Genomic DNA, 144,179 nt, shown 5'->3' with positions numbered 1-144,179 from the left:
TGTAACCGTGATGGTCTCTTTCCGGTGGAGTCCGGGAAGTGAACACGGTGTTGGAGTTATGCTTGACGTAGGTTATTCTAGGATCACTTCTTGATCATAGTTTCTCGATCGTGCTTTGCCTTCTCTTCTCGCTCTCATTTGCGTATGTTAGCCATCATATATGCTAGTCGCTTGCTGCAGCTCCACCTCATACCTTTACCTTACCCATAAGCTTAAATAGTCTTGATCGCGAGGGTGCGAGATTGCTGAGTCCCCGTGGCTCACAGATAATTCCAAAAACCAGCTTGCAGGTGCCGATGAGTCAGTGCAGATGACGCAACCAAGCTCAGGAGGAGCTCGATGAAGATCTTGTCCTTTGTGTTGATTCGCTCTAGTTGATTAATAGTGAAGCCCAGTTGGGGTCGATCGGGGACCTTGTCGCTTTTGGGGTTCTTCTTTTATTTTGGTTCCGTAGTCGGACCTTGATTGTATCTGGTTGATGTAATGCTTTATTCATGTAATTGTGTGAAGTGGCGATTGTAAGCCAACTATGTATCTCTTTCCCTTATGTATTACATGGGTTGTGTGAAGATTACCTCACTTGCGACATTGCTTTCAATGCGGTTATGCCTCTAAGTCGTGCTTCGACACGTGGGAGATATAGCCGCATCGAGAGCGTTACAATCCTCCTGCTCTAAATCTTGCTGGAGGGGATTGTTGTTGTCTTCGGCACTATCCGGAGTATTATTATCTCCTGTGCCGGTATCTCCACTTTTGCTTTGGCGAGACTTAGAGCGGCGCTGCTGACGTCGGCGCTTGGGTTGCTTCTTGGAGGGGTCATCCTCCGCTATCTCGTTGCCATTGCCTTCTTTGGGTGTATCCACCATGTATATATCGTATGATGAGGTGGCTGTCCAGTGCCCCGTGGGCAGTGGTTCCTCTTCGTCTCCCGCATCGTCGTCCATACTGTCGATGTCTTCGAAGTCGAAGTAGAGCATGTCGGTTAAGTCATCGACAGTGGCTACTGAGTGGGTGGTGGGTGGGCCGCGAATTTCTTCGTTGTCCGCATCCCAGTCCTGCCGGACAGAGTTCGACCAGGATCCTCCTAACAAGGAGAGAGACCTTAATGAGTTCAGTATGTCGCCAAAGGGTGAGTGCTGAAAAATATCCGCGGAGGTAAACTCCATGATCGGCGCCCAATCGGATTAGATAGGAACAGGCGCAGGCGGTTCGGAGTCCGTGGCCGGAGAAGGATCCGGCAGTTTAACAACACGGCTCTCGTGCAAGGTAAGGTTGATGTTAGGCTCGATCGCCGCTAAGGGTAAGGCCTCCGTGGCGGGGTCCATCCGCCCGTCCATGGACGGCGCAACTGGCTCCAAATCGAAGGTCAGAGCGGCTGCTTGTGCGATCTCCTGGACACTGTCCGATGGTAGAGCTAAATCGTACTCATCGTGACCGCGTAACGCACAAGGCAGAGGCTCGAATCCGTCGAAGATCAAGTCTCCATGGATATCGGCCGTGTAGTTTAAGCTTCCAAACCTGACCTAGTGGCCAGGGGTGTAACTTTCAATCTGGTCCAGATGGCCAAGCGAATTGGCCCACAGTGCAAAGCCACCGAACACGAAGATCTGTCCGGGGAGAAAAGCCTCACCCTGGACTGCATCATTATCGATGGTAGTAGGATCCATCAAGCCTAACGGCGACGCCAGAGGAACTCTCAATGAAAGCACCAATGTCGGTGTCAAAACCGGCGGATCTCGGGTAGGCGGTCCCGAACTGTGCATCTAAGGCGGATGGTAACAGGAGGCAGGGGACACAATGTTTTACCCAGGTTCGGGCCCTCTTGATGGAGGTAAAACCCTAAGTCTTGCTTGATTAATATTGATGATATGGGTAGTACAAGAGTAGATCAACCACGATATCGGAGAGGCTAAACCCTAGAAGCTAGCCTATGGTATGATTGTATGTTGTAGTTGTTGTGTCCTATGGACTATAACCCTCCGGTTTATATAGACACGGGAGAGGTTAGATTTACACAAGGTCGGTTATAAAGGAGGAGATACACATATCCGTATTTCCTAGCTTGCCTTCCACGCCAAGTAGAGTCCCATCCGGACACGAGACGGAGTCTTCAATCTTGTATCTTCATAGTCTAATAGTCCGGCCAATGGAGATAGTCCGGCTGTCCGGAGACCCCCTAATCCAGGACTCCCACAGTCGTTGACCACGTTGACCATGCCGCGCCGAGAGCACCAGAGCGGTGGTCTGGACGACGGCGAGGCCTAGGAAGGGGATGACGCGGAACCGGGGAAGACGCAGCAGTGGAAGCCCGCGCGGAGAGGAGTACGAGGGGTCACTATTTCGGCTGCGGTGTGAGGCTGCCGTCGCCGTAGAATAACAGGGGTGTGGGTGACCAGAGGGATGGCCTGGCCAGTGGTGGGAGTAGTACGGGGCGATGAGGCCTCCGCGGCATCACAGCCGGCCACGGGAGGCAGGAGCACGCGACACGACCGGCGCTGCTTTGGGCGGCTGGAGCAAGAAGACCAGAGGTTGAAGAAGCACTACGACCGTTGGATGGACATTGTACGATCACTACAGCTAGAATCGTTTATATTGACTAAGTTGACAAAGCCCTTGGTACGCGTTAACTTAGTAGGCCCACAGCTCAGATTTGGCAGAGAACATATAGCCCATTTGCGATTTGTAAGAATGTACAACCCATTTTTTAATTCTAATGGAATTTACTACGACTCATTTACAGTTTTTTAAAAGTACAGCCCAACTTCTAGCTAGGACAACGATTAATAATTTCAAACAACTGCTCAAAAGAGAATTCAAATAAATTCCCACATTTTGATGGGATCCGAAATATTTGTATCCGAAATTTCTAGTCTGGTTAAATATAATTTCAAAATAAAGTTGTATTACGTTAAAATCCAACGAAATATTGCGTGCGCAATAAGTAATGAAACTAAAATTTTCAAATTCCAAAAATAATATATTTTTCAAACTAATTACGTGTTTGGTGCATAGTAACTATCCAGTTATTATAATTACATCCCATATTTCTTAAAGTCCATTTTCTTGTTAAGCCTAACGCATACCTACTAGGAAAGTTTGCAGCCCAGTGGGGCGGAGAATAACAAGTTGACCCGGATATTGTGTACAACTGCCGGCCCAGTTGCATTGCTGATGTTGAAAAAAAAGCTATTTTTATATACACATTAAAAAAATTGTATAGATAAGGAACATTTTTTATACACACATTTAACAATTTTTAAATACATGATTAACACTTTATAAAACATATTTTTTAGTCAACAGTGGGCCCACAGCGAGCGGAGGAGGTCACAATACACAATTTTTTTAAATACATGATTAACACTTTTGCAAAAACAATTAGCCCACAGCGAGCCAATTAGCTCTAGTCAGCCCACAGTGGGCCGACAGGGGCCAGTCAGTTAGCTGTAGGCCGACTGGAATCCAACCGGCCTGCTGTGGGCCGACTAGGCCCAGTCGGCCTGCAGCGGGCGGACGGCGTATTATTTTTGAAAAAAAATTACCCAACGTAATATTTATGAAAATTAATAAAAAAAAGTATTATTTAAGAAAAAATAGCGAAAAAGGCCTATGTAGTACAGTACAACCTAACATGGTTACTCAGCCCACATTCAGCGACGCCGGAAAGGCCCAAACAAGGCTTCTGTACAACTTTTTGAAGTCACTGAGCTCAATTAATAACTTAAGAAAATAGTTAGATTAGAGTGGAACCTAATTAAAAGCTCTCACGAGCAAATAAATAATTCAACGGGTCCCACTTGTGCGTGTGTGTGTGTGTGTGTGTGTGTGTGAGAGAGAGAGAGAGAGACCCATCGGCCGATACTCGTAAATACATCTTTCAGCCATATGCATTGCTGATGCTCAGTAAAAACTTATATAGTTGACACAATCATATAGAGCATCATAGCACACTGAACTTGCATACAAAAATTTCACGCAGGCGGCACAATCAGGATGGAAGCAGTGGATCGCTACGGGAAGGGCTATGTTGAAACCAAGAAGTCGTACATAACGGTTCATCGTCTTTATCAATGACGGGGAAATATCTTGAATGTTGTGCAAAGAAAACAGACATACAACACAATAAGTTCTCTTAGCACATTAAGTTGACGTACAACCCTTTCTAAAAAAAGTTCAGGTACAAAATTAGAACAGGTCACAATCAAATGTACTGGCATATAGTGCTTCACACCCATCGCTCGGATTTAACTAGTATCTGACAAGATTCAGTTGTTACCTCAAATTAGAGCACATCCAGGCAGCCACCCCTGCTTCTTCTCCTAAAGAAGCAGTGGCCTCTGCCGCGCGATGGAGTAGGCCCTGTGCCATCCATCGTTCCGAGCAACACGGGGAAAGTCTGAAGTTGACTCCTGTAATGGACGTCGTCGACGGACCCTGGCACCAGCGGCGGCGGCAGGACTTCAATTGATGGATTGACCACTTCTTCGACATGCACGAACACTCGACACAGGTACATCCCTAACGTGGTCCGTGGCGGCCTTGGTGGCGACAAATAGTACAACCCCGGTTCCTGCACCGGTATCTCAACACCAATCACCTTCGGTATGGTGGACGGCTTCTTCATCCATGCCATAACCGTCAGAGCCCAGCTGTCTGGAGGAACAAACATACTTACGAGCTCACCTCCAAGGTCGTTGATAAGCTCGTTCATGGACTCGATGTTCCAAGTATGTCGAGGCATGCTGTGGAAGGTAAGCTTTGTTAAAAACTCAAGCTCAGAGGGCACCGAGCCCCATCCTGGGTGCCACCGATCAAAGCTCACTAGCGCGCCATCGCAGAACAAACGCCGGGAAGATTCGAACACACGACCGCAGTCGAAAGTTGTCCGAAACCTGACGAAGAAATCATCCGATGGCGGACAGACTTCGACGAGCAAGTCACTTATTTGGATGCCGTGCGCAATGCCAAGATCTTTGACAAGGTCATCCGGCGAGACGGGAGGCCGGTCGCCATTGATGGTTACCATCAGCACTTTGCTGACAAACTGGTCGTCAAGCGCCTCCATGCCACTGTTGAGCGACAGCACGCAGCGACAGAAGGCAGGACAGACCTCAGGATCTCCGGCTCGGAGATCCGCGTTGACCGGCGACATGATAGTGCGCTTGAGTACAGGGAGTACAGGAGGGGGATTTGGGGGAACTGGAGTAGGAATCGAGATTCCAGAGGTGGGGGAGGGGCGGGAGACTGCGGATGAAAAGGTATCATGAATTTCGAGCACACGCCAATATGCTCTCGGCGCGCAAGCGCACGAAAACACCGGTGGCGCCCACATGTCGGCCTAAGAGTCCTTATTCATTCTTTTTTGGAGAGCCCGACCTTTTTTTCAGGATCTTTTGAGAGCCCGGCCTGAGAGTCATAATTGACCTGTTTGGCATTGCGTTACTACTTGGCCATATTCAATGACACCTCACTAGCCCAAACAAGTGTACATCATCGAAAAGACACTGAGCTCAAATTATATAACTTGAAAAAAGGATATATACTCTGAACACTGGAGAATGGTGATGCCCTCATTTAGCCCACCAATAGTTCGAGACAATAAACAGTTCCAAACAACGATATATACAACATTCAAACACTGACTAGTGACTACTACTGACATAAACAGCAAGACATGATAGTTCATAAAAAGTCTTGCTACACCACCAAAACGCACCCATCTGCAGCGCTCAGACTCTCATGATCCAGACGAGAATGACATTCTAAACAGAAGCAACTATTACATAGTAAGAGTGACATAGACGAGGATGACCAAATGACAAGGAATATGCATAACAAAAGAAAGAACTACCCATCCAGAACCAGCAGCAAAGAAAACAAAGTCATTCGAAGAGATGATCCAACACCATCATAATTTGCAGCCCTGCTTCAGCGACCAGTGATCCGGAGACACCAGTACTCCACCCTTTCGATGCAACAGCCCAATTACCTATCAACCTGAAGGCTCGAACCACATCACTGTCTGTCGTAATTGAGACATCCAAGGATCAAAGTTAATCTGGATGCCTTTGTCATTCTCACCTTCTTTTGGCTGCAGGCTGTATCGTTGACAATCAGGGGAGTTTGCTCCCGAACACCTTGGGCTCGCCATGTAGACACAGTTTTCCATAGCAAACAGAGCCTCTCTGCCATCAAGGTCCTTGCCAACGGTGATCTCCTGGTTAATCGGATAATTGAGTCCGAGAAACAGAGAGTGTGAACCAAGGTTGTTTACCCGCCTCCAACTAAAAAATCGTAAAGGCCCCAACAAGCTGGTATCCTGCTCATAGACGTAACAGCCACTGTCCGGATACTCACGTATTACACGGTGCTTGTATACAGTGGGGTTTTTGCAATATAACTTTTCCGGCTCATGTGTCCGAATGATCATCAATCTTTTGTCGTCGTCTGATCGAGCAAGGAACCAGTTGTGCTTCCCTGTTTTTGGCAAAGGTGGTGTGATTACAAAGGGCAGTAACTGTAGGGACACTGCATCATATCAAACAGGACAGGCATTGTTAATGTAAGATCAGCATTGTTCAGAGTATGAGTAGGATAATGCAAGAAACATCATTGATATGTCCTTGTTGAAACTGGGAGGAAAATATAGGGAAATGTATACTGGGTTCGAAAAATATAGAAGTTCCATGCATGGTTATACTCATGTTATCTCGCAATCGATTCTTCACAGGAAACTACCATGTCATGCATGTTATGTAATCATGTTCTGTCCTCACAAACAAATTCTTCAAGGTAACTAACAGACCATGCATTGTTATATACTCATGTTCTGTGGGCAAAATTTTTGTGAGGATATTATTCTAGCCATTGATTGCTGAAGGGCTAATATAGGTATGTACACATGGTAAGCATTGCAGGATTTCACTACTTCGAAATATAGAGTTCTCCATATGCACATTTACTTCCCTAATGTATGGTTAGATGAAACCAACAGTGTGGTGCATGTTTCTACATCATGAAAATGAGGAAACTAACATGGCCGTTGATACACACTCATATTTAGTAGTAGTATATAGATTACTATAAAATAAGGATAATATCCATATATTCCTAACCGTTTGATTATTCAGGGTACAAATTGGCTGTAATGACATGGTCACAATCGCATGAATTAACTCATTCCAAATATAGCTGATTTACGGCATCTCTAATACATTGCCATAGTTCTACTCAAATTCTGCTCAAACAGAGATATGCCAATCATCACAAAAAGTTCAAACAGTGTCATGGCGTCATCATTAACATGAGAGGAAACAACTTACACGCGCTGTCCCAGCAATACGTGGTGCCATCTGCTTTGTCGATCGCGTAGATGATGCCATTGTGTTCAATAGCATCACAGAAGTGTGTATCAGCTTTGACGATGATCCACTGCGAGCCGAGTTGTCTCCAGCTAAAGAAGGCACCGACGTAAAGATAGGCGAGTCCACGGTCGAACAAGGCAATTAGCTTGAAGTCTGCGTAATTCGCATGTCGTGTGGGCACTTGGCAGATTACAATCTTCTGCAAAACAAGGTCCGTCCAACTGATGTAGTAATCTAGATGACTTGGACCGCGATGGTAATAGTCTATATAATCCAACGAAGGAAGGATAATCTCATGGGAGGTCTGGAAGTTCACGAGCACCAACTTTTCACCGTCTTCTCTGAAGGCAGCCATCCAGTGGGAGTTCATGCCGACCCAGTACATACCTACCAAGAAGTTTCGGGCGATGGTGATCAGATCAATGTCGAGGGAAATGATGTACGGCGACCCACTACATACCTGCAAAGAAGTTTCGGCTAATGGAGATCGGATTGAAGTCGAGGGGCATCATGCATGCCTCCGTATCATGGTGAGCCAATCTCGCAAGACCAGATAGCAGCAAGCAGGGTGTCTTGAAAAGCTTAGGCCTCGCTTCGACGATGGCCGTGTGCATGTCCCTCGAGCATGCAGCCAGCCGTAGGGCGCTCAACATATCCATACACGAACAACAGAGGTCGAGGATGTCACTGGGGAGATTGCTCCAATCGCATCTCATATGGACGCTGCGCGGTTCACGTTCGGCCATGGTGGAGTTTGGAAGGGGGCTTGATTTACGGGGGAGAAGGATGTCGGTGCTGGAGCGGCTATCGAGGGAATAGTGGTACTGGGGGAGGCGAGTGAGGCGACGGTACACGGGGGCACAGTGAGATGGAGACGGAGAAGGAGATGGAGATGGAGTGGTGCTATGGGAGCGGAGAGGGAGACGAGGCGAGGCGCCAATGTGCTGTACAGCGGCGGTGACAGACTGCACTGTGTACAGGGTGAGGCTGACTTTGGTAACCCGAACACGCCGCCTGGACTAGTGTCAGGCGCAGGGTGTTGTCACTTCACTGTGAGGACCGGATGAATAGTATATTGACCATCAAGTGTACCACAGTTGTAATACTACTACTACTACCAGTAGGTACATGAGTACTCCAGTATCATCCATATTGCGAGCAGAACCAAATTCTCATGCATGCCCAATCAACGCTCTGCCGCGACGCATGCAGTGGTCGTTCTGGTGCATCAAGGACGGCATGCAGATCGTTCCACACTTGAGAAGAGGAAAAATGGAAAGGTAGAATGCAGCAGCAGAGGAAGAGAACAGTGGCTAATGAGGCTAGGAGGGGATCGAGCAGGAAGTTAATGCTCCAAGCCTAAAGGTTTTGGGAAAACCTGATTTTCGTAAGGTGACTTATACTCACCTAAACAGAGGGAGTATTCCTTAACCAGAGAATGTTGTGTCTCCCACTCATGCGCTCAAAAAAACACTACGACACATTTTTTTATCTGTTTGCATAGGTCCCAGGATGGGCACATACACGAACAGGTACGACTCATCAGTCTACCCGCATAGCCTTTTCGTTTAGTCTACCTAGCCATCTAATCAACTGCTTGGACGCCACTTCTCCCATTTACTTCTCCATCGGGAACCGATTCTCCTCGGCTTCTTCACCTCCCCTTCGTCTTCATTTGCATCCAAACCCCACCGCGTTCACATTGTTTTAACCTCTTTAAATAGTCATCTACTACTTCACTTAGACTAGCCATCTAATCCTAATTCTCCAAACCATAGCCCTCCGTTCCAGCGGTTCCAAATGGCGATAGAGATCGAGATGCAGGTTTTTAGCGTCCAACATGTCCTCGTGGAAGGCTCGATGTGCATAATTTCCACCGTCATCATCCACCCAAGGGTTGTTCGGCAGTGGATCAACAATGTATCCAACTCCCTCAAAAAGGTAGAGACGAGGGTCATCGGTCTCGACAAAGAGTACACGGAGCGTGCCCCTGGGAAGATCCAGCGCGCCGCCGTCCTTCAGCTGTGCTTCGAAGATGATGTTTTGGTGTACCACATCATGCACTCTCCCTCCATACCAGGTGAGCTTCACGATTTCTTGTCTCGGGAGGACGTATACTTCTGTGGGGCAGCCATCGAAGGGGACAAACAGAAGCTAGAGCCGTATAAGCTTGATTTGAATAGCATAGCTGACCTACAAACCAGAATCAAAATTCCTGTAGAAGTTTGTGATAAACAGACACCATCCCTATTCGACATAGCAAATTTTGTTCTCAGTACAAATCTTCAGAAGGGTGACGAGACGGTGGCATTAAGGTCGTCTGGATGGGAGAATTATCCCTTGACGTATGGGCGGATAAAATATGCTGCCCTCGATGCCCGTGTGAGTTTCGAGATAGCCGCAAGGTCCAAAGAGCTTGTTGCAAAGCCGTCTCCCACAAAGAATGAGAAGAAGAAGAAGAAGAAGAAGAAGAAGAAGAAGAAGAAGAAGAAGAAGAAGAAGAAGAAGAAGAAGAAGAAGAAGAAGAAGAAGAAGAAGAAGAAGAAGAAGAAGAAGAATAAGAAGATGAAGAAGAAGAAGAAGAAGAAGAAGAAGAAAAGGCTGCACCAGCAGGAGGGCATTAGGATGGATGAACTATTTCCTCTATTGTAAAAAAATTTATTCCCTCTCGGTGTATATTGATATAGATGGACTATTTCGATGGTGTGCATGTCTTTGGAACAGAGTAGTAGCGTGGGTCCGCTTGACTATAAGGAACTATTTATCCGCATATATAGCTTTCTCTGCTACTCCTTCCAATGATCGGTATGCAGTGCATGTGTCTGTAGACATGACAGCTTGTCCATGGAAGTTCAACTACGGCGACCATCACATTTCATCTTGCGATTCCCACGACGCCTCTCCAAACCATGGCACCACGCCCCCCGACGTGCGCCTCACCCCTCTCGGCCGCACCGCCCCTCTGCCTATGTGCATGACATGTGGGCCACCTAAAATGCGGAGAGCATCAAGTTTCTACCACAGCCACCCGCGATTCCCACGATGCCGCTCGAACCCATGAAACCACACGTCCCCCGACCTGCGGCTCACCCCTCTTGGCCCCACTGCCACTCTGCCTACGGGAGCATTACATGTGGACCAGTCACCTATCGGGTCCACATGTTATTGACTCAAAGGTAGGTGTAGTAAGGCGCTGAAGCTCAGTCCCGATGGCCCTGAGAGGGAAATGTAACTCATACACCAGGGCTTGTGGTGCTCCTGCAGCATGAACTCGTGCCAAACTCGAGATTTGTTTCTTTACTATACTTGCACGCAACGATTTAATGGACATTGTAATCTCAACATGTGACAGGGAGCTCTAAATTTGAATTTGAAACTTATAAAACGAAAAGATTCAAAACAAATAAACTGGGAGAGAGGGAGTATATCGTAGGATGTGTCCCATACAAAATAAGTCCCTTGGTTTGTCACCGCGTAGATGCGGTTAGAAAGGAGCACAACGTCTTCCTATTCGTACGGCAACAAATTGGCCACAGACAGCATGGTCCGCCTTTGACCGCCATGTGCAAGGTTCGTGCTATCTTATTCAATCTCACTGTGGTTCCATCGTACCAGTTCATGTGGTGGCCCATTTCATGGCTGATCCCAATGTTGGACAAAGGTTCTACGGGAACGGTTTCACCATTGTAAATGTTGTGCAAATTGATGTTGGTACCCTCCCGTACATATGCAAGCCAATCTCCACTCGCACCGAGCCTAACCTGTGAAACCGTGGACAGGGGGAGAATTAGGAAATGGACACGGAAGTAGTCTTTAGACTGAATTTACTACGTGATCAAACTCATCTTACCTGCTCATCGGAGGAAATCTGAGTGCCCCTCAACGTCGACATCTCAAGGGGCGTCAACTTGCAACTACGGCCACGCCGCACTGGAGAGACCCCCAAGGAAACATCCTCGTGCGTTCCACAAAACATCAAGATGCATTTGTATGAGTAGTTTATCCTGTGAGAGAAAAGGATGAACGAGGGAAGGCCTCTAGAGATAGAGATGGACACTACTACTATCAATGTGCTGGACCGTGCGTTGCAATGGATCTAAAGTAGTAGAATAATACTTGTTCACGTGCTTGAAATATAAACACTCTAGTTTTAATATACATGTGTCGGCAGACATGACAGCTTGTCCATGGAAGTTGAACCACGGCGACCATCACGTTTCTTGTTTCTACCAGTAAGCCACTAAAGTTCGGTCTCGTGGGCCCCGAGAGGGAAATGTAACTCCTGCGGCAGGCCTTGGTGGTGCTCCCGCAGTACGAGCTCGTGCCAAAACGGGAATTTGTTTCTTACTACTACCAAGTAGTACTAGTAAGGTACACGTGCATTGCACGCATGAGATTCTGGTGGTTTGTGCATTATGCTTCTACATGTGGAGCTTTCTGGATTCTAACATGTGGCAAAATCTGGTGGAATGTAAGGTTAGGCAAGTTTTATTAACTTAGGCGAGTGTTTGATTCAAGCCACACCTTAGGCAAGCCACACTAAGGCCCCACATGACATACACACAAAAAATGTGGCAAGATTCCCTTAGGCTTGCCAACTTGTTTCTCTCGTTTTGAAGAACTAATAACTTTGCCTAAGCTTAGTTGTGGGAAAGTTAGGGTCTGTTTGATTCAAAGGATTTTCATAGGATCTTTGAAGGATTAGAATCCTTAGGAATTTTTCCTACGTTGGTCGTTTGATTCATGGATTGAATCATGTAGAATATTTTCCTAAGGATTCATTTGTACTACGTTTCACAGGAATTCTAACATGCACTCCAACCTCTTGAAAGAAATCCTTTGTTTTTCATGTGACACAATCAAACAAACTCAAATCCTATAGGGATCCAATGAACATGCCATTCCAATCCTACTTTTTTCATATTCCTGTGTTTCTGCAATCCTATGAATCAAAGAGGCCCTCAGTCATGAATTAAGTTCAACCATGGAGTCTTCTAGATTATACATGTGGCAGAACCTGGTGGATGATATCCAACGGCCAGTAGTGCTCGGATTTTGCCATCTTTGTACCGTCGGATTGGCTTCATCCAATGACCAACTTTCAAAGTTTTTCACACACTATATAGGGGGTATAGATATAGATGTGCCGTTCCATTGCAATGGATCCAAAGTATATATATCTATTTAGTGGAGTGCACTCTAAACACATTATCTATTTATTTTTCTCTAACCTTTCGTAGCCATGCAACCAAGCCACATAAGCTTCATGGGTCCCCCCACATCATATTATTCATACTACGTTGATTGAAAAATAGATAAATCACCCAAAACAAGATCTTCCCGTTTTTTGTTCCTACGATGTTGTGCCGTGCACGTACCTACTAGTTGTATAGTGGTAGTACTAGTAATATATTATTAGGAGTACAAACTTGGTACTAGTAGGAGTAGTACTAGTACGAAATGCTCCTACTCTATCAACGAGCCCCGTCTGACACCAAATTTCTTGGCTTCCGTGCTACAGCTAGATCTTCCCCTCGTTTCTTTTTTCCAACCCAGCGGCGGGAGGGGTGTCGATTTGCTCAACGGCGGTCCCACATGAATGTGAAAATTCTAGGCAACACGCCATCCCTGAGCCATGTGTCGTGCCGGACGGGCCGTGTTGTACTCCCGATTCCCGGGCGTGTGGGGGTGCGACGCGAACGCGGCAGACCTTTTCCTTTTACCAGCAATGTGCTCGTGCGTTGCGACAGATCCAAAGTAGTAGAATAGTAGTATTTGTTCACAAATTTGAAAGAAACCACTATTGTTTTGATATACTCCTAATATATTACTCCCTCTGTACCTATATATTTGTCTTTTTTGAGATTTCAAATGGACTATCACATACGAATTATATAGACATATTCTAGTGTTTCTAGCAAGATGCCCGCGCGTTGCACGAAGTTGATGGAAAAGGTAAGCACAACTTATAAATTGAAGGATGGATTACTAGTTACAGTGATGCATATAATTAAGCAAAGGGATCACACATGTCAGTATTGACTGGAACGAGAATGCAACATCACAAAATTAAGGCCACGATGATGTGATCGCAGTGGTGGTTACAAAAGGCAAGAAGAAATATGGATCCATGAACGTACGACCTCCTCCTCCTCAACTTAGTGCGCCAGGCCACCGACCGGCGGCTAAGGAGCGGCGGCTTTTGTGGCGAGGTCGAGGTGCTTCTCAGCAAAGGCATCCAAGGCTTCCAGCCGGTTGAGGAAGGCCAACATCGTAGCGTCCTCACTGGCCTTGTAGATACCTATGTACACGATTTCCTCATACATGTGGATGTGTAGGTCGACGAATTCTTGCAGGGCAAGGCGCCTCGCGGCGAGCGTGACCTCTAGGTGGACATTCTTCGTGGCGTCAGCGGGCAGTCGCAGGGCCATCAGTGCTTGAAAGAGGTTCCGGCCATGGAGGCCGATTAGGGTGGCAGGCAATGAGGAGCCCGGGAGCGCGGGCTGGAGGAGTACGGCGATGTCGTCCGCCAGCTTCTTGAGGACGGTGAACTTGTTGCTGGTGGCAACGACCATCTGGTCCAACTGAGAGTCGTAGTTGGCGTCGAAGGCGGCCATCCACCAGCCGGTCTCCAACACCGTCTGGAGATGATCCTCGGCGCCATGCCGCAGGCCGGCGTTGTGGACCATCTGGCGCAGCCGCTAGCCGCTCACGAGCATCGCCACCATGGGTCTGGAGTGAGCTCTTTTGCGCTTAGTGTACGTGCTTAGGCAAATGCTTAGGTGCGTACGATGTGGTATCTACATTGGAATGGAGGGGCGCCTTTATATGAGGGCAAACTGCGTTGCATTCACATCGTGCAGCCTCTTTTCCCGGACCTCCTCCCATTACTTCCCTCATGCATTAATTGAAGGAGGATGCATTGGCCGTTCAACATATCGGGAACCACTACTCCCACCCTCATCTGCATTAAAGCCGTACTGGGAACTGTGCCACCCACTGTCAAATCGAATACTCCCTCTATCTAGGTGAGTATTAAGTCATCTTACGAAAACCAAATAGTAAACACATAGGCGTGGTGCATTAACTCTCACGTTGTTTCTTATTTTTTGACATAAATAGAGGAATCAACCAAGAAGAGATGTGGGGCTTGTATGCTTGTAATGACTTGAGACTATCAAACATGACATGAAGTGGTCAGTTCGTTGCACAAGAACAAATAGAACCCACGTCAGCACAAACGCATCTTATATAGCATCACATCCCATGGCTATAAAAGATGAATGAGACCAAATTATATCTCATCTAGTTGAGTTCTAGCAAAATTGTATTAATAATACTTAGTACTCCTGCGCCATGTATCATATATTAGTATCATGTAGTACTTTATTTATTTATGAGGTATCCAGGTGGCACTGCACCGCCAAGAAAAGAGGGTAACATCAAAATTATGGACTACTTTTTTGAGTATGTTGGTAAGGTCCGGTCATAATCACTTGTTCAAATCTCTAAAAAGACAAATACTCCCTCCGTCCGGAAATACTTGTCATCAAAATGGATAAAAGGAAATCTATCTAGACGTATTTTAGTTTTAGATACATCTCTTTTTATCCATTTTGATGACAAGTATTTTCGGACGGAGGGAGTAGAAAACAGAGTTGGTGATGATGGTGTGCGTGCCATCCTGCAATATAGGCCGTCGGATTTATATCTAACGGATAGGAAAGAAACTATGGCAATTTTGCAAAAAATTTACCCACACGTCTCTCCATGTTTGCAAATAAGGCCTTCCCTCGTTCAACCTTTTCTCTCACAAGATAAACTACTCATACAAATGCATCTTGATGTTCTATGCAACACACAGGCAGCTAGCTTATTTCTTTTAAAATAGTTGCTGCGATAATTGGGTTGAAGTGATCTATTTTATGTCTGCCTCGAATGATTTCAGATTCACTGGTAGTAACAAAGAAAAGGTTTCCTTGTTAATTAATAGAAAACAGGGTGAAAACTATCACATGAGGCCGGTAAAAACAAGGCACACTGGGTTCAGCGTCATCGTCACTACAGGTGTGCGCGCGCAAGAAGTCTACATATCGAGGGGGCTACCGAGCGAGGCACCGAGACACAATGTTTGAGAGAGAAACCAATTGACAGATTATGATCATATCGAGTTGTCACCCTTCTGTTGTCATTATTGGGGGGGGGAGGGAGAGAAAGACGTATCGAGAGTGTGCGCGGTACGCACAGAGGCACAACTAGCGAGTGTGTGTGTGTGTGTGTGTGTTTGAAAGAGGAGTAGATAGATTATTATCAAGATCTATGTGCCACCCTACTAGCTCCTTCGGTGCCGGGTAGTGTGTGTGTGTGTGTATGTTTGAGAGAGAAGCCAGTCGATAGATTAGTATCTAGATCGAGGTGTCACCCTACTCCTTCGGTGTTGGTAAGTGTGGGTGTTTGGGGAGGGGGGCAGTGACACTCACATATCTCTACTCTTATAAAAACAGAGTTGGTGATGATGGTGTTCCTGCCATCCTGCAATATAGGCCATCCAGTTTATATCCGACGGACAGGAAGGAAACTATGGCAATTTTGCAAAAAGATACCCACACCCCTCTCCGCATTTGCAAATAAGGCATTCCCTCGTTCATCTTTTCTCCCACAAGATAAACTTCTCATACAAATGCATCTTGATGTTCCGTGCAACGCATGGGCATCTTGCTAGTAGGGAGAAGAAGTTTGTGTGACACATATCTAGCTATATTAAGGGATAGGTAGATAGCATATGTGTGAGAGACATTAGTGGTTGTGGGTGGGCGGAATTAAAGGGGTGGGCGTGTTAGACATAGAGAGCGTGTGTGTTTCTGTGTGAGAGACTTGCAGGACGGGGTAGAAAGACGAATTTAACCCTGACGGAGGGAGAGAAATACACGAAGTGCGCGTGTGTGATTCTGATGCCCACAGGGAAATGAGATATGTATGCGTGTGAGAGAGATAGCACAATTCATTCACATATCACTATCTAGCGATCGTGGACGTGCATCGCTTGAACATAAGTCAATATCTACTTCGTATCGTGGCCAAAGGTACAATATCGCTTCAACTCTATAAAGATTGGAAACTCACATATCACATTTTTTTTCTATTTAAATAAGCCTTTTTAGTTGTGCATGCCAAAGTTACAGTGATGTTTCTTCAAACAACCAATGTAGCTATCATGAACATGCACCATTGTTACTCTTGCATTCAAATTCATTAGTCTTGGATGATTTAAGTTTCTATTTTGAAGTAATATATGTAATATTCATATATGAATTCAACTGGTATGCAATTTATGAAATGGAGACTATGTAATCATATGAGGTAACACTTTTAAGTAGCTGACTACAATATCCATTTCTTTTTGTGTGCCTCTACACTAACACGTCAATGCATTATGTTTAAAGTAAATAACCAACGGCACTAAATTATCTATTTACACGAGAAATACATAGGCTGAGCGTTTGATCCCTTTTTTGTGTACGCGCCACTACACCCGTACGATTGGCCGCGCCCGTGTGAACGTCCAAGTTATCGGCGCATCATCCCAAGTTATTGTCTTTTTTCTGGGGTGGACTTCACACCAGTTATTCACTGCTGACGCGTGCCCCATGTACACAGTCTAGCATGACCTTCCCGCTAGCACGGTCCAAAATTAGTTGAAACTGGATACGAACGATCCCGCGGGCGGCAAAATCTCCCGCCTCCTTGTAAAATTCCTACCACCTTAGTCTTTAGCATGCGAAATCCCCCTTTTGTCCTTGGTGCACGGAGACCAATAGTTACAATACCGCCCTCATCTACATGATAGGTCGGGGCTGCTTTGGTAACTTCCGGTTCCCCCACAACACGGCACCCCGATTTCCTCTCCCCTCCCGCATCTACATCATCCTCATCACGCTGTCCGTACTTCATCGCCCTTTCTCCCCTCCCCTCTCGAAACCCTAGACTGCTCATCCACCGGCGGACCATAGCCCATTCACTGCCAGCATCTACCCCTCCCACCTCCCCTAGAAACAAGTAGACTGCTCATCCACCACTGTACCACAGCCCATTCAGTGTCGGCCTTGTCCACGGCGCCGGATCTGCTTCACCGGTACTCTCGTCAACCGCCGTGTATCTGCAGCGGCTCATTCGTACTCCCCACCGGAGACGCTTCGTCCACACCCCCCGGAGCCACCCCACCGACGCCCCCGTCGACGGCCTCTGATCCTGTTCGCCGACACCTTCCTCAACCCTACCGGAGCCGCTTCACCGACACCTTCCTCAACCCTACCGGAGTAGCTTCGCCTATATCATTCTCAACCCTACCGAGGCCGCTTTGCCAACTCACAAGTCCACGGCATCAGATCCGCTTCCTCGCACCCTCATCCAACCTACCGGAGCAGCTTCTGACGCCCCATCCATGGCCGCAGATCCGCATCGTCGACACCACCCTTAACCCAACCACCGGAGCAGCTTCTGACACCCCGTCCACGACTGCAGATCCGCATCGTCAACACCATCCTTAACCCAACCACCGGAGCAGCTTCACCTACGCCCTCGTCCATGGCCATAGATCTGCTTCGCCCACACCATAGTCCACCCTACCGGAGCCGCTCCACAAACACCCTACTCGACGGTTCTAGGTCTGCTTACCGGACCCTGACAGCCAGCGCAGCAGCATCACCCTCGACGTTTCTAACCTGATTCCCACAGTCTGGAGAGATGCCAAGCACCCGCCACGGCCTAGGTACTTGTCACCTTTAAACCCGTCCAGCATCACCTGCCCGATGTAAATTAAATATACTAACCGGTTGTTGTTACCTGTTATGCAGCTGGCAAAAACTACAAGGATGATGTTTCTTCTGGATCTAACAGCTTGGCCAACCAAGATCCTGGACTGAGGCATTGCTATGATCTTGCAAGCGCGTCTCTCTCTCTCTCTTGTATTGTTGTGTGCCTGCCAGCATGCTTTGCTAGGATTTTCGACCAGTAATCCCTTTGTGCAGACAATGATTTCTACTACTGGCTGCTAAATTAGATATGTAGATGTCATACATGATACTACCTCATACCTCTGTTCCTAAATATAAGTATTTCTAGAGATTCCACTATAGGCTACATACGGAGCAAAATGAGTGAATCTACACTCGAAAATGCATCTATATACATCTGTATGTGGTCCATACTGGAATTTCTACAAAGACATATATTTAGGACCAGGGGCAGTACATTACACAAAATCGTAGGTGGCATGTAGGAATTCCAGTGCACTACATTAGGCTCCCTTAGAGTGCCTGCTAGTCCAACATACAGAGTCATGGCTAGTTTATGGTACGCACACAATCGTTAATTGGTGGTTTAAATATGCGCAAGGGATATGCAATGTAGTATCATATAGAGATGTCTGAAATTAGCCGTGTCAACTTGCAGATAGGGTTACACAATGAAAAAGTACAAGATGTATATGGCCATTTCATGGAACATCGCAAAAAAAGGAGAGGCAGCGGTGAGTCTATACAGTGTGCCATGGTATGTCACTCCTCCATTGCAATCATCATGACATGTTATTTGTATGCCGGTTCTATTAGCCAAGTTTCTTAGGGACAGTTATTACGAGTTATCCTAAGAAAATAAGCACCTGTGAATATAAGCTCCATGTAATAAGCCAACCAGTTATTTTCATTGCGTTTTCAGCTTATCTTTGGTATGATCAGTGGAAAGTCTAGATTGCATTATATTTTTTTCATTTTGCTGCCCATATGGAAATTAATTTGACTTGCAAACATCACAAATTGAACCCAGTGCAGTAATTAATATGATAGAAAACAGACCATCACTATTTGTTCAAAATGCAAATACAAAGATACCATCTACTTGGCACAATCTACTTTGGTCAATGTTTTCCATAGAGATCACATTGCCTAATTTAAACGAAGAACGCATGACCCACATTTAAATGAAGAACAATTATTTATTGAAGTTCGATGGTCCAAGTGGCTGGTTATTAACGTATAGCAGCACCACCTGAAAGCATCATATAGCAGAAGCAGCTCATAGCAACTCACCATACAGTAGCAGCAGCAGTCTGCAATTCATCATATACCAGCAGCAGCTCATAGCAATTCATCATATAGCAGCAGCAGGAGCAGCTCATAGCAATTCATCATATATCAGCAGCAGGATCAGCTCATAGCAATTCACCATATAGCAGCAGCAGGAGTAGCTTGTAGCAACTCATCATATAGCAGCAGCAGGAGCAGCTTGTAGCAACTCATCATATAGTAGCAATAGCAACTCATAGCAATTCATCATATAGCAGCAACAGCTCATAGCAACTCATTATACAGCAGCAGCAGCTCATAGCAATTCATCATATAGCAGCAGCAGCTCATAGCAACTCATTATATAGCAGCAGCAGCTCATAGCAATTCATCATATAGAAGCAGCAGGAGCAGCTCATAGCAATGCATCATATAGCAGCAGCAGAAGCAGCTCATAGCAATTCATCGTATAGTGTAAAGGGGAGAGGAGATGCAAGCGGGCAGGGCAATGAATGCTTGCGCGTTTGTTTTTACTTGAGGGTCAGGTGTGACACGGGCGTCAGCAGTTGCATTTTGAGTGTAATATAGGCAGACAACAAAGTCATTTCACTATTCCCCTTCCCTTCAATTTTTACTGAGGTTCTACCCGAAACACCCTCCTCCAAAAGCGAAATTAGTTAAGCCCAAGCCCATAACTCAAAAATGACTTCTTTACATCTTTTATGGCTTATTTTGACAATATGCCCTGAAAAGGCGGAATCGAACTGGCCCTTAACCCGCAATTCAATTGTTCGTGCAGTGATGAATCACTCCTGCCTGCTATCTGTACATTTAGGCATCATCATACATGGCATAACCTAATACAAGTGCATTCCATTGTAGAATATGGAAATATGCAATGTTTATGTTAGTTCATACGTTGCAGATGATGTTTAAATGCCCCTTAAATCTGGTCAGTCAAGTGATGGTCTTTAAGCCTCCTTCTTTGCTTCTTTTCTTGATATGTAAGACTTTCTCACACATCCGTTCAATTGCTTGTTTGCATCAGCCAGGCATACTAGGACTGTTTGCTTTGATTACTTGTTGTTCTTGACATAACACACTAACAGAGCTTGTCAACGATTTAAACACTAAGGGCTGCTGTAGTGGGACCTTGTCTAACTCATAGGTGACATAAAGGTTTGGTTGTACACTACAGTAGGCTCTCTAAGAGTACCTGGAGATCCAGTTCGAAGGTATGCCTAGTTTTTACATAGTGCAGACATAGTAAATGCTCATTTCATTGTGTGCAAGTGCAAGAGATGCGGCATGTTTCATTATGTGGTGTTGTTTTGTTATAATCTCATTCTTTTGTGTTCACAGACTGGAAAGTATGCATATTTATCTTCTAAGGAGACGAGTAACTAGTTTGTGTCACCTTGCAGAGGGGGTGCAATGAAGATAAGATTGAGGATTTCCAAGTACAAGATGTTAGGAAGGAGCCTTGCAAGAGAAGTAGGAGCTGCACTGAGCCTCTTCAACCTGCTAAGGTAAGTCACTGTATGCAACTCAACAGTTCAATTCCTTGTTTGTTTCAGGCATAGTTAATTTTCTCTTTTCAATTGCTTTATTTGTCCTTAGTTAATGAGATGCCCAAATAATCATGCCTGATGTTCGGTACTTGTATCACTATTAGTTGACATAATTGAAGGCCTTACCATTTAATTACTCTGCCGAAGTGTGCCTGAAGCTTTGAAGTCTATTAACCAACTATTATTGCATGAGGCTCACAATCTAGTTTATACTACGCTAATGATTGCATAGTTTTTCCTGTTGTAGTATGTTTGTATGAAACCCTCTGCTGTTCATTATGCTCCCTAAGACTTTAATTGAGGCACAGAATGGCCAACTGATTGCTTACTTATACGCAACGTGCTGTCTAAATTTGTAACTTGTCTATGTTTTCGATTGGGCCCCAACATCATGCTCCTCTGGTGAGCTAAGAGGGATTTCTGTATGCAGGCTGCACATACTATCTTTTTTATAATTTTTAAAATATCACCTGCTTATGCTTCATGACGTGTAACATTTTTTTAAGTGGCGTGTAACATTATTGTTAGTCCTGTTTTGCCATGTAGTACAAAATAGTGTCTTGTTCGCTTCGCTGTTGTAACTATATTTTTGCCCTAGTCATCTGTACGTATAGAAACATTTCAGGATGAAGTGACATCAACACAAAGATCTGCGAGCAGTGCGGCATGGCCGTTACCGAATGATTATGGATTGGAATTGGAATGTGCTGATGTTCTCGAGCATCAAGTAGAGGTGGCAAGACAACGTGTACATGATTGTCAATGTATAATCAACAAGTTGAGACTGGACATGCAGGTATTAGATGCAGGAGTCAAAAAATGAAACAAGACACTGAGGTAACCATGAAGGAATTGGAGATTTTGCAGACTGAAATTTGTGCTATCTGAATCCGACCAATCCTATTTTATGAAGAGATTATAGTTCAATTGGAGTTAAGTTGATGCGCTTCCATGATGTATGAGCTGTATTTGCCCAGTGTATGTAATTTGTTGTTTGTGTATGCTTTATTATCGCCTGTGCCGAACCATAATGCCCAGTGGGTATAATCGGCTATAATTTCTTTATTGTATAGTTTAGGATTATTCTACCTTTCTATGCCTTGATCTCTTTGTTGTAATAGTGTAGGCTTTTTAGAGGTGATAGTATTCAGTAGGATAATTCTTTGAATATGCTATATCGTTCAAACGGGGGCCAATTCGCCCGACCATGGCCCGTCACGGGCAGTCGGATCCATGGGCCTTCTACGTCTCGTAGGATCCATGGGCCTTCTACGTCTCGTAGGATCCATGGGCCTTGTACGTCTCGTAGGATCCATGGGCCGCCGGCTCATTTACGGGTCTTGTACGAGCCTTTAATAGGCCGTAGATGGGCCTTTAATGGAAATCGTACGTTTTATGGGTTGACCATAACGGGCTGTTAATAGGCCGTATTTGGTGATGCTATGAAAATGGCCCAACAGACTAACGGTCCACAAATGGGCCGACCGTAACGACGGGCTGAATTTGGCCCACAAACAGAAAATGACAGTAACGGGCCGTAAGTAACCGAGTGCTGCAAATGAGCCCAGGAATAAATGGGCCCTCAGAAGGCCGAAAGTTAACTTGGGCTGGAAACAGCCCAACGGAATAACGGGCCGTTAATGGGTATAAAGTGATACACTGTTCATTACGGGCCAGTTTCACCACGGGCCGTTAATGGGTGTAAAGTAATACACTATTGATTACGGGCCAGTTTCAGCACGGGTCGCTAATGGGCCAAGTGTTACAAAGGGCCTCATATGGGCCGAAAGACGTCATGGGCTATACATGGTCCAGAAGTGAAAACGGGCTGGAATCATGTTGGACGGCCCAGATGACGCTACTGGGCCTAATTCGGATAGGGCGTAACGTGTTGGAAATATGCCCTAGAGGCAATAATAAAAGCATTATTATAATATTTCCTTATTCATGATAATTGTCTTTATTCATGCTATAATTGTGTTATCCGAAAATCGTAATACATGTGTGAATACACAGACACCAACATGTCCCTAGTAAGCCTCTAGTTGACTAGCTCATTGATCAACAGATAGTCATGGTTTCCTGACTATGGACATTGGATGTCATTGATAACGAGATCACATCATTAGGAGAATGATGTGATGGACAAGACCCAATCCTAAACATAGCACAAGATCGTATAGTTCGTTTGCTAGAGTTTTCCAATGTCAAGTATCTTTTCCTTAGACCATGAGATCGTGTAACTCCCGGATACCATAGGAGTGCTTTGGGTGTACCAAACGTCACAACGTAACTGGGTGACTATAAAGGTATACTACGGTATCTCCGAAAGTGTCTGTTGGGTTGACACGGATCAAGACTGGGATTTGTCACTCCGTGTGACGGAGAGGTATCACTAGGCCCACTCGGTAATGCATCGTCATAATGAGCTCAAAGTGACCAAGTGTCTGGTCACGAGATCATGCATTACGGTACGAGTAAAGTGACTTGCCGGGAACGAGATTGAACGAGGTATTGGGATACCGACGATCGAATCTCGGGCAAGTAACATACCGATTGACGAAGGGAATTGTATACGGGGTTGCTTGAATCCTCGACATCGTGGTTCATCCGATGAGATCATCGAGGAGCATGTGGGAGCCAACATGGGTATCTAGATCCCGCTGTTGGTTATTGACCGGAGAGCGATCTCGGTCATGTCTACATGTCTCCCGAACCAGTAGGGTCTACACACTTAAGGTTCGGTGACGCTAGGGTTGTAGGGATATGTATATGCAGTAACCCGAATGTTGTTCGGAGTCCCGGATGAGATCCCGGACGTCACGAGGAGTTCCGGAACGGTCCGGAGGTAAAGAATTATATATGGGAAGTCTTGTTTTGGTCACCAGAAAGGTTTCGCGCATTATCGGTATTGTACCGAGAGTGCCGAAAGGGGTCCGGGGGTCCACCAAGGGGGTCCACCTGCCCCGGGGGGGCACATGGGCTGTAGGGGTGTGCGCCTTGGCCTATATGAGCCAAGGGCACCCGCCCCAAGAGGCCCATGCGCCAAGAGATGAGGGAAAAGGAAGAGTCCTAAAGGGGGAGGGCACCTCCTAGGTGCCTTGGGGAGGATGGACTCCTCCCTGGCTGCACCCTTCCTTGGAGGAAGGGCCAAGGCTGCGCCCCCCCTCTCCCTTGGCCCTATATATAGTGGGGGGAAGGGAGGCCAGCCACACCTAAGCCCTGGCGCCTCCCTCTCCCTCTCCAACACCTCCTCCTCCTCCGTAGAGCTTGGCGAAGCCCTGACGGAGTACTGCAGCTCCACCACCACCACGCCGTCGTGCTGCTGCTGGAGCCATCTTCCTCAACCTCTCCTTCCCCTTGCTGGATCAAGAAGGAGGAGACGTTACGCTGACCGTACGTGTGTTGAACACGGAGGTGCCGTCCGTTCGGCGCTAGGATCTCCGGTGATTTGGATCACGTCGAGTACGCCTTCCTCATCCCCGTTCTTTGAACCGCGCGTGATCTACAAAGGTATGTAGATGCAATCCGATCACTCGTTTCTAGATGAACTCCTAGATGGATCTTGGTGAAACCGTAGGAAATTTTTTGTTTTCTGCTACGTTCCCCAACAGTGGCATCATGAGCTAGGTCTATGCGTAGTTCTCTTGCACGAGTAGAACACAATTTGTTGTGGGTGTTGATGTTGTCAACTTTCTTGCCGCTACTAGTCTTATCTTGCTTCAACGATATTGTGGGATGAAGCGGCCCAGACCAACCTTACACGTACGCTTACGTGAGACTGGTTCCACCGACTAACATGCACAAGTTGCATAAGGTGGCTGGCGGGTGTCTGTCTCTCCCACTTTAGTTGGAGCGGATTCGATGAAAAGGGTCCTTATGAAGGGTAAATAGAAGTTGACAAATCACGTTGTGGCTTTCACGTAGGTAAGAAAACGTTCTTGCTAGAACCCTTTTGCAGCCACGTAAAACTTGCAACAACAATTAGAGGACGTTTAAATTGTTTTTGCAGCAAGTGTTCTGTGATGTGATATGGCCAAAGTTGTGATGAATGATGAATGATATATATGTGATGTATGAGATGTTCATGCTATTGTAATAAGAATCACGACTTGCATGTCGATGAGTATGACAACCGGCAGGAGCCATAGGAGTTGTCTTTATTTTTTGTATGACCTGCGTGTCATTGAGAAACGCCATGTAGATTACTTTACTTTATTGCTAAACGCGTTAGCCGTAGTAGTAGAAGTAATAGTTGGCGAGCAACTTCATGGAGACACGATGATGGAGATCATGATGATGGAGATCATGGTGTCATGCCGGTGACAAGATGATCATGGAGCCCCAAGATGGAGATCAAAGGAGCTATGTGATATTGGCCATATCATGTCACTATTATTGTTTGATTGCATGTGATGTTTATCATGTTTCTGCATCTTGTTTACTTAGAACGACGGTAGTAAATAAGATGATCCCTCATAATAATTTCAAGAAAGTGTTCCCCCTAACTGTGCACCGTTGCGACAGTTCGTTGTTTCGAAGCACCACGTGATGATCGGGTGTTAGATTCTAACATTCACATACAAAGGGTGTAAGACAGATTTACACATGCCAACACTTAGGTTGACTTGACGAGCCTAGCATGTACAAACATGGCCTCGGAACACAGAAGACCGAAAGGTCGAGCATGAGTCGTCTAGAAGATACGATCAATAGGAAGATGTTCACCGATGTTGACTAGTCCGTCTCACGTGATGATCGGACACGGCCTAGTTAACTCAGATCATGTTATACTTAGATTACTGGAGGGATGTCTATCTAAGTGGGAGTTCATTGAATAATTTGATTAGATGAACTTAATTATCATGAACTTAGTCTAAATTTTTTACAATATGTCTTGTAGATCAAATGGCCAACGTAGTCCTCAACTTCAATGCATTCCTAGAGAAAACCAAGCTGAAAGACGATGGCAGCAACTACACGGACTGGGTCCGGAACCTAAGGATCATCCTGATAGCTGCCAAGAAAGATTATGTCCTACAAGCACCGCTAGGTGACGCACCTGTTCTCCCTGTAGAACAAGACGTTATGAACGCTTGGCAGGCACGTACCGATGACTACTCCCTCGTTCAGTGTGGCATGCTTTACAGCTTAGAGCCGGGGCTCCAAAAGCATTTTGAGAGACACGGAGCATATGAGATGTTCGAAGAGCTGAAAATGGTTTTCCAAGCTCATGCCCGGGTCAAGAGATATCAAGTCTCCGACAAGTTCTTCAGCTGTAAGATGGAGGAAAACAGTTCTGTCAGTGAGCACATACTCACTATGTCTAGGTTGCATAACCGCATGACTCAGCTGGGAGTTAATCTCCCGGATGACGCGGTCATTGACAGAATCCTTCAGTCGCTTCCACCGAGCTACAAGAGCTTTGTGATGAACTTCAATATGCAGGGGATGGAAAAGACCATTCCTGAAGTATTTGCAATGCTGAAATCAGCAGAGGTAGAAGTCAAAAAGGAACATCAAGTGTTGATGGTGAATAAAACCACTAAGTTCAAGAAGGGCAAGGGAAAGAAAGCTTTCAAGAAGGACGACAAGGGAGTTGCCATGCCCGGCAAGCAAGCTGCCGGGAAGAAGCCAAAGAATGAACCCAAGCCCGAGACTGAGTGCTTTTATTGCAAGGAAAGTGGTCACTGAAAGCAGAACTGCCCCAAATACTTAGCGGACAAGAAGGCCGGCAAAACGAAAGGTATATGTGATATACATGTAATTGATGTGTACCTTACCAGTACTCGTAGTAGCTCCTGGATATTTGATACCGGTGCGGTTGCTCACATTTGTAACTCAAAACAGGAGCTGCAGAATAAGCAGAGACTGGCAAAGGACAAGGTGACGATGCGCGTCGGGAATGGTTCCAAGGTCAATGTGATCGCCGTCGGCACACTACCTCTACATTTACCTTCGGGATTAGTTTTAAACCTTAATAATTGTTATTTAGTGCCAGCTTTGAGCATGAACATTGTATCAGGATCTCGTTTAATTCGAGATGGCTACTCATTTAAATCCGAGAATAATGGTTGTTCTATTTATATGAGAGATATGTTTTATGGTCATGCTCCGATGGTGAATGGTTTATTCTTAATGAATCTCGAGCGTAATGCTACACATGTTCATAGTGTGAGTACCAAAAGATGTAAGATTGATAATGATAGTCCCACATACTTGTGGCACTGCCGCCTTGGTCACATAGGTGTCAAACGCATGAAGAAGCTCCATGCTGATGGACTTTTAGAGTCTCTTGATTATGAATCATTTGACACGTGCGAACCATGCCTCATGGGTAAAATGACCAAGACTCCGTTCTCAGGAACAATGGAGCGAGCAACCAACTTATTGGAAATCATACATACTGATGTGTGCGCTCCAATGAGTGTTGAGGCTCGTGGTGGCTATCATTATGTTCTCACCCTCACTGATGACTTGAGTAGATATGGGTATGTCTACTTAATAAAACACAAGTCTGAGACCTTTGAAAAGTTCAAGGAATTTCAGAGTGAGGTTGAGAATCAACGTGACAGGAAAATCAAGTTCCTGCGATCAGATCGTGGAGGAGAATACTTGAGTCACGAGTTTGGCACACACTTAAGAAAATGTGGAATAGTTTCACAACTCACGCCGCCTGGAACACCTCAGCGTAATGGTGTGTCCGAACGTTGTAATCGCACTCTATTAGATATGGTGCGATCTATGATGTCTCTTACCGATTTACCGCTATCTTTTTGGGGCTATGCTTTAGAGACTGCCGCATTCACTTTAAACAGGGCTCCGTCGAAATCCGTTGAGATGACACCATATGAATTATGGTTTGGGAAGAAACCTAAGCTGTCGTTTCTAAAAGTTTGGGGATGCGATGCTTATGTCAAGAAACTTCAACCTGCAAGCTCGAACCCAGTTCAGAAAAATGCGTCTTCATAGGATACCCTAAAGAAACTATTGGGTATACCTTCTACCTCAGATCCGAAGGCAAGATCTTTGTTGCCAAGAATGGATCCTTTCTAGAGAAGGAGTTTCTCTCGAAAGAAGTAAGTGGGAGGAAAGTAGAACTTGATGAAGTATTACCTCTTGAACCGGAAAATGGCGCAACTCAAGAAAATATTCCTGAGGTGCCTGCACCGACTAGAGAGGAAGTTAATGATGATGATTAGGATACTTCTGATCAAGCTCCTACTGAAATCCGAAGGTCCACAAGGACACGTTCCGCACCAGATTGGTACGGCAACCCTGTCTTGGAAATCATGTTGTTAGACAACGGTGAACCTTCGAACTATGAAGAAGCGATGGCGGGCCCGGATTCCGACAAATGGCTGGAAGCCATGAAATCCGAGATAGGATCCATGTATGAAAACGAAGTATGGACTTTGACTGACTTACCCGTAGAGCGGCGAGCCATAGAAAATAAATGGATCTTTAAGAAGAAGACAGACGTGGATGGTAATGTGACCATCTATAAAGCTTGGCTTGTCGCTAAGGGTTATCGACAAGTTCAAGGGGTTGACTACGATGAGACTTTCTCACCGGTAGCGAAGCTAAAGTCCGTCCGAATCATGTTAGCAATTGCCGCATTCTACGATTATGAGATATGGCAAATGGACGTCAAAACGGCATTCCTTAATGGTTTCCTTAAGGAAGAATTGTATATGATGCAGCCGGAAGGTTTTGTCGATCCTAAATATGCTGACAAGGTGTGCAAGCTCCAACGCTCGATTTATGGGCTGGTGCAAGCATCTCGGAGTTGGAACATTCGCTTTGATGAGATGATCAAAGCGTTTGGGTTTATGCAGACTTATGGAGAAGCCTGCGTTTACAAGAAAGTGAGTGGGAGCTCTGTAGCATTTCTCATATTATATGTAGATGACATACTTTTGATGGGAAATGATATAGAGCTTTTGGACAGCATTAAGGCCTACTTGAATAAGAGTTTTTCAATGAAGGACCTTGGAGAAGCTGCTTATATATTAGGCATCAAGATCTACAGAGATAGATCAAGACGCCTCATAGGTCTTTCACAAAGCACATACCTTGACAAGATATTGAAGAAGTTCAATATGGATCAGTCTAAGAAGGGGTTCTTGCCTGTATTGCAAGGTGTGAAGTTGAGCTCAGCTCAATGTCCGACCACGGCAGAAGATATAGAAGAGATGAGTGTCATCCCCTATGCCTCAGCCATAGGTTCTATTATGTATGCCATGCTATGTACCAGGCCTGATGTAAACCTTGCCGTAAGTTTGGTAGGAAGGTACCAAAGTAATCCCGGCAAGGAACACTGGACAGCGGTCAAGAATATCCTGAAGTACCTGAAAAGGACTAATGAAATGTTTCTCGTTTATGGAGGTGACGAAGAGCTCGTCGTAAAAGGTTACGTCGACGCTAGCTTCGACACAGATCTGGATGACTCTAAGTCACAAACCGGATACGTGTATATTTTGACTGGTGGGGCAGTAAGCTGGTGTAGTTGCAAGCAAAGCGTCGTGGCGGGATCTACATGTGAAGCGGAGTACATGGCAGCCTCGGAGGCAGCGCATGAAGCAATTTGGGTGAAGGAGTTCATCACCGACCTAGGAGTCATACCCAATGCGTCGGGGCCAATCAAACTCTTCTGTGACGACACTGGAGCTATTGCACTTGCCAAGGAGCCCAGGTTTCACAAGAAGACCAGGCACATCAAGCGTCGCTTCAACTCCATTCGTGAAAATGTTCAAGATGGAGACATAGATATTTGTAAAGTACATACGGACCTGAATGTAGCAGATCCGTTGACTAAACCTCTCCCTAGAGCAAAACATGATCAACACCAGAATTCCATGGGTGTTCGATTCATCACAATGTAACTAGATTATTGACTCTAGTGCAAGTGGGAGATTGTTGGAAATATGCCCTAGAGGCAATAATAAAAGCACTATTATTATATTTCCTTATTCATGATAATTGTCTTTATTCATGCTATAATTGTGTTATCCGGAAATCGTAATACATGTGTGAATACACAGACACCAACAATGTCCCTAGTAAGCCTCTAGTTGACTAGCTCGTTGATCAACAGATAGTCATGGTTTCCTGACTATGGACATTGGATGTCATTGATAACGAGATCACATCATTAGGAGAATGATGTGATGGACAAGACCCAATCCTAAACATAGCACAAGATCGTATAGTTCGTTTGCTAGAGTTTTCCAATGTCAAGTATCTTTTCCTTAGACCATGAGATCGTGTAACTCCCGGATACCATAGGAGTGCTTTGGGTGTACCAAACATCACAACGTAACTGGGTGACTATAAAGGTATACTACGGTATCTCCGAAAGTGTCTGTTGGGTTGACACGGATCAAGACTGGGATTTGTCACTCCGTGTGACGGAGAGGTATCACTGGGCCCACTCGGTAATGCATCGTCATAATGAGCTCAAAGTGACCAAGTGTCTGGTCATGAGATCATGCATTACGATACGAGTAAAGTGACTTGCCGGTAACGAGGTTGAACGAGGTATTGGGATATCGACGATCGAATCTCGGGCAAGTAACATACCGATTGACGAAGGGAATTGTATACGGGGTTGCTTGAATCCTCGACATCGTGGTTCATCCGATGAGATCATCGAGGAGCATGTGGATCCAACATGGGTATCCAGATCCCGCTGTTGGTTATTGACCAGAGAGCGATCTCGGTCATGTCTACATGTCTCCCGAACCCGTAGGGTCTACACACTTAAGGTTTGGTGACGCTAGGGTTGTAGGGATATGTATATGCAGTAACCCGAATGTTGTTCGGAGTCCCGGATGAGATCCCTGACGTCACGAGGAGTTCCGGAACGGTCCAGAGGTAAAGAATTATATATGGGAAGTCTTGTTTTGGTCAGCAGAAAGGTTTCACGCATTATCGGTATTGTACCGGGAGTGCCGAAAGGGGTCCGAGGGTCCACCAAGGGGGTCCACCTGCCCCGGGGGGGCACATGGGCTGTAGGGGTGTGCACCTTGGCCTATATGGGCCAAGGGCACCAGCCCCAAGAGGCCCATGCGCCAAGAGATGAGGGAAAAGGAAGAGTCCTAAAGGGGGAAGGCACCTCCTAGGTGCCTTGGGGAGGATGGACTCCTCCCTGGCCACACCCTTCCTTGGAGGAAGGGCCAAGGCTGCGCCCCCCTCTCCCTTGGCCCTATATATAGTGGGGGGAAGGGAGGGCAGCCATACCTAAGCCCTGGCGCCTCCCTCTCCCTCTCCAACACCTCCTCCTCCTCCGTAGAGCTTGGCGAAGCCCTGACGGAGTACTGCAGCTCCACCACCACCACGCCGTCGTGCTGCTGCTGGAGCCATCTTCCTCAACCTCTCCTTCCCCTTGCTGGATCAAGAAGGAGGAGATGTTACGCTGACCGTACGTGTGTTGAACACGGAGGTGCCGTCCGTTCGGCGCTAGGATCTCCGCTGATTTGGATCACGTCGAGTACGCCTTCCTCATCCCCGTTCTTTGAACGCTTCCGGACATGATCTACAAAGGTATGTAGATGCAATCCGATCACTCGTTGCTAGATGAACTCCTAGATGGATCTTGGTGAAACCGTAGGAATTTTTTTGTTTTCTGCTACGTTCCCCAACATAACGGGCCTTGGATTAGTGGGCTGTAAATGGGCTATATGCGAACATGTCGTTAACAGGCTTTCCATGGGCCGGCCCGCCAGCTTTTGACCAAGTCAAATGGGCTGGCCTTTTCACAGGAATGGGCCACTGTTGGGCCGTGCCACGTGTCGACGTATCATAGGCGCCTTCTGTCTAGTGAGTGGATGACATCTGTCCCAACGATGAGCCGACACGTGTTTCCTCTAGCCAATGATGGTTTTACACGTGGAAAATCCCCATTGGTCGGGGCTGTTAACGGGTTATCGGATCCAAAACCCGACCCGATAGCTTAACGGCATTCCGTTATGGTGGATGCCACGTGTCAGTCACCCTTGACGAAAGCACTTCTGTGACGCGCGATTTATCGTCATGGAAGTGGACACTTCTGTGATGATAATTTTGGTAATGTCATGGAACACTTCTACGACAGCAAAGGTATGACTATCTTGATTCTGTCATAAATTTGTCATGGATGTACATGCATGACAAAAAAAAGCGACCTACTGTGATAAACACGTATCATCACGGAAGTGTATTTTTTTGTAGTGTCACGCAGGCGTGCGGCGATCACTACTGGCCCTTGGCGGAGAACATCAAGTATGAGACTTGCTACCCGTTCACCGTGCCGGAGTCGCTGGAGGATCACCGCCGCCTGCTAGTCTCGGAGGAGGACAAAAGCGTCTTCCTCTTGATCGTGGGCACCGGCGAGGCCCGCGCAGGCCGCCGCCCCATCTCTATAGTGTGCGTCAGGGGCAACGCCGCTGACGCTGACACTGACACGAGGCTAATGTATAGGTTCGTGCTCACTATTACTACCCCTCAGAGGTACATGGGCGGCGACACTGGCTGGGCTGGCTACATCAAGCTGACTAGGACTGTGCAGAGCTGGGACCTTCCCGCCGATGTGGACATGGAAGACGCATGGTATGATTTGGCCCCCAACGAGGTGCACGGGGACTCCAAGGAGGTTCACCTGGACATATGCATTACCAAGTTAAATGTTGATCATTAGACTTCGCTCAATGTAATCCGCTGTCTAAGCATGTGGAGACTTCCATGCATGATCTTGCTCTATTGGAGTATCGCGCATGAATAAAAGTGTATCTATTTATGGTTTAGTCTAGAATCTTCCACATATGAAATTTTTACTACAGTACTGGTGAAAGACTTATGATGAACCATTTCTTACATCTCCTCTGCCCCCTTCCAAGTCATCCTTATTTAATCCCTCCGTCTAGGTGTATAAGGGCATGGTTAATACTTGATAGTATAGCCAACTATTGACTATAAGAAAGTGCCATGTCATCTGTAGCCAACATGTATAACAATCGATACTCAAAAACTAATTCTTAAAGATCATTTCTTGCAAAGCACAATAAGTGTTATTTCTTCACAAATTTTGGATGCAGGTTGAACAATTGAACGCTTTTGTTTGTAAAAGATACTTTTTTATCTATTTCACCTGGATGGTTGTGAGCTCTAGAGATGGTATAATATTAGAAGAACGGTTTTGCTATGTCTCAGTCGACTGAGACTTCGTTATGTCTCAGTCGATGATATAGTCCTTTGATTTTGCATGGAGATTAGTACAAAAAATATTTTCAGTTTTTTTATTTTCTTCGTATACTATATCATTTGACTGAGACTTGGACTGAGACCTAGCCACACCCTTCGAAGAAACCTATCTATACCCGTTACACATGAGATGACCCCCACATCCTTTGTCAAAATAAACAACTCCCCGATCAATGCATTTCACTGTTCCGTGCAACGCACGGGCACCTTACTATAGATTAGTACGATCAAAAATTGAACTAACATTATATATAGTACGATAAATGCTTATGCATGTCACCTAAAATTATATCATTGAAAACTATGTTCAAATACTAATCCAACGATATAGTTTTTGTTGGCATGCACTAACATTTTTTTAGTTAAATCTTCACTCAAATTCAATGGGGGACTAATAAACCACGACCGATGTAGTACTAGTGTAGAGGGCGGCGCTGCACGCGAGTCTCGCGGCAGTAAAGCCGTCATATCACAAAACCCAACCACTAATAAGTGGCCTGGTAAAATAAACGGACAAGCAATCATCACATCGCTCCGTCTTGATTGTTGTAGAACACAGGTGAGGTAGAAGCAGCGTACTGTCCATGCGAATCCTACTGATATTGGCCGTTGGATTTAGAAGATCAACGGTTATGATTGATGTTTTAGTCCTACTTAAAATTGGTACACTATATAGTACTAGTAATTTGTACGTGCTTTGCACATGAGATTATTATGTATAATCACAATACTAAGTCATTAAATTAAAATTAAAGAACCTATGTTTGATAAAATTATCATCTAATTTTGAAAAAGGATATTTCTGCTTTTTAGTGGAATATTTTTTTCTCTTCACTTGAAATCACAGTAGCACAAATATTGGTTGTAATAACATCTTATATTATGAGAATTGAGGGAGTTGTTTTTAAATTTTTCGAAATACGAAGAAAATTAGTTTGATGTAAATAATTCACCTTCTCATACCTTTAAGTCAGAGTTTTGTCATCATTTTCATTTCATTCATGTGCCCTCGACCTCATGGTGTTTCAAGTAAACTTTTTTTTGCGGGTAAGTGTTTCAAGTAAAATAACATCATGTAAAAAAACTACATCTACATTTTCTACCAGCTGGTTGATATTTCTTTCAAAACCAGCAATAATACCATGTGCTACTCTTTTCTATAGTGTACTACTTCTTTTGAGGAAAAAATGTTTCTATTGTGTTAAAGAATAAATAGTATACTGCAGTACTGTGGTACTATTGGTTGCTAAGTAGCTTCTGCATCGACACTTCTGTAGGCAATTCTAGAATGTACTCGTATATGCTACATGGCCAGCTCACAGCGTAAAGGTCCTCACCTTTTCTGAACAAAACGTCACATCACATGGCTGATGAGAGGAGAATGGTGTCCCACAGCGAATCCTTGGGCTACTGGCCGTAGGATTGTCAGATCTAACGGCACTTGTGCAGCCACGTCTCATCCAGTTAGAAGCATTTAACTACAGCCGTCCGATTGAAAAGATCCAACGGTTATTATGTCATATTATTGGTACACCATATAGTATAGAATAGTATATATAGTAATATACTTAAATATATATATAGTAGTATAGATATAGATACAGAAACCCGCATGGAATGCGAGAAACCAACTCCGGCCACACACGTCCGTTCAGGAGCAGGACGCCGGCCAAGCTCCTCCTTCCACCATTTTGTCCACTCTTTCGTGGCATCCGACGAGCAGGAAGAGCAGTTCTTCGGCATAAAAGCCGTATGGGTGGCCCGCCGAGCCCGGCAGCTCGCTTCTCCACCTACCTAGCCTAGCTCGTCGGAGGTAGTTGCCGCACTAAGCCAGCGCGTGGTTCCGCAACTGGCCTCTCCAATACAGCTCGAGGAAGAGTGCTGACTTTCTCCACGCCAGCTTGTCGGGGAGCACGGCGGCACGGCATCATCGCTGCCCTCGACGCTGTCGCATCGTACAACGCCTCCAGTGTCTGCGACTGCGCCATCCGCCGTCGACGCGTGCGTAACCGCGACATGCAGGCAAAGAAAGAAGCCGCCGCGGATGTCGACGAGGTGATGCGGCTACCTGGATGTGGACGAGGTGACGGGCAACATGTCCCCGCCCACCGCCATCATCGAGGAAAAGTAGAACACGGGAGGCCGCCGCCGATTATATCCTGTGAAGGCCACCACCGAGGCGATGCCGGCGAATACAGCCGGTGTCTTGCTCGATTCTTCTTCTGCCAGATGCTGGAGGAGGACAAAGAGATTGGGCGGCGACCATTTAGATTAGGTATTTTAATTCTACCAGGCTGGTTGTAATGGGAGTATTATAGGTAGTATCATGCATGCCAACTACTCCCTCTTTTCCTAAATATAGGAGTATTATAAGAGCATGGTTAATAGTATAACCAGCTGATGGCTACATGACACTGCCACGTCATCTATAGCCAACATTGCAGCCTTCAAGTATAATACTCCCTCCGTCTAGGTGTCATCTTACGAAAACCAAATAATCCAAAAATACTTAGGCGCGGTGCATTAACTTCTACCTCATTTCTTGTTTCTTGACATATCAACCAAATAGATGTGGGTGTGCATGCTTTTAATGACTTGAGACTAGCAAACACGGCATGAAGTGGTTAGTTCATTGCATGCAATGCTATTAATTAGCAAATAAACATTAAGTTCTCTCGTCTCTTTTGAAAGTCGAACAATGATGATGGTACTACAGTCGATAGTGTACTACTAGTAAGCAAAGCTTCTCCTTGTTTGCGAGTAGAGCGGACACATCAAAAGTAGTGCATTGTCTCCAAAAAGGGTTGACCATGTCCATGGCTACCATCCCGTGCGCCGTCATTCAGTGTGTGCTTCTCGTCATTCTGCGAGTTGACGGGACACATAAAATTTAATACGTATTCAGTACTCTCTCCAAAAAGGGCCGACCATGTCCATCAGTCCATGGCTACCATCCCGTGCTCCATCATTGAGTACGTGCAATATCCACGTGCCATCGAGGAGGAAAAATATTACTACGTAGTACTAGGTGCCATCGTAGTGCACAACTCACTTACGCACTGCTTATCTCCATTTTATTGCATGACACGTGCACCTTGATGCTGCATGTCCCGCGTGTTGGCAAAAGGATGAACAAAGCTCATGTCAAAAATAGACTGGAAGAACATAGATTCCCGACGACCGAGAAGGAGCAAGGAACCTCGTGGTGGAGCGTCTGCACTCATAGTATTTTATATTATTTAGCGATATAAAATCAACCAATCATGTCCACAGTAGACCGGAAGAGTACGAAACACGGTAGCCCAGTGTAGTTACATCATACTATACGTGGCCAACCCACACTATCACCATATTTCTTGGCCTCTGTGCGACACCTAGCTCTACTAATCCACCAGCCCGTATCGCTTCTCGCTCATCGTCTCTCTCAAAGTGCAGCGGGCTGGCGTTTTTGCCGTCTATTAAGGTCGGTTAACTCATCACATGTTAGCGACATGCCAAGAGCATTCTAAAAAAATTACTGTACTCTATTGTTATGCTAAGAAGAGGAAGCGCTTTGACCAACGGACCAAACAAGAGAGGCGTGCCACGCCGTGAGTGGGTCCAGTTTCTTCTTTTGAACTTGTTTGGTGTAGTAGTAACACTTGGTTTTGACTATTGGTAAGATTTTATATACTCCCTCCGTCTAGTGAATAAAGTCATCTTAGATTGTGCACCGTGACCAAGGAAGAGGGGAAAAGAGAGAAATTAATATTTATTTGCTAATTAATAGCATTGCATGCAATGATCTAACCAGTGCATGTCGTGTTTGGTTGTCTAAGGTAGCCACACTGGGAGTAAAATCACTAGTAACATCACACTTTTCAAGATAATTTTGCTTATGTGGCACATATTTAATGATGAGAGAGGTGATGGTGGTAACTTAGCTAGTTACTGTAACATCACACATACCAAAACAATATGAGTCTATAGGCTAATAAATGAACAATAACATGACAACACACATATGTTACTACCCACTGTGGAGGTAGTAACATAGCCTAGTAAAATGTGATGTTACTAGTCTAAGTTACTCCCCATTGTGACTAGTCTAAGTTATTGAAAACATGCACGCCCCACATCTCTTATTAGTGGATATGTCAAGAAACAAGAAACATGGTGGGAGTTAATGCACCGCGCCTAAGTATTTTGGGATTATTTGGTTTTAGTATGGTGACTTATACACCTAGACGGAGGGAGTAGGGCCTAATGTATTCTCCGAGGATGCCTTTGACTATTGATAAGATTTTATATAATTTGAAAATTATATCATTCGGAGATCCTTTCATGTTCCGTTTTCAAAAAGAAAAAGATCCTTTCACGTACGAATTTGACTGTATGCTTTGAGAAACTTGCATGTCCTATACTGCTCCTGTTTGGATACTCTAACTTAGCTAGAGGTTAGACTAACTCATGACTAACCCTGAACTAACTGTAGCCAAAGAGGTGTTTCGGTGATAGGGTTAGATTGACAATAAGTGCACTTGATGGAGAGAGAAAAGTGATTTTTCAGTGGGCCCAAGGAGATACTTACTGTGGGAAAGGTGAAGTGATGGTTGCTTTGCCCGAGCAACTTATTACTCTGGGAATATGGGAGTACCAGCGGATTCAAGGAACGGAGAAATGATGGTTGCTTCGTCCGAGCAACTTACTGTGGCGAAGGTGGGGCTCTGTGATTTGACTTCTTAGTAGTCATTACTAATGCGGTGCAACGACCAGGGTAAATATTTCCCTGCAGTTGTGCGCTCAATATTGCTGCACGGCAGGTGGAGCTGGATGAAGGATGTCCCACATGTCTGCGAAACGAAGTTGAATTGTTTTTGGCATTGCGATCAATCCTTCACGATTTGTTTATATGTACGCATAATTTTAATGAAATTGTACTGTGATGATATGAAGGTTTCAACTTTGGTTCCCGCAGGAAAAAAAGGTTTCGACTTAGGATTCATGTGTCTTCTTGCCTCAAGATTATCTCGTTACAACATTCCATCAAATACAAATGAAACTACTACCATGGCTGCTAATGCATCTCAATGGTTCGCAGATCAACGCCAATATTCACATCACAACTGAAGATAAAGTTGTGAGAAGGTGTACAAATAAAGAAAAAATATATAATTGATCGATGTTGTTCGTAGGCATGGGTCCATTTCCTGGGCATAGTGTTCATTCCTTGGCAGCTAGTTTCACCCAGCGTTGTAGCCAAAAAGGGGGTGTACGGAGGACACCACAATCCGATCATTTTGTGCAGCTCCACTAAAATCGAGTTGACCATCCCTGTTTGCAAAGATATCCAGTTAGTGTGATTACAATAATAGTGGAACTAGATGATGAAACATAGCACACACAAATAGAAGCCGATCACCTCTACGATCTCTCTTTAATTAGGACTAACTACTTGTTGGAGAAGATTAGGCAGGAGTTGGATGAGGAGGATAGCAAAACCAATATCCCTTTCTGCAGTCCCACAGAAATGTAAAAACGTTGCCCGTGTGACATTTTGGCAGAACTGCACAAAACACTCTTAAGAAAAAAAAGTGATGTGTGCAGTTCACCAAAAGGTCGCAATAGCGATGAGGTGAAATGGCTAGCCCTGTTTGCAAAAAAGAGGTAGAAAGGAAACAATTACTGGTGAATAACACGAGTTGAAGACACATACACGGACAAAAAAGAAGCATATTTCATGTAATAAGGGAAAGATAGCAGCATGGTGGTTTATCAAAAATGGTTTGAGGACGAGATTGCAAGATGGGAAGTACGCCGGCCGAGATACGTTTTAAGCAAACAACTAAAGAAGATCCACATGCAACAACATGGGAAGATGGGCAGTGGAGCCAGGCCGGAGGAAGCTGTACCTGAGGGTCATTGGGATGTTACTAGGAGGGTGCCAACAACCGGGATCGGCCCATACTGTGGCAGCGAGCAAGTGGTGAAGGCCCTACCACGCCGGAGCTTGGTCAGAGAGAACGGCGGGTACCGCAGATCAGGACGTGCTGCCTCAACACTGTCGAACGGAGAAACGATGCACATCATCCCTTTCCGTCGGCGGACGGGATGCGGCCGGAACACTGGCCAACGGTGAGAGAGAGAGAGGCCACTGTCGCCTTGTGTGAGATGGTGTGACGAGAGACAAACCGCGGCAGGCAGGCTCCGTTGTATATAGTGGAGCGGATTTTTCCATTTTCCCCACGGCAATCTTTTTATATTTTGTACTATGCGCCATTGAGGAGGAATACATAACTTTATTTAATACAAACGCGTCAAGTCGAACTTTGTTCCGTCTAGGCGTGGTACCCGACCCTCCTTAAAGTAAACAACCGTTACACACGTCAAATTATCACGTGGGCTGCCTTTTCGTACAGAAACGAACTCCACTGTGTACTCACGCGGGTGTGGCTGGGAACGAGACGTGAGTACGTGCGTCCTGCGTGCACCTCTTCTTTAGGTGCAGGTTGATAACCCACAAGTATAGGGGATCACAACAGTTTTCGAGGGAGAGTATTCAACCCAAATTTATTGATTCGACACAAGGGGAGCCAAAGAATATTCTCAAGTATTAGCAGCTGAGTTGTCAATTCAACCACACCTGGAAACTTAATATCTGCAGCAAAGTGTTTAGTAGCAAAGTAATATGATAGTAGTGGTAACGGTAGCAAAAGTAGTGTTTTTGGTATTTTGTAGTAATGATAGCAATAGCAACGGAAAAGTAAATAAGCGGAGAACAATATATGGAAAGCTCGTAGGAAATGGATCAGTGATGGAGAATTATGTCGGATGCGGTTCATCATGTAACAGTCATAACCTAGGGTGACACAGAACTAGCTCCACTTCATTGATATAATGTAGGCATGTATTCCGAATATAGTCATACGTGCTTATGGAAAAGAACTTGCATGACATCTTTTGTCCTACCCTCCCGTGGCAGCGGGGTCCTTATGGAAACTAAGGGATATTAAGGCCTCCTTTTAATAGAGTACCGGAACAGAGCATTAACACATAGTGAATACATGAACTCCTCAAACTACGGTCATCACCAGTAAGTATCCCCATTATTGTCACTTCGGGGTTAACAGATCATAACACATAATAGGTGACTATAGACTTGCAAGATAGGATCTAGAACTATCATATATTGATGAAAACATAATAGGTTCAGATCTGAAATCATGGCACTCGGGCCCTAGTGACAAGCACTAAGAATAGCAAAGTCATAGCAACATCAATCTCAGAACATAGTGGATACTAGGGATCAAACCCTAACACAACTAACTCGATTACATGATAGATCTCATCCAACCCATCACCGTCCAGCAAGCCTACGATGGAATTACTCACGCACGGCGGTGAGCATCATGAAATTCGTGATGGAGGATGGTTGATGATGATGACGGCGATGGATTCCCCTCACCGGAGCCCCGAACGGACTCCAGATCAGCCCTCCCGAGAGGTTTTAGGGCTTGGCGGTGGCTCCGTATCGTAAAACGCGATGAATCCTTCTCTCTGATTTTTTTTCTCCCTGAAACCAAATATATAGAGTTGGAGTTGGAGTCGGAGGAGCTCCAAGGGGCCCACGAGGTAGGGGGCGCGCCCCCCACCCTCGTGGATAGGTGGTGGGCCTCTGGCCTTCATCTTTTGCAGGTATTTTTTATATTTTACAAAAAGTTGCTCCGTGAAGTTTCAGGTCATTCCGAGAACTTTTGTTTTTGCACATAAATAACACCATGGTAATTCTGCTGAAAACAGCATCAGTCCGGGTTAGTTCCATTCAAATCATGCAAGTTAGAGTCCAAAACAAGGGCAAAAGTGTTTGGAAAAGTAGATACGACAGAAATGTATCAACTCCCCCAAGCTTAAACATTTGCTTGTCCTCAAGCAATTCAGTTGACAAACTGAAAGTGATAAAGAAAAACTTTTAAAACTCTGTTTGCTCTTGTTGTTGTAAATATGTAAAGCCAGCATTCAAGTTTTCAGCAAAGATTATAACTAACCACATTCACAATAACGCTTAGGTCCCAAATTTACTCATATCAATGGCATAATCAACTAGCGAGCAATAATAATAAATCTCGGATGACAACACTTTCTCAAAACAATCATAATATGATATAACAAGATGGTATCTCGCTAGCCCTTTCTGAGACCGCAAAACATAAATGCAGAGCACCTTTAAAGATCAAGGACCGACTAGACATTGTAATTCATGGTAAAAGAGATCCAGTCAAGTCATACCCAATGTAAACTAACAATAATGAATGCAAATGACAGCAGTGCTCTCCAACTGGTGCTTTTTAATAAGAGGATGATGACTTAGCATAAAAGTAAATAGATAGGCCCTTCGCAGAGGGAAGCAGGGATTTGTAGAGGTGCTAGAGCTCGGTTTTTGAAATAGATGTGAATAATATTTTGAGCGGTATACTTTCATTGTCAACATAACAACCAAGAGATGGCGATATCTTCCATGCTACACACATTATAGGCGGTTCCCAAACAGAATGGTAAAGTTTATACTCCCCCTTCCACCAACAAGCATCAATCCATGGCTTGCTCGAAACAACAAGTGCCTCCAACTAACAAGAGTCCCAGGGGGAGTTTTGTTTGCAATTATTTTGATTTAGTTTGCATAAAGCATGGGACTGGGCATCCCGGTGACCAGCCATTTTCTCGTGAGTGAGGAGCGGAGTCCACTCCTCTTGAGAATAACCCGCCTAACGTGGAAGATACAGACAGCCCTAGTTGATACATGAGCTATTCGAGCATACAAAACAGGATATTTATTTGAAGGTTTAGAGTTAGGCACATACAAATTTACTTGGAACGGCAGGTAGATACCGTATATAGGTAGGTATGGTGGACTCATATGGAATAACTTTGGGGTTTAAGGAATTGGATGCACAAGCAGTATTCCCGCTTAGTACAGGTGAAGGCTAGCAAAAGATTGGGAAGCGACCAGCTAGAGAGCGACAACAGTCATGAACATGCATTAAAATTAATCAACACCAAATGCAAGCATGAGTAGGATATAATCCACCATGAACATAAATATCGTGAAGGCTATGTTGATTTTGTTTCAACTACATGCGTGAACATGTGCCAAGTCAAGTCACTTAAATCATCCAGAGGAGGATACCACCCTATCATACCACATCATAACCATTTCAATAGCATGTTGGCATGCAAGGTAAACCATTATAACTCATAGCTAATCAAGTATGGCACAAGAAACTATGATCTCTAGTTGTCATTGCAAACATGTTTATTCATAATAGGCTGAATCAGGAACGATGAACTAATCATATTTACAAAAACAAAAGAAGTCGAGTTCATACCAGCCTTCCTCATCTCAGTCAGTCCATCATATATCGTCATAATTGCCCTTCCCTTGCACGACCGAACGATGTGAATAATCATAATTGTGCACGTGCATTGGACTAAGTTGGAATCTGCAAGCATTCAATAAACAGGAGAAGACAAGGCAATATGGGCTCTTTTGTCAGATCAACATTTATGCATATAAGAGCCACTTCAACAATTTAATCATGGTCTTCTCCTATCGATCCCCAAAGAAAAGAAATAAAACTATTTACACGGGAAAGCTCCCAACAAGCAAAAGAAGAACATGAAATCTTTTTGGTTTTTCTATTTAATTACTACTACAAGCATGGAAAGTAAACTGATTAAAAGCTACAACTATTTTTTTGGTTTTTCTTAAGGTTTATTAAACACACAAGAAGAAAGCATAAAAAGGAAAATAAACTAGCATGGATGATACAATGAAAAAGTATGAGCACCGACATCTAGCAATGAGTGTGTGAACATGAATGTAATGTGGGTGAGAAATACATACTCCCCCAAGCTTAGGCTTTTGGCCTAAGTTGGTCTATGTCCACGGCTGGGCTGGCGGATATTCATAATAGTAGTTGGAGTCATACTGAAGAAGAAGAAGACTTTGATTGCCACTGGATGGCAATCATCTCCGGATCCCACTAGTAATTAGACTGTCGTGAAGGATCAACTTGTGGTTCCGGCTCTGGCTCCATGGCTGGTGCAGGGTTCCGGTAGGCATGAATAGCCTCTAACGGAACAAGGTACTGGCCTGTAGATAAATCAAACAAAGGAGTAGGCAAGGTAATAGTCTCAGGATGATGTTTATCAAAGAACAATTTGTATTTAAGCTCTCCTTCCCTATTCTTAACAATAAAATCATGTGCTATCATACTCTTATAATCTAAATAAACACGAGGCAGCACTTTTTCTTCCTTTTGCCTGATGATCAAAGAAGGCAGGAGCAGGGAGAGTAATACGGACAGCACGTCGTCTCCTCACAAAGGAACTAGTGAGCTGGTGATACTGGCTGCATTTCTCTTCCTCGAAGCTCACAAGATCAGCGTTACACAAATATGCGTTAAATTCTTCCTTAATTCCCGCTCGATCCATAAAGTTCTCAGAAGGCCATTCACAAGGACGCGCTGGAGCGTCTCTTGGTGGCTCTTCATCACCATCACACATTGCAAGCCTGGGTCCTTGCTTTCTTGAAGAACCACCTTGGAACATTTTCCTAAGCATATTTCTTCCTCTGAAAACTTTTAGTAACTTCAAAAATAAAAGTAAACCAAACTCTATAATATTGATAGCAACTACTCCTACAAGTGCCTAGAGCCTGTATCATGCATCAAAACTACTTGGAACCATATAAATTTGACATGCAAGCTCAAGAACATGGTCACCTAGGCAGCATAAATTTGCAATGAATAAATCACTAGAACAAAAACTAATTGGACCAATGGAGGAGTCACATACAAAGGAACAATCTCCCCAAGCAATTTTGTGAGAGGTGCTTTGAGCAAGGAGATCGAAAATGGCAGCAAAGCGAGCTTGGACTCGGGTTTGAGCTGGTTATTCGTGTTTGTGGGAGGAAGGAGTGTGTGGGTGAAAGGATAAGTGGAGGAGGGCCACCATGGGCCCACGGGGCAGGGGGCGCGCCTAGGGGGTAGGGCACGCCCTCCACCCTCGTTGCCAGGTGGATGGCCCCCCTGGTGTGTTCTCAGTGCCAAATATTCTCAAATATTCTAGAAAAAATCATATTTAAATTTCAGGGCATTTGGAGAACTTTTATTTTCGGGGTATTTTTATATTACACGAATAATTAGATAACAGACAGAAAAATACTTATCTTTATTTTATTTAATATAAATAACAAAAAGTAAAAGTGGGGTACAGAAGGTTGTGCCTTCTAGTTTCATCCATCTCATGCTCATCAAAAGGGATCCACTAACAAGGTTGATCAAGTCTTGTTAACGAACTCATTCCGAATAACATGGAACTAGAGAAATTTCGAATAACACTATGTTACCTCAACGGGGATATTCACATCCCCAATAATAAGAATATCATATTTCTTCTTGACCGTAGGAAGAGGAAATTCAAAACCTCCAAATATAATCGATGGACATTTTCCAATAGAGTTGATACTGTGGACTTGAGGTTGTTTCCTCGGAAAGTGTACCGTATGCTCATTACCATTAACATGAAAAGTGACATTGCCTTTAGTGCAATCAATAACAGCCCCTGCAGTATTCAAAAAGGGTCTTCCAAGAATAATAGACATACTATCGTCCTCAGGAATATCAAGAATAACAAAGTTCGTTAAAATAGTAACGTTTGCAACTACAACAGGCACATCCTCACAAATACCGACAGGTATAGCAGTTGATTTATCAGCCATTTGCAAAGATATTTCAGTAGGTGTCAACTTATTCAAATAAAGTCTACGATATAAAGAGAGAGGCATAACACTAACACCGGCTCCAAGATCACATAAAGCAGTTTTAACATGATTTCTCTTAATGGAGCATGGTATAGTTGGTACACCGAGATCTCCTAGTTTCTTAGGTATTCCACCCAAAAAAGTATAATTAGCAAGCATGGTGGAAATTTCAGCTTCTGGTATCTTTCTTTTATTTGTAACAATATCTTTCATATACTTAGCATAAGGATTTATTTTGAGCATATCAGTTAATCGCATACGCAAAAAGATAGGTCTAATCATTTCAGCAAAGCGCTCAAAATCCTCATCATCCTTTTTCTTGGATGGTTTGGGAGGAAAAGGCATGGGTTTCTGAACCCAAGGCTCTCTTTCCTTTCCATGTTTCCTAGCAACAAAGTCTTTCTTATCATAACGTTGATTCTTTGATTATGGGTTATCAAGATCAACAGCAGGTTCAATTTCTATATCATTATCATTACTAGGTTGAGCATCATCATGAACATTATCGTTGATATTATCACTAGTTTCAGGTTCATTACCAAATTGTGTTTCAGCATCAGAGATAGAAATATCATTTGGGTTCTCAGGTGTTTCAGTAATAGGTTTACTAGAAGCATGCAAAGTCCTATCATTTTTCTTTTTCTTCCTTTTAGAAGGACTAGGTGCATATATATTATTTCTCTGAGAATCTTGCTCAATTCTCTTAGGATGGCCTTCAGGATACAAAGGTTCCTGAGTCATTTTACCACCTCTAGTCATAACTCTAACAGCATAATCATTATTCTTACTATTCAATTCATTGAGAAAATCATTTTGAGCTTTAAGTACTTGTTCTACTTGAGTGGTAACCATAGAGGCATGTTTACTAATAAGTTTAAGTTCACTTTTAACATTAGCCATATAATCACCCAAGTGTTCAAGCATATTTGAATTATATTTCAATTGTCTACCAAAATAAGCATTAAAATCTTCTTGCTTAGCCATAAATTTATCAAACTCATCTAAGCATGGGCTAGCAAATTTAGTAAATGGGATTTTAGCTTTATCATATCTATAGAGAGAATTTACCTTTACTACATGTGTCGGGTTATCAAGACCACGAGTTTCTTCAATAGGTAATGGATTAGGATCATATGTTTCTTCAACAGGCGGTAAATTAAGACCATGTATTTCTTCAATAGGAGGTAAATTCTTAACATCTTCAGCTTTAATACCTTTTTCTTTCATAGATTTCTTTGCCTCTTGCATATCTTCAGGACTGAGAAATAGAATACCCCTCTTCTTCAGAGTTGGTTTAGGAAAAGGCTCAGGAACTGGCTCAGGAGGTGTCCAATTATTTTCATTTGTCAACATATTATTCAATAGGATTTCAACTTCATCCGGTGTTCTTTCCCTGAAAACAAAACCAGCACAACTATCCAGGTAATCTCTAGAAGCATCGGTTAGTCCATTATAAAAGATATCAAGTATTTCATTTTTCTTAAGAGGATGATCAGGCAAAGCATTAAGTAATTTGAGAAGCCTCCCCCAAGTTTGTGGGAGACTCTCTTCTTTAATTTGCACAAAATTATATATATCCCTTAAAGCAGCTTGTTTCTTATGAGCAGGGAAATATTTAGCAGAGAAGTAATAAATCATATCCTGGGGACTACGCACACAACCAGGATCAAGAGAATTAAACCATATCTTAGCATCACCCTTTAATGAGAACGGAAATATTTTAAGGATATAAAAGTAGCAAGTTCTCTCATCATTAGTGAACAGGGTAGCTATATCATTTAATTTAGTAAGATGTGCCTCAACAGTTTCAGATTCATAGCCATGAAAAGGATCAGATTTAACCAAAGTAATTATATCAGGATCAACAGAGAATTCATAATCCTTATCGGTAACACAGATAGGTGAAGTACCAAAAGCAGGGTCAGGTTTCATTCTAGCATTTAGAGATTGCTGATTCCATTTAGCTAATAACCTCTTGAGTTCGTATCTATCTTTGCAAGCTAAAATAGCTAAAGAAGCTTCTTTATCAAAAACATAACCCTCAGGAATAATAGGCAAGTCTTCATCATCAATTTCATCAGTATTATCAGATTCAATATTTTCATTCTCTCTAGCCCTAGCAAGTTGTTCATCAAGAAATTCACCAAGTGGCACAGTAGTATCAAGTATAGAAGTAGTTTCATCGTAAGTATCATGCATAGCAGAAGTGGCATCATCAATAACATGCGACATATCAGAACGAATAGCAGAAGCAGGTTTAGGTGTTGCAAGCTTACTCATAACAGAAGGTGAATCAAGTGCAGAGCTAGATGGCAGTTCCTTACCTCCCCTCGTAGTTGAGGGATAAATCTTGGTTTTTGGATCTCTCAAGTTCTTCATAATGATAAGCAGATATAAATCCCAAGAGACTCAAAGAATAGAGCTATGCTCCCCAGCAACGGTGCCAGAAAATAGTCTTGATAACCCACAAGTATAGGGGATCGCAACAGGTTTCGAGGGTAGAGTATTCAACCCAAATTTATTGATTCGACACAAGGGGAGCCAAAGAATATTCTCAAGTATTAGCAGCTGAGATGTCAATTCAACCACACCTAGAAACTTAATATCTGCAGCAAAGTGTTTAGTAGCAAAGTAATATGATAGTAGTGGTAACGGTAGCAAAAGTAGTGTTTTTGGTATTTTGTAGTGATGATAGCAATAGCAATGGAAAAGTAAATAAGCGGAGAACGATATATGGAAAGCTCATAGGAAATGGATTAGTGATGGACAATTATGCCGGATGTGATTCATCATGTAACAGTCATAACCTAGGGTGACACAGAACTAGCTCCAGTTCTTGATATAATGTAGGCATGTATTCCGACTATAGTCATACGTGCTTATGGAAAAGAACTTGCATGACATCTTTTGTCCTACCCTCCCGTGGCAGCGGGGTCCTTAGGGAAACTAAGGGATATTAAGGCCTCCTTTTAATAGAGTACCGGAACAAAGCATTAACACATAGTGAATACATGAACTCCTCAAATTACGGTCATCACCGGTAAGTATCCCGATTATTGTCACTTTGGGGTTAACGGATCATAACACATAATAGGTGACTATAGACTTGCAAGATAGGATCTAGAACTCTCATATATTGATGAAAACATAATAGGTTCAGATCTGAAATCATGGCACTCGGGCCCTAGTGACAAGCATTAAGCATAGCAAAGTCATAGCAACATCAATCTCAGAACATAGTGGATACTAGGGATCAAACCCTAACACAACTAACTCGATTACATGATAGATATCATCCAACCCATCACCGTCCAGCAAGCCTACGATGGAATTACTCACGCACGACGGTGAGCATCATGAAATTGGTGATGGAGGATGGTTGATGATGACGATGGCGACAGATTCCCCTCTCCGGAGCCCCGAACGGACTCCAGATCAGCCCTCCCGAGAGGTTTTAGGGCTTGGCGGCGGCTCCGTATCGTAAAACGCGATGAATCCTTCTCTCTGATTTTTTTCTCCCCGAAACCAAATATATAGAGTTGGAGTTGGAGTCGGAGGAGCTCCAGGGGGCCCACGAGGTAGGGGGCGCGCCCCCCACCCTCGTGGATAGGTGGTGGGCCCCTGGCCTTCATCTTTTGCAGGTATTTTTTATATTTTCCAAAAAAGTTGCTCCGTGAAGTTTCAGGTCATTCCGAGAACTTTTGTTTCTGCACATAAATAACACCATGGTAATTCTGCTGAAAACAGCGTCAGTCCGAGTTAGTTCCATTCAAATCATGCAAGTTAGAGTCCAAAACAAGGGCAAAAGTGTTTGGAAAAGTAGATACGACGGAGACGTATCACAGGTACGTACGTGGGTGGGTGTGAGAGAGATGGTTTGTGCGAAACCGAGGCAATGTGTCGATGATATCTCAAACAAAAAACATAACATATGCAATGTGTGTGAAACAGAGTCATGGATATATCATATATAGAGGGAGAGATCCATGAGAAGAGAGTGGAGGGATCATCGTCGTGAGATATCGATAGAATCAAAAACAGGGATGAAGTGTGTGGTTGTGCGATCGATAAAGAGTGCCATCGAATTTGTGTTTGCCCACGTCAAAGATACAGGGCGGCTGGCCTACTGGAATTTGAGAGGGCAGAGGTGCAGTTTTTCTATGTGGCATGCATACCTACCTACAACGTTCGACTATCGATGGGGGGAGGGGGTAGAGACCTAACTATAGAGAGGTAGATCGACTAGTATATGTGTGGAGAAGGAGAGAGACCTAGCTATGTATAGAGGGAGATCGATCGGCATCCATGGATATGTGTAGCAGTGGAATAAGGTTGGGAAAAAGACAAAGGTAGAGTGTTGGAGGGTTGGTGGTGGAGTGGCATCTCACAAATGGTGGGAGAGGCCTGCTAGACAAACGGAGGGTATGAGTGCAATATCAATAAGAGAGGGCAAGGATGTCTGTCTGTCTATGCACATGCGTGTGAGAGACGGGTCGGGAGGTATGCAAGGATTATGAGGGGAGGTGATATGGTTGTGGTAAGCATATGTAACTACATAGGAAGATCAATTGTCGTATGTCCGAGAAAGGGAGAGACATGTGGGAAAAGAATTATAGTCGACCTAGCTATATGTAGGGAGATCAGTACATATACATGCATGCATGTGTTAGAAGCAAATGAGGTTCGGATAGACAGACAGGGGGGAAAGGGGTGCGGCTAGGAGGTGGTGCGAGAGGCCTACTATGTCGAGGGGGGAGGAGTGTGCGACTATGAGATCAATGAAAAGAGGGGCGGGAGTGTGCACCTGCGTGGAACCATATTGGACAAAGGGGGCATGGATGGTGAGAAGAGAAGAGGTGAAGTATGTGTTTGTGGTGGGCACACTTGGCTAGAGAGGTATATCGACCGGTGTGTGCCGGAAAGGAGTCGGGGTGCCTACACACCGCGGGTGAACGACCTAAAGAGAAATAACGAACGTGCGCGATGGAGGGGACGCTGAGAGAGGGTGAGAGGGGGGAGGGCGTGTGCATGCATGATAGAAAATTAGCACTAGCTAGCTACAAAGAGAAGATGATCGTGAAGGTGTTAAAGACGAACATAGATCATAATTCATTATAAAAAAAGTGGATACAGATACTTGAAGAAGATATCATAATGTAGAACATTGATTATAATTTGGGCTAATGTGTGGCTTTTGCAGCTCAGGGCTAAATACTTGTCATAATGTAGGGGGCGAGGCACTATACTTTTTTTGATAAAAATGGTGTACGTATGGAACATGGTTTAGATTATGAATTTATAGTTAGTACATCAAATATACTATTATTTGGAATCAAGATCAAGTGTATTCAAAAGATTGAATTTGAGTTCATATAGTACACATAGTTCATATCTTTGTTAAGGTAATACATGAATGATGGTTGAAGTTGGCAACAATCATGATTGTAGATTCTTATTGAAATAGAGAAACAAATTCAAATTCAGTTCGAGTTGCAGCGGTAGTATAGACATTTGGAATGCACTAAAATGTTGGCATGAGTAGGTTACATGCATTATACAGCCAGCAAAAAAATTTAATTTGACATAACATGGATCCATACTCCCTCCTTCCATCTATAGAGGTTCTAATGCGTTTTTTAAGACCGCCTTTGACTATTGACAAGATTAATAGTACATGACATGCACAATGTGAAAATTATATCATTGAAAACTCCTTTCACACACGAATTTAACGGTGTGCTTTGTGTAAGTTGCATGTCATATATTATTGCTCTAATATTTGGTTGGTCAAATTTAGCCTCGAAAAACGCATTAGGCCCTATATAGATGGAAGGAGGGAGTAGCTTTGAATAGCATTTGTACAGTAAAACGGGACAAAAATCTCTCTTTGTGTGGTGTGAATAGTTTTTATTTATTTATTTGTTTTTGTTGAGGGAAGTGCAAATTGATTTGGTACGTACAAGTACAATATTGCACGTTAGGCTTGTCCCTAACATTCAACCCGCACCTTGTTATATCCCAAAAATTCAGATATCGTGCTCCCAAAACTGGCGCCTTCACAACCCGTGCCTTGCTATCCCGAAATTACAATGCGCGCAAAAACTCCCTCCAGCTGCCAAATCCTGACACGCGAAATCCCCCTTCTAACCCTAAGCTGAAAGGGCCGCTAGTTCAAATCGGTGGGGTTACCTTTGTAACACACCCTACATTTTGGACAAGCGCGTCCCTAAGTCATGGTTCCCCCTCCCATCGCCTCCTTTTCTCCATTTGAAATCTGGCCGCCATAACCTCTCCGCTCCAGCTGCGAAACCCCACCCTCCTCCGTCCGCCACCTCACCGCTGCCCAGCCGGAGCCTCTTCCCCGACGACATCGTCCACCACAATAGATCAACGTCCCTCATCCGCCTCCCCGGATGAGGATTCATCGTCCATCTCGTCGTCCCGCCGGTTCAGCCGCCCCATCCTCCACCTCCAAGGAGCTGCTCTGACGACCGCCTTGTCTATCGCGGCTGCTCCATCCCCACAGCGTTGCCTTAACCTGCTCCACCGGAACCGCAGCATCCTCACCGACTCCTCGAACGAAGCCGAGGCCTACTCGGCGCCACCAAAGAGGTTGTACACTCATCGCATCGCACCTTCTCCTTAACTCGACCTTCCGGCGCCGATGGTGCTCCATCCCGCACCCCCATGGTGCAGCTACCTCGAAGTCGGCGCCGCGGGCGACATCTCCATGGCGGCTCTCCCCAGTGCGAGGCCCCTTCGGCGGCGGCATCCATTCCAGCCGGATCTGCTGCTGCTTCGGCTGTCGCTCAGTCGCTCGTGCTGCTGCTCCTACTCCGGCTCTCGCTCGCTCGCCCAGCTGCTGCTGCTCCGGCTCTCGCTCGCTCACTCGCGATGCTGCTGCCCGGGATCTCGCTCGCTCGCTCGTGCTACTACTGCTGCTCTGGCTCTCGCTCGCGTTACTGCTGCTCCGGCTCTCGCTCGCGCTGCTGCTCTCCCCCTCGCCCGTGCTGCTGCTCTGCTTCGATTTAGCAACACTTCAGTCGACTAAATCGACTTTTGGGTCAGTCGATTTTCAGGGGGTGCCGGGTCTCGCCGGAGTTAAGGAAGCACCACCCGCAACGGGGAGGGGGGCTCACCGGAGAGGTACTCCACTATCTATCTTAGGGTTCTGGGTGGGGTGCTGCTCGCCGGCGGTGGGGGTGCGGTGGTCAGGTAGTGGCGTGGGGATTTGTGACACCCCGAGACCGATGCGCCAGGTGTCTTCCAGTTATTCGCCGCCATTGCTATGTCATTCGATTGCGTGTTGCATTTTATCATGTCATCATGTGCATTGCATCATCATGTTTTAAAAACTTGCATCCGTTCCTTCCGTTGTCCGTTCTGAGCCCAGACACACTCGCACGCGCCCGCGGCACATCCAAAATATTATTTTATAAGTGGCCGGAGAATGTTCTCGGAATAGGTTAAAAATTGGCATGCGGTGTTGTTATAGTGTACATAGGCCGCCTGCCAAGTTTCATCCCATTCGGAGTCCGTTTGACGCCCCAACGGTTAACTATAGTGGCAATATAGCCAGTCAAACGTCCGATGTTTTCGGTCTCCGGAAACAGTCGCCGGGCCTCTCCTTCTCTTCTCTCTCTTTTCTGAGCCCATCAAACCCCCTTGCCTTCATGGCCTTTTGTCAGACCTCCCCTCCTTGCATAGTGCATCGACTACCCTCGAGTGCGCGTCCGAAAATTGTCCCGAACCCAACCCGGACAGTCGTCACCATTGGGTCTGGATCATCCCCAAACTATAATAAAACATCTCCATTTTATTATTTGATCTCCCTAGCCTATTTATTCGAGACCGTCCGATTAAGATCGGAGGGACCAAATGCCCCTAAACTTAGCCCTTTTGCTATTTATAGATCAACCAATAGCCTATTTTGGGCAAACCCTAAAATCTAGGGACTTGTCCCTGCCGCCGCCGCCGAACTCATCTCCCAAATCCCCATTGGGATCCACCCCGATCCACCAGCCAACCATGGAGGAGCCTCCCTGAGGGAGTCCTGGATTAGGGGGTGTTCAGATAGCCGGACTATACCTTCAGTCGGACTCCTGGACTATGAAGATACAAGACTGAAGACTTCGTCCCGTGTCCGGAAGGGACTTTCCTTGGCGTGGAAGGCAAGCTTGGCGATACGGATATTGAGATCTCCTACCATTGTAACCGACTCTATGTAACCCTAACCCTCTCTGGTGTCTATATAAACCGGAGGGTTTTAGTCTGTAGGACAACATACACATCAACAATCATACCATAGGCTAGCTTCTAGGGTTTAGCCTCTCTGATCTCGTGGTAGATCTACTCTTGTACTACCCATATCATCAATATTAATCAAGCAGGACGTAGGGTTTTACCTCCATCGAGAGGGCCAGAACCTGGGTAAAACTTCGTGTCCCTTGCCTCCTGTTACCATCCGGCCTAGACGCACAGTTCGGGACCCCCTACCCGAGATCCGCCGGTATTGACACCGACATTGGTTCTTTCATTGAGAGTTCCTCTGTGTCGTCGCCGTCAGGCCCGATGGCTCCTACGATCATCAATAGTGATGCAGTCCAGGGTGAGACCTTCCTCCCCGGACAGATCTTCTTCTTCGGCGGCTTCGCACTGCGGGCCAATTCACTTGGCCATCTGGAGCAGATCGAAAGCTACGCCCCTGGCCGTCAGGTCAGATTTGGAAGTTTAAACTACACGGTTGACATCCGCGGGGACTTGATCTTCGACGGATTCGAGCCACTGCCGAGCGCGCCACATTGTCACGACGAGCATGATCTAACTCTGCTGCCGAACAGTGCCCTGGAGGCCGCACCCGCACCGGCTCCGACCCTTAGTTCGGAGCCAACTGCGCCGATAGAGGATGGCCGGTTGGACGCCACCTCGGGGGCTGTGATCCCAACAGCGGTTGAGCTGAACACTAGCCCCGTACTCTGCAAGACTCGTGACTCCATGGAGCCGGATTCTTCTCTGGACTCCGAACCCCCCGTGCCCCTGCCAATCGGATCCGATTGGGAGCCGATTATGGAGTTCACGGCCGCAGACACCTTTCAGCACTCGCCTTTCGGCGATATCCTGAGAACACTGAAGTCTCCCTCTTTATCAGGAGAGCCCGGGCCGGACTGCGGTCAGCAAGGTTGGGGCACGGACAATGAAGAAATTCAATTCCCACCCACCACCCATTTGGTAGCCACTGTCGACGACTTAACCGACAGGCTCGACCTCGACTCCGAAGATATCGACGGTATGGACGCCGATGAAGGAGACGATGAAGAACCAGCGCCTACTGGGCCCTGGAATGCCACCCCGTCATATGATGTATACATGGTGGACACACCAAAAGATGACAACGAGGAGCGGAAGGACGCACCGAAGGCTTGTTCCCTCAAAAAGCAGTCAAAATGGCGACGCAAGCGCCGCCCCAAATCCCGCCTCGACAGAAATAGCGGTCCCACAGAACCAGCACTAGAGCAGGACGAACCGCTACCGAACAACGGCAATCCGGATAATCAAACCGGACAAACAAATTCCATCAAGGATAATGGTCCGGACGACATAACGCCGGACAGGCACCCGGAGCAGCAAAATGCCCATAAAAGGCTTGTTGCTACCGCAAGGAGCCTGAAAAAACAAAAGCAAAGGCTCAAGGCTGCGCAAGACACACTCCAAATCAGATGGAGTAAAATACTCAGCACAGCAGCGATGTACGGCGACAATCGCCCCTCCAAGAGCTACCCAAAGTGGAAGCTGCTACCTGAATTCGATGAGGAGGCCTCAGACCCCCCACAACCAAATACCAAAGCAGCCACCTGATCGGATAGACGACCCCTCTATCAACACAGAGTGGCATACAATGCCACCCATAATACAACATGCGACCCATGCAAGGGCTTGCACCCAAAGGACGGCGCAACAAGATCCATCCATGGACCACGCAAGCGCGCCCCAGCATACAACACAACACAACAAACATCCGAACAACGCGGTACACCTAGCTACAGGGGTGCCGCACACCCACTATGTTTCACCAATGAGGTGCTGGACCATGCATTTCCAGAGGGATTCAAGCCCATAAACATAGAGGCATACGATGGAACAACAGACCCTCGGGTTTGGATTGAGGACTATATCCTTCATATTCATATGGCTCGAGGAGATGATCTCCACGCCATCAAGTACTTACCCCTCAAGCTCAAAGGGCTAGCTCGTCACTGGCTCAAAGGCCTCCCCGAAAGCTCCATTGGAAGTTGGGAAGAGCTCGAAGACACCTTTCGGGCAAATTTTCAAGGAACTTATGTCCGACCTCCGGATGCGGGCGATTTGAGTCACATAACTCAACAGCCCGGAGAGTCAGCCCGAAAGCTTTGGAATAGGTTTCTTACTAAAAAGAACCAGATTTTCGACTATCCAGACACCAAAGCCTTGGCAACTTTCAAGCATAGCGTCCGTGACGAATGGCTCGCCAGACACCTCGGCCAAAATAAGCCGAGAACGATGGCCGCATTAACAAACCTCTTGACCCGCTTTTGCACGGGTGAGGACAGCTGGCTAGCCAGATGCAGCACCAGCGACCCCAGTACATCTGAAGTTAGAGATGGAAACGGGAAATCATGGCGCAATAGCAACAACAAACGCCGGAATAAAGAAGACATCACGAAGGGCATGGCAGTAAATGCCGGATTCAAAAGCTCCCAACCAGGTCAAAAGCCGCCCACTAAAGGCACCAGGGATGAACTGTCCAGCCTCAACAAAATTCTAGACCAAGTATGTCAGATCCACAGTACCCCTAGCAAACTTGCTAATCATACCCACAGAGAATGTTGGGTCTTCAAGCAGTCCGGCAAACTCAATGCCGTACACAAGGGGGAGGATACACCAAGTGAAGATGAGGACAAGCCTCCCAAGCATGACACGGGGGAACAAAAGAAATTCCCACCATAAGTCAAAACAGTAAACATGCTACACATGATCAAGGGAAAAAACAATGTGGCACCCCCAGGAAAATATACCCAAGTGCCTGTCACCGCGAAGTCCTGCCAATGGTCGTCTCAACCAATCACTTTCGATCATCGCGATTACTTAGCAAGTATCCGCCATGCAGGATGGGCTGCCATGGTATTAGACCCAGTAATTGGCGGATATCACTTCACATGAGTCTTGATGGACGGCAGCAGCAGCCTAAACCTAATATATCAGGATACAATCTGCAGGATGGGGTTAGACCCAACACAAATTCGCCATAGCAATACTACCTTCAAAGGAATAACGCCAGGCCCAGGGGCTCGTTGTACGGGCTCCCTCCTACTACAAGTTATATTCGGCTCCCCCGATAACTTCCGTAGCGAGCATTTAACCTTCCACATCGCTCCGTTTCAAAGTGGCTATCAAGCACTGCTCGGGCGCGAAGCTTTCGCTCGCTTTAATGCAATACCACACTACACCTCCCTCACACTCAAGATGCCCGGTCCACGCGACATCATTTCAGTGCACGGAAATATCAAGCGATCTCTGCGCGCCGAAGAGAGTGAGGCTGCCTTGGCAGCCGCACACTAAAGGCGCCCGGACTAGCCAAAGCGTCCCATAGGTCGTCAAGACCTCAGACACAACTAATCAAATTCCGCGCCGCTACTTATACCGAACAAATGGTCACACCCCTATTCGATACAAGGGGCTCAACGCGCGCAGACACGCAGCCATCTCTCCTCATCTTTAATTATGCATAGTTTCTTTAACAAACTATATTTTTTGCACGACAACTTTTTTACCTAAATTCCTCTCTTTTATAGACGATCATCGTGCTACACCCGTCCAGGATACGGCACAACGGAGACACAGGCGCAAACGTGCAGCAGGGACCCGCCCCAAGGATTCTTTTTAGATTAAGACCCTGAGTAAACCTTTTTTACTGTCTCTTGTTGATACATATCCACCGTTGAGAAGGATGCTGACGTCTTGGCATGTGGCCATGCCAGACCAATGCACGTACCTGGACATAAGGGGCTTCTTATTAAGGCCATTATTTAGGCCTGGTTTATACCACAAAGACCGAATACCTTAGGGAGTGTTCGGCGTCGCGAGTTTGGCCCTATATGCATCAGCTCCGAATCATTGTCTTTGGTCAAATGTTGGGTTTGCCCGGCTCCTGTGTTTTGGTGCCTTATGTTCCACTTTACCGGCTAAGGTAGCACCAGGAGAACTACTGCAATTGTTCCCCGGTTCATCCGGACAAGCACCTCAGTAGAGAAAGCCGAAAACTGACTGTCATGATCTAGCGTGAGACTGGTCAACCACTCGATGACCCATGGGAATGTTAGAATTCCTCCGCCTTAACGAAGGGTCGTTTCCCGGCCAGGCATGTACGCACCCCGGGATCGAGAGAGTACGGAGCCACCAGGGGCTATCTAGTAGCCCCACTGTCAAACTCCTATGGCTAACTGAAAGTGTTAAAGCATTATAGTCCGGTTGCCTTGCTCGCTCCGCTATCACCTCCTTAATAGGACCAAGACGTTGGGTTAAGTGTGAACACGTGTTTCTACGAACACCTCCGCATTATATGCGTGGGGGTTGAAGCCGACGACTGCAATCTTTTAGGTTATACACATGTATACATTAACGGCCGCCCAGGAGGCATCACATTACTTTCAGGCAAAAGTATAAACGTAGCCTTCAGAAAATTTATAAAAGCATTTCGCTTACAATGAGATTACATGTCACTCAAACATAATACTTTTTGAGCACTGGGTCTCTATCAAACGAGCACCCTCAAGAACTTCCTCAAAGTAGTGCTCAGCAGCCCTTCGACCTATGGCCAAATCCTGCGCTGCAACAGTGGTAGCATCCATCTCTGCCCAGTATGCTTTAGCACGGGCAAAGGCCATTCGTGCGCCTTCTATACACGCCGACCTCTTCATTGCATTAATGCGCGGCACCACGTCAACGAACTGCTGCGTCAAGCTAAAATAGCTGTTCGATTTTAGCCTTTCCGGCCATAGCTGATCCACAACAGACATCATGGCAAGTCCGGACAACCTATTCAGTTCGGCCCATTCGGCTAGTTGGTCAGACAACGAAAGTGGACGCTTGGGAGAATGGAATTGTGTCCAAAACAGCTGGTCCACTTCACGGTCTGTCTGACCCTTGAAGTACTTGGCCGCATCGGCAGCTGTCGGTGTCAAAACCGGCGGATCTCGGGTAGGGGATCCCGAACTGTGCGTCTAGGCGGATGGTAACAGGAGACAAGGGACACGATGTTTTTACCCAGGTTCGGTCCCTCTCGATGGAGGTAAAACCCTACTCCTGCTTGATTAATATTGATGATATGGGTAGTACAAGAGTAGATCTACCACGAGATCAAGGAGGCTAAACCCTAGAAGCTAGCCTATGGTATGATTGTTGTATGATGGAGTTGTCCTACGGACTAGAACCCTCCAGTTTATATAGGCACCGGATAGGGTTAGGGTTACACAGAGTCGGTTACAATGGTAGGAGATCTTGATTATCCGCGTCGCCAAGCTTGCCTTCCACGCCAAGGAAAGTCCCATCCGAACACGGGACGAAGTCTTCAATCTTGTATCTTCATAGTCCTGGAGTCCGGCTACCCGAACACCCCCTAATCCAGGACTCCCTCCGTAGCCCCTGAACCAGGCTTCAATGACGACAAGTCCGGCGCGCAGATTGTCTTCGGCATTGCAAGGTGGGTTCCTCCTCCAAGTCCTTCAAGAAGATTTTAAACACCAAGGGTAGTGTCCGGCTCTGCAAAATAAGTTTCCACATATTGCCATAGAGATAATAATATCAACACAAATCTAATCTGCTGACGTATTCCGCAGCGTGACATCACACTACGACCAAGTCCTTTACTCGAATCGTTTTTACTTTTCCACCTCAGCACGTTTAGCGAGGCGGTTTCCTTGGCACGTCTTGTCAAAGCAGAGATCGTGTCCCCCTTTTTACGGGATTCTCATCAATACGGACGTGGGTAACCCAACTGCGCCTATTTATCACGGCGCTTGGGAGGCAAGCGAGTTTTACTAGGCTAGTGGGGACGCACAACCGCATCCGCCCATATAAGGGGATAAGGATCCACCTTTTTACCTACGCCTTCTTCCTCGTTTGCCTATCCATCTCCTGCGCACTCGAGCTCCAGCGCCCAAGCCCACACTTCCTACCTCAACCTCCTCCAGCAATGTTCGGAGCGGGAGGCAAGTGGATGGTCTCCTCCGTCACGGAGGGCCATGTCAAAAAGCTAAGGAAGGCCGGATACTTGTCCAAAGACATCGCGCACTGGCTTCCCGAGGAAGGGCAGCTTCTCCCCACCCCAAGGCCCCATGGGAGGGTAGTATTCCTTCCCCACTTCCTCCGCGGACTGGGTTTCCCACTCCACCCATTTGTCCGGGGGCTCATGTTCTACTATGGCCTGGATTTCCACGATCTGGCCCCGAACTTCGTCCTCAACATCTCGGCGTTTATCGTCGTGTGCGAGGCTTTCCTCTGCATCCGCCCCCATTTCGGCCTCTGGCTCAAGACCTTCAATGTCAAGCCCAAGGTGGTGCGCGGCAGCCAGGTGGAGTGCGGAGGCGCCATGGCGGGCAAGATGGCCAACATCCTATGGCTCGAGGGCTCCTTCATGGAGACCCTGAAGGGGTGGCAATCATGGTGGTTTTACATCACCGAGCCGCGCGATCCGAAATGGATCGCAGCCCCTGAGTTCCGATCCGGACCCCCCACACAGCTTATGTCCTGGAAAGAGACGGGCCTGTCGCGGGGCGACGAAAAAGAGGTGACCGGATTGCAGACATGCATCTAGTCCCTGGTGAGCAAGCCGATCAAGCTTGTCAATGTAGTCCAGGTCATGCTCGTCCGCCAGATCCTCCCGTGTCAACAACGGGACTTTACTCTGTGGGAGTTCGACCCGGCGTAGCACCAAACCCTTAACAGGCTCTTCGACACGACGTATGAGGACGTCTAGAAGGTGCTAACCAAAGGCGCCGAGACCCCCACATCTGCTTCCGAGGACCGCAGATACAGCTCGCGGCGTCATGCTAGCGAGGTAAGCTATTTCCACCTTTTACAGGATGTTAAGTTTTTTCATAGTTTGACTCTATGCGGGATCTAAACTCCCTCACCTTTGATAGGCTTGGCAGGCGCAGTCCGGATCGATTAACTGTCCGGCTCCCTTGCCTGACGACCCAGCCCCTGCTCTCCTAGTGAAGCTACTGGTTTCGGCACCTTATGTGGTGCCGGAGAAGAAGGCCAAGAAGAAGAAGGCCATGGGGACTCGAAAGAGTGCCCGTAATGTGGTGGTGTCGGACTCGTCATCCGAGGAGTCCGAGACGCTCTCCTCCCGTGAGAACGAGGAGGAGGAAGAAGAAAACTCTCCCCCTCCAATGGGGGGAGGAAAGAAAAGGAAGGCCACCCCAACGGGGGAGACCGAAGGGTCCAGGAAGAGGAAGACCCCTCCGCCGAACTACTTCCCCGACGCCAAAGAGGACGAAGAGGAGTGGCCAGATAGGGCCAAGCGTCCGGCGAAATCGTAAGTATTCGGATATCAGAGTAACTCATGACGTTCCTTTGTTGCACAGCTTTCCCTAATGTCGAACATAATTATGCAGCCCACCCCGGGCCGAACTCAACGAGTCGTCGAGCGGCTCCCTGGATTCATCGGACGTGAACTCAGTTCCGCCCGCTGTCTCCCCCCCGCACTGCGGATGACGCTGAAGTGGTGTCGCAACAAGCTCCGGGGCAGGAGGAGGTGGTCCTGGAGGAGCCACAAGGCGACCTCCCGGACCCCAGGAGTAAAGGGGACAAGACCCCCTAGGGCTCCAAGTCCGGCTTTGTGCCGGACACCGCGCCGGAATCTTCAACAGTTCTGGACCGCGGTAGGCGAACTCCTTCCAAGAGGAGCAAGCCTTCTGAGCCGGCAGCCTCCGTCCAACCGGAGGTGCCGGACAATCTGCTGGAGGTGCTTGACGGCGCCTCCATCGGCGAGGAGCACCGTACTATTATGAGTACGGTGATCCAAATGGTTCAGTCCGCCAAGAGCGGACTGAGTGAAGCTTGCGCTAGCCTTCTAACAGGCTTCGAGGTAAGTAGAAAATATGTAAGAATATAACCGCATAGACAGTAGCCCCTGTTGCTCTGTTTGGCGTTCGGAAAGAAAAGCCGAACAGAGGATCTATTAAATTTCGCAGGAGTCTAACAATAAAGAGTCAATATGCGTACACAGGCTTCGCTGCTAGCCACCGCCGCACTGACTGCGGAGGTGGGTGCCCTGAAACAGGGCCTCGAGCGGACCGAGCAAGAGCTCGGCCTTGCCAAGCGGCAGCTCAAGGAGAAAGAAGGTAAGAAATACCTTACAGAAAAAAGTGCCTATAAAAAGACATGATTGCAAAAAATAACAGGATTGTACTGCTTATTGTAGGGGCCACGACTGAGGTGGCGACCCTCAAGCAGGCGCTGTCCGAGGCCGAAAAGAATGCGGCCGCGGAGCGCACCGAGCGAGAGAAACTTGGGGCCCAGGTCGACGAGGTGCAGCAAGAGCTTCAGGCTCTCATGAAAAAACATGAGGGTTTGGAGCTTGAATCAAAGATGCAAGCGTCCGAGCTCGCGGCGGCCCTTGAGACTGCCAAGTCTGCCAAGGCCAAAGCCCAAAAGGCCCTCCAATAGTTGGAGGAGATGAAAAAGATAGCAGCGGATAAGGCATTCTTTATGCAAAGCAGAAATATAAAAATAAACTACTTGTTACTTACCCGAATCCGGAGCTCTCCAGGTGCATTCATAGATCTTACCCGCAGCGTATCCGACGCCGCCGCATTCTACCGAGTTGAAGAGGGAAGCTCGACGTAGAAGGTGTTCTGGTCTCAGTATGCTGAGGCCGGACACCCTGTGCCCTTGAGCGACCAGCTGAAACAGCTGGTCGAGCTCCACAAGGCGGCCGAACAGGCCATGAAGGGCTTCATAGTTCGGCTGTGGCCCGGAGAGGCCCTGCCTGGGAGCTACTTCGGGCTGGTGCGGCGGCTGGTGGAGGCCTGTCCAAGGCTCGAGGTCATCAAGCACTCCGTCTACATCGAAGGTGCCCGTAGGGCCCTTGCCCGTGCAAAGGTGCACTGGGGTAAGCTGGACGGTAAGAAGCTTGTGAGGGACGGGCCACCACCGAGGAAGGAGCATCGCAAGCCCGAGAACTACTATAAGGATGTTCTTGCGGGTGCCCGCCTTGTGGCGGATGAATGTACCAAGGATGTAATTTTTGAATGAACTCGCTCGTGTTTATCCTGTGCGGTGAAAACTTGTTCATATGCGCTAAGCAATGCTTGTTGAATTTAAAATATTACTTCCTGTGCGGCCGTTTATCAAAAAATTGAGAGATGGTCAGTCGTCGGCTTCTGCCCCCATGCCACTAGTGCTGGGGTGTTCGGGATAAACCTGAGCACTCTTTTTCCCATGGTTGGGTCCTTCGAGGGAGGCGCTCAGCACAACGAACCAGGCAACCAGACTATAATGCTTGAACACTCTCACTTAGCCATAGAACTCTATAATTTTAAATTTCGACGAAGCCCCTAGTTCGGAAGACCGAGTTTGGGGCGCTATCCATGCCTTGGCCGGACAAAGCCGGCTCCTCGCTCAAAGCGGCATAAGTCTTTAGGGACTCGAAAAACCTCTCGAACAGCGACCGGTCTCTCGCCTCATCATGACAGTCAGTTTTAGCTTTCTCCACTGAGGTGCTTAACCCAGCTCAACTGGGGCACAATCGCAGTGGTTCTCCTAGTGCTACCTTAGCCGATATAGCGGAACGTAAGGCACCAAAACATAGGAGCCGGGCAAACCCAACTATTGACCCAAATCATGATTCGGAGCCGATGCATATAGTGCTATAAGTTCGGGGTGCCGCACTTGTGAAAGTGTACGGGCTTCTCACACCATATTGAGGGGTACTAAAGCCCCTGGCGTGTTTTCCGTACCATGGTGTACGGGTGCAACATGTCATTTAATAAACATATATATGAAAGGAGGATAATGCAAAAAATAGACAAAAAGCTATGCATTGTTTACAAAAAGGCTGCTATCAAAGCAGAACGATACGAGTAGTGCGATAAGCAAAAGATATTGGGCTATTTAACATGTCCTGGCCAGGAGCAGGCCACGGAATTGTATGCCAAAACAGGTATACTGCTCGTAACAGAGACCACCTGGGAGTTCCATAATGCGGCATGGCTTGTCTGCTTCCCTGCATCTTGCATCGTTTGTGCGGCAGTTGAATTGCCGAACAGGTCGTCCGAAGTATGGAGTCCTGAAAGTAAGAGAGAAAATTAAAAAAGAATTCGGCAGCCCCTAGTATGTTTTAAGCCGTAGTTTGGGTTTGCAGTTATTGTGCCCCTTCCCCTGCGCCCATGGTATTTCTAGAGCGTAGTTATGTGCGCGAGGTACTGGTTCCGCTATGTCGCGAGGGCTAGGGTTGGGGCCGCATTGCTACGCCTGCTCAGAACGTGCCAGGCGGTCTTGTTGTAGGTTACTCCGGGCGCGCTTGGCAGTTCCTGGCTTTTTAACGGCCGGATTGGAGAATTGCCTAAGAAGGCTGCTTTGTACTTCCGCTGCGAGGGCCACCGTGTGCTCCTCCGTACGGAGGGAGCGTTCGGTGTTTCCGTTGACCGAGATTACTCCTCGAGGGCCTGGCATCTTGAGCTTGAGATATGCGTAGTGCGGCACTGCATTGAACTTTGCAAATGCGGTTCGCCCGAGCAGGGCGTTATAGCCACTGCGAAACGGGACTATATCGAAGATTAACTCTTCGCTTCGGAAATTGTCCGGAGACCCGAAGACCACTCCAAGTGTTACTGAGCCTGTACAGTTGGCCTCTACACCTGGTATAACGCCTTTAAAGGTCGTTTTTGTGGGCTTAATCCTCGAGGGATCTATGCCCATTTTCCGCACTGTATCCTGGTAAAGCAGGTTCAGGCTACTTCCGCCGTCCATGAGGACTCTTGTGAGATGAAATCCGTCGATAATTGGGTCAAGAACCAATGCGGTGAAGCCGCCGTGACGGATGCTAGTGGGGTGGTCCCTTCGATCAAAAGTGATCGGGCAGGAGGACCATGGTTTGAACTTTGGGGCGACTGGCTCCATCGCGTATACGTCCCATAGGGCACGCTTCCGCTCCCTCTTGGGAATGTGGGTTGCGTATATCATGTTCACCGTTCGCACTTGTGGGGGAAAACCCTTCTGTCCACTGTTGTTCGGCGGCCTGGGCTCCTCCTCGTCATCGCTATGCAGCCCCTTGTCTTTATTTTCGGCTCTTAGCTTGCCTGCCTGCTTGAACACCCAACAATCCCTGTTGGTGTGATTGGCTGGCCTTTCGGGGGTGCCATGTATCTGGCACAAGCGGTCGAGTATTCGGTCCAAACTGGACGGGCCCTGAGTATTTTTTTGAATGTCTTTTTCCGCTGACCGGATTTATAGCCTCTGAATCCGGCATTAACTGCCGTGTCTTAGTTGATGTTGCTGCTAACGCGGCGCTTTTGCTTATTCCGACGTGTCCTACCACTTTTGTCCTTGGTATCCGAATTACCAGGGTTCTTTGCTAAGTTGTTACTGCAAGCTAGCCAGCTGTCTTCTCCCGTGCAAAAGCGGGTCATGAGTGTCGTGAGGGCTGCCATGGACTTCGCCTTTTCCTATCCCAGGTGCCGGGCAAGCCACTCGTCGCGGATATTATGCTTGAAGGCTGCTAGGGCCTCTGCATCCGGACAGTCGACTATCTGGTTTTTCTTTGTTAGGAACCGTGTCCAGAATTGCCTGGCCGATTCCTCTGGCTGCTGAATTATGTGGCTTAAGTCATCGACATCCGGTGGTCGCACATAAGTGCCCTGGAAGTTGTCGAGGAATGCGGCTTCCAGGTCCTCCCAAGAACTGATTGAGTCTGCTGGCAAGCTGTTAAGCCAATGTCGGGCCGGTCCCTTAAGTTTGAGCGGGAGGTATTTGATGGCATGTAGATCATCGCCGCGGGCCATGTGGATATGGAAGAGATAATCCTCAATCCATACCGCAGGATCTGTTGTTCCATCATATGATTCGATGTTTATGGGTTTGAAACCCTCTGGGATTTTATGATCCATTACTTCGTCTGTGAAGCATAATGGGTGTGCGGCGCCTCTATACTGGGCTATATCACGACGCAGCTCAAAGGAGCTATGTCTGTTGTGTTCGGCCCGGCCGGATTTGTTGTATCCGGAATAAAGATCACCGTCACGTGCCGTGGGGCGCCTGCGTGATCCGTAGATCGATCTTGTTTGTCTTGCCTTGTCCTCCAGTATGTCTCGCAGGTCTGGCGCATTTTCCCGTGCCTTGGTTGAACGGCGCCAGGGCATGGCTTGGGTGGAGGGCCGAGAGGCCTCTCTGTCGCGGCCGTGAGGTGGCCGGTCGGCCGTGTCGTGCGCTGGTGATGTAGGTGCTTCCTCCTCTGATTGGGGTAGCGGCCTGCGCTTTGGGTAACTCTTGGAGGGGCGTTCGAGTTCATACTCTTTGGCTGCAAGGACTTCAGTCCATCTATCAGCTAGCAAATCTTGATCAGCTCTAAGATGTTGCTGCTTTTTCTCGAGGCTGCTTGCCGTGGCTAAAAGCCTGCGTTTGAAACGCTCTTGTTCGGCGGGGTCCGATGGTACGACGAATTCGTCGTCGTCGAGGCTTGCCTCGTCTTCGGAGGGAGGCATATAGTTATCATCCTCAACCTCTCGTTCTGCCCCTCTCTCCTGAGGGCTGGCTTCTCCATCTTCCTGTGCCGAATCTTGCTGTAGGGGGTGTTCTTCGGCGCTATTCAGGGTAGTATTGTCTCCCGTGACCGTTTTTGCTTTGGTGGGATTTAGAGCGGCACCGCTGACGCCGGCGCTTTGGCTGTTTCTTGGAGGTGTCACCCTCCGCTGTTCCATCGCCACCTCCATCTTTTGGAGTATCCACCATGTATATATCGTATGACAAGGTGGCCTTCCAGCGCCCTACAGGTGTTGGTTCCTGTTCGTCTCCTGCATCGTCGTCCATACCGTCGATGTCTTCGGAGTCGAAGTCAAGCATGTCGGTTAAATCGTCGACAGTGGCTACAAAGTGGGTGGTGGGTGGGCTTCGAATTTCTTCGTCGTCCGCATCCCATCCTTGCTGACCGTAGTCCGGCCATGCCTCTCCTGATAAAGAGAGAGACTTTAGTGAGTTCAGGATGTCACCGAAGGGCGAGTGCTGAACGATGTCTGCTGCGGTGAACTCCATTATCGGCGCCCAATCGGATTCGATTGGTAGGGGCGCGGGGGGTTCGGAGTCCGGAGAAGAATCCGGATCCTCGGAGCCACGGGTCACGCAGAACGCGGGGCTGACGTTCGGCTCGATCGCCTTTGAGATCGTAGCCCCTGAGGTGACGTCCAGCCGCTCATCCTCGTTTGGCGCAATAGGCTCCGGATTAAGGGTAGGAACCAGTGCGAGTGCGGCCTCCAGGGCACTGTTCGGCGGCAGAGCAAGATCATGCCTCTCAAAACAGTGCGGCCCGCTTGGCTGTGGCTCGAATCTGTCGAAGATCAAATCCGCGCGGATGTCTGTCGTGTAGTTTAAGCTTCCAAACCTAACCTGATGGCCAGGGGCGTAGCTTTCGATCTACTCTAGGTGGCCAAGCGAATTGGCCCGCAGTGCGAAGCCACCGAAGACGAAGATCTGTCCGGGGAGAAAAGTCTCACCCTGGACCGCATCGTCGTTGATGATCAAAGGAGCCATCGGGCCTAAAAGTGACGACACAGAGGAACTCTCAATGAAAGCACCAATGTCTGTGTGAAAACCGGCGGATCTCGGGTAGGGGGTCCCGAACTGTGCGTCTAGGCGGATGGTAATACGAGACAAGGGACACGATGTTTTTACCCAGGTTCGGGCCCTCTCGATGGAGGTAAAACCCTACTCCTGCTTGATTAATATTGATGATATGGGTAGTACAAGAGTAGATCTACCACGAGATCAAGGAGGCTAAACCCTAGAAGCTAGCCTATGGTATGATTGTTGTATGATGGAGTTGTCCTACGGACTAGAACCCTCCGGTTTATATAGGCACCGGATAGGGTTAGGGTTACACAGAGTCGGTTACAATGGTAGGAGATCTTGAATATCCGCATCGCCAAGCTTGCCTTCCACGCCAAGGAAAGTCCCATCCGGACACGGGACGAAGTCTTCAATCTTGTATCTTCATAGTCCTGGAGTCCGACTGAAGGTATAGTCCGACTACCCGAACACCCCCTAATCCAGGACTCCCTCAGCAGCGCTCGCCGCCAAATCCATATACGCATCCTCCGAACTCCATAGCCGATCCAGAGGGGCATACCGTGGATCTCCAAACTTCCTCTGCAACATAAAGGGTTTCCCACCTACAATATCCCCGGCTTCCCGCAGCTCCTCCTTCTTTGCCCTCATAGCAGAGCGGAGGTCTTTTCCCATTGCAGCAGCCTTCTTGAGGTCCGATGCCTTCGCCTGGCTTTCCTTTTCAAGAACCCGGCAACGGTCGACGGCAGCTTTTAATTCTTTGGCCATATTGGCCATCTTATCTCGGCTCTCGCCATGCGCGGCTTTCTTGGCTCGCAACTCTTCGGCCGCCTTCAAAGCAGCCGCATTATCCAATTTCGCTTGTTCCTTGGCTCGGGCAAGTTCCGCCCGCAAGGCTTCAACAGTGGCAGCTCCATCTGCAGTCATAACATGTTAAATATACTGGCTTCATGCTGCTCTTACTATGCGGCATTTACCAGATAATAACACTTACCCTGCGCCTCGTCAAGCCTTTTGTTAACAAGCTCAATGTCGGCGTCCGCCGCATCCAATTGTCGTCTTAAATGGGAAAACTCGCTAGTCCGGCTAGCCACCGGAGCTTCCATCACCTGCTCATAGAGGCAGTATGGTTACTACCTGGGATTATGATCCTCTGATCATCGTCGTTCTCAACGACAACCAGAGTCTCAGGGGCTACTATCTACACAGGGCACACTTAGCATGTGCAGGATTATCATACATTATTTTACGTACCTCAAAACCTGTCAGTAGACTTATAAAAGCTTTATGCAGTCCGCTTTCGGCGGACAAGATTCTCTCCATCACCGTATTCATCAGCACATGGTGTTCATCTGAGATGGCCGCTCGCCCCACCAACTCCCTCAGAACATCCGTCCGCACACTAGATGGCGCCGGACTCGTTTGTCTGCTCTCTTCGAGAGCCGGACGCTAGGAACTTCGGGGGTCGACGGGATTATCTTCTGGCCTCGCCGGACTCAGAGAGGCCCTCCGCTACGACACTTTAGGGTCACCCGCTTCTGGAGCGGAGGAGTCCGGAGGAGGTGTTTCACTCTCCATCATCTCTGGAAGAAGATCCCTCGAAGACGAGCTCATTTGAGAAGGGCTAAGGCCCGAACTGCAAAGATATATGCAGTGGTTATCTTCTCAGAAGAAAGGATGACATATCTATACCATTAAGGTATTTTGGGTCACTTACAACTCATGGGAGAATTGATCCCCCCGCGGACTTTGTGCGGCAACCGCACCCCCCGGGGTAGGACCCTCTGTGGAAGCTTCGTCTTCCGAATCCCCAGTTGCAATCCTTTTCCTCTTCTGGTCATCTTCCTTCATGGAGATGCTCGCTCCCTCGGCTAGAGCGGCCAGCGTTTGGGGCCCGCGACCACCCGCATTTTCCTTCAAGGGCTCCGGGCAAGGTGCGGTCTGGAGCATCTTTTCCAATATCGGATTTTCCAAACCCTCAGGGAGGGGGGCCGAGCACCGAATCAACTTCGCCTTCGTTAGCCAGTCCTGGTCAAAAAGCGAACTCTCATAAATAACTTCGCATCAAAGGAGAGGTAGTACGCTCGGTCGGAAGATGCCTTACCTGTTCGGCGGCGCGGTTGCTACTCAGGCCCATGTCCTCGGTAATTTCCGGACACTCCACTTGAGGTCCGAAGAACAACTTGTACATCTCCTCGTGCATCAGGCCAAGGAAATTTCGAATGGCACACGGTCCCTCGGGATTGAACTCCCACAAGCGAAGAGACCGGTCTTTGCAAGGCTGGACTTGACGAACCAGCATAACTTGTGTTAATGCAACCAAACTGAAATCTCCATTAAAGAGATCTTGAATGCGGCTTTGCAGTATAGGCACGTCCTTGGCCGGACCCTAGCTCAATCCTCTGCTAATCCATGACATGAGTTGTGGAGGAGGGCCCGGGCGGAAAACGGGGGCGGCCGCCCACTTGGCACTTCTAGGAGCCGTGATGTAGAACCACTCATGTTGCCACAATTCAGACACCTCTGGAATAGAACCTTTGGGCCATGCATCTCCCGTCATCTTGTGTATTGAGGCACCTCCACACGCCGCATGTTGCCCCTCGATCATCTTCGGCTTTACTTCAAAAGTCTTGAGCCATAGGCCAAAGTGAGGGTTAACCCGAAGGAAGGCCTCGCACACAACAATAAACGTTGTGATGAAGAAAGGAGTCCGGAGCTAGATCATGGAAATCTAGCCCGTAGTAAAACATCAAGCCCCTGACAAAAGGATCCAATGCAAGGCCTAGACCTCGGAGGAAGTGGGAGACGAACACGACGCTCTCGTTGGGTTCGGGGGAGGGGACGGCCTGCCCCCGGGGAGGCAGCCGATGCAGAATCTCGGCGGTCAGATATTTGGCCTCCCTCAACTTTTTGACATCTTCTTCCGTAACGGAGGAAGGCACCCATTGGCCTTGAAGGCTAGATCCGGACATGACTGAAGGTTCGGAGCTCCCGACCTGAACTTTGGGCGTTTGAGCTTGAGGTGAGGGAAAGATTTGATGGAGCAAGGGAGGGAAAAATAAAAAGCCTCGTCCCTCTATAAAGAGGCGAACATTAAGTGTCCTCTCCGTGCCTGTTTGGACTTGCCTATAATCTAGGAGTCCTAGAAACGGTTGGGTTACCCATGCCCGTATTGATGAGAATCCCGGAATAAGGGGACACGATCTCTGCTTTGACAAGACGTGCCAAGGAAACCGCCTCGCATGACGCGCTGAGGTGGGATCATTAAACGACTCGGATAAAAGCTTGGCCATGGTGTGTCGCACTACGGAATACGTCAGCAGATTAGATTTGTGTAAATATTATTCTCTCTATGGAAATATGTGCAAAACTTATTTTGCAGAGCCGGACACTATCCTTGTGTTTAAAATCTTCTATGAAGTACTTGAAGGAGGAACCCTCCTTGCAATGCCGAAGACAATCTGCGCGCTGGACTCGTCGTCATTGAAGCCTGGTTCAGGGGCTACTGAGGGAGTCCTGGATTAGGGGGTGTTCGGATAGCCGGACTATACCTTCAGCCGGACTCCTGGACTATGAAGATACAAGATTGAAGACTCCGTCCCGTGTCCAGAAGGGACTTTCCTTGGCGTGGAAGGCAAGCTTGGTGATACGGATATTCAGATCTCCTACCATTGTAACCGACTCTATGTAACCCTAATCCTCTCCGGTGTCTATATAAACCGAAGGATTTTAGTCCGTAGGACAACATACACATCAACAATCAAACCATAGGCTAGCTTCTAGGGTTTAGCCTCTCTGATCTCGTGGTAGATCTACTCTTGTACTAACCATATCATCAATATTAATCAAGCAGGACGTAGGGTTTTTACCTCCATCAAGAGGGCCCGAACCTGGGTTAAACTTCGTGTCCCTTGCCTCCTGTTACCATCCGGCCTAGACGCACAGTTCGGGACGCCCTACCCGAGATCCGCCGGTTTTGACACCGACACTCCCCTCGATCCATCCTACATCCACCTCGCTTTCTGCCGCCAACCAACAAGCGCCATGACCCACGTCCTTTTATCCTCCTCACTGTCTCGCCCGGTGCCCGATCTGCATCATGCCCATGCCTTTGTTCCCCGCTACAGCCAGCCTCCCCGAGCTCCTAGCGCCACCAGTGCCTCCGGTTGCCTCGCCGGAGCAAGCTCCACTGAAGACCAGAGCCACCTCGTGTTGCTGGCCTCCTCTGTTTCTCCTCGTGCCCGTAGCAACATCAAAACCCGAGCACCCCATCGCTGGATGTGGAGCTGCGACCCCCGCCAGAGCTCCTCCTTGCCCGAGGTTGCTGCCTCCTCGTCGTCTTCCTCGAGCACGAGCTCACACCAGAGCACATCACCCTCCAGCTTCCTCACAATCCATGCCATGTGTCCCTTCCCTGCGCCTGAAGTCAACCAGCGCCACCATCTTCAGAGACGGGCTCCCGCCGGCCGGATCCGACGCAGTCCCCGTGTCCTCGGCCTCGTTCCCGCCTCCAGGGCGCCGCCCCGCCACACAGGAGACCACCTCCGCCACCTTGCCAAGTCCCTCCTCGCGCCACTATAGGCTCCCTGCCCCGCCTCTGCTTCTACAGTCGAGCAGGAGGAAGACGCCCCTGCCTCGAGCCACTCCAGCATGTCAGCCACGCGTTGACCGTGCCCTCACCCTGGCCTAGCTCCAGCGACAGCGTGGGCCTCCCCAGCTGCAGCCCGGCCTCCTCCTCCAGCTGGGCCTTGGCCCATGGTGAGGCCACCGTAGTGCCCCTCCGTGTTTTTTCTTTATTCTTCTGTTGGGCCAGATCTCAGTTTTGGCCCGATGCCTGTTTTTTTTCTCAGTACGAATTTCCTATTTCCAGAAAAAAAACATGTTTTGCAGGAAGCCCCCTAGACTTCTGATAATCCCCAAGTGCAAGGAATCATCGTAGCAATTCCAAAGGTGGAAGTGATATGTATGGAGTGTCGAACCCACAAGGAGCTAAAGCTAAGATCAATATTCTCTCGAGCCCTAACTACCATTGATACGACTCTACGTACACCGAACATTTGCTTCCAACTAGCAACGAGAAATAAAACTAGGTTGTGGGTATGAAGAGGATAACTTTGTATGATATCGGAGATCTAAAATATAAAAGTAGGTGTTGTTATCATGAAGTTAGAATATATTACTAAATATTATAAATAGCGAGTGTGGAATAATGGTGGATCGGTGTGCGGAATTGTCCTAGGCAATCGTTAACAAGACCGGTAATCACTGTTGTAGTTTCATATGAGGGAGAGGCATAAGCTAACATACTTTCTCTACTTGGATCATATGCACTTATGATTGGAACTCTAGCAAGCATCCGCAACTACTAAAGATCATTAAGGTAAAACCCAACCATAGCATTAAAGCATCAAGTCCTCTTTATTCCCATATGCAACAACCCCCTTACTCGGGTTTGTGTTTCAGTCACTCACCAACCCACTATAAGTGAATCATGAACGTATTGCAACACCCTACAGCGGGAACCCCTCACTCTTGCGCGACACGGAGGGCACCATAGGACAGCATCAAAGTAAAACATACAACTCAGACCAATCTAGATCATCAATCAACCCAAAGACAAAAGATATCTACTCAAAACATCATAGGATGGCAACACATCATTAGATCATAATATGTGGCATAATGCACCATGTTCAAGTACGGATTACAGCGGGGTGCGGGAGAGTGGACTGCGTAAAAGAGATGAGGGTGATGATGATGATGGTGATGTTGATGAAGACGATCACCGCGGCGATGATTCCCCTCCCGATGGCACTCCGGTGCCACCGAGAGAGAGGAGGAGAGGTTCTCCCCCTTGTGCTTCCACCTCCATGGCCTCCCCCCTAGATAGAGAGAGGTTCTCCCTCTGGTCCTTGGCCTTCATGGTGATGATGGCCCCTCCAGGATCCTCCTCCATGCCCTCCGGTGATGACGGCCCCCTCCGGTAGGGTGCTAGAGAGGGCCTAGATTGGTTTTCGGTGGCTACGGAGGCTTCTAGCGGCGGAACTCCTGATCTAGGTTAATTTTCTGAGGTTTCTGTATTTATAGGAATTTTTGGTGTCGGTCTCACATCAAGGAGGTGCCCGAGGCGTCCGTGAGGCAGGACCACACGCCTGGGGCTGGGCGCGCCCCCACCCTCGTGGACGCCCCGGGACTCTCCTGGCTCAACTCTTTTACTCCGGGGTCTTCTTTAGGTCCATAAAAAATCGTCAAAAATTGGCACGTCAATTGGACTCCGTTTGATATTCCTTTTCTGTAAAATTCAAAAACAAGGAAAAACATAAACTGGCATTGGGCACTAGGTTAATAGGTTAGTCCGAAAAATCATATAAAATAGCATATAAATGCATATAAAACATCCAAGGTTAATAATATAATAGCATGAATACTTCATAAATTATAGATACGTTGGAGACGTATCAGCATCCCCAAGCTTAATTCATGATTGTCCTCGAGTAGGTAAATGACAAAAGAAATAATTTATGAAGTGTGAATGCTAGCAAGTGCATAAGTTTCATCAATGATAGTTTCAATCACTTTTTATAACATCATTATATATCATAACAGTAGCTCATCTTCATAAAACTTTTCATGATCAAGTAACAAGCTATTCACATGTTAAAGTATAGATCATAAACTTTCTTGAAACTAACAAACTATATTATCAGTCATCAAACAATTGCAATTCATCTTATTTTCAGGAAGGGTTTATGTCAGAGGTTTGGTTTAGCAAACTCCACATACTCAACTATCATTTAATCTTTCACAATTGCTAACACTCACGTGATATTTATGGGTTCAAAGTTTTAATTGGACACAGAGAAAGATAGGGGCTTATAGATTCGCCTCCCAACCTTTACCTCAAGGGTAATGTCAACAATAATAGTTCATGATAACTTACATCCAATTGGATATATATATCAGGATCTTTCCAACACAATGTGCTTGCCAAATGATAAAATGTAAAAAGGAAAGGTGAAGATCAGCATGACTCTTGCATAAGGTAGAAGATAAAAGTAAAAGATAGGCCCATCGCAGAGGGAAGCAGAGGTTGTCATGCGCTTTTATGGTTGGATGCACAAAATCTTAATGCAAAAGAACGTCACTTTATATTGCCACTTGTGATATGGACCTTTATTATGCAGTCTGTTGCTTTTATTTCTTCCACATCACATGATCGTATAAAGCTTATTTTCTCCACATTAATAGATCATACATATTTAGAGGGCAATTTTTATTGCATGCACCGATGACAACTTACTTGAAGGATCTTACTCAATCCATAGGTAGGTATGGTGGAATCTCATGGCAAAACTTGTTTAAGGAATGTTTGGAAGCACAAGTAGTATCTCTACTTGGTGCAAAGAACTTAGCTAGCATGAGGGGGAAAACAAGCTCAACATGCTGGATGATCCAAGACAATATACTTTATTTCAGATATAAGAAAACATAACCCATTACGTTGTCTTTCATGTCCGACATCAACCTTTTAGCATGTCATATTTGAATGAGTGCTCACAATTACAAAAGATGTCCAAGATAGTATATTTATATGTGAAATCTGTCTTCCTTCAATATTCTTTCATGAATTGTTCAAGTGACCAATTCTACGTTTGCTAACTTTCAATAAGTTTACTAACTATACTTATTCTATGTGAAGTCATTACTCCCCATGGTATAAGCATATGAAACATATATAAATTTAGATTTATGATATTCAATTCATTCAACCATTTACTCATAAGATATATGTGAAGCACGTGAGTAATGACAAACTACTCCAAAAAGATATGAGTGAAGGACACTGAGTAGTCAAATAATTAACTAGCCATGGGAGGATTATTTTTCATTTAAGATTTCAGATCCAATGATTTTATTCAAACAGCAAGTAAAATTTAAAATACGCTCCAAGCAAAACACATATCATGTGACGAATAAAAATATAGCTCCGAGTGAGGTATACCGATAGTTTTGAAGACGAAAGAGGGGATGCCTTCCGGGGCATCCCCAAGCTTAGGCGCTCGAGTCTTCCTTGAATATTACCTTGGGGTGCCTTGGGCATCCCCAAGCTTAGGGTCTTTCCACTCCTTATTCTCCTCATATCGATATCTCACCCAAAGCTTGAAAACTTCAATCACACAAAACTTAACGGAACTTCGTGAGATAGGTTAGTATGATAAAGAGTAAACCATTCACCTTAGTACTGTCAAAGACAAAGATCATAATTGTTCTCACACAATGCCTACTGTACCATATCATTTCTATAATTTATATTGAGGAATATAAGTCATAGAAACTAGAAAACAAGCAAACTATGCAATGAAAACAGAATCTGTCAGAAACAGAATAGTCTGTAACGATCTGAACACTAACCATACTTCTGCTACTAAAAAAATTATGAAATAAATTGGTGGACGTGAGGAATTTGTCTATTAATCTTCTACAAAAAGAATCAGCACCAAATCACTCTTCTGTAAAAAAATGGAAGCTAATCTCGTGAGCTAAAAGTTTCTGTTTTTTTACAGCAAGATCACATTAACTTGCACCCAAGTCTTCCCAAAGGTCTTACTTGGCACTTTATTGAAACAAAAGCTATAAAACATGATTACTACAGTAGCTTAATCATGTAAACGCACAAAAAAAGTAAGGGTAAGCATTGGGTTGTCTCCCAACAAGCGCTTTTCTTTAATGCCTTTTACCTAGGCATGATGATTTCAATGATGCTCACATGGAAGATAAGACTTGAACATAAAGAGAGCATCATGAAGAATATGACTAGCACATTTAAACCTAACCCACTTCCTATGGCTAGGGATTTTGTGAGCACACAATTTATGGGGACAAGAATCAACTAGCATAGGAAGGAAAAACAAGTATAACTTCAAAACTTTAAGCACATAGAGAGAAAAACTTGATATTATTGCACTCCTACAAGCATGTATTCCTCCCTCATAATAATTTTCAGTAGCATCATGAATGATTTCAACAATATAAACATCACATAAAGCATTCTTTTCATGATCTACAAGCATAGAAATTTTTCTAATCTCCACATAAGAAAAATTCTTCTCATTCGGAATAGCGGGATCACTAGTTCCTAGAGTTGACACTCTTCCAAAGCCGCTTTAGATGATAGTATTATTCATACTACAAAAGATATAAGTGAAGTTCACGGAGCTTTCTACAATTAATATAAACTAACCAATGTCCAAGCTCAAAATGTATAAGTGAAGGTGAAGCACACGAAGCATTCTATAAAACCATACTCAAAAGATTTAAGTGAAGCACAAAGAGCAATTCTATAAGATCATACTTAAAAGATATAAGTGAAGCACATGAAGGATTTTATAAATCAATGAAGGGCTATCTCATACTACCATGGTTCATAAAGGAAGAACAAAAAAACAAAGGACACAAATCATGTGGACGAAACAAAAACCGAGGTATACCGATAATTGTTGAAGAAGAAATGGGATGCCAACCGGGGCATCCCCAAGCTTAGATGCTTGAGTATCCTTAGAATATTTACTTGGGGTGCCTAGGGAATCCCCAAGCTTGAGCTCTTGCCTATCTTTATTTTTCTTACATCGGTAACTCCTCGTTCTTCGAACACTGTGGGAGTCCTGGATTAAGGGGTCTTCGGACAGCCGGCCTATCTCCATTGGCCGGACTGTTAGACTATGAAGATACAAGATTGAAGACTTCGTCTCGTGTCCGGATGGGACTCTACTTGGCGTGGAAGGCAAGCTAGGCAATACGTATATGGATATCTCCTCCTTTGTAACCGACCTTGTGTAACCCTAACCCTCTTCGGTGTCTATATAAACCGAGGGGTTTTAGTCCGTAGGACAACAATCACAACATACAATCATACCGTAGGCTAGCTTCTAGGGTTTAGCCTCTCTGATCTCGTGGTAGATCTACTCTTGTAACACCCATATCTTCAATATTAATCAAGCAGGACGTAGGGTTTTACCTCCATCAAGAGGGCCCGAACCTGGGTAAAACTTCGTGTCCCTTGCCTCCTGTTACCATCCGGCCTAGACGCACAGTTCGAGACCCCCTACCCGAGATCCGCCGGTTTTGACACCGACATTGGTGCTTTCATTGAGAGTTCCTCTGTGTCGTCACCGTTAGGCTTGATGGCTCCTACTATCATCGATAGCGATGCGGTCCAGGGTGAGACTTTTCTCCCTGGACAGATCTCCCTATTCGGCGGCTTTGCACTGCGGGCTAATTCGCTTGGCCATCTGGAGCAGATTGAAAGCTATGCCTCTGGCCGTCAGGTCAAATTTGGAAGTTTGAATTACACGGCCAACATCCGTGGGGACTTGATCTTCGACAGATTCAAGCCACAGCCGGACGCGCCCCACTTTCGCGGTGGGTATGACCTAGCTCTACCGCCGAACAGTAATCCAGAAGTCGCGCCTGCATCAGCTCCGACCCTTAGTTCGGAGCCAACTGCGCCAATCGAGGACTGGTGGTTAGACACCACCTCGGGGGTGGCAGTCTCAACGGCGATCGAGCCGAACACTAGCGAAATCTCCGTGCAGCCCGTGACTCCAAGGTGCCGAACTCTCTTCCGGAAACCGAACCATCCGCGCCCCTGCCAATCGAACCCGATTGGGCGCCGATCATGGAATTCACCGCCGTGGATATCTTTCAGCACTTGCCCTTTGGCGACATTCCGAATTCACTGAGGTCTCTCTCTTTGTCTGGAGAGCCCCGGCCAGATTATGGCCAACAGGATTGGGATACGGACGACGAAGAAATTCGACGCCCACCCACCACCCACTTTGTAGCCACTGTCGATGATTTAACCGACATGCTCGACTTCGACTCCGCAGACATTGACGGTATGGACAACGATGCTAGAGGCAAAGATGAACCACCGCCCACAGGGCGCTGGACGTCCACATGATCATATGACGTATACATGGTGGACACACCAAAAGAAGGCGACGACCACGAATGGAAGGACGCACCGAAGCCTTGTTCCCTCGAGAAGCAGTCAAAGCGGCGGCGCAAGCGCCGCCCCAAATCCCGCCTCGCAAGAAATAACGATCACACATACCCAGCATTAGAGCAGGGCGAATCACTGCCAGACCATGGCAATACGGAGAATCAAACCGAACAAACCAATTCCGTCAAAGATAATAGTCCGGACGACACAACGCCGGACAGGCACCCGGAGCAGCAGAATGCCCGTCAAAGGCTTGTTGCCACCGCGATGAGCCTAAAAAAGGAGAAGAAAAGGCTCAAGGCTGCGCAGGACACACTCCAAATCAGATGGAGTAAAATACTCAACACATCAGCAAAGTACGGCGACAATCTCCCCACCAAGAGCTACCCAAAGCGGAAGTTGCTACCTGAATTCGATGAGGAGGCCTCAGACCCCTCACAACCAAAAATCAAAACAGCCACCTGGCCGGATAGACGACCTCATGGCAAACATAGAGCTGCCAACAATGCCACTCACAAGACAATACGCGATTCACACGGGGGCTTGCACCAAAAGAACAGCGCAACCAGATCCATCTATGGACCACGCAAGCACGCCCCAGCATACGATATAACATCCGAACAATGCGGTACACCCAGATACAGGGGTGCCGCACACCCCCTATGTTTCACCGATGAGGTGCTGGATCATGAATTTCCAGAGGGATTCAAACCTGTAAACATGGAGGCATACGACGGAACAACAGACCCGGGGGTCTGGATCGAGGACTATATCCTCCACATCCATATGGCTCGAGGAGATGATCTCCACGCCATCAAGTACTTACCACTCAAACTCAAAGGGCCAGCCCTTCACCGGCTCAAAGGCCTCCCCGAAAACTCCATTGGAAGCTGGGCAGAGCTGTAAGACGCTTTTCGGGCAAACTTTCAAGGGACTTATGTTCGACCTCTGGACGCGGATGATTTGAGTCATATAACTCAACAGCCCGGAGAGTCAGCCCGAAAGCTTTGGAACAGGTTTCTTACTAAAAAGAACCAAATTATCGACTGTCCGGACGCCGAAGCCTTGGCAGCTTTTAAGCACAGCGTCCGTGACGAATGGCTTGCCCGACACCTCGGCCAAGAAAAGCCGAGAACGATGGCAGCATTAACAAGCCTCATGACCCGCTTTTGCGCGGGTGAGGACAGCTGGCTAGCCAGATGCAGCACCAGTGACCCCAGTACATCCGAAGTTAGAGATGGAAACGAGAAATCACGGCGCAACAGCAATAACAAACGCCGGTACAAAGGAGACAGCATGAAGAACACAGCAGTAAACGCCGGATTCAAAAGCTCTCGGCGAGGTCAGAAGCCACCCTCTAAAGGTGCCAGAGACGAGCTGTACAGCCTGAATAAAATTCTGGACGAAATATGTCAGGTCCATAGCACCCCTGGCAAACCAGCCAATCATACCCACAGAGAATGTTGGGTCTTCAAGCAGTCCGGCAAGCTCAATGCCGTACACAAGGGGGAGGATACACCAAGTGAAGATGAGGATGAGCCTCTTAAGGAAGACACTGGGGAACAAAATAAATTTCCACCAGAAGTCAAAACAGTAAACGTGTTACACGTGCTCAAGGGCAGAAACAAAACGGCACTCCAAGAAAAATACGCCCGAAGGCTATCACCGCGGAGTCCTGCCACTGGTCGTCTCAACCGATCACTTTCGACCATCATGATTACTCAGTAAGTGTCCGGCGTGCAGGATGGGCTGCCCTGGTATTAGACCCAATAATTGACGGATACCACTTCACACGAGTCCTGATGGACGGTGGCAGCAGTCTAAACCTGATATACCAGGATACAATCTGTGAAATGGGGATAGACCCAACAAAAATTCACCATAGCAATATTACGCCAGGCCCAGGGGCTCGTTGCACGGGCTCCCTGCTACTAAAAGTTATATTCGGCCTCCCTGATAACTTCCATAGCGAACATCTAACCTTCCACATCGCTCCATTCCAAAGTGGCTATCAAGCACTACTCGGACGCGAAGCTTTCGCTCGCTTTAATGCAATACCACACTACGCTTCCCTCACACTCAAGATGCCCGGTCGACGTGGCATCATTACAGTGAACGGAAATGTTAAGCGATTTCTGCGTGCCGAAGAGCGTGTGGCTGCCTTGACAGCCGCACAATAAAAACGGCCTCACCAACTAAAACATTTAGCAGGTCGTCACGACCTCGGACACGGTTAGACGAGTCTGGCGCAGCTATATGCAATTTTTACCGGATCAATGATCACACCCCTATTACAAATACAAGGGGCCCAGCGTGCGCAGACAAGTGGAAATTCTTACTCACCTTGAACTATACATGGTTTATTTAAAAACTACTTTTTGCACGACAACTTTTTTACCTAAGCTCCTCTCTTTTACAGATAATCATCGTGCTACGCCCGTCCAGGATACGGCACAACGGAGACACAGGCGCAGACGTGCAGCAGGGACCCGCTCCAAGGATTCTTTTTAGATTAAGACCCTGCGTAAACCTTTTTTACTATCTCTTGTTGATACATATCCACCAAATTTTCTGCACCATTGAGAAGGATGCTGATGTCTTGGCATGTGGCCACGTCAGAATAATGCAGGTACCTAGACACAAGGGGCTTCTTACAAGCGGCACTATTTCGGCCCGTTTTATACCATAAAGACCGAATACCTTAGGGAGTGTTCGGCGTCGCGAGTTCGGCCTTATATGCATCACCTCCGAATCATTGTCTTTGGTCAAATGTTGGGTTTGCCCGGCTTCTGTGTTTTGGTGCCTAACATTCCGCTTTACCGGCTAAGGTAGCACCAGGAGAACTACTGCGATTGTGCCCTGGTTCATCCGGACGAGCGCCTTAGTAGAGAAAGCCGAAAACTGACTGTCATGATATAGCGTGAGACTGGTCAACCACTCGATGACCTATCGGAATGCTAGAATTCCTCCGCCTTAACGAAGGGTCATTTTTCTGCCAGGCATATACGCACCCCGCGATCGGGAGAGTGCGGAGCCACCAGGGGCTATCTAGTAGCCCCACTGTCAAACTCCTATGGCTAAGTGAAAGTGTTACAGCATTATAGTCCGGTTGCCTCGCTCGCTGCGCTATCACCTCCTTATCAAGACCAAGACGTTGGGTTAAGAGTGAACATGCGTTTTTTTGCGAGCACCTCCGCATTATATGTGTGGGGGTTGAAGCCGACGGCTGTAATCTTTCAGGTTATACACATGTATAAATAAACGGCCGCACAGGAGGTATCATACTACTTTCAGGCAAAAGTATAAACATAGCCTTATAAAAACTTCATAAAAGCATTATGTTTACAATGAGAATACATATCACTCAAACATAATATTTTTCGAGCACTGGGCCTCTATTAAATGAGCACCCTCGAGAACTTCCTCGAAATAGTGTTCGGCAGCCACATGGCCTATGGCCGAAGCCTGCGCTGCAACAGTGGTAGCGTCCATCTCCGCCCAGTATGCTTTAACACGGGCAAGGGCCATCCGCGAGCCTTCTATGCACGCCGACCTCTTCATTGCATTAATACGCGGCACCGCATCAAGGAAATGTTGCACTAAGCTGAAATAGTTGTTCGGCTTAGGCCCTTCTGGCCATAGCTGATCCACAACAGACCTCATGGCGAGTCCAGACAACCTATTCAGTTCAGCCCATTTGGTTAGCTGGTCAGTCAAGGAAAGCGGACGCTCTGGAACATGGAATTGCGTCCAGAACAGCTTGTCCACTTCACGATCTATCTGACCTTGGAAGTACTTGGCCGCATCGGCAGTGCTCGCCGCCAAATCCATATACGCATCTGCCGAGCTCCACAGCCGATCCAGAGGGGCATACAGTGGATCTCCGAACTTCCTCCGTAACATGAAGGGTTTCCCGGCCACAATATCCCCGGCTTCCCGCAGCTCCTCCTTCTTCGCCCTCATAGCAGAACGGGCGTCTTTGTCTGCCGCCGCGGCCTTCTCAAGGTCCGTTGCCTTAGCTTGGTTTTCTTTCTCAAGGACCCGGCAACGGTCGGCAGTGTCTTTCAATTCTATGGCCATCTTGGCCATCTTCTCCTGACTCTCGCAAAGTGCGGCCTTCTCGGCTTTCAACTCTTCGGCGGCCTTCAAAGCAGCCACATTACTAATCCTCGCTTGTTCCTTGGCTCGGGCAAGTTCCGCCCGCAAGGCTTCCACGGTGGCAGCTCCATCTGTAGTCACGACATATTAAAGATACCGGCATTATGCCGCTCTTACTATGTGGCATTCACCGGATAATAACACTTACCTTGTGCCTCGTCAAGCCTCTTGTTAACAAGCTCGATGTCGGCGTCTGCCGCATCCAGTTGCCGTTTTAATTGGGCAAACTCCCCAGTCCGGCTAGCCACCGGAGCTTCCACCACCTGCACATAGAGGCAGTCTGGTTATTGGCTAAGAGTACGATCCTTTGTTCGCTGCCGGTCTCGACGAGAACCAGAGTCTCAGGGGCTACTATCTACATAGGGCACGCCTAACATGTGCAGTACTATCACATATTATCTCACATACCTCAAAGCTTGTCAGTAGACTCATAAAGGCTTCATCTAATCCGCTTTCAGCGGACGAGATTCTCTCCATCACCGTACCCATCAACATATGGTGCTCTTCTGAGATGGCCGCTCGCCCCACCAACTCCCTCAGAACGTCCGACCGCACACCAGGCGGTGCCGGACTCTTTCGTATGCTCTCTTCATGAGTCGGACACGGGGGAATTCTGGGGTCTACGGAACTATCTTCGGGCCTCACCGGATCTAGAGAGGCCCTCCGCGACGACACTTCGGGGTCGCCCGCTTCTGGAGCGGAGGAGTCCGGGGGAGGCGTTTCGCTCTCCATCATCTCTGGAAGAAGATCCCCCGAAGACGAACTCATTTGAGAGGGGCTGAGGCCCGAACTGCAAGATATAAGCGGTGGTTGTTTTCTCAGAGGAAAAAGATAGCATACTCTTACTATTAAAATATTTTGGATCACTTACGACTCATTGGAGGGCTGATCCCCTCGCGGACTTTGTGCGGCAAAAGCACCCTCCGAGGCAGGACCCTCTGTGGGAGACTTCTTCTCCCGTTTGGAGGCTTCGGCTTCCGGATCCTCGGAAGCAGTCCTCTTCCTCCCCTGGTTGTCCTCCTTCGTGGAAACACTCGTTCCCTCGGTCGGAACGGGTAGCGATGGGGGCCCGCGTTCGCCCGTATTATCCCCCTCGGTTTCTTCCTTCAAGGGCTCCGGGCAAGGTGCGACCTCAAGCATCTTCTCCAATACCGGATTTTCCAAACCCTCAGGGAGGGGGGCCAAACACCGAATCATCTTCGCCTTTGTTAGCCAGTCCTGGTCAAAAGGCGAACTCTCAAAAATAACCTCGAATAAAAGACAGTGTGTTCGGCTAGAGGATTTCTTACTTGTTCGGCGGCGCGGTTACTGCTCTGGCCCACGTCCTCGGTGATATCCGGACATTCCACTTGAGGTCCGAAGAATGACTTGTACATCTCCTCGTGTGTCAGGCCGAGGAAACTTTGAATGGCACGTGGTCCCTCTGGGTTGAACTCCCACAAGTGCAGGGGCCGGCGTTTGCAAGGCTGGACTTGGCGAACCAGCATAACTTGTATTACCACAACCAAATTTAAATCTCCCTCAAAGAGATCTCGGATGCGGCTTTGCAGCATAGGCACGTCCTTGGCTGGACCCCAGCTCAGACCCCTGCTGATCCATGACATCAGTTGTGATGGGGGGCCCGAGCGGAAAGCGGGGGCAGCCGCCCACTTGGCACTTCTGGGAGCCGTGACATAAAACCACTCTCGTTGCCATAATTCGGGCACCTCTGGAAAGGAACCTCTCGGCCATGGAGCTCCTGCCATGTTGCCTATTGATGCACCTCCGCACGTGGCTTGTTGCCCCTCGATCATCTTCGACTTTACTTCAAAGGTCTTGAGCCACAGGCCAAAGTGAGGGGTAACGCGGAGGAAGGCCTCACACATGACAATAAATGTCGTGATGTGGAGAAAGGATTCCCGGGCTAGATCGTGGAAATCTAACCCGTAATAGAACATCAAGCCCCTGACGAAAGGATCCAGAGTGAGGCCTAGACCTCGAAGGAAGTGGGAGACGAACACAACGTTCTCGTTGGGTTCGGGAGTAGGGATGACCTGCCCTCGAGCAGGCAGCCAATGCGACACCTCGGCAGTCAAATATCTGGCCTCCCTCAACTTCTTGATGACCTCTTCCGTAATGGAGGAGGGCGTCCATCGGCCTTGAAGGCTGGATCCGGACATGGTTGATGATCCGGAGCACCTGACCTGGGCTTTGGGTGTTAGAACTCGAGGCGGGGGAAGGGTTTGATTGAGCATGGGAGGGAAAAAGCGAAAACATTGTCCCCTTATAAAGAGGGTGAATATCAAGCATCCTCTCCGTAGCCGTTTAGGACTTGCCTATAATCTAGGAGTCCTAGACACGGTTGGGTTACCCACGAACCGCATTAATGAGAATGCCGTAATTAGGGGAACACGATCTCCAATTCGGCAAGACGTGTCAAGAAACCGCCTCGCGTTATGTGTGGAGCTGGTTAAGAGAAACGGTTCGAATGATCACCGGGCCATGACATAACGTCATGTTGCCAAAACAAGCTAGCGGATTAGATCTGCGAAAATGTTATTCTCTCTGCGGTGGAATGTGGAATTTATTTTGTAGGGTCGGACACTATCCTCGTATTCGACTTCTTCTGTCATGTATTCGGAGAAGGAACCCGCCTTGCAATGCCTAAGACAACTGCGCGCCGGACTCATCGTCATTGAAGCCTGGTTCAGGGGCTACTCTGGGAGTCCTGGATTAAGGGGTCTCCAGATAGCCAGACTATCTCCATTGGTCGGACTGTTAGACTATGAAGATACAGGATTGAAGACTTCGTCTCGTGTCCGGATGGGACTCTACTTGGCGTGGAAGGCAAGCCAGGCAATACGTATATGGATATCTCCTCCTTTGTAACCGACCTTGTGTAACCCTAATCCTCTTCGGTGTTTATATAAACCGAGGTTTTTTAGTCCGTAGGACAACAATCACAACATACAATCATACCATAGGCTAGCTTCTAGGGTTTAGCCTCTCTGATCTCATGGTAGACCTACTCTTGTAACACCCATATCTTCAATATTAATCAAGCAGGACATAGGGTTTTACCTCCATCAAGAGGGCCCGAACCTAGGTAAAACTTCGTGTCCCTTGCCTCATGTTACCATCCGGCCTAGATGCACAGTTCGGGACACCATACCCAAGATCCGCCGGTTTTGACACCGACAAACACTTCATCCACAAAAAACTTAACAAAAACTTTGTGAGATCCGTTAGTATAATAAAGCAAATCACTACCTTTAGGTACTATTGCAAACTCATTCAAATTTCATATTAGAACTATATATACTGTATTCCAGCTTCACCATGGTTCATACCCCCCGATACTACCCATAGATTCATCAAAATAAGCAAACAACACACGAAAAACAGAATCTGTCTAAAACAGGACAGTCTGTAGTAATCTGATGGTTTAGTAAACTTCTGTATCTCCAAAAATTATGAAATAACTTTGAAAATTTGAAAATTTTATACATAAGTAATGTTCAAAAAATTTCAGACCCATTTCACTTTCCAGTAAAAAATGTAAAATCACATGCTACAGCCAAAGTTTTTGTTTTTGTTCTGCACATAGTAAACAAGCAATCTAATCATCCTAAAACCAAAGCTTGGCACATTATTTTTATAATACAATGGATATATATATAAGTGGATAATTATTTACAGACAAACTTCCATGGAAAATTCTACATTGTTTCCGTGAGCATGAACACGAGTGCTCAAGGTTGACCCTCACTTCTTCAATGCATAACTTTCCAATCACTTCTCTTTTTGAAAAACTTTTTAGGCAAGAGAGGCAAGTAATTTTTTTGACATTTTCATTCTTTTAATATTTTTTTGTATGTTTCACCCACAACTACACAGAAACAAAAAGGAAAAACAAAATCTACTTAGTGAAGAAAGCAAGCAAGCACACACGAGAATATCAACCCCACGCTATTGCTCCCCAGCAACAGCGCCAGAAAAGAGCTCGATAATCCCTAAGTGCAAGGAATCATCGTAGAAATTTACAAAGGTGGAAGTGATAAGTATGAAGTGTCGAACCCACAAGGAGCTAAAGGTAATATCAATATTCTCTCAAGCCCTATCTGCCACTGATACGACTCTACGTACACCGAACGTTTGCTTCCAACAAGCAACGAGAAATAAAACTAGGTTGTGGGTATGAAGAGGATAACTTTGTATGATATCGGAGAGCTAAAATATAAAAGTAGGTGCTGTTATCATGAAGTTAGAATATATTACTAAATATTATAAATAGTGAGTGTGGAATAATGGTGGATCGGTGTGCGGAATTGTCCTAGGCAGTCGTTAACAAGACCGGTAATCACTATTGTAGTTTCATATGAGGGAGAGGCATAATCTAACATACTTTATCTACTTGGATCATATGCACTTATGATTGTAACTCTAGCAAGCATCCACAACTACTAAAGATCATTAAGGTAAAACCCAACCATAGCATTAAAGCATCAAGTCCTCTTTATTCCCATACGCAACAACCCCCTTACTCGGGTTTGTGTTTCAGTCACTCACCAACCCACTATAAGCGAATCATGAACGTATTGCAACACCCTACAGCGGGAACCCCTCACGCTTGCGCGACATGGAGGGCACCATTGGACAGCATCAAAGTAAAACATACAACTCATACCAATCTAGATCATCAATCAACCCAAAGACAAAAGATATCTACTCAAAACATCATAGGATGGCAACAAAACATTGGATCATAATATGTGGCATAAAGCACCATGTTCAAGTAGGGATTACAGCGGGGTGCAGGAGAGTGGACCGCGTAAAAGAGATGAGGGTGATGATGATGATGGTGATGTTGATGAAGACGATCACCGCGGCGATGATTCCCCTCCCGATGGCACTCTTGTGCCACCGAGAGAGAGGAGGAGAGGTTCTCCCCCTTGTGCTTCCACCTCCATGGCCTCCCCCCTAGATGGGGAGAGGTTCTCCCTCTGGTCCTTGGCCTTCATGGTAATGATGGCCCCTCCAGGATCCTCCTCCATGCCCTCCGGTGATGACGGCCCCCTCCGGTAGGGTGCCAGAGAGAGCCTAGATTGGTTTTCGGTGGCTACAGAGGCTTCTGGCAGCGGAACTCCCGGTCTAGGTTAATTTTCCGAGGTTTCTGTATTTATGGGAATTTTTGGCGTCGGTCTCATGTCAAGGAGGTGCCCGAGGCGTCCATGAGGCAGGACCACACGCCTGGGGGGTGGGTGCACCCCCACCCTCTCTGACGCCCCGGGACCCTCCTGGCCCAACTCTTTTACTCCGGGGTCTTCTTTTGGTCCATAAAAATCGTCAAAAATTGGCACATCAATTGGACTCTGTTTGATATTCCTTTTCTGTAAAAATCAAAAACAAGGAAAAAACAAAAAGTGGCACTGGGCACTAGGTTAATAGGTTAGTCCCAAAAATCATATAAAATAGCATATAAAACATCCAAGGTTGATAATATAATAGCATGAATACTTCATAAATTATAGATACGTTGGAGACGTATCAACTTCATGCATATTATAACTCATCATCCGTGCATCGGTTTAAAATGATTTATATATGAAATATGATGACAATTTAATCTAGTTTAATAATATCCAACTTTCAATCATGTTTGACATGTTTAAAATGATGTTTGCTTTAATTTGCTTAAATAACATGCTAAAATGATTTAATTCATATCTAATTAATCGTAGCTCGGATTTAATTAATCTTTATATGTAAATGGGGGTAGAAAATCGCCTAGTTTAACATGGTGCCCTCTTTTTGCATGTTTAACAACTCTAAAATATGGTTCAGGGCAGAACAGTACCAAATCCATAATTTGCATATGGGGATTCTCCGGACTTGTTGTTTGTTGTTCCGGCCTCATTTAAACTTGCCTAGATAGGTAGTTCTCATTTGCTTCACCCCTTGCCATGTCAAGAACATTTAATATTGTTGAGTACATAAACGAGAGAGAACTAAATAAGTCATGTGGTGTTTTCTTCAATATGCAACTCCGTTGCATATTGAGCTCCACTTAATTTGTAAGATTGTTTGTGCACTTTGCCATGCCATGTTTCATTAAACCGGACATGCATCATACTTGGTTGTGCATCATGCCATGTTTATGTGGTAGTTTTTTACTACATTGTTTGCTTCTTTCCGGGTTGCTTCTCGCGTTAGCTTCGGTTTCGTTCCGGAGTTGTGAGGATCCATTTGTCTACGTCCGTTTGTCTTCTTCATGGACTCGTTCTTCTTCCTTGCGGGGTCTCAGGCAAGATGACCATACCCTCGAAATCACTTCTATCATTGCTTGCTAGATGCTCGCTCTATTGCTATGCCGCGATACCTACCACCTGCCTTATCATGCCTCCCATATTGCCATGTCAAGCCTCTAACCCACCTTTCCTAGCAAACTGTTGTTTGGCTATGTTACCGCTCATCCCCTCTTATAGTGTTGCTAGTTGCAGGTGAAGTTGAAGTTTGTTCCATGTTGGAACATGGTTTTTGTTGGGATATCATTATTATCTCTTATTTAATTAATGCATCTATATACTTGGTAAAGGGTGGAAGGCTCGGCTTTATGCCTGGTGTTTTGTTCCACTCTTGCCGCCCTAGTTTCCGTCATACCGGTGTTATGTTCCTTGATTTTGCGTTCCTTACGCGGTTGGGTGTTATGGGGACCGCTTGACAGTTCGCTTTGAATAAAACTCCTCCGGCAAGGCCCAACCTAGGTTTTACCATTTGCCTCACCACCACCTATTTTCCCCTTGGGAGTCACGCTCCCGAGGGTCATCTTTATTTTACCCCCCCCCCCCGGGCCAGTGCTTCTCTAAGTGTTGGTCCAAACTGGGTGATGTCCGGCGCCCCTGGGCAACCAGGGTCTATGCCAACCCGACGTCTTGCCCATCCGGTGTGCCCTAAGAACGAGATATGTGCCGCTCCTATCGGGATTTGTCAGCACATTCAGGCGGCTTTGCTGGTCCTGTTTTACCATTGTCGAAATGTCTTGTAACCGGGATTCCGAGTCTGATCGGGTCTTCCTAGGAGAAGGAATATCCTTCGTTGACCGTGAGAGCTTGTGATGGGCTAAGTTGGGACACCCCTGCAGGGTTTGAACTTTTGAAAGTCGTGCCCGTGGTTATGGGCAGATGGGAATTTGTTAATGTCCGGTTGTAGAGAACTTAACACTTGACTTAATTAAAATGCATCAACCGCGTGTGTAGCCGTGATGGTCTCTTTCCGGCGGAGTCCGGAAGTGAACACGGTTCTTGGGTTATGTTTGTGCGTAAGTAGTTTCAGGATCACTTCTTGATCACTTGTAGTTCACGACCGTTGCTTTGCTTCTCTTCTCGCTCTTATTTGCGTATGTTAGCCACCATATATGCTTAGTGCTTGATGCAGCTCCACCTCACTACCCCTTTCCTATCGATAAGCTTAAATAGTCTTGATCTCGCGGGTGTGAGATTGCTGAGTCCTCGTGACTCACAGATACTTCCAAACAGTTGCAGGTGCCGATGATACCAGTGTAGATGACGCACCCGAGCTCATGTGGGAGCTCGATGAAGATTGTGTTCGTTGTGTTGTTTCGTTTCCTGTTGATCATTAGTGGAGCCCAGTTGGGAAGATCGGGGATCTAGCATTTGGGGTTTTCTTCTTTTATTTTGGTTCCGTAGTCGAACCTTGATTGTATCCTGGATGATGTGTGTTTAACTTGTATTTGTGTGAAGTGGCGATTGTAAGCCAACTCTTTATCCCATTCTTATTCAGTACATGGGATGTGTAAAGATTACCCCTCTTGCGACATGCCTACCATGCGGTTATGCCTCTAAGTCATGCCCCGACACGTGGGAGAGATAGCTGCATCGTGGGTGTAACAAGTTGGTAATCAGAGTCATCCCTGACTTAGGAGCCCCCTGCTTGATCGAATCGCTGGCGTTGTTGAGTCTAGAACAAAATGTTTTGAGTCTTAGGATTATATATATTGGAGAGTAGGATTCTTTTTACTCCTCAGTCCCTTCGTCGCTCTGGTGAGGCCTCCTGGCATAGAGTTTTGACTCTTCTCTCCTAAAATTTCACGAATTCTTTTTAGGATCTCGCGGGTATCTTGGAATCGTTCTAATGGTTTTGTGACGAGAACATTGTTCTTGGTGCCTCCTGACATTTAGGGGTTGTGGCAGTGTCCCGGGGAGTTGAGCTCCGAGGTGTTGTCGTCGCAATTTTATCGTTGCAGTTTTGGAATACCTGAGTTCGCCGACATCGAAAATCTCTTTTATGCAGTTGTTGGTGAGATAACCTCGACGCCACCCAGTACTGGGGCGGGAGTTCGGGATTATTGCCATAACTCGTATAACGGATGCTTTTCGAAGGTTGAGGTAAACGATTTCCGAAGGTTTCTTGGTTATGTGTTGAAGGATGGATACAGCTGGATGTAGGATTTGCTAGTTTTGGGTGAGATATTATGCTTCCCCTGTATCCCCAACACCTGATTGCATAACCAGAAAGTTTCGGAAGTTTATATGTGGGAATTCAAGTAACTCCTAGAATAAACTTTGCAACAGACACATGATACGATATGGGATCTATCATATGTTGGTTTCAGCTTATTTTGCAAGCCAATCCTTTGTTTTGTTTTGAGTTGTGGTATTCAAGTTGCTTCACTGTCAAGTGTTGATTCCATGCCTTTTGCTAAGCGGTGTTCTCATATTCCTATGTGAACATTAATCCTTCTTATTTATTGAGATTGTTATCCCAATTCTATTTTCAACCGGTGAGCTTCTCTTTGAGATGATCCCATCATTCTTCCCATCCGTAAGATCTATTATCAGTTCTTCTCAACGGTGTTGTTCCATCTTCCCAAGTTGTCTTTGTTTTTCCCGCCCTCCCACCATTTTTATTTAAGGACTCAGATTTCTGAATCAAGTATCCATCTTATGGATGTGAAGTTTCTTCATTCTTGCTTCAATGTTCTTATCCGGTGATTTTTAGGAAGATTCTAACGGAGCTTCTAGTTTATCATTCTTTGTTCTCTTATCTTCCCCGGTGTTTTCAATGCAATCTTTCGATGTTGATCATATCTTTTCCTTGTTTCAAACGCTTTCTTATGCCGGTGCACCTCTTGATCTTCCACTTCTCGCCATTCATTTGTTCTGGAGTGCTGAAGATATCTCAGAAGATTGACGTTTCCATTCCCGATCCGTTCAAACTATTTCAAGGTTGTTATCTCATTCAAGCCATTTAATTCAACCGGTGCAATCTCTCTTCAAAACCATTTCAACTGTGTTTCTTTTGAGTGGGCCCTAACCCACAGGTCTTTTCCCAGGATCTTACATGACTCTTCTAATTTTCTGGAGTTATTCTCAAATTCATTTCAAAGTTTGATGTAAGAATGAATTATCAGCAGTCATAGGTATTTCTCCAAGATCTTTCAAATTCTTTCATCGTTGGTTCAACCTTTCTAATTTTCATTCCGGAGTACCTCAAAAAATTCATGGTGGTGTTTCTCATCGTCATTCTCTGCATTTGAAGACCGAAGAAGAGTTCCTCTTAAATCCTTATCCATTCTCTTGAAGATTCTTGGTGCTAGCTTTATGCCATACTCTCATAACTGTTTTTGATTGTGAGAATTCTTTTCACCTCTTCGCAACATTTCATGAGTTGTTTCCATTTCTTTCCTCCGAAGCCCATCTTTTCAAATATTATTCATTCTAGCTTTCATCTCTCGTTATCCAAATCTTACCGGTGCATCGTTCAAGTGTTCTCTAATCAGTTCATGATATCTTTGTTCACTTGTATCTAAATTCCATCAAGTATCTTCGTTCGTTTTTCCAATTCTTCCCAGTGAATTGTGCCTTTGCTACGTTCATTTTCAATTCTTAAGGTGGTTCGTTCAAGAGTTCTCTTCCTTGGTTATTTATCAATTCATTCGTTCTTTCCAATCCTACCGGTGGTTCGTTGAAGACATTCCCAAGTTGGCGCTATATCTATCTTAATCCTTTCTACGAGAATAAGTAGTATGCCAAATCCATTGCTTGTCATCAATTTAAATTTGTGAAGGATAAGCATAATGTAATTCTTATTCTTGTTTCATCGAGTAAATTCAATTCCTTATTCTGGAGGCTCATCAGATTCTCAGTTTCAATTGTTTCATCTTTTCTTTTTCCGGAGTTCCAAATTATATCATTGCGAATATCCATCTAAATCATTACAAGGCTTCACCTTGTGTTTTCAACTTGTCTTTCTTTTTATCATCGTTTTGTTACCGGAGTTCTTCATGGAGGCTCTACATGGTGGCTCATCAAGGATTCCTTTCATTCTTCAAGGTTGCTCTCAAAGTTAAGATCCGCCAAGTTATACTCTCAAATAAACATGGTGCTCAACACATGTCTTGTTTTGAGGAGTTCAAGCATTCTTCATCTCGCATTCCGGAGTGGAATTCTTTCATATCTCATCTTTTGAGGTGGTGTTATGTCATTGTTGATAATTTCCCTTCGTGTTTCATGATTCACTGGTTTTCAAGAGTGACATATTTAAATCCATCATTTTCTGTTCGCTCAAGTCATCTTTTCAACCAACCAATCTCTTCATTGGAGTTATCTTGGTATAGATTTCACCTAAAGCCTTCCATTGTGAATGTTGCTCTTTGTGATGATTACCTATGATCCAAGTTTTTTTATCACCTCGGTGGAAGAAGCTTTTTATCTTTTCTTGCTCTCAATCAAATCTTTTTCGTGAGTGGCAGGTTGTCACCTCATAATTTTGAGATGCCTTTTATAAGCCCACATCAAGCTTATCCTTTCGTTGTTGATAATCCAACAACTCCATTCAACCTTTTCTTCGTAAGCATGCTCTTTAAATTTTATTTGCAAGAGTTGTCATTCGTCTTCTCCGTTCTTTTTCTTTCCAACCATCTAGTTTTCCATTCATTTGTTCCGGAGGCAATGCGTTGTTGATTTCATCAAGCATCCGCTCATCTTGTCAAGTTCATGTTGAATTCCTACCATTTACAGTTGGAGTGTTGTCCAGATTATATCATTCTTATTCCTTCTCTATCTTGTTTTAACCGAAGTGTTGTGGCTATCATTCCTCTTCTAACCAGAGTCTCTTTCAAGTGCTTTCATTTTGCCAAGTCCATATTATTGCCCTCCATTTCCAACCGGAGTGTTGTCGTGATTCATCCTTATCGTTCCTTGTGCATCTAGTTTCTACTGGAGTGCTTGCTTGTACTTCTTGTCCATTGCACCCCTTTTCTTATGTCTTTCAACCTACAAGGTTCTAGTAATGTTCCTTGTTCCTCTTTTCTAATGGAGTGTTTTCAACTTTGTTCATCTTCATTGCATTCTTTATCTCAGTTTGTTCAACCTCTCAAGGTTCATTGGTTTCACTCGTTTATCAAAGAAGCAACTTAGTTTTACCTCCTCTCTTCCTCTTCCATTTCCCTCCGGTGCCATCCTAGATCTCGGGACGAGATCCTCTCGTAGTGGTGGAGTGTTGTGGCGCCCCGAGACCGATGCGCCAGGTGTCTTCCAGTTATTCGTCGTCGTTGCCATGTCATTCGCTTGCGTGTTACATTTTATCATGTCATAATGTGCATTGCATCATCATGTTTTAAAAACTTGCATCCATTCCGTTCTCCCCGTTCCTTCCGTTGTCCGTTCTGAGCCCAGACACACTCGCACGCGCCCACGGCACGTCCAAATATTATTTTATAAGTGGCCGGAGAATGTTCTCGGAATGGGTTAAAAGTTGGAATGTGGTGTTGTTATAGTGTAGATAGGCCGCCTGCCAAGTTTCACCGCATTCGGAGTCCAGTTGACGCCCCAAGGGTTAACTATAGCGGCAATATAGTCGGTCAAACGTCCGACGTTTTCGGTCTCCGGAAACAGCCGTCGGGCCTCTCCTTCTATTCTCTCTCTTTTCTGAGCCCATCAAACCCCCTTGCCTTCGTGTCCTTTTGTCAGACCTCCCCTCCTTGCACAGTGCATCGACTACCCTCGAGTGCGCGTTCGAAAATTGTCCCGAACCCAACCCGGACAGTCGTCACTATTGGGTCTGGATCATCCCCAAACGTCTATAAAACGTCTCCATTTTATTATTTGATCTCCCTAGCCTATTTATCCAAGACCGTCCGATTAAGATCTGAGGGACCAAATGCCCCTAAACTTAGCCCTTTTGCTATTTATAGATCAACCAATAACCTATTTTGGGCAAACCCTAAAATCTAGGGACTTGTCCCTGCCGCCAACGCCGCCGCACTCATCTCCCAAATCCCCATCGAGATCCACCCCGATCCACCAGACAACCATGGCCGAGCCTCCCCTCGATCCATCATGCATCCACCTCACTTTCTGCCGCCAACCAACCAGCGCCATGCCCCGCGTGCTTTTCTCCTCCTCCCTGTCTCACCCGGTGCCCGATCTGCATCACACCCATGCCTTCGTTCCCCGCTACATCCAGCCTCCTCGAGCTCCTAGCGCCACCAGCGCCTCCGGTTGCCTCGCCGGAGCAAGCTCCACTGAATACCAGAGCCACCTCGTGTCGCTGGCCTCCTCTGTTTCTCCTCGTGCCCGCAGCAACAGCAAAACCCGAGCACCCCATCGCCGGACGTGGAGCCACGACCCCCGCCAGAGCTCCTCCCTGCCCGAGGTTGCTACCTCCTTGTCGTCTTCCTCGAGCACGAGCTCACACCCAGGCACATCGCCCTCCAACTTCTTCGCAATCCGCGCCAGGTGCCCCTTCCCTGCGCCTGAAGTCAACCAGCGCCACCATCTTCAAAGACGGGCTCCCGCCGGCAGGATCTGACGCACTCCTCGTGTCCTCGGCCTCGTTCTCGCCTCCAGGGAGCCACCCCGCCCCATAGGAGACCACCTCCGCCGCCTTGCCAAGTCCCTCCTCATGCCGCTGCAGGCTCCCTGCCCCGCCTCTGCTTCTGCAGTCGAGCAGGAGGAAGACGCCCCGGCCTCGAGCCACTCCAATGCGTCAGCCGTGCGTTGACCGCACCCTCACCCTGGCCCAGCTCCAGCGATAGCGTGGGCCTCCCCAGCTGCAGCCCGGCCTCCTCCTCCAGCTGGGCCTTGGCCCATGGTGAGGCCACCCCAGTGCCCCTCCGTGTTTTTTTCTTTCTTCTTCTGTTGGGCCAGATCTCAGTATTGGCCCGATGCCTGTTTTTTTCTCAGTATGAATTTCCTATTTCCAAAAAAAAACCTGTTTTGGAGGAAGCCCCCTAGACTTCATGCATATTATAACTCATCATCCGTCCAACGGTTTAAAATGATTTATATATGAAATATGACTAGAATTTCATCTAGTTTAATAATATCCAACTTTCAATCATGTTTGACATGTTTAAAAAGACGTTTGCTTTAATTTGCTTAAATAACATGCTAAAATGATTTAATTCATAACTAATTAACCGTAGCTCGGATTTAATTAATCTTTATATGTAAATGGGGTAGAAAATCGCCTAGTTTAACATGGTGCACTCTTTTTGCATGTTTAACAACTCTAAAATATAGTTTAGGGCAGAATAGTACCAAATCCATAATTTTCATATGGGGATTCTCCGGACTTGTTGTTTGTTGTTCCAGCCTCATTTAAACTTGCCTAGATATGTAGTTCTCATTTGCTTCACCCCTTGCCATGTTAAGAACATTCAATATTGTTGAGTACATAAACGAGAGAGAACTAAATAAGTCATGCGGTGTTTTCTTCAATATGCAACTCCGTTGCATATTGCGCTCCACTTAATTTGTAGGATTGTTTGTGCAGTTTGCCATGACATGTTTCATTAAACCGGGCATGCATCATACTTGGTTGTGCATCATGCCAGGTTTATGTGGTCGTTTTTTACTACATTGTTTGCTTCTTTCCGGGTTGCTTCTCACGTTAGCTTTGGTTTCGTTCCGGAGTTGTGAGGATCCGTTCGTCTACGTCCGTTTGTCTTCTTCATGGACTCGTTCTTCTTCCTTGCGGGATCTCAGGCAATATGACCATACCCTTGAAATCACTTCTATCTTTGCTTGCTAGATGCTCGCTGAGGGAGTCCTGGATTAGGGGGTGTCCGAATAGCCGGACTATACCTTCGGCCGTACTCCTGGACTATGAAGATACAAGATTGAAGACTTCGTCCCGTGTCCGGAAGGGACTTTCCTTGGCGTGGAAGGCAAGCTTGGCGATACGGATATGTAGATCTCCTACCATTGTAACCGACTTTGTGTAACCCTAACCCTCTCCGGTGTCTATATAAATCGGAGGGTTTTAGTCCGTAGGACAACATATACAAACAATCATACCATAGGCTAGCTTCTAGGGTTTAGCCTCTCCAATCTCGTGGTAGATCTACCCTTGTACTACCCATATCATCAATATTAATCAAGCAGGACGTAGGGTTTTACCTCTAGCGAGAGGGCCCGAACCTGGGTAAAACTTCGTGTCCCTTGCCTTTTGTTACCATCCTGCCTAGATGCACAGTTCAGAACCCCCTATCCGAGATCCGCCGGTTTTGACACCGACATTGGTGCTTTCATTGAGAGTTCCTCTATGTTGTCGCTGTCAGGCTGGATGGCTCCTACGATCGCCAATAGCGATGCAGTCTAGGGTGAGACCTTCCTCCCCGGACAGATCTTCGTCTTCGGCGGCTTCGCGTTGCGGGCCAATTCACTTGGCCATCTGGAGCAGATCGAAAGCTATGCCCCTGGCCGTCAGGTCAGATTTGGAAGTTTAAACTACACGGCTGACATCCGCGGGGACTTAATCTTCGACGAATTCGAGCCACTTCCGAGCGCGCCGCACTGTCACGACGAGCATGATCTAGCTCTGCCGCCGAACATTGCCCTGGAGGCCGCACCCGCATCGGCTTCGACCCTTAATTCGGAGCTAGTTGCGTCGATCGAGGATGGGTGGTTGGACACCGCCTCGGGGGCTGCGATCCCAACGGCGATCGAGCCGAACACCAGCCCCACACTCTGCGAGACTCATGACTCCAAGGAGCCGGACTCCTCTCCGGACTCCGAACTCTCTGTGCCCCTGCCGATCGAATCCGATCAGGCGCCGATCATGGAGTTTACTACCGCGGACATCTTTCAGCACTCGCCTTTCGGCAATATTCTGAAGACACTAAAGTCTCTCTCTTTATCAGGAGAGCCCTGGCCGGACTATCGTCAGCAAGGTTGGGATACGGACGATGAATAAATTCAAAGCCCGCCCACTACCCACTTTGTAGCCACTGTCGATGATCTAACCGACATGCTCGACTTCGACTCCGAAGATGTCAACGGTATGGACGCTGATACAAGAGACAATGAAGAACCAGTGCCTATCGGGCCCTGGAAAGCCACCTCGTCATATGACATATACATGGTGGACACCACAAAATAAGGAGATGGCGATGGAACAGCGGAGGATGACCCCTCCAAGAAACAGCCAAAGCGCCGGCGTCAGCGGCGCCGCTCAAAATCCCGCCAAAACAAATATGGTGACTCCAGCATGGGAGATAATAATACTCCAGAGAGTGCCAGAAAACCCCCTCCAGCAATATTTAACATAGGAGGATGGAGAAGCCAGCCCTCATGAGAGAGCGGCAGACAGAGAGGTCGAGGACGATAATTCTATGCCTCCCTCCAAAGACGAGGCAAGCCTCGATGACGACGAATTTGTCGTGCCAGAGGATCCCGTCGAGCAAGAGCGTTTTCAATGCAGGCTTATGGCCACGGCAAGAAGTCTCAAGAAAAAACAGCAACAGCTTAGAGCTGATCAAGACTTGCTAGTCGACAGATGGACTGAAGTCCTTGCAGCCAAAGAGAATAAACTCGAACGCCCCTCCAAGAGCTACCCAAAGCATAGGTTGCTACCCCGACTAGAGGAGGAAGCACTTAAACCTGCATCACCTGCACTCGATACAGCCGATCGGCCACCTCGTGGCCGCGATAGAGAGGCCTCTCGGCCCTCCACTCAAGCCGCACCCCGTACCAAGGTACGGGAAAATGCGCCGGACCTGTGAGATATGTTGGAGGACAAGGCAAGGCAAACAAGATCGATCTACGGATCGCATCGGCGCCCCACGTCTCAGGACGGTAACCGTCACGCCGGCCACAAATTTGGCAGGGCCGAACACAGTAGACAAAGCTCATTGGAGCTACGTCGTGATATAGCCCAGTACAGAGGCGCCGCACACCCACTATGCTTCATAGACGAAGTGATGGATCATCAAATCCCCGGGGGTTTCAAACCCGTAAACATCGAATCATATGATGGAACGACAGATCATGCGGTATGGATCAAGGATTATCTCCTTCATATCCACATGGCCCACGGTGATGATTTCCACGCCATCAAATACCTACCACTCAAGCTTAAAGGACCAGCTCGGCATTGGCTTAACAGCTTGCCAATAGGATCAATCAGTTGTTGGGTGGACCTGGAAGCCGCATTCCTCGACAATTTGCAGGGCACTTATGTGTGACCCCCAGACGCCGATGACCTAAGTCACGTAATTCAGCAGCCAGAGGAATCGGCCAGGCAATTCTGGACACGGTTCCTAACAAAGAAAAATCAAATAGTCGACCATTTGGACGCTGAGGCCCTAGCAGCCTTCAAGCACAATATCCGTGACGAGTGGCTTGCCCGGCACCTTGGACAAGAAAAGCCGAAATCCATGGCAGCACTCACAACACTCATGACCCGCTTTTGCGCAGGAGAAGACAGCTGGCTTGCCCGTAGCAACAATATGACCAAGAACCCTGGTAATTCGGATACCAGGGACAGTAGTGTCAGGTCGCGTCACAACAAGCAGAAGCGCCACATTAACGGCGACAACACTGAGGATACGGTAGTTAATGCCGGATTCAAAGGCTATGAATCTGGTCAGCGGAAAAAGCCATTCAAAAGAAATCCTAGGGACCCATCCAGTTTGGACCGAATACTCGACCGCTTGTGCCAGATACATGGCACCCCCAAAAAGCCGGCCAATCACACCAACAAGGATTGTTGGGTGTTCAAGCAGGCAGGCAAGTTAAACGCCGAAAATACAGACAAGGGGCTGCATAGCGATGACGACGAGGAGCCCCAGCCGCCGAACAATAGTGGACAGAAGGGTTTCCCCCCACAAGTGCAGACGGTGAACATGATATACGCAACCCACGTCCCCAAGAGGGAGCGGAAGCGCGCGTTATGGGACGTATACGCGGTAGAGCCAGTCGCCCCAAAGTTCAACCCATGGTCCTCCTGCCCAATCACCTTCGATCGAAGGGACCATCCCACTAGCATCCGTCATGGCGGATTCGCCGCATTGGTTCTAGACCCAATTATAGACGGATTCCATCTCACTAGAGTCCTTATGGATGGCGGCAGCAGACTGAACCTGCTTTACCAGGATACAATGCGGAAAATGGGCATCGATCCCTCGAGGATTAAACCCACCAAAACGACCTTTAAAGGCGTAATACCAGGTGTAGAGGCCAACTGTACAGGCTCAGTCACACTTGAAGTGGTCTTCGGATCTCCGGATAATTTCCGAAGCGAGGAGTTAATCTTTGACATAGTCCCATTCCGCAGTGGCTATCACGCACTGCTTGGTCGAACCGCATTTGCCACGTTCAATGCGGTACCGCACTACGCATACCTTAAGCTCAAGATGCCAGGCCCTCGAGGAGTAATTACGGTCAATGGAAACACCGAACGCTCCCTCTGAATGGAGGAGCACACGGCGGCCCTTGCAGCGGAAGGGCAAAGCAGCCTCTCTAGGCAGTTCTCCAGTCCGGCCATTAAATGACCGGACACCGTCAAGCGCGCCCGGAGTAACCCATAACAAGACCGCCTGGCACGATTCGAGCAGGCGTAGCAATGCGGCCCCAACCCCAACCATCGCAAAAAGGCGACGCCAATGCTTTGCGTACATAACTACGCTCTAGAAATACCATGGGTACAGGGGGGGCACCATCACGGCATGCCCGAAACACGGCTTAAACCGCACCAGGGGCTGCTGATTTTTTAATTTTCTCTTACTTTCAGGACTCCATTTTTATGGAAGGCCTGTTCGGCAGCTCAATTGCCACACAAACAAAGTAAGAACCAGGGAAGTAGACAAGCCACGCCGTGTTACAGAACTCCCAGGTGGTCTTTATCACGAGCAGTATACCTGCTTCGCATACCATTCTGCAGCCTGCCCCTGGAACGGACATGTTAAATAGTCCAACCTTTTCGCTTATCGCATTATTTGTATCGTTCTGCTTTGATCGCACCCCTTTTTAATAAACAATGCATAGCTTTTGTCTATTTGTGCATTACTCTTATTCTATAAATATATGTTCCTTAACGACATGTTGCACCCGTACACTTTGGTACGGCCAAAATATGCCAGGGGCTTTAGTATCCCTCAATATGGTGTGAGAAGTCCGAACACTTTAACAAGTTCGGCACCCCGAACTTAGAGCATTATATGCATCGGCTCCGAATCATGTCTTGGGTCAATAGTTGGGTTTGCCCGGCTCCTATGTTTTGGTGCCTTACGTTCCTCTATATCGTCTAAGGTAGCACTAGGAGAACCACTGCGATTATGCCCCAGTTGATCTGGGTCGAGCACCTCAGTTGAGAAAGCTAAAACTGACTGTCATGATGAAGCGAGAGCTGGTCGCTGTTCGAGAGGTTTTTCGAGTCCCTAAAGACTTATGTCGCTTAGAGCGAGGAGTCGGCTCTGTCCGGCCAAAGGCATGGATAGCACCCCGAACTCGGTCTTCCGAATACCAGGGGCTTCGCCGAAATTTAAAATTATAGAATTCTATGGCTAAGTGAGAGTGTTCACGCATTATAGTCCGATTGCCTTGTTCGTTGGGCTGAGCGCCTCCCTCGAAGGACCCAAATATGGGAAAAAGAGCGCTCAGGTTTATCCCCGAACACCCTAGCACTAGCGGCACGGGGGCAGAAGCCGACGACTCGCCATCTCTCAGAATTGATAAACAGCCGCACAGAAGGTAATATTTTAAATTCCAACAGCATTGCTTAGCGCATATGAACAAGTTTTCAGCGCACAGGACAAAACGAGCAAGTTTCACTCAAAAATTACATCCCTAGAACACTCATCCGCCACAAGGCAGGCACCCTTCAGAACATCCTTATAATAATTCTCGGGCTTGCGATGCTCTTTCCCCGGCGGTGGCCCGTCTTTTACAAGCTTCTCAGCGTCCAGCTTGCCCCAGTGCACCTTGGCACGGGCAAGGGCCCTACGGGCACCTTCAATACAGACGGAGCGCTTGATGACTTCGAGCCTTGGACAGGCCTCCACCAGCCGCCGCACCAGCCCGAAATAGCTCCCAGGCAGAGCCTCTCCAGGCCACAGCCGAACTATGAGGCCCTTCATGGCCTGTTCGGCCGCCTTGTGGAGCTCGACCAGTTGCTTCATCTGGTCGCTCAGGGGCATGGGGTGCCCGGCCTCAGCATACTGAGACCAGAACACCTTCTTCGTCGACCTTCCCTCCTCGGCTTGATAGAATGCGGTGGCATCGGACACACTCCGGGGAAGATCTGCAAATGCTCCTGGAGAGCTCCGGATTCGGGTAAGTAACAAGTAACTCACGTTTATATGTTTGCTTTGCATATAGAATGCCTTACCCGCCGCTATCTTCTTCACCTCATCCAACTCCTGGAGGGTCTTCTGGGATTCGGCCTTGGCAGACTTGGCATTTTTAATAGCCGCCGCGAGCTCGGACGCTCGCGTCTTTTAGTCACGCTCCAAACTCTCATGTTTTTTCATGAGAACCTGGAGCTCTTGTTGTACCTTGCCAGCCTGGGCCTCGTACTTCTCCCGCTCGGAGCGCTCCGTGGTCGCCCTCTTCTCGGCCTCGACCAGCGCTCGCTTCAGGGTCACCACCTCAGACGTGGCCCCTACAATAGCCATGATAATCCTGTCATTTTTTGCAATTGCACCTTTTATATATATTTAAACAAGGTATCTCTTACCTTCATTGTCCTCGGTCTGCTTCTTGGCACGCCCGAGCTCTTGCTTGGACCGCTCGAGGTTCTGCTTTAGCGTGTCCACTTCCGCAGTCAGTGCGGCGGACGCAAGCAGAGAAGCCTGCATACGCATATTGACTCCTTTTTGTTACACTCCTGCGAATTTTATTTGATCCTCTATTCGGCTTTTCTTCCCGAACGCCAAACAGAGCATCAGGGGCTACTGTCTATGCGGTAATATTATTTACACATTCTTTACTTACCTCAAAGCCTGTTAAAAGTCTAGTACAAGCTTCAGTCAGTCCGCTCTTGGTGGACTGAACCTTCTGGACCACTACACTCATAATGGTGCGGTGCCCCTCATCGATGGAGGCGCCTTGGAGCGCCTCCAACAGATTGTCCGGCGCATCCGGTTGGACGGGGGTCACCGGTACAGTGGGCTTGGTCCTCTTGGAAGGAGGTCGCCCGCCGGACTCTGGAACCTTTGAAGGTTCCGGAGCGGTGTCCGGGCTGGAGCCGGACTTGGAGCCCTGGGGGTTTTATCCCCTTTACTCCTGGAGTCCGGGAGGTCGCCTGGCAGCGCCTCTAGGACCACCTCCTCCCGGCTTGGAACCTGTTGAGACAACACTTCGGCGTCGTCCGCAGGGCGGGGGGAGGAAGCCGTCGGAAGCGAATTCACATCCGACGAGTCCAGTGAACCGCTCGACGATGCGTCGAGCCGATCTTTGGGTGGGCTGCATAATCACATTCGACATAAGGGAAAGCTGTGCAATAAAGGAATACTATGAATTACTCTGGTATCTGGATACTTACGATTTCGCCAGGGGCTTTGCCCTGAGCGGCCACTCCTCTCCGCCGTCATCGGCGTCGGTGGAGTAGTCCGGAGGAAGGGTTTTTCCCTTCTTGGACTCTTCGGCCTCCCCAGAGAGGGCGGCCTTCCTTTTCTTCTCTCCTCCCGCTGGAGGGGGAGAGGTCTCTTCTTCTTCCTCCTCGTCTTCACGAGAGGAATGCGTCTCGGAGCCGTCGGATGATGAATCCGACACCTCCTGGCGCCGGGCACTCTTTCGAGTCCCTGTGGCCCTCTTCGTGGCCTTCTTCTCCGGCACCACATAGGGTGCCGGAACCAGCAGCTTCGCCAAGCGGGCATCGGCTGGGTCTTCGGGCAAAGGATCCGGATAGTTGATCTATCCGGACTGCGCCTGCCAAGCTTGACAAAGGTAAGGGAGCTTAGATCCCGCATAGAGTCAAACTATGAAAAACTAATACCCTGTAAGAGGAACAAACAACTTACCGCGCTAGCATGACGCTGCACGCTGAATCCGCGATCCTCGGTAGCGGATGCGGGAGCTTCGGCGCCCTTGAAGAGCACCTTCCAGGCATCCTCGTACGTCGTGTCGAAGAGCCTGCTCAGAGTTTGGTGTTGCGCCGGATTGAACTCCCACAGATTGAAGGCCCGTCGTTGACACGGGAGGATCAGGCGGATGAGCATAACCTGGACTACGTTGACAAGCCTGAGCTGCTTGTCCACCAGGGATTGGAGGCATGTTTGCAGTCCAGTCACCTCTCCCTTGCTGCCCCACGACAGGCCCGTCTCTTTCCAGGACGTGAGCCGCGTTGGGGGTCCGGACTGGAACTCAGGGGCTGCGACCCACTCACGGTCGCACGGCTCGGTGATGTAAAACCACCCCGATTGCCACCCCTTCAGGGTCTCCACAAAGGAGCCCTCGAGCCATAAGACGTTGGGCATCTTGCCCACCATGGCGCCTCTGCACTCCGCCTGGTTGCCGCGCACCACCTTCGGCTTGAGGTTGAAAGTCTTGAGTCATAGGCCGAAATGGGGGCGGATGCAGAGGAAAGCCTCGCACACGACGATAAACACCGAGATGTTGAGGATGAAGTTCGGGGCCAGATCATGGAAATCTAGGCCGTAGTAGAACATGAGTCCCCGGACGAATGGGTGGATCGGAAAGCCCAGTACGCGGAGGAAGTGGGGGAGGAACACTACCCTCTCATGGGGCCTTGGGGTGGGAAGGAGTTGCCCCTTTTCGGGAAGACGGTACACGATGTCGTTAGAAAGGTATCCGGCCTTCTTTAGTTTTTTGATGTGTCCCTCCATAACGGAGGAGACCATCCACTTGCCTCCCACTCCGGACTTGGCTGGAGAAGGTTGAGGTGGGGAGTGCGAACTTGGGCGCTGGAGCTCGAGTGCGCGAGAATGGATAAGCGAGGGAGGAAGAAGGCGTAGGTGAAAAGGTCGATCATTATCCCCTTATATGGGTGGACGCAACTACGTGTCCCCACCAGCCTGGTAAAACTCGCTTATCTCCAAGCGCCGTAATCAATGGCGTGGTTGGGTTACCCACGCCCGTATTGATGAGAATCCCGGAATAAGGGGACACGATCTCTGCTTTGACAAGACGTGCTAAGGAAACCGCCTCGCATGACACGCTGAGGTGGGATAATAAAACGACTTGGATAAAGGCTTGGCCGTGGTGTGTCACACTACGGAATACGTCAGCAGATTAGATTTGTGTAAATATTATTCTCTCTATGGCAATATGTGGAAACTTATTTTGCAGAGCCGGACACTATCTTTGTGTTCAAAATCTTCTATGAAGTACTTGGAGGAGGAACCCGCCTTGCAATGCCGACGAAAATCTGCGCGCCGAACTCGTCGTCATTGAAGCCTGGTTCAGGGGCTACTGAGGGAGTCCTGGATTAGGGGGTGTCCGGATAGCCAGACTATACCTTCGGCCAGACTCCTGGACTATGAAGATACAAGATCGAAGACTTCGTCCCGTGTCCGGAAGGGACTTTCCTTGACATGGAAGGCAAGCTTGGCGATACGGATATGTAGATCTCCTACCATTGTAACCGACTTTGTGTAACCCTAACCCTCTCCGGTGTCTATATAAACTGGAGGGTTTTAGTCCGTAGGACAACATATACAAACAATAATACCATAGGCTAGCTTCTAGGGTTTAGCCTCTCCGATCTCGTGGTAGATCTACTCTTGTACTACCCATATCATCAATACTAATCAAGCAGGACGTAGGGTTTTACCTCCATCGAGAGGGCCCGAACCTGGGTAAAACTTCGTGTCCCTTGCCTCCTGTTACCATCCTGCCTAGACGCACAGTTCGGAACCCCCTACCCGAGATCCGCCGGTTTTGACCCCGACACTCGCTCTATTGCTATGCCGCGATACCTACCACCTACCTTATCATGCCTCCCATATTGCCATGTCAAGCCTCTAACCCACTTTTCCTAGCAAACCGTTGTTTGGCTATGTTACCGCTTTTGCTCAGCCCCTCTTATAGTGTTGCTAGTTGCAGGTGAAGTTGAAGTTTGTTCCATGTTGGAACATGCTTTTTGTTGGGATATCATTATTATCTCTTATTTAATTAATGCATCTATATACTCGGTAAAGGGTGGAAGGCTCGGCTTTATCCCTGGTGTTTTGTTCGACTCTTGTCGCCCTAGTTTCCGTCATACTGGTGTTATGTTCCTTGATTTTGCGTTCCTTACGCGGTTGGGTGTTATGGGACCCCTTGATAGTTCTCTTTGAATAAAACTCCTCCAGCAAGGCCCAACCTTGGTTTTACCATTTGCCTCACCACCACCTATTTTTCCCTTGGGAGTCGCACTCCCGAGGGTCATCTTTATTTTAACCCCCTCCCCCCGGCCAGTGCTTCCCTAAGTGTTGGTCCAAACTGGGCGATGTCCGGCGCCCCCTGGGCAACCAGGGTCTATGCCAACCCGACGTCTTGCCCATCCGGTGTGCCCTGAGAACGAGATATGTGCAACTCCTATCGGGATTTGTCGGCACATTCGGGCGGCTTTGCTGGTCTTGTTTTACCATTGTCGAAATGTCTTGTAACCGGGATTCCGAGTCTAATCGTGTCTTCCTAGGAGAAGGAATATCCTTCTTTGACCGTGAGAGCTTGTGATGGGCTAAGTTGGGACACCCCTGTAGGGTTTGAACTTTCGAAAGTCGTGCCCACGGTTATAGGCAGATGGGAATTTGTTAATGTCCGGTTGTAGAGAACTTAACACTTGACTTAATTAAAATGCATCAACCACGTAAGTAGTTTCAGGATCACTTCTAGCTTCTCGACCGCTGCGTTGCTTCTCTTCTCGCTCTTATTTGCGTATGTTAGCCACCATATATGCTTAGTCCTGCATCTGCACCTCATTACCCTTTCCTACCCATAAGCTTATATAGTCTTGATCTCGCGGGTGTGAGATTGCTGAGTCCTCGTGACTCACAGATACTTCCAAATAGTTGCAGGTGCCGATGATACCAGTGCAGATGACGCACCTGAGCTCAAGTGGGAGCTCGATGAAGATCATGTTTGCTGTGTTGTTTCGTTTCCTGTTGATCAGTAGTGGAGCCCAGTTGGGATGATCGGGGATCTAGCATTTGGGGTTTTCTTCTTTTATTTTGGTTCCGTAGTCAGACCTTGATTGTATTCTGGATGATGTGTGTTTAACTTGTATTTGTGTGAAGTGGCGATTGTAAGCCAACTCTTTATCCCTTTCTTATTCAATACATGGGATATGTAAAGATTACCCTTCTTGCGACATGCCTACCATGCGGTTATGCCTCTAAGTCGTGCCCCGACATGTGGGGATATAGCCGCATCGTGGGTGTAACAGGATCGACGGAGAAAAAGTTTGACATGGGGGGCTAGAGGGCTGGTCGGGGCGGCGGCGGACCAACGGTGGGGAGTTGTTTTGGGGCGGCGAGGCGGCGGCGGACTGGCGGTGGGGAGTTGTTTCGGGGCGGCGAGGCGGCGCGGGGTTCGACTGGTGGTGGCTGGCGGCTCAGGGGGTGCAGGTTGAAGATGAACTGCAGGCCCTCCCTAAACAATCCCATGTGAAGTGCTTCTCTGCTACCATTGCGTTCAGTTTCGACAGTAACATTCAGATTCCACGGTAAATTTCAGTTTCGACAGTTAAGTTTAGAGTCAACAGTTTTTACCTCATCTGTTGTAGTCAGGTGGTTTTTGGTGATGTAAATTTTACATCTATCACTTTTTGGTAATGCATTTTACATCATCTATTGGAGATGCTATTAGAATCCCACTTGAGGTTAACAATGTATGTCTTGTGCTGCTTCAGCCTTGACATCTTAAGGCTCACCGGAGCTGCTCCAAGGACGGAACGATCCATCACAACAGAGCGGTGCCCTAGACAACGTCTACAAATTCCTCAGATCTTCTTCCACACCTCCGACAGCCACCTCTGCCTGAACTTCTTCAGTGACCAATCCAATGATGTTGAGGTCGATACGGCTACGGCAAAGAGGTCGTACACTTGTCGCATCACTTATTACTCTACTTTCATGTCGATCCATTAGGGCTATTGTGGTTCAACGAAAAAATATAGCAATAGGAAATTTTCCTATGGCACTCTACTATTCAATTATTCATGCATTTTGTTGAAAGGAATGGAGCAAAACATCCACCTGGACCTACTTTTCAAAATCCTATGCATGAAAACAAGACCAAGTGCATTAGTGGCAGAATAACATTCTAACTGTACACGCTTTCATATGGTTTCACTTTATTTTGGCCATGTTTCTTTGCATTCCTCTGCTCCTCCTTTTCCTGTGAACCAAACACCCAAGTTGACAGAAATCTTGTGTTCACAAATGATCTATTTCCCATATGCATTCCTATCCTATTCTAGTGCGTTTCCTCCTATCCCTGCGTTTTTAGAATCATGCAAGCCAAATGAGCCCTTATAGAATTACTTCAGTTACAGGTAGATGTCGAAGAAAACTTTGTGTGGTTTGTCCTGCTCCTGCCGTGACGTCGTCCACCTCACCTGAGCTGCTCCATCGACAGAAGCACCCACCAAACCAGACATCACGACTCCTGACCATCTTTCGCCACCTCAGATCTCCTTCCCTGCCGCCGGCACCCACCAGAACGGCATCACCATCATCGACTCAACAGATGAACCTGAGGAGTACACAGGTCCACAAGAGAGGTCGTTGATACGTCTCCAACGTATCTATAATTTTTGATTGTTCCATGCTATTATATATTCTGTGTTGGATGTTTAATGGGCTTATTTATACACTTTTATATTATTTTTCAGACTAACCTATTAACCGGAGGCCCAACCCAAATTGTTGTTTTTTGCCTATTTATGTGTTTCGCAGAAAAAGAACATCAAACGGAGTCCAAACGGAATGAAACCTTTGGGAGCATGATTTTTGGAACAAACATGATCCAGAGGACTTGGAGTGGATGTCAAGAAATCAACAAGGAGGCCGCGGGGCAGGGGGCGCGCTTACCCCCCTAGGCTCCACCCTCGTGGCTCCACCGACCTACTTCTTCCTCCTATATATACCTATGTACCCCCAAACCATCGAGGAGCACCACAAAAACCTAATTCCATTGCCGCAACCTTCTATACCTGTGAGATCCCATCTTGGGGCCTTTTCTGGCACTCCGCCGGAGGGGGCATTGATCACAGAGGGCTTCTACATCAACACCATAGCCTCTCCGATGATGTGTGAGTAGTTTACCTCAGACCTTCGGGTCCATAGTTATTAGCTAGATGGCTTCTTCTCTCTCTTTGGATCTCAATACAAAGTTCTCCTCGACTCTCTTGGAGATCTATTTCGATGTTATCTTCTTTTGTGGTGTGTTTGTCGAGATCCGATGAATTGTGGGTTTATGATCAAGATTATCTATGAACAATATTTGAATCTTCTCTGAATTCTTTTATGTATGATTGGTTATCTTTGCAAGTCCCTTCGAATTATCAGTTTGGTTTGGCCTACTAGATTGATCTTTCTTGCAATGGGAGAAGTGCTTAGCTTTGGGTTCAATCTTGCAGTGCTCGATCCCAGTGATAGTAGGGGAAACGACACATATTGTATTGTTGCCATCGAGGATAAAAAGATGGGGTTTATATCATATTGCATGAGTTTATCATCTACATCATGTCATCTTGCTTAAAGCGTTACTCCGGTCTTATGAACTTAATACTCTAGATGCATGCTGGATAGCGGTCGATGTGTCGAGTAATAGTAGTAGATGCAGGCAGGAGTCGGTCTACTTGTCACGGACGTGATGCCTATATACATGATCATACCTAGATATTCTCATAACTATGCTCAATTCTATCAATTGCTCGATAGTAATTTGTTTACCCACCGTAATACTTATGCTATCTTGAGAGAAGCCACTAGTGAAACCTATGGCCCCCGGGTCTATTTTTCATCATATTAATCTCCCATCAACGAGCTATTTCTTGCGTCGTTGATTTTGCTTTCTTTACTTTTAGTCTTTATCATAAAAATACCAAAAATATTATCTTATCTCCTCTATCAGATCTCACTTTTGCAAGTGGCCGCAAAGGGATTGACAACCCCTTTATCGCGTTGGTTGCAAGGTTCTTATTTATTTGTGTAGGTGCAAGGGACTTGAGCATGGCCTCCTACTGGATTGATACCTTGGTTCTCAAAAACTGAGGGAAATACTTATGCTACTTTGCTGCATCACCCTTTCCTCTTCAAGGGATAACCAACGCAGTGCTCAAGAGGTAGCAGTTGCACTCTTTTGTTTCTGCTTATGTTATGCATTGCTTAATATTATCTGCTACTTTATTATCCCGTTCACCTCTTAGACTCCAAGTTAGGTCCAAATTGATGTTCAAACTTGAGTTATAAATTAGTTGTGGGGCACATATCGAGGCAGCAATGAATAGTATCTCTGTCTAATATCTGGTTCACCTAGGGTATGCCTAAGTTGTTCATCTTGGGTGGGAAACAAATAGTAAAGCAATCATCATCAGTTTTTTTATTAAATTAAAGCAATCATCAGCCTGCTATCATTATTTTTGGATCCATCCACTTGTTGTTACCATTACTCTAGATTTCTGCATGCTCTCCTTACATAATCTCACTATGTTTTTTTATATGCATGTCAGATATTGTACACAGTCATGCTGAACATGTAGAGAAAAAGAGAAGAGTTTTGCGTGGCAATACAATGCCATGCAAACATTGCTCCTGTAGCGACCCGACCTCAGACGGTCAAGTCTTTGTGCTTAACTGCCATCCCTGGATCCGTATGCTGACACACACAGTACTCGAGGATTTATAACAGAGGTAAATCACATGTATAAAGTAACGTAAATACTATTACCTCAATCCATATAGCGGAAGTAACAACAAGGTTGTGGATTCCCATCAACACCAATGGCAAAGTTGTGTAGAAATCGTAACCCTAACGTATCACTTACTCGTCGTAAGATTCCTGCAACATGTGACATTGCAGCCACAAAGGGTCAGTACATTGAATGTACTGGCAAATTCACACCATAGGACAATGATGAATAATAGCTATCACTACATGCGTATTGGCTAGTGGAAAGCTCTAAGTTTATTTTTGCATAAAGCCAATTTTTCCCTACAACAAAGGAATATATTTTATTTACTACAAAGTTTGTTGAAAACATTGAGAATGGTAACCCCATCTCAATCCAAATTAAAGTAATCATTAACCCAACCAGTTAATTAAATAAAGTCATGAGATCAACATGATAATTCAAGAACCAGATACTCAAGATGTCCATAACCAGGGACACGGCTAATCATGATTAGTTTGTACACTCTGCAAAGGTTTGCGCACTTTTCCCCACAAGACTCGATCTCCTCCGTTGGATTTTCTCGCACTACATGATGTTTGAGAAACGGATGACTGAGACACAGTCTTTCAGAAGAGTTCCCCTTAACAGATAGATAGGCCGGTACACCTACAATCCCCTACATCTGCTAGCCCATCATGGAAAGGTTTCCCGCAACTTACTCAACTATGTCAGAGCCCATAATGGCTTGTGGCTGCACACAGAAGTTTCCAGCATGAATAATCTTATGATCCCTTTGACCCTGGGTGGCAAACCATAGGATGATCACACAGGTACTCCGGGATATCCTAGGACAACACTTGTAAATCTGCAGGTGTCCGAGCAAGCCACTGGTATATCCCCAGGGTGCCCCAATCAATCCACCCAGATGTGTATTAAAGTAGCCACCTTAAGTTAAACCTTAGTTAACAATAGTCTCTCACAACTTCCCTAAATTCTCTCAAAACCAAACCACGTCTATGAGCATAGCATATCAGTAAGCATAACGTAGAAGTAACTCCCAAGGTTTGAATGCAGGACAATAGGTTCCTACCTCATCAACTACTTCCCAAAACCCACATGTTATCAAGTCCTACTCATGCAATGTTTGAGGCTTGAAACTAATGCATAAAAACTGGGTATGAAAGGGGTATGATCAAAGTGTAAACTTGCCTCGTACTGTTGATGAAGATGATTCGCACTCATAACTCCTGATAGTTCTACTCGTCACACTCCAGTCAATCTATTGTAAGCAAGCAATTGCATACATAAGCACTCATGCAAAAGAATCGGAGAAAAGACTTCGAAAAACTTCGAAAACAAGCAATTAACTCTTGCAACAGAAAACAATTTCTAACTGTACCAAAATTGGGTGGATTTGGTCTTATGAGAAAGTTTAGGTCAAGAGTTTCGATTTGCAAAAAGAATCAACTAAATCGGAGTTATAAAACTCAAGTTACGATCAAACGAGGTTCAAATACAAATCTATTTGAATTCAAATTTTAAAACTTTCAAAAATATGTTTAAGTTGTTTTACTAGATAAAGGGGATCATACCGAAGAAGTGGGTGTTGGTTTCGTTGAATTTGGACAAACGGCGCAAAAGTTGTGAGGGTTTGAAGAACAAGGACTAATCCGTGAAGAAAATATTCGCAAACGGGTCCCTGGCAGAAAATAAAATAAAACGAAAGAAAATATGGAACAAACGTTCGCCACGGGAAGCTAACGAACGAAATTTTTCACCGTTGAACCTAATCTAATGAACGTTCAATAAATAGCTCTATCTAAAAGAAAACTATTCAGTTTTAAATGAAAACCAAACCGAAAGAAATAAACCGAAAAAGACCGCAGTTCATGGCAGTTATCGGCGGTTTTCGCGGTTCTCGTAGGTCCGTCATCGGTGGCGACGGCGGCCGATCGGCAGCAGCAAGCGGTGGCGCGGCAGCAGGCAACAACGGCGGCGGCGGTGCGGGCAAGGCGGCGGTGCTGGTAGAGGGCTTCGGGCGGAGGCGAAGCGCGGCAGCGGCGACGGCTAACTCCGGCGGCTTCGAGGTGGCGAGTGCCAGACGGGGAGGAGAGAAACGGGGCCCGGGGCTCCGGTATATAAAGGCGGGGTGGCGGCTTCTTGGGGGAGGGGGCAGAGGAGGCCGGAGGCGGCACGGCGTCCATGGCGGCGTGGCGGCGCTCTCGTGTGGGAGCCGGTCTCCCGCAGTGGCTCGGGGACGGCGGCGTGACGCGGGCTGGGCCGCGGCCTGTTGGGTCGGCCCAGTTCGGCGGCGGAGGAGAGTTTTTTTAACATTTTTCCAGACAAACAAAACAATAAAAAACAAAATAAATAAAAATATTATATAGGCATATAATATATCAAAATTTTCAGGAAAATATTTTCAACGACTTGAACATTTTTGTAGCATTAAATAAAATTCACACAAATTTAAATAAAGCAAAGAGTGCTACTATTGCAATAAAACCTCATAAAAATCATTTTAAAAATACCAAAATGATTTCAAATTTATTTCTCGCCAATTTTCTACTGTAGGGAATCATGTTACCCTATTTCCACATATTTTATTTTTCGAGAAAAATAATTTGAATAAAACCCAAATACTCCAAATTGGAAATAATTTCCAAAAGGGTTTTAAATTTGATTCTTAACTCATATTTCATAGGTTTTGAAGAAGTCATTTTATCTTCTCTCATGAAAATCACTGAGTTGCTTAGAGTTTCTGAATTTGAATATTTCCAAATAAAAGTCAAATCTTTTCAAAACCCTTTTCATTTATTTAAATGGAAGAAGTCATGTCATCTTCTCTCTGGGGTTTTGTGATGAAAAGAATTTGATTTCACGGAGATCATAAAAGCAAGAATGGAAGTTTGGGAAAGTACTTTTATTCCCTCTCATTTAACTTTCAAAAGTTTCGAATTCACTCACTTTCAGTCAATCAATCACACAACAATCAAACAAAACAATCTATTTAATATAACATTCCAAAATTTAAAATTTTGGGATGTTACAAACCTACCACCCTTAAAATGAATCTCGTCCTCGAGATTCGGAGAGGCTAGAAATAAATAGGTTAGGTTTGGGTGTCTTATCAAAATCCATCGACCGTCTCAGGGGGGTCTGGGTGCTACCACCCTTAGAAACATCGTTATGGTCTCATCAATACTCATATACTCCATCCTTATTCTTGACAGGGCCGGTCTTCTCAGATCTTCAATATAATTCCTTCTCTGGCTCTTCCGGTAGCGGCATAACCTTTTCCTCAATTCTTCTGTCCTTTCATCTTGGTAAGGTTATTCCGAGACTGGGTCTTCTTAGCTGATGGGTCTGGCGCCAATACTAAACAACTATCGATATCTCATGGTGGTCAACAAAGAATTTGACTGGGTACCTCCAGAAAACGGGTCTGGGTTGAACCTGGCCATATATCCTACGATTGGCAACAGCTGCCTTGTACAAGGGAAAAATTTTCATGTCGTTCTAAGGTTAAAACAAGGTTTTGATCGTCGTCTCTCTACTATGGGCATGTCACTCACATTTACCATCCCATACAGCAAGGAGAATAAAAAGAGTAAGTCGGTATGGTGATCAATCCATCCCGCACCCAAATCATTACCTTGTATATGGTTTAGCGAATCTCGTATTCTAACACTCGGTCATCCTCACCAGCATTGCAGAATTTCTCTTGTCGATGAACCAAGTTCGGAAAAGAAAATCCATTGATTCTGCAAGCCAAAAAAACATCTATCGTTCCTTCACAACTCTCAGGTTTTGCGTTACTCCTATAAGATCGTCAGTGGGTAAGGTCGTATCTTCTTCCAGGGTTTTTCCTTCAGCAAGAGTGTGCTTGCTTCTTGGCAGGTCCTGGAGCATGTGGGTTATGTCCCATCTCATCACTTGTAAACCTTGAACTCATCGTTGGGGCAACTGATCATTATTCCAACATCCAACTTCCTAGCATTCTTAAATCCATCCAATTGTACTGTTTCCCTTCCTTCTATGGGTACCAAGCTAAGACGGGATTACTCAGACTCATCATGGAGTTACAATTGCTCCATATTACCAACATTATACCTCCTTTATATCCAATAGTACTTCATCCCTTAACATTCTTGGGGTATCCCACATATTGAGACAAAACTCATACTTATTTTGTCTGAAATCTACGACGTGGCATACCATTCTCCTTTCCATGGGTCAAGTGTCCTCATAGGGTACTACCACCCTTAAAATGCACAACTCCTTCCATAGACCATATTTCTCATATCCTCAAAAATGGTCAAAATCTCTCTTCATAGAGTAACTACCCATAAAATCCAAATCAGTACCCATGATGCTAAATTTATTGATTCTTAAATTATTACAATCTCCTGCATTTCCATCACATGCCCCAACACCTCAATATAAAAGAGTTGTTCCCACTACTACTATATTTCTCACAGACTCAACTATTCAACACAAGCCTCCTTCTCTTTGGGACAATCCCTGGCAACGTGCCCTACTTCATTACAACGGAAACATATTACTTTGGACAAGTCTCGAGGTTTCCTTGTGATTTCAAAGCCTCCTTGGGTCCTCGGCTTCCTTTTTGGGCAACCGCTGAGGTAGTGCCCTGACTCCTTGCACCTGAAACATGTGATATGACTCAGGTCCTTCCTGGAATCCAATATATTTCTCTTCCTGGACTTTTCCGCTCCAATCAGGGCTTCTATTTCCTGTGGGTCATACTCTACTTCCTCTGTCGGGAATTCTACTAGATCTCCATTCAGACAATGCTAGGAGATGTGTCCTTCTTCTCCACATGAATAGCACGACTTGGTGCAAGGTTTAATTGGGTCTGCTTTGGGTGTGTCCTCCACCTCTTCCTTCATTACTGGTTCTTCTAAAAATTTCCATGAGGGCTCCTTTCATTGCTTCTTTGTTCTGCTGATGGTTCTTCGAACCATGGGGTAAATGTGACACTGAGCAGGGTAGTGGGTAGTTCCTGCACACAAGAAACAAGTTACCTGTCTAGTGGGGCATCCTTCCTCTGGGTGACTTTCTTCACAATGAGGGCATTCATCCCTGTGTTCCTTATGGTTGTGTACTATTTCTCCATAGAGCTTGCATGCACAAGGCTTCTTCATATCATTTCCATAAGGCTTCAATTTCTGGGACACAAGATGAGACTTTTGTAGATTCCACTTAAATTCTTTCCAAGTGGTTACTCCTTTCCATCCATTGATGTTTTGGTACATCCTCCACCAAGTAGAAGCACCTCTTTCAAAGTACTGAAGAGCATGCTAGGCCACATCCTTTCCGGCTATAGGGTTATTCTTCATATGATCTTCCATGTTCTGAATCCATCGGTCTGTCTCCAATTGAGTCATCGATCCAGAAAATATGAGTTCATCTCCATTCGTCCTCTATAGGGTCCATCGGTTTTGGGGGTAAGATAAGAGAGATAGAGAGGGGTACACACAATACAGACAATAGTTTTGAAAAGACAGATTTTTTGTGGCTGTCGGAAAAACATCAAAAGGAAGATAGCTCACAATTGTCGCATCTAATGTAGGTATATATCAGGGGTTTGGTCTTCTAAAGGTCAATAAATCTTCAAAGTCGTCAAACTCTTCAGGTCTTGTTCATGTCTCCGATGGATTTTCCGATCGTGCTTGTCCTTCTCAACTTCTTTTGCCAGATCATCTCTGTTGACGCGAAGTCTCTCGTGATGTCCTTCAATATTTCTGGAGTTGCGTTCCAACTTCTGGGTTTCAACATCCTTGGTATGAACCGTGGTCCTACTGTCCTTTAGTTCCTGACGAATCTCTAGTTTCTCGTGGTTTTCCTTCTCTAGTTTGGCTAATTTCAGCTTCTAGGTCATGAGTTCTTCACGAAATGCTTCCTTCTCAATTACGCCTTCTTGAAGGTCCATCTTCAAATTCTTGATGTAATACTCCAGATCCTGGTGATACACCAGCTAAGGTTAAAACTTCATCTTTTGCTGATAGATGCTCCATTAGCCCTTTTGTCATCCAATCCTTCTGATGAAATGCATTCTTAACTCAGCACGATGACAATAGCATAAGCGGGCGATAACATCATGGATAGCCGTGTTTCTGCTCTTGTCATTTCCATGAGCTATCATTCCATAGTTGATATCTCCTGCCTTAGGGTTTTCTTGACAAAACGTTGAGTTCTAATGCTCCATATTCCGGTCTTTCTCCGATACACCTTGATCTCAGGTATTGACAGCTTCCATAGTCTGCCAAGTTCCATAAGGGTAATCTTGCTAGGTCATACAAATCTAGGAATTCTTCAGAGCCTTCAAATTCTCCAAGCCATCAGAGTCTTCAACCGTTGTAGTTTCCATTATTACAATGCACGGTAAAAATCCTCTTCATTCCGAAGTGGTCTTCGTTGTCCGATATCTTGTACTTCTTGGAGTAGTCTCATCAGTTGAATCTTCGCATGGTCAAAAGGGGAAATGGGTATAGTCTAACTAAAAGGGAAAATATTTGATAAAACTCAGAAAAGAAGAGAGGTAAAAGATCCTTTTGAAAATAAAGTTGTAGAGAAAATATTTCCTATGGGCTTGCTAGTTTCTAGGGGTCATGTCCTACAGTCAACATGTGCTTTGATACCATCTTGTAGCGACCCGACCTCAGATGGTCAAGTCTCTGTGCTTAAGTGTCATCACTGGATCGGTATGCTGACACACACAGTACTCGAGGATTTAACAGAAGTAAATCACATGTATAAAGTAACGTAAATAATATTACCTCAATCCATGTAGCGGAAGTAACAACAAGGTTGTCGATTCCCATCAACACCAACGGCAAAGTTGAGTGTAGAAATCGTAACCCTAACGTATCACTTACTCGTCGTAAGATTCCTGCAGCATGAGATGTTGCAGCCACAAAGGGTCAGTACATTGAATGTACTGGCAAATTCACACCATAGGACAATGATGAATAATAGCTATCACTACATGCATATTTGGCTGGTGGAAAGCTCTAAGTTTATTTTTGCATAAAGGCAATTTTCCCTACAACAAAGGAATATATTTTATTTACTACAAAGTTTGTTGAAAACATTGAGAATGGTAACCCCATCTCAATCCAAATTAAAGTAATCATTAACCCAACCAGTTAATTAAATAAAGTGATGAGATCAACATGATAATTCAAGAACCTGTTGGGGAACGTAGTAATTTCAAAAAAAATCCTATGCACACGCAAGATCATGGTGATGCATAGCAACGAGAGGGGAGAATATGATCTACGTACCCTTTTAGACCGACAGCGGAAGCGTTAGCACAACGCGGTTGATGTAGTCGTACGTCTTCACGGCCCGACCGATCAAGCACCGAAACTACGTCACCTCTGAGTTTTAGCACACATTCAGCTCGATGACGATCCCCGGACTCTGATCCAGCAAAGCGTCAGGGAAGAGTTTCGTTAGCACGACGGCGTGGTGACGATCTTGATGTTCTACCGTCGCAGGGCTTCGCCTAAGCACCGCTACAATATTATCGAGGATTATGGTGGAAGGGGGCACCGCACACGGCTAAGAAAACGATCAAGTGGATCAAATTGTGTGTCTAGGGGTGCCCCCTGCCCCCGTATATAAAGGAGCAAGGGGAGGAGGCCGGACGGCCCTATAGGCGCGCCAAGGAGGAGTTCTCCTCCTAGTAGGAGTAGGACTCCTACTAGGAGGGGGAAGGAAGTGGGGAGGGAGAAGGAAAGGGGGGCGCCGCCGCCCCTCTCCTAGTCCAATTCGGACCAGGGGGAGGAGGCACGCGGCCCACCCTGGCTGCCCTTCTCTCTCTCCACTAAGGCCCATATGGCTCATTACTTCTCTCGGGGGGTTTCGGTAACCCTCCGGTACTCCGGTTTTCTTCGAAATCACCCGGAACACTTCCGGTGTCCGAATATAGCCGTTCAATATATCAATATTTATGTCTCGACCATTTCGAGACTCCTCGTTATGTCCATGATCATATCCGGGACTCTGAACTAACTTCGGTACATCAAAACTCATAAACTCATAATATAACTGTCATCGAAACCTTAAGCGTGCGGACCCTACGGGTTCGAGAACAATGTAGACATGACCGAGACATGTCTCCGGTCAATAACCAATAGCGGAACCTGGATGCTCATATTGGCTCCCACATATTCTACGAAGATCTTTATCGGTCAGACCGCATAACAACATACGTTGTTCCCTTTGTCATCGGTATGTTACTTGCCCGAGATTCGATCATCGGTATCTCAATACCTAGTTCAATCTCGTTACCGGCAAGTCTCTTTACTCGTTTCGTAATACATCATCTCGCAACCAACTCATTACTTGCAATGCTTGCAAGGCTTATGTGATGTGCATTACCGAGAGGGCCCAGAGATACCTCTCCGACAATCGGAGTGACAAATCCTAATCTCGAAATACGCCAACCCAACATTTACCTTTGGAGACACCTGTAGAGCTCCTTTATAATCACCCAGTTATGTTGTGACGTTTGGTAGCACACAAAGTGTTCCTCCAGCAAACAGGAGTTGCATAATCTCATAGTCATAGGAACATGTATAAGTCATGAAGAAAGCAATAGCAACATACTAAACGATCGGGTGCTAACCTAATGGAATGGGTCATGTCAATCACATCATTCTTCTAATAATGTGATCCCGTTAATCAAATGACAACACATGCCTATGGTTAGGAAACATAACCATCTTTGATTAACGAGCTAGTCAAGTAGAGGCATACTAGTGACGTTTAGTTTGTCTATGTATTCACGCAAGTATTATGTTTCTGGATAATATAATTCTAGCATGAATAATAAACATTTATCATGATATAAGGAAATAAAATAATAACATTATTATTGCCTCTAGGGCATATTTCCTTCAGTCTCCCACTTGCACTAGAGTCAATAATCTAGATTACACAGTAATGATTCTAACACCCGTGGAGCTTTGGTGCTGATCATGTTTTGCTCATGGAAGAGGCTTAGTCAACGGGTCTGCAACATTCAGATCCGTATGTATCTTGCAAATCTCTATGTCTCCCACCTGGACTAGATCCCGGATGGAATTGAAGCGTCTCTTGATGTGCTTGGTTCTCTTGTGAAATCTGGATTCCTTTGCCAAGGCAATTGCACCAGTATTGTCACAAAAGATTTTCATTGGACCTGATGCACTAGGTATGACACCTAGATCGGATATGAACTCCTTCGTTTGCTGCTTCCGAAGCAGCTATGTACTCCGCTTCACATGTAGATCCCGCCACAATGCTTTGTTTAGAACTGCACCAATTGACAGCTCCACCGTTCAATGTAAACACGTATCCGGTTTGCGATTTAGAATCGTCCGGATCAGTGTCAAAGCTTGCATCAACGTAGCTATTTACGATGAGCTCTTTGTCACCTCCATATATGAGAAACATATCCTAAGTCATTTTCAGGTATTTCAGGATGTTCTTGGCCGCTGTCCAGTGATCCACTCCTGGATTACTTTGGTACCTCCCTGCTAGACTTATAGCAAGACACACATCAGGTCTGGTACACACCATTGCATACATGATAGAGCCTATGGCTGAAGCATAGGGAACATCTTTCATTTTCTTTCTATCTTCTGCATTGGTCGGGCATTGAGTCTTACTCAATTTACACCTTGTAACACAGGCAAGAATCCTTTCTTTGCTTGATCCATTTTGAACTTCCTCAAAAGTTTGTCAAGGTATGTGCTTTGTGAAAGTCCAATTAAGCGTCTTGATCTATCTCTATAGATCTTAATTCCCAATATGTAAGCAGCTTCACCGAGGTCTTTCATTGAAAAACTCTTATTCAAGTATCCCTTTATGCTATTCAGAAATTCTATATCATTTCCGATTAGTAATATGTCATCTACATATAATATCAGAAATGCTACAGAGCTCCCACTCACTTTCTTGTAAATACAGGCTTCTCCAAAAGTCTGTACAAAACCAAATGCTTTGATCACACTATCAAAGCGTTTATTCCAACTCCGAGAAGCTTGCAGCAGTCCATAAATGGATCGCTAGAGCTTGCACACTTTGTTAGCTCCCTTTGGATCGACAAAACCTTTCGGTTGCATCATATACAACTCTTCTTCCAGAAATCCATTCAGGAATGCAGTTTTGACATCCATTTGCCAAATTTCATAATTATAAAATGCGGAAATTGCTAACATGATTCGGACAGACTTAAGCATCGCTACGGGTGAGAAGGTCTCATCGTAGTCAATCCCTTGAACTTGTCGAAAACCTTTTGCGACAAGTCGAGCTGTGTAGACAATAATATTACCGTCAGCATCAGTCTTCTTCTTGAAGATCCATTTATTCTCAATTGCTTACCGATCATTGGGCAAGTCAACCAAACTCCATACTTTGTTCTCATACATGGATCCCATCTTAGATTTCATGGCTTCAAGCCATTTTGCGGAATCTAGGCTCACCATTGTTTCTTCATAGTTTGTAGGTCCATCATGATCTAGTAGCATGACTTCTAGAACAGGATTACCATACCACTCTGGTGCGGATCTTACTCTGGTTGATCTACGAGGTTCAGTAGTATCTTGTTCTGAAGTTTCATGATCATCATCATTAGCTTCCTCACTAATTGGTGTAGGTGTCACAGAAACTGGTTTCTGTGATGTACTACTTTCCAATAAGGGAGCAGGTACAGTTACCTCGTCAAGTTCTACTTTCCTCCCACTCACTTCTTTCGAGAGAAACTCCTTCTCTAAAAAGTTTCCGAATTTAGCAACAAAAGTCTTGCCTTCGGATCTGTGATAGAAGGTGTATCGAATAGTTTCCTTTGGATATCCTATGAAGACACATTTCTCCGATTTGGGTTCGAGCTTATCAGGTTGAAGCTTTTTCACATAAGCATCGCAGCCCCAAACTTTTAGAAACGACAACTTTGGTTTCTTGCCAAACCACAGTTCATAAGGTGTCGTCTCAATGGATTTTGATGGTGCCCTATTTAACGTGAATGCGGCCGTCTCTAGAGCATATCCCCAAAACGATAGCGGTAAATCAGTAAGAGACATCATAGATCGCACCATATCTAGTAAAGTACGATTACGACGTTCGGACACACCATTACGCTGTGGTGTTTCGGGTGGCGTGAGTTGCGAAACTATTCCACATTGTTTCAAATGTACACCAAACTCGTAACTCAAATATTCTCCTCCACGATCAGATCGTAGGAATTTTATTTTCTTGTTACGATGATTTTCATCTTCACTCTGAAATTCTTTGAACTTTTCAAACGTTTCAGACTTATGTTTCATTAAGTAGATATACCCATATCTGCTTAAGTCATCTGTGAAGGTGAGAAAATAACGATATCCGCCACGAGCCTCAACATTCATCGGACCACATACATCTGTATGTATGATTTCCAACAAATCTGTTGCTCTCTCCATAGTACCGAAGAATGGTGTTTTTGTCATCTTACCCATAAGGCATGGTTCGCAAGTACCAAGTGATTCATAATCAAGTGGTTCCAAAAGTCCATCAGTATGGAGTTTCTTCATGCGCTTTACACCGATATGACCCAAACGGCAGTGCCACAAATAAGTTGCACTATCATTATCAACTCTGCATCTTTTGGCTTCAACATTATGAATATGTGTGTCACTACTATCGAGATTTAATAAGAATAGACCACTCTTTAAGGGTGCATGACCATAAAAGATATTACTCATATAAATAGAACAACCATTATTCTCTGATTTAAATGAATAACCGTTTCGCATCAAACAAGATCCAGATATAATGTTCATGCTTAACGCTGGCACCAAATAACAATTATTTAGGTCTAATACTAATCCCGAAGGTAGATGTAGAGGTAGCGTGCCGACCGCGATCACATCGACTTTGGAACCATTTCCCACGCGCATCGTCACCTCGTCCTTAGCCGATCTTCGCTTAATCCGTAGTCCCTGTTTCGAGTTGCAAATGTTAGCAACAGAACCAGTATCAAATACCCAGGTGCTACTGCGAGCATTAGTAAGGTACACATCAATAACATGTATATCACATATACCTTTGTTCACCTTGCCATCCTTCTTATCCGCCAAATACTTGGGGCAGTTCCGCTTCCAGTGACCAGTCTGCTTGCAGTAGAAGCACTCAGTTTCAGGCTTAGGTCCAGGTTTGGGTTTCTTCTCTTGAGTAGCAACTTGCTTGCTGTTCTTTTTGAAGTTCCCCTTCTTCTTTCCTTTGCCCTTTTTCTTGAAACTAGTGGTCTTGTTGACCATCAACACTTGATGCTCCTTCTTGATTTCTACCTCCGCAGCTTTCAGCATTGCGAAGAGCTCGGGAATAGTCTTATTCATCCCTTGCATATTATAGTTCATCACGAAGCTCTTGTAGCTTGGTGGCAGTGATTGGAGAATTATGTCAATGGCGCAATCATCTGGAAGATTAACTCCCAATTGAATCAAGTGATTATTATACCCAGACATTTTGAGTATATGCTCACTAACAGAACTGTTATCCTCCATCTTGCAGCTATAGAACTTATTGGAGACTTCATATCTCTCAATCCGGGCATTTGCTTGAAATATTAACTTTAACTCCTGGAACATCTCATATGCTCCATGACGTTCAAAACGTCGTTGAAGTCCCGATTCTAAGCCGTAAAGCATGGCACACTGAACTATCGAGTAGTCATCAGCTTTGCTCTGCCAGACGTTCATAACATCTGGTGTTGCTCCAGCAGTAGGCCTGGCACCCAGCGGTGCTTCCAGGACGTAATTCTTCTGTGCAGCAATGAGAATAATCCTCAAGTTACGGACCCAGTCCGTGTAATTGCTACCATCATCTTTCAACTTTGCTTTCTCAAGGAACGCATTAAAATTCAATGGAACAACAGCACGGGCCATCTATCTACAATCAAACATAAACAAGCAAGATACTATCAGGTACTAAGTTCATGATAAATTTAAGTTCAATTAATAATATTACTAAAGAACTCCCACTTAGATAGACATCCCTCTAATCCTCTAAGTGATTACGTGATCCAAATCAACTAAACCATGTCCGATCATCACGTGAGATGGAGTAGTTTCATTGGTGAACATCACTATGTTGATCATATCTACTATATGATTCACGCTCGACCTTTCGGTCTCAGTGTTCCGAGGCCATATCTGTATATGCTTGGCTCGTCAAGTATAACCTGAGTATTCTGCGTGTGCAACTGTTTTGCACCCGTTGTATTTGAACGTAGAGCCTATCACACCCGATCATCATGTGGTGTCTCAGCACGAAGAACTTTCACAATGGTGCATACTCAGGGAGAACACTTCTTGATAATTAGTGAGAGATCATATTAAAATGCTACCGTCAATCAAAGCAAGATAAGATGCATAAAAGATAAACATCACATGCAATCAATATAAGTGATATGATATGGTCATCATCATCTTGTGCTTGTGATCTCCATCTTCGAAGCACCGTCGTGATCACCATCGTCACTGGCGCGACACCTTGATCACCATCATCACTGGCGCGACACCTTGATCACCATCGTAGCATCGTTGTCGTCTCGCCAATCTTATGCTTCCACGACTATCGCTACCGCTTAGTGATAAAGTAAAGCTTTACAACGTAATTGCATTGCATACAATAAAGCGACAACCATATGGCTCCTGCCAATTGTCGATAACTTGGTTACAAAACATGATCATCTCATACAATAAAATTTAGCGTCATGTCTTGACCATATCACATCACAACATACCCTGCAGAAACAAGTTAGACGTCCTCTACTTTGTTGTTGCAAGTTTTACGTGGCTGCTACGGGCTTAAGCAAGAACCAATCTTACCTACTCATCAAAACCACAACGATAGTTTGTCAAGTTGGTGCTGTTTTAACCTTCGCAAGGACCGGGCGTAGCCACACTCGGTTCAACTAAAGTTGGAGAAACTGTCACCCGCTAGCCACCTTTGTGCAAAGCACGTTGGTAGAACCGGTCTCGCGTAAGCGTATGCGTAATGTCGGTACAGGCCGCTTCGTCCGCCAATACCGCCGAACCAAAGTATGACATGCTGGTAAGCAGTATGACTTATATTGCCCACAACTCACTTGTGTTCTACTCGTGCATATAACATCAACACATAAAACCTAGGCTCAGATGCCACTGTTGGAGAACGTAGTAATTTCAAAAAAATTCCTACGCACACGCAAGATCATGGTGATGCATAGCAACGAGAGGGGAGAGTGTGATCTACATACCCTTGTAGACCGACAGTGGAAGCGTTAGCACAACGCGGTTGATGTAGTCGTACGTCTTCACGGCCCGACCGATCAAGCACCAAAACTACGGCACCTCCGAGTTTTAGCACACGTTCAGCTCGATGACGATCCCCGGACTCCGATCCAGCAAAGCGTCGGGGAAGAGTTCCGTTAGCATGACGGCATGGTGACGATCTTGATGTTCTACCGTCGCAGGGCTTCGCCTAAGCACCGCTACAATATTATCGAGGATTATGGTGGAAGGGGGCACCACACACGGCTAAGAAAACGATCACGTGGATCAACTTGTGTGTCTAGGGGTGCCTCCTACCCCCGTATATAAAGGAGCAAGGGGAGGACGCCGGCCGGCCCTATAGGCGCGACAAGGAGGAGTTCTCCTCCTAGTAGGAGTAGGACTCCTACTAGGAGGGGGAAGGAAGTGGGGAGGGAGAAGGAAAGGGGGACGCCGCCCCCCCCCCCCTCTCTTAGTCCAATTCGGATCAGGGGGGAGGAGGCGCGCGGCCCACCCTGTCTGCCCTTCTCTCTCTCCACTAAGGCCCATATGGCCCATTACTTCTCCCGAGGGGTTCCGGTAACCCTCCGGTACTCCGGTTTTCTCCGAAATCACCCGGAACACTTCCGGTGTCCGAATATAGCCGTCCAATATATCAATCTTTATGTCTCGACCATTTCGAGACTCCTCGTTATGTCTGTGATCATATCTGGGACTCCGAACTAACTTCGGTACATCAAAACTCATAAACTCATAATATAACTGTCATCGAAACCTTAAGCGTGCGGACCCTACGGGTTCGAGAACAATGTAGACATGACCGAGACATGTCTCCGGTCAATAACCAATAGCGGAACCTGGATGCTCATATTGGCTCCCACATATTCTATGAAGATCTTTATCGGTCAGACCGCATAACAACATACGTTGTTCCCTTTGTCATCATTATGTTACTTGCCCGAGATTCGATCATCGGTATCTCAATACCTAGTTCAATCTCGTTACCAGCAAGTCTCTTTACTCGTTTCATAATACATCATCTCGCAACCAACTCATTAGTTGCAATGCTTGCAAGGCTTATGTGATGTGCATTAACGAGAGGGCCCAGAGATACCTCTCTGACAATCGGAGTGACAAATCCTAATCTCGAAATACGCCAACCCAACATTTACCTTTGGAGACACCTGTAGAGCTCCTTTATAATCACCCAGTTACGTTGTGACGTTTGGTAGCACACAAAGTGTTCCTCCGGCAAACGGGAGTTGCATAATCTCATAGTCATAGGAACATGTATAAGTCATGAAGAAAGCAATAGCAACATACTAAACGATCGGGTGCTAAGCTAATGGAATGGGTCATGTCAATCACATCATTCTTCTAATAATGTGATCCTGTTAATCAAATGACAACACATGTCTATGGTTAGGAAACATAACCATCTTTGATTAACGAGCTAGTCAAGTAGAGGCATACTAGTGACGTTTAGTTTGTCTATGTATTCACACAAGTATTATCTTTCCGGATAATATAATTCGAGCATGAATAATAAACATTTATCATGATATAAGGAAATAAAATAATAACATTATTATTGCCTCTAGGGCATATTTCCTTCAGAACCAGATACTCAAGATGTCCATAACCAGGGACATGGCTAATCATGATTAGTTTCTACACTCAGCACAGGTTTGCGCACTTTTCCCCACAAGACTCGATCTCCTCCGTGGGATTTTCTCGCACTACATGATGTTTGAGAAACGAATGACCGAGACACAGTCTTTTAGAAGAGGTCCCCTTAACCGATAGATAGGCCAGTACACCTACAATCCCCTACATCTGCTAGCCCATCATGGAAAGGTTTCCCGCAAATTACTCTACTATGCTAGAGTCCATAATGTCTTGTGGCAGCACACGGAAGTTACCAGCATGTATAATCTTATGATCCCTTTGAGCCTAGGTGGCAAACCATAGGATGCTCACATGGGTACTCCGGGATATCCTAGGACAACACTGGTAAATCCCCAGGTGTCCGGGCAAGCCACTGGTATATCCCCAGGGTGCCCCAACCAATCCACCCAGATGTGTATTAAAGTAGCCACCTTAAGTTAAACCTTAGTTAACAATAGTCTCTCACAACTTCCATGAATTCTCTCAAAACCAAATCACGTCTACGAGCATAGCACAGCATAAGCATAACGTAGAAGTAACTCCCAAGGTTTCAATGCAGGACAATAGGTTCCTACCTCATCAACTACTTCCCAAAACCCACATGTTACCAAGTCCTACTCATGCAATGTTTGAGGGTTGAAACTAATGCATAAAAACTGGGTATGAAAGGGGTATGATCAAAGTGTGAACTTGCCTCATACTGTTGATGAAGATGATTCGCACTCATAATTCCTGATAGTTCTACTCGTCACACTCTAGTCAATCTATTGTAAGCAAGCAATTGCATACATAAGCACTCATGCAAAAGAATCGGAGAAAAGACTTCGGAAAACTTCGAAAACAAGCAATTAACTCTTGTAACAGAAAACAATTTCTAACAATACCAAAATTGGGTGGATTTGGTCTTATGAGAAAGTTGTCAAGAGTTTCGATTTGCAAAAAGAATCAACTAAATCGGAGTTATAAAACTCAAGTTACGATCAAATGAAGTTCAAATGCAAATCTATTTGAATTCAAATTTTAAAACTTTCAAAAATATGTTCTAAGTTGTTTTACTGGATAAACGGGATCATAACGAAGAAGTTGGTGTTGGTTTCGTTGAATTTGGACAAACAGCGTAAAAGTTGTGAGGGTTTGAAGAACATGGACTAATCTGCGAAGAAAATATTCGCAAACGGATCCCTAGCAGAAAATAAAATAAAATGAAAGAAACTACGGAACGAACGTTCGCTACGGGAAGCTAACGAACGTAATTGTTCACCGTTGAACCTAATCTGATGAACGTTCAATAAATAGCTCTATCTAAAAGAAAACCGTTCGGTTTTAAACGAAAACCAAACCGAAAGAAATAAACCGAAAAGGACTGCGGTTCATGGCAGTTACCGGCGGTTTTCGCGGTTCTCGGAGGTTCGGCGGCGGCGGCGGCCGATCTGCGGCAGCGGCATGCTCCGGCGGCAGCGAGCGGTGGCACGGCATCAGGCAGCAACGGCGGCAGCGGGCGGCGGCGGTGCGGGCAAGGCGGCGGCTCTGGTAGAGGACTTCGGGCGGAGGCGAAGCGCGGCAGCGGCGACGGCTAACTCCGGTGGCTTCGGGGCGGCAAAATCGGCAGCGAGTGCGAGACGGGGAGGAGAGAAACGGGGCCCAGGGGATCCGGTATATAAAGGCGGGGTGGCGGCTTCTTGGGGGCAGAGGAGGCCGGAGGCGGCACGGCGGCGCTCTCGTGCAGGAGCCGGTCTCCCGCAGTGGCTCAGGGACAGTGGCGTGACGCGGGCTGGGCCGCGGCCTGTTGGGCTGGTCTAGTTCGGTGGCGGAGGAGAGTTTTCTTAAAAAAACATTTTTCCAAACAAACAAAATAATAAAAAAACAAAATAAATAAAAATATTATATAGGCATATAATATATCAAAATTTCAGAAAAAGATTTTCTACGACTTGAACATTTTTCTAGCATCAAATAAAATTCACACAAATTTAAATAAAGCAAATGGTGCTACGGTTGCAATAAAACATCATAAAAATCATTTTAAAAATACCAAAATGATTTCAAATTTATTTCTCTCCAATTTTCTACTCTAGGGAATCATGTCACCCTACTTTCCATATATTTTATTTTTGGAGAAAATAATTTGAATAAAACCCAAATACTCCAAATTGAAAATAATTTCCAAAAGGATTTTAAATTTGATTCCTAGCTCATATTTCGTAGGTTTTGAAGAAGTCATTTTATCTTCTCTCATGAAAATCATTGAGTTGCTTAGAGTTTCTGAATTTGAAATATTTTCCAAATAAAATTCAAATCTTTTCAAAACCCTTTTCATTTATTTAAACTAGTCGTCAACCCGTGCACTTGCACGGTCTAGCAATTTCAATATTTAAAATAACAAAGCTGTGAAAATTCAAAAATGTGAAACAATAATAATATGAATATGTTGATGTAGATTATTATTATAACACATGCATGTAAGTTCAGTCGTCGCTTGGGGTCGCTTGTCATCCCGTGCGACACCTGACTTTGGGATGTTTGTGGTTTGCCGATGGCAATGCTGGTGGGAGAGGGCACTTGATGGTGAAGGGGATATCCTTCACTGAGAAAAACTATCGGGGGCCATCGATAGAAGAGGAGAATCGAAGGAAAGGAGTCAGCAGTCATGTATATGAGTTGAGGGAGATGGTTTCCCTTTTACTTTGAGGAAGATATGTGTTTCCTTTTTGCTTTTTACATGAACAGTTTTCCTCGTTTTAGTGCGAAGAAGATTTTATGGTCATCACACAGATCTTTTTTGACTTACATGGCAAACAAAGTATCAAACGCATCCTAGATCCACGATAAGAGCAAACCTGTGTCCTGAGTATAGAGAAGACTAACCTATCTAGTTGTTTCGAATCTTGTATTTTCCCTGGGCCAAGAGAAATGTAGTCTTTTTTAGAAGTATGCAGACATCTATGCTGGTGTTTCTTATAGGACCATAATGAGGACGAAGACGGACCTCACACCCGACAAACCAAATGTTGGGCGTGACTCTGGCGATGCATGGATGTGGAGGAAACGTCTACCCTTTGGAAAAGCACCCGCCATCGTTGCACCTTGAGACTACGGCCACTGGATCGATAAACAAATGGGATGGAAGCCGACAGAGTTTGAGATGGTCTGCATCGACGAACCATCGGCGCACCCCCTTCAGAGCATTATCCATCGTGATTGGCATGGAAACTGAGAAGATTGAATGAATCTTCCGTCGAATATGAATTTAAAAATTAATTTCCTTATTTTTATTATAGTGCCCTCTTATCCCATCAAATCTCTACAACTCTATATGTGTCCATTCTTTGTCTCCACATGCATATAAAAGTTCCACGGATGCAATATCTGGTTGATGAATAAATACTATTTTCCATTACTTTTTTTTGAAAATACTATTTTCCATTACTGAAGGACGCCCTTATATATTTTTTGTTTGCAACTACGTTTCAACGGTCGTACATTTTTTTGCAGTGATTCAATGGCCGTACATGCAGCCCTTATTTGTTTTCATGGGCCCTCGTATTGTTTTTGTACACATGTATTTATACAGGGACACATCTGTCTCTAAACGTACGTGCAGAGGTAGTACTGTTTGTTCTATCACGTCGGACTTTTTTCCCACAATTTTTTATGTCGGCCTTTCTTTTTCTTAAAAGAAACATATCACGCCAGAATCAAATCATGCATGTCGTATGAATTGTATCATAGATGGACTCTCCAACATGCGTACTTTATCCTGTTGGACTAAAATCACGCACGACTTGTAGCATATATTTTTTTGCAGAATGACAAATCGTACTATATATGGACTCCCTTATTCTAGCGTGCAGACATGCTAAAGCACTCATTATGGACTTGCTCTTTTTTTAGTTTATCACGCCAGACTTAAATCACATCTTACGTTTAGCATATCTGCTAATGGAAAAAAATCAGCTTTCTTTGTTTTACTTCACGGGAGAAGATTGGAGTTTGAAGGGTAATCAAACAGATCTGCTCTCCTATTTTTTTTCCTTTTCATTGCTAGATTTTTTTATGAAAGAATGCTATCATTTTTTAGGCAACGTTGGATGCAGTCTTTGTTTTGCTTCACCAAAATGTGGCAGGAGTCCTTTTTTGGACCATGTGTTACGTAAGTTTCTTTTTCATCTCTGGCGTTAATTATTTAATCCAACGGTGCAATTAATTTCAAATATGTGGATTAAGGAGAAGGCTTTAATGATGCCTCCAATTAGTAAATATAAGATGGAAGAAGTCATGTCATCTTCTCTTCAGGGTTTTGTGATGAAAAGAATTTGATTTCATGGAGATCATAAAAGCAAGAATGAAAGTTTGGGAAAGTACTTTTATTCCCTATTATTTTACTTTCAAAAGTTTAGAATTCACTCACTTTCAGTCAATCAATCACACAACAATCAAACAAAACTATCTATTTAATATAACATTCCAAAATTTAAAATTTTGGAATGTTACAGCTCCATGGTGGGTTCAATGGCAAACCCTCCCCCTCTCTAGATTGTAATCCAAAGGAAGATATATGTTCTGAGGCGGATTCAGACGCGGCTGACCACTCCTATTTACCCCCCCCCCCCAAGGTGTTTGCTCTAACTTGGCATGATGATGTTAGTCATACCATGCATATGTTGCCTTGCAGTGCCTACTTTCGACATCATATATGTCATCCGCTTAGTTTAGATATGTCCTGTAATGCCACCTGTTTAGTTTCAATATCATATATGAGAATTATGCAGTCTCATGTCTTTTAGCCAGCCATAATATATGTGAAATGTGCAATGTCATCCTGTTTAACAAGGCATCATATATTTGAATGATATCTAGCCCATCATTTTCTTCATTAAATTTCCATTTGTCGACAATGTTTGTACATTAAACTACTCTTCCTGTGAATCAGCCATTTGAGTAGGTGATGGAAAAATCTGGAGTGAAAACAAGGCCTTCAGAGTAGACAGTGCTACCTGTCGAAGCAGATCTCTTGCTGGGTCCTGATAGCTCCTTAGAGATGGATTCAGAGACAGATGACCAGTCATATTCCCCCACCGAGGTGTATGCTCTAACTTGGCACGGTTCTACTACTCATATCATGCATATGGTGTCTTACATTGCATAGTTTAGACATCATATACACAATATTCAACACCATATTCTTAGTTCAGACATCACATATGTGAATGCCCTCCGCTTAGCATATAAATCACATATGTGAATTAAATCATGTGATCCTGGTTACTTAGTTAACATGTATGTGAATTATGTCATGCGATCCTATTTAGTTAGTCATCATATGTTTGAATTATGTTATGCTATGCTATCCAGTTTAGATAGACATCATATATGTGAAATTATGTCATGCTATCCGTTTTAGTTAAACAATATACATGTCAATTATTTAATGCCCTCTTTTTCCCACACTATCTATTGCATCTGCCTCTCATACAATGTCTGTACATTCAATTATGTTTCCTGTTTATCAGCCATTTGAATTGGAGCGGGTGATGGCAGTATCTAGCGGAGTAAAAACACGATCTTCAAATAAAATAGTGCTACCTCTTGATGGAGATAGCACCCCGGTTGTACATGCACGAGAACCAGCCCTACCACAGATAACCTAGACTCTCACGGATTTTACCCCTACTGAGATGGATAGAGAACCAGCTTCACGCAATCTAACCTCAACCCCAGCAGATAGTAACCCAGTTCCTGTTGACACAACACCATCTCCACCACAGAGCTCCCAAACAAGAGCATTTAGTAAGGCAGCTACAGTGCCCAAAGCGCCAGTACTACCACGGCGAACCCCAACTCCACCAGTTAGTACACCTATTCCTGTGGAGGAAGCACAACCAGCCATTCATAGTTTAGCATCTATCGCATTTGATGTTGTTAAATCCTATGTGCGTATCTTCCCATCATGGAAATATTATACTGAAGATGAAGGAAAATGCCAGTTGCAGGTGTTTGTCCAGGAGTTATGTGTAAGTAATGTTATTCATGGCAATTACTTTGCTTTGTCCCATACATTCTGCCTCCATGATGGTTATAATACAGCAAATTTTCCTGTTTTTCTTTATAGAGAAGGACCGATTTGGAAACTCAGGATGAGGTAACCTACGCTAATACCTCTGCTATCTTCAAGAATGCTTGGTGGCAGTATGGGAATTACCTGAAGAAAATGTACTTCACTGGCAAAGAAACTCATCAAATTCCCTTACGTTCTCCTGAGACACATTTATTAGACGATGACTTGGAACGCCTTGTTCTTTACTGGTCCCAAACCAAGAATGTGGTAAGGTCTATGAGCTCATTTTATTTTAAGTACTATATGCTTGCGTCTTAGTGTACTCTGTTCATGTAGAACAAGTGCTTAAACCTGAAGAACAATTGTTCTCATTTAAGATTCCATTTCTTATCGTGCATACTGCTTTGCTCTTGTATCACTGTATTTACTCATACAAACTTATTTTAAATTGAACTATATATCCAATGGAAACTCCAATGGCACAATAGGTATGTTTATGCATGTTTCTTTAACAGGTTTGCTCTTCAATTTCAATTGTGTATACAGTTGACTTCTCATATCATGTACATTACTAGCATCATAACATGGCCAATAGTGTTGTTGTACATGTAGACCCATGGTACCCATCTGAAATCTTGTTGTGTCGTTTAGTTTCCCATGCTTTGTATTATTTCAGTGCTGCTTTCTCTTAAACTGATATGATTTGAACCGTGTCTCTATTTTGATTTGGCAAGACAATGCAGTGACCATAGGATATAGATATATGTTTGTTTGATGCTTTTATAATGTACTACTTGGCAATAGAAGACTTGGTAGTTTAATCTTGTCCACCTTACTAATGAACTGGTTCACCGAAATGAGTTTCATATACTAGTACATGCTAAACCTGTTATGGGTCTGCTTGTTTCTTCTTTTAGAATGCTGACAGATTATTGGGGAAGAGTGCCTTATTAAGCAATGATAAAGGAAGTAATGCAGATAAGGTTCAGGATCGTGAGACATCCTTTTTGGTCTCCAACAAAGCTGATAAAACAGCTAAGGAAAACTATCTTGAGGACACTGAGGCAACCCCAAAGTCCCGTCTTGGTTTACTGTTCGAGTTACTAGCCACTACCGCTTGCACAAGCTATTCAAACTCACTGTCTGAATCAGTTCGGTTTCTTGAGTCTCAACTACAAGCTAAAAGACATCGATCAGCTATGTTGCGACTAGAAGCGGAAGGACTGCGGAAGTCCCTGGAGCATTCAGATGCATACTTTCTGGTGCAACAACAAGCGTTGGAGGATTTTAACGCCAAATAGGACAAAGCTAATAAGCTTGCTAAGCTTATTGCCAGCATGGTGGATACTCAGGATAATGTTTCTTGAGCTCTTCTGGAGTTGTTTCAGTTATGGACTTGTTTTGCTGCTATGTTTATTTGCACTGGTGGCCAATTTTGACGGCCAGTGTATGTAATATGTTGCTTTGTTCCCTATATTTGCACTGGTGGCGAACTTTGATGCCCAGTGGATGTAATATGTGTAATAGCTGTAATAGGCTAGCGTTAGTTGCTTGCTTATTTATTTCCTTATTGTCTTGTTTAGTTGTTTGCTTGTAGTCACTGCAGTTCTTTTTCCGCGTTTTTTAGTGGCCACAATAACCTAGTTTTGGTAACTAGGCCACAATAATCATGGAAACACACGGACTGTTGTAACCATGGGCCTCCTGCAGGCGTAGGATCCGTGGGCCTTCTACGAGCCGTAGGATCCATGGACTTTCTATGGGCCGTGTGATCCATGGGCCTTCTACGGGTCATAGGATCCATTGGTCTTCTATGGGCCGTAGGATCCATGGACTTTCTACAGGCCATAGGATCCATGGTCCTTTTATGGGCCATAGGATCCATGGACTTTCTACGGGCCGTATGATCCATGGGCCTTCTACGGGCCGTAGGATCCATTGGTCTTCTATGGGCCATAGGATCCATGGGCCATCTACGGGGCATATAATCATTTTGCCAGACATGGGTTGTACTATTCGTGGACCATAACGGGCCGTTAATAGGTCGTATTTGATAACGTTATGAAAACAGCCCAACGGGTTAACGGGCCAAATGTAACCATGAGTTGTATTTGGCCCACAAACGGAACAGGCCAGTAACGGACCGTATCTAACCAAATTCTAGAAATGAGCCCAAGAATAAATGGGCTCTTAGAAGGCCGAAAGTTAGCACAGGCTGGAAACGGCCGACGGAATAATGGGTCATCAATGGGTATAAAGCGATACACTGTTCATTATGGGCCAGTTTCATCTCGGGCCTTTAATGGGCCGAGAGTTACAAAGGGCCTCATATCGGCCGAAAGACATCATGGGCCATACATGGGCCGGAAGTTACAATGAGCCAAAATCATATTTGACGGCCCAGATGAAGCTACTGGGCTTAATTCCGATAGGCCGTAACGGGCCGGTAGTAAGCGGGCCGTAAATGGGCTATATACGAACAGGTCACTAACATGCTTTCCGTGGGCCGGCCCGTTACATTTTGACCAAGTCAAATGGGCCGGCCTTTTCACCGGAATGGGCCTCTGTTCGGTCGTGCCACGTGACAATGTATCATAGGCTCCTCTTGTCCAATGAGTGGATGACATCTGTCCAAACGTTGAGCCGACACGTGTTTCCTCCGGCCAATGAGAATTTTACACGTGGAAAATTCCCATTGGTTCGGGCTGTTAACGGGTTATCGGATCCAAAACCGGACCCGATAGCTTAACGGTGTCCCGTTACGGTGGATGCCACGTGTTGGTCACCCTTGATGAAAGCACTTCCATGACACGAGATTTATCGTCATGGAAGTGGACACTTCTGTGATGATAATTTTTGTAATGTCATGGAACACTTCTACGACAGCACGGGTATGACTATCTTGATTTTGTCATAAATTTGTCATGGATGTACATGCATGATAGAAAACGTGACCTACTGTGACAAACATGTATCATCAAGGAAGTGTATTTTTTGTAGTGACTTAGTGTGCTATCAAACGTCACAACGTAACTGGGTGACTATAAAGATGCTCTAGAGGTGTCTCCGATGGTGTTTGTTGAGTTGGCATAGATCGAGATTAGGATTTTTCACTCCGAGTATCGGAGAGGTATCTCTGGGCCCTCTCGGTAATGCACATCACTATAAGCCCTGCAAGCAATGTGACTAATGACTTAGTTACGGGATGATGCATTACGGAACGAGTAAAGAGACTTGCCGGTAACGAGATTGAACTAGGTATTAAGATACCGATGATGGAATCTCGGGCAAGTAACATACCGATGACAAAGGGAACAACGTATATCGTTATGCGGTTTAACCGATAAATATCTTCTTAGAATATATGGGAGTCAATATGAACATCCAGGTTCCGCTATTGGTTATTGACCGGAGACGTGTCACGGTCATGTCTACATAGTTCTCGAACCCGTAGGGTCCGCACGCTTAACGTTCGGTGACGATCGGTATTATGAGTTTATGTGTTTTGATGTACCGAAGATAGTTCAGAGTCCCAGATATGATCACGTACATGACGAGGAGTCTCGAAATGGTCGAGACATAAAGATTGATATATTGGATGACTATATTCGGACACCGGATGAGTTCCAGGGGTCACCGAATAATTATCGGAGTGTCGGGGGTTATCAGAACCCCCGCGGGAACTAATGCGCCACATGGGCCTTAGTGCAGAGAGAGAGAGAGAGAGGGCCGGCAAAGGAAGGATCGCGCACCCCTCCCCCTCTAGTCCGAATTGGACTAGGGAAGGGGGGCGGCGCCCCCCTTTCCTTCTCTTCTCTCCCTCTCCTTCCTTCCCCCCTCCTCCTCCTAGTAGGACTAGGAAAGGGGAGTACTACTCCTACTAGGAGGAGGACTCCTCCTCTCCTGGCGCGCCCCAAGGGCTGGCCGGCCTCCCCCCTTGCTCCTTTATATACGAGGGCAGGGGCACCCTAGAACACACAAGTTGATCATTGATCCCTTAGCCGTGTGTGGTGCCCCCTCTACCATAATCCACCTCGGTCATATCATCGTAGTGCTTAGGTGAAGCCCTGTGCCGGTAGCTTCATCATCACCGTCATCACATCATTGTGCTGACGAAGCTATCCCTCGACACTCAGCTGGATCGAGAGTTCGTGGGACGTCACCGAGCCAAACGTGTGCAGATCGCGAAGGTGCCATACTTTCGGTACTAGGATCGGTCGGATCGTGAAGACGTACGACTACATTAGCCGCGTTGTCATAACGCTTCCGCTTATGGTCTACGAGGGTACGTGGACAACACTCTTCCCCTCTCGTTGTTATGCATCACCATGATAGATCTTGCGTGTGCGCAGGATTTTTTTTTGAAATTACTGCGTTTCCCAACACTCTTTCCCCTTGGAAGAGCCGGAGAGGGCGTCCTCCTCGTGGTCGCCATCGATGAGGTCTGACTTGGAAGCTGTGGATCCCAAGCCAGCATCGCAGAATGTGTCCTTCAAAAATGAAAAAAGGGGCTCGATGGCAAATTGTTGACAGCGAGACAGAGGAGATCAGCGGCGGGGCCATGGTTGAGATCGGCGGTGGTTGAACCCGAGGGGTTGGGGTGGGCCACTTAACCTGTGACATAGCCCGCCTCAGGTCGTCACTGTCGATGACCTTGATATCATAGTCAGTGGCTGAGACATGCCCGCATACTCTAGCCCGCTGCTTGAGTGCCTGCCGCCAGTAACGGTCGTCAGCTTCCTCGGCGACGTCGGGCGAAGAGACCGCGATACACCTCTTTTGGCCAGTTGCTCCTCGAGCTCCACGGGAAGTGTCGGGGATATACCCCGTGGCGTAAACCGGCCGGACTGGACGACTCACTTGTAACCCGCCTGGAGCTTGGCGGTTCACGGGCTACCCGCCCGGTCTTGGCGGTTCATTAGTAACCCGGCAGGCGGGTCAGATGGATGACGAGGCCCATGGCCCGGGAGGCCGGTTCACGTTTAATGGTGGGTCGGTTTATGACGAAAGCACAAGGAATATTCCCTTACAAAAGAAGCAAGACTAGGACTCCACTTGTAATAGAGTAATCCTAATCCAACTAAGACTAGTCATGTAAACTGCCCCTTCAACATATATAAGGAGGGGCAGGGCTCCCCAAAGAGGGGAAGCTACAATCAAGAAGAAACAATCTTAGGGCTAGACACAAAGAGGAGAGCCGGTTTATGGCGACTCCCTCATGATCATAATGAGATCTAGCCTCAAACAGCATGTAGGGTTGTTACCGGATGATATTTCCCGGGGCCCGAAGCTGTCTAAACCCTTGCATTGTGTCTCTCGATTCCGCTCAACCCCTCTCAAGCTACCACGCAGATGCGTTGGCCTCATGACTAAGTCCTCATGCTAAGGACATCTTCCGTGACAAATCCACAACAGTTGGCGCCCACCGTGGGGCCTGTGCACGGTGGTGTTGAGTTCTTGGAGGGATCTCTTCTCAGGATCGAGAGGTTCGCAATTTTTCGGACGAAGAGAAGCCGGTTTGGAAGAATCTACATCATTGATGAACAATCGAGCGGTGTGAGCAAAATTGGGGCGAGAATTAAGGTTGCGTGTCTGTGCGTTGCCGCAAGTCGCCAAGTTAACGGAAATTTTCGTTGTGGTTTCGATCTAAATCCGCTGCTCGTATCTGGGTCAGGCCGCGACACCGATTCCAAGCAGAAGTCCAGGTCGTCGAATCCGAGATTGGCATAATACCAAACTGGTTGTAGCATAATTGCGGCCTTGAGTTTGCACTAATCCGCCGAAGACCGAGTCACCTTGCTCCGCTTCCGGTTTGACTTCACCGCACCTACAAACCGCGGTTATTTCTTAGCCTGACGACCGGAAGACTGCAAATCAACTGGCAAGTATGTCTATATGAGAAAGCACGTATCAATTAGACAAATACTACTTGTCATATCAAGTAAAAGATTAGGCTGGATGACTATTCTCTCAATGGCCAGAGCCACGTTCGATCTGCTTACAAGATCTAAATCGAAGAAAAGCCAAAGTTGAAAAAAAGAAGAAGGAGGGAGCCACTACGAGAAGGAAGCACGAACATGGACTCCTCGAACCGGCGACGACTCAGAAGCAGAGATGGGCGCGGGCTCTGCTGTTGTTGTGTTGCGGCCGCGTTTCGCAGGCACCTTCCCACCTCCGTCGACCGCCGTCGCGTCCGTCTTGAACTGCCACACCTCAACCCACTGTTGTGGCGTGAGCCGCCTCTGTCATGGCCCACTCGCCTACAAAACCGCCGGCAGCACCGCCATGGGTTGCCTCTGCTTTGAGCCGCCACTATACTTGCCTCGCCACCTCTGTCACGGTCATCTCTGAACCGCGTCGGATCGTTTCTGCTGCTGCTGTGCTTTCCCAGTACACCTCTGCTCTGGGCCAGACCTGCACCCTTGAGTCGCTGCGATCTCCCTTTGCCTCTGGGTTGAGCAGCCTATTCGCTGTGGTCCGCTACGACCTGCGCCGCCTTCGGCGACCCGTTAAGCCGCCTGCCATGCCGTCCGCCTCCACGGTCTCCGCGGTCTCCACTCGCCTCTGGGCCACTGTCGCCGGCTCGCCCCCGGCGCCTTTCTGCTGCAGCTCTGCCGTGGCAGTTTTTTTCCCTTTGCCAGTAAAATTTCCACAACCGGACTCGCCTCCATTACCGGAACAGATCTTGTCTCGCGCCGTCACGCCCGCTGCTGTTTAAAAAGAGCAACAGTTCAACTTGCAGCATCAGTGCATGGTCGTTAAAGAGCTGGTGATCAAATTTGGATTTGAAGGTTTTGAAGGGGCCTTTTATGCTACCAAGAGGAAATCACTTGGTCAGATTGCTATCAGTACTAGTCCAGCATCAGTACAACTATTACATCTACTCGGGATAGCCTACGGGTGTGGACACCAGCAAAGAGCAGAGGACCAAGGAATTTGGCTGAGTAAAAAACAACAAAGGCCGAATATTTTAATGGCCAAGGGAACTTGGAAACAGGGTCTGCGTACGGAGCTTTCGCCTAAATAAATCAGGACAACTGTGTTTATACCGCGGGTATGGAGCACGAGTTGGCAACATTCTGTACCAGCGTTTGTCTGTGTCATACTGCCTGAGGAACGAACGTGCGCAAACCGCCGCTCCTGACACGGGTTACAATGAGCCGCAGGGGCCGCGTTGGGCCGCCTCTACCATGTTGAGCCGTCGGGGCTATGTTGAGCCACCGGTCTGCCTCAGCCGCCTCCGTCGCAATGAACGGATCATCCATTGTCCGAACAAAAAACATCAAGTGATATCCGTCCGCTTTGTTTTCATAACACATATTAATTTTTGTGTGAACAATTACTTTGGCATGTGATATTTCTTGACACAGGACAATTTTTCTTTACAAATGAGGCGTTATATTATGGGCACGGAGCACGCGCTACCAACGTTCTACACCGGTGTTTTGTCCGTATCATACCACCCGGTGAATGAACATGCGCAAGTCGCTGTCCCTGTGGCCCGGTTTACATCAGCTTGCCGGGACCGCGCCCGCGATTAACTCGCCCATCCGTGCCGGTTTACGACACCGGTGCCAATTTTCCCAGTCCGCACCGGCTTACAATGTCGCGGCCGATTCATCTGTCCACGCTGCCTCTGAAGCCGCGGTCGTCTTTTGCGGCCTGGTCTACATCAACACACCGGGCCGCACCTGTCTGCATGAACTGTTTATTGAGTATGAGCAAGTCACGGCTTGGGTAGCCGGTTTTCTTTCAACAAAATGGAGGCAAATCATCATATACTATCAACCACCGTCTGCACTGGGTGGCTCAATGGGCAGGCGCACAAGTCCCGCCGCTACAGTTTGGTTAACTTCAAAATCACCAGTTGGAAGGAACCATTGGCCGAGTTGCTGACACGATTCATATGCGATCATTTATAACCCGCCGCAGTCACCTCAATCTTCTGTGGATTCACATCGTACTATCAACACCAATGATATACAAGTTATGCCGGTTTACATCACGGTCAAATATGGAGAGTCTCAAGCCAACTCCTCGAGTCACCTTTGAGACTCGGGGGCTACGCTGACATGACTTAGCAAATCTTGCTAGTTTCAGCAAATTTAAGAACCCCAGGACGATGGAGGAAAGGATAACCCGGTCCCGGAGGCTACTGTTATATTGATGAAAATTTAAAGGCCGTCAAAAAATTTCCGGCTTAGAAAGTATATGACAGTTACGAAATCCCGGCTCAATAAAGAAGTTCCGAGTCATCAGAAAGAATCCCGGCTTCAAATCCGGCTCAAGGGAAGTCAGTCTCACTGAAGCTCTAAATATCCGGTTTACGACCCGGTTCAAGGGAAATCTATTCTCCCACAAAGCTCTGAAGTGCTCAAATCCGGTTTAACAATGTCCGGTTCAAAAAGGAATTAACTTCTCGCAAGTTCGAGTTTAAAGGCCGTCAGAAAATTTCCGGCTGAAAATGAAGATTCTGGTTTAAGATCCGGTTCAAGGGAAGGATGTCTCCCACAAAGCTTTGAAGCTCTCAATATCTGGTTTAACATCCGGTTCAAAAAGGATTTATCTCTTGCAAAAAGTTAAAGGGTGCCAAAGAGGACCTGCTGCCATGATGCGCGGTTCGAACATGGGTATCATGCCTTATTGTCTTATCATATTATTGGTCACTTGGGGGCTTGGTCATGTCTGAACCATAGTCACACCTCTTGATCGGCTCAATGCCACAACATCACTTGGGGGCTTGGTCGTATCCGAACCAATGCAACACCTTTTGATAGGCGAAAGCCACCAGATCACTTGGGGACATGGTCAAGTCTGAACCAGTCACGCCTCTTGATCGGCCTAAGGCCACAGAATCACTTGGGGGCTTGGTCGAACCCAAACCATTTCCACGCCTCTTGATCGGCATAATGCCACTGTTTCATTTGGGGACCTGGCTGATTTGAACCATAGCTACGCCTATCGGGGGCTTGGTCGTGTCCGGCCATGGTAACGCCATCTGATCGGCTCAAATAAGCCTCTTTTTGCAAACGGTTTTATCATTGCCTTTGTTTGAAAATTTTCTTTGATAGATATTTCTTTATTTTTGTTGTGTTTTTAAACCGACAAAGCTTTTAAACTGGTTCATACTGTCAATTGACGGAACACAGTCCATTTTTAATCCGAAGACTATTTGCCCGGTTCGATTTTCTGTTCACATCCCATTATGGAGTAAACCGGTGTTCATCAACCCGGTTCGGCTGTCAACTACAAGTTGTCAGTACATGATCAGTTATAATCCGGCGATTATTAACCCGGTCTGGTTTGACTACAAGTAGCCAGTATCATATACAGATAAACCGGTGTTTATCACAACCCGGTATGGTTTTATCATAAACCGGCACAATATGGAAGGAGTTATCAGTACTCAAAATTTGGGTTATTACCTTTACTACAAAAAGTTGGTAAACCAACGATGTGATTCAATGTCACAGATATGATATATTTCATATTTGATTATTCTTAAGTGTAGCTTTGGTTATCAACCCAGGTTATATGTTGGGCATTATGACCCGTCCGTCGGTAAACCGCTAGGACACTTTAAACTTGTTGTATGCAGAAACAGGTTGAATAAAGTATGATGATAAATTATCCGGTGTTTATTAAACCGGCCTGGCTTTAAGACGATAAATCGCCAGTCTATGATGAGAAATTGTCTGGTGTTTATTAAACCGGCCTGGCTTTGGACTATAAGTCGCCAGTATATATTTGGATTGCGCCATTGGAATCATGCGCTTATAAATCATTGGGTTATATTATTCAAATAGCCAAACTTGGCTGAATTTTCATTATAATATTGAATGAATAAGGTTTTCACACCGGATTACATTATCTTGAATAGCCAACATGGCTGGATTTTATTATGGTTATTAATCACCGGTATTATTGAGGTTTTCAAAGTCGCTTTAGCGCAATGGCTATTATTTTATCAAAGGATATGATTTATTCTACAATGGAAGGAATAGTCCCGAGTCGCTGCAGGCTTACGACCCGGCACTTGGGGGCTACATTATTCAAGTTGAGATTATATCAAATATGCAAATCTCATGTCGCTGCAAGCATGCACCATGACACTTGGGGGCTAATGCAAAGTTATTTTTGTTGGCCTTATTGAAGACCCGACTCATCACATTATAACGAGCCGGCCCTTGGGGGCTACCAATTGCTCCTGTCAACAATTCAAGTTGTTGTTCAAATCTACATGATCATATTTACAAAGTCCTTGCTCATTATTGCATAATGACCCGGCCCTTGGGGGATACACTGATTGAAGTTTTTATAAGCAATTACAAGTCCCAGGTTGCTGCAAGCATGACAACCCGATACTTGGGGGCTACATATATGGAGTATTTAGTTTTTTACTAGAGATGAACAACATGGATTTCTTCAAAGTGGCGGTAATTATATGGAAACAAGTCTCAAATCATCACTTTGTTCTGTTCAAGACTTGAGGGCTACAGGTAATATGGATATAAGGGAGAAATATCTTCCGATTTTCAGTTTTGAGCAAACCAGATTGACCCGACATCACCAATGGTTATGACTCGGTGTCTGCAAGAATCATAACCCGGTGTCTGCAACAATCATAACCCGGCGTCATCAACAATCATGAACCGGCGTTGGCAACAATCATAACTCGGGATTATCAGTTTTTATAACCCGACAATGGTAGTAATCATAAACCGGCAAGTTCTACATCTTCAAACCGGCTGAATATCAGATGACTATTTCAAGACCAACATTTCTTAAGCCGGCGCTTTGGAAGCCGACTCAAGTGGATTATTCTTCACAATATTTTTCTGTGAGAAACCAATGTCAGCAAATTGAGTATGACGCTGGCTTATTGACCTGGATTTTCTAGAAGGAGGAAATGACAAGGACTTAAGGATGATCAAGTGCCGGTTTACAAGAATTCTTAACCCGGAGCACAACCTGTCAAGTTTGTTCTTGTGTTTATTTTACAGGATCAGTTTAACATGGATAAATCCAAATTAAAGTGGGGGCTAATGTCGGGGATATACCCCGTGGCGTAAACCGGATGGAAGTATAACCCGGCCGGACTGGACGACTCACTTGTAACCCGCCTGGAGCTTGGCGGTTCACGGGCTACCCGCCCGGTCTTGGCGGATCATTAGTAACCCGGCGGGCGGGTCAGATGGATGACGAGGCCCATGGCCTGGAAGGCCGGTTCACGTTTAATGGTGGGCCGGTTTATGAGGAAAGCACAAGGAATATTCCCTTACAAAAGAAGCAATACTAGGACTCCACTTGTAATAGAGTAATCCTAATCCAACTAAGACTAGTCATGTAAACCGCCCCTTCAACATATATAAGGAGGGGTAGGGCTCCCCAAAGAGGGGAAGCTACAAGCAAGAAGAAACAATCTTAGGGCTAGACACAAAGAGGAGAGCCAGTTTACGGCGACTCCCTCATGATCATAATGAGATCTAGCCTCAAACAGCATGTAGGGTTGTTACCGGATGATATTTCCCGGGGCCCGAAGCTGTCTAAACCCTTGTCTTGCGTTGCGTCTCTCGATTCCGCTCAACCCCTCTCAAGCTACCACGCAGATGCGTTGGCCTCACGACTAAGTCCTCACGCTAAGGACATCTGCCATGACAAATCCATGATAGGAAGCGTAGCCGGGCTTAGGCTACGGTGCTCTGGAGTGGGGGATGGGGATGGGGATCTGTGGGAAAGGGGGCGTTTGGCAGGTGTCATCTAAGAAACTCAGGGTGGCCTGGGTATGGAGATCGGTGGGTAAGTTGCACAGGCAAACCGACAGATGTTGACAATGAAGGCCTTGCGGCAGTGGCGGCTAGGACCTTGCTAGGGTTTCGAGCGAGGGAGGGGGTGCGTGTGTGTGTGCATGCCCGAGGAGGTTTTGGTGTGTGTGTGTGTGTGTGTGTGGAGGGGGCGGGGGTGTTTGAGGAAATGACGCGGGTACTGAAAATTTAACTACGCGCAAGTGAAATGCCGGGGCTATTGAAATTTTTGATGATAGTGCATCGCACACTGTCCGGAGATAACAACCGT

The sequence above is a fragment of the Triticum dicoccoides genome, chromosome 7A (assembly GCF_002162155.2).
Source record: "Triticum dicoccoides isolate Atlit2015 ecotype Zavitan chromosome 7A, WEW_v2.0, whole genome shotgun sequence".
NCBI lineage: Eukaryota > Viridiplantae > Streptophyta > Magnoliopsida > Poales > Poaceae > Triticum > Triticum dicoccoides.
This window is presented reverse-complemented; position numbering follows the sequence as displayed.